Consider the following 131,736-nt stretch of genomic DNA (forward strand, 5'->3'; position numbering starts at 1 on the left):
GAGTCGGCTCGCGTGACGTCACTGACGGACACGCGATGGCCAGCCTGACATCATACAGGTGCGAGTCGGCTCGCGTGACGTCACTGACGGACACGCGACGGCCAGCCTGACGTCGTGCAGGTGCGAGTCGGCTCGCGTGACGTCACTGACGGACACGCGACGGCCAGCCTGACGTCGTGCAGGCGCGAGTCGGCTCGCGTGACGTCACTGACGGACACGCGACGGCCAGCCTGACATCATACAGGTGCGAGTCGGCTCGCGTGACGTCACTGACGGACACACGACGGCCAGCCTGACGTCGTGCAGGTGCGAGTCGGCTCGCGTGACATCACTGACATAAAGGAGATATGATGTCTTGCGTGATGTCATATAGACCCAGGTCAGTTGCTGTGACATCACACAGACGTCGTGACATCACACCCGTGGGGCGGCCGCCCACGGTGGCTGTGAGGCCACCGACAGCCGCATGACGGTGTCCAACAGCGCGACATCACGGGACGGACAGGCGGCGACCACAGCGACGTCACCTGGGGTGGCACAAAACGCCACCCCCCCGCCCCGAAACGGCGGGAGCCCGGGCGGCGCGGCCGCCCCGGTGTCCCCGCGCGCCTGACCCCCCCCGCAGGGGACGCGCGCGGCCCCGTAAAGCGACAGCTCCAGCCAAAAAAAAAAAAAAACAAAAACCACCCGACCCCGAAACGCTTTTAATGCTTTTATGAAAAATATTACATTTAAAACCATACGTTAAAAAAAAAAAACAACCAACCAAAAAGAAATTCCCCCCCCCAAAAAAACCCCGAAACAGCAGCGCTCGCCCGGGGGCCGGGAGCATCTACAGGGCTCAACGAACCGCCCCCCCCCCAAACCGCCCAAATCACAGCGACACACACACAGCGCTGTCGGGGTCCGGTTGAAAATAAGAGAAGCGCAAAGACGCGTGGGCCGCGGTCGAAAGCTGGGGGGGGGGGGAAAAATAAACAACAAATCACCCAAAAAACTCCCCCCCCCAACCCCCACCCCCCCCAAAACCCACCCCGGACGGGGCGGGGGGGGGGAGCATCACACCAGCGAGCCGGCCGGGCTCTGGGCGGGCCCGGCGGCGGGGGGCTGGCGGCGCGGGGGCCGCCGGGGGGGCCCCTCCGCCCCGCGGCCCCGCGGGCGCCCGGCCGGCCCGTAGGGCGCCGACAGGACCGAAGCGCCGGCCGAGCTCCCGTGGGCCGCGGGGTTTTGGTCGCGGGTACCCGCCACGGATGACAAAGTGCTGGTTTTGGAGGCGACGTCCGACGCGGGGCTTTTGGTCCAGGGGAGGGTTTTGGGAGCCGCGGCGTCTTCCCTGCAAGGGGGGGGGGGGAAATAGAAGAAACCCCCAAATCGGGGTGAAATTCGGGCGGCGGCGCAGCGGGACGCTCGCCCCGTATCGCCGGGGGCCCAAAGGAGCGGCCGGCCGGCGGCAAGGGACGCGCGGGCGCAGCCGGGGACGCTCACTTGATCTCGTTGGCCGCCTCCTCCTGCCCGTCCCGCTCCCTCCTCCGGCGGGCGCGCAGCTGCAGGCCGAGGAAGACGACGAGGCCGAGGCCGAAGAGCGCGCCCAGCGCGGCGCCGGCCACCACGGCCGCGTTGCTACCTGCCGGGCGGCACGGCGGCCGTCAGCTCGCCGCCGGGAAAAGCCCCCCCCCCCCCCCGTTCCCCACCACCCCACGGCCGGCGCCGGGCCCTGGGGCCACCCACTCACTCGAGAGCACCTCCAGGGTGATGTCGCACTCGGCCGAACCCGCTCGGTTTTCCGCCACGCACACGTAGACGCCCGACATGTCCAGCGAGAGGTTGGTCAGCTTGAGGGTCCCCCTGGCTCGGTCTGCGGGAGGAGAAACCTCGGTGCCGCGCTGCCTCCCGCCGCCTCCCACCCTTCCCGGCAGCGGGGGGCAGAGTTAAGGTGAAAGCACCGAGGACGATTTTGCTTTTTGGGGTTTTCTTTTTTCCTCCCCCTCCCCACCTTTTCTCCCGCCGCCTGCAATTTTTCCGACAGCGAACCTCACCTTGCATCGGCGGGAAGAAGACCTGGGCGGCGGGCGCCGCGCGCTGCCACTGGTAGGCGGGCAGGGGCTTGCCCTTCGGCGAGGCGCAGCTCAGCGTGACGTTGCCCCCCACGGAGGGGCTGCCGTGCAGCCGGCAGGCCGGGGCGGACGGCGGCACTGCGGACGGGCACGCTTTTGAGCGGAAAAAACGGTGGGACGCGCCACCGCCGCCGCGCTGCACCCTCTCCCGGAGGCGGGCGGCCGCGGGAAAAAACCCGCCGCCTTTCCCGCGGCCGCCCCCCTTACCCAGCACGGTGAGGTTGACGATGCCGACGTTTTTGCCCGTGCTGATGACGTCATCCACCACGTTGACCGTGCACATGTACTGGCCCGAGTCCTGCTCCTGCGTGCGGTTGATGAGCACCGAGAGGTTGTGCGAGAGCAGCGGGTAGAGGAAGCCGACGCGGGGTTTCAGGTACGTCTCCTCCACCTTCACCACCCCGTCCAGGTAGGTCAAGATCTGCCAAGAGAAAACGCCGCGCTGGACGCCCGGAAAGCCCGTCTCCGGGGATTTCGGCTGCGTAGCCGTCGTTCTCACGAGCGGCCGGCGGTCAGCTCTGGTCCCACCGACGTCTCGAGACGTCCCCGCGCCCGCCGGTCACCTGGAAAGGGTCGGCGTCGGGCTTGTGCAGCAGCCAGGTGACGTAGGGTTTCTTCTGCGACTGGCTGGTGTACCAGACGGGCAGGACCGCTTGCTGCCCTTCCACGGAGAAGACGGAGCCGCTCGCCACGTGCACCTCCAGCATCGCCGAAGAGAGACCTGCCGAGGGCCCCGGGGCCGGAAAAGGAAAAAAAAACCCCAAAACCAAGTCAACCTATTTAACCGATTGCCCGGCAGCACCGAGGCCCGGTCGCAGCCCGGCTGGCCGAGCATCCTTCTTCACCTCAGCTTAAGGGCGGCAGAAACGGGGGGGAAAAGGCAAATGAAGTTGCGCCGAGGCAGGCTGTGACCCTCTCCCAGTCTTTTTGGGTTTTTTGTTTTTTTTTTCCTGGCTTGTTTGCAGCATTTTGGTGCGGGGAAGGGGCGGCGGGGCCGTTTCCGGCCGCGGCGCGGAGGATGCGAGACAATGGCGCAAGACGTCGCCCTCCTGGCCGGGCCTTCCCCCCCCCCCATCCCGCCGCTGGACAAAAGAGCTGGCAACAACAGGAAAAGGCGCTCGATGCCCCTTTCGCCGGATGCCCGAGCCAGCGTCGAGCTGAGGAAGCGGCTCCGGGTGCCGGTGCCACCCAAAACGCTCGCGGGATGTCGCTGCCCAGCTCAAATCTCCGCCCGGTCACTCCCAGGACGGACCCAGGCTGCAGCCCCCCTGCTCCCAGCCCAAAGGGGTTTTTTTTTTTTGGGGGGGGGGGGGAGGAGATGGTGACACCCGTATAGCCCAACGCAGCACCCTGAGCACCCGAAGGCCCCGCACGCCTCCGCCCTGCCCTCCCCGTCGTTTTGGCCGCCTGCGGGGACGCCCCCGACGTCCCCGCTGTAAGCCGCCGGCCGGCCTTATTTATAGGCCACCTGCCTTGCCCTGACGCCGCCCGCGCGCCGGGTCGCTTCTGCACCCAGAAAAAACCAAGCGCGCCAAATCCATGGCAGAAAATACACCCCGGCCTATCCCGGCCGTGCCAATACCCCCCAAAACCGGGCCGGGGGGCGGCCAGGAGAGCGGTGCTCGCCCCTGGCGCCGGCAAAAAGGTGTACGGGGCAGGGAGAGGGGGGTGACGCTGCTGGTGGGATTATTTCCCAGTCCTGCCAAGAAAGGATCAACGGGAAAGTAATCTCCTCAAGCCAGGTCAGCCCGGAAACGCTTTGCCTCGGTTTCCCCCGGGGATCTGCCACGGCGTCGGGGGGGAAGGAGCATCCTTTTGGTGCCGGGCCGGTGTTTTCCCGCGCTGGGGCCCCGCTGATAGAGGCCATCGATCCTCCGAAACGGCATCGAAGCGTGAACGAGCGGCTCCATTATTTCACACCTCCGCGGCCGGGAGCCGCGTGCGGGGTCCCCCTCCAGCCCCAGGCACCCATTACCCCGCGCTCGGCGCCGTCGCCCCTGGCCGTCCCCGTCCCCTCCCGGGACGCCGGCTGCAGCGCTGGCCCCCGGGGCCGGCATCGCAGCGGGGATTTGGCCTGGGGTGGGGGGGGGGGAAGGAAACCCCCCCCCCCCCCGGTGTTGGGGGGGGGCAGATCTCGATCTCGGGACACATCGCATCAAGCGCAAGGTTTCGCCTGGCGTTTATCCCCCGGCGCGGCGTCCCTTTTTGCGGCCGCTCCCCCCGCGCCCCCCCGCCACATCCTCTCCTCCAGGTTCCCGCGTGGTATTTTTAGCCTCCTGAGCGCATCTGGTTTTTTCCCCCTCCGCAGACATCCGTAACGTTTCCTGACGGCTCCTTGCGCTCCTCCTAGGCAGGAAACTCTGCCGCGGGCCGATAACCGGCCAAGACAATGAGGCCGCCGGCGCCCGGGCTCCACCTAACCCCGCTGCAGCGCCCACCGAATTAAAGGTTAACCCCCCCCCCCTTCCCCATCCTCGGCCCTCATCGAGCCCATTTCCCCCGTGCTTGTGCCCTCGGCACACCGCCTAAGAATAGCTAAGCCCGTCCTAAGCGCATAAAACCTTAAGTCCCGACAAGAGGGGAAACGCTGGTGGGCGACGGCGGCCAGGAGAGCCGGGACGAGAGGCCGAGCCGCTGCCCGCTCGGCTTCGCCGACCCAAAACCCCCCTTGGCAGAACAAGAACCGGCCCCGAGCCCGGCCGGAGCTGGCTCACCGCTCCGATAAGGCGTTTGGGGTGAAACGTTGAGATTTCCGGCCAGGCGGCAGCGCTGCCAAAGCGAAATGCCCCGAAACGGGGAAGGGAGGGGGGATTTGAGACCACCGCGCCGGGGCCGGATTCCCGTTTCCAAAAGCTTCCCGGCACGGAGCCGAGCAGCAGTACCTGGAAAGGGGGCCAACTCCACAGCTTCAAACTGCTGGGAACGGGATTTTTCTGCGGGAAAAATCAGCGGCCGGGTTGGGGGGGGGATGACCCAGCGCTGGCAAACGCCTACACATCCCCCTGTTTCGAGCGCAGGAGGCCGCGCGCCAGAGCAGGATCCCCAAAACGCCTTTTGGAGGCGGATTACCCGGCGAACTAGCCCGGCTTTGAGGGCACAGAGGGGAGAAAAACCAACCACAAAATACACCGGGGCGACGTTCCCGCTCGCGACTTCCCGTGCGAAACGGCACGTTTCTCCCTCTTTTGTTCCCGAGAAAGTGGCCTTTCCCCGGGAGAGGTCCGGCACCTGCAGGATTTCCTTCCCAAGGCTCCCGGACGCGGGGCCCCCCCGGCACCGAGGTGGCTCCGGGCGCCCGAGCATATTCGGATGGAGCCGAAGTCGGCCACCCTCGCCCATCTCCACCCCCGCCCGCTCTGTTATTAAACATTATTATTGTTATTAAACATTAAATCTCCATATTTCGGGCCGCCAAGCGGCTGGCATCAAGCCTCGGCCAGAGGAAATATTTTCTTCAAGAGCCGTTTTTTCCCCCAGAGCTGGGGGGCTCCGGAGGGCTTTTCCCAGGGGACGAGCGCCCAGCCGCGGGCATGAGCCCCTCCAGAGACTCGCCGGGGAGCCCAGCATCCCCGCGGGACCGATTTGCCCGGGGCCGCTCGCCCCAAAAGCCTCCGGAGTCACCGGCTGGAAAACCAGGGGGAAAACTCAACTTCCCACCGAATTTAGGGAGGGCAAAGCGTTTCCCTTCGCTTTTGGCGGGTTTGGCCCCCTCCTCGGGCTCGGAAATCTTTCTTAGGGCTACGTCACCGAATAAATATATCGTCGCGCGCGGGGTTACCAGGGCCGGCAGCGAGAAGGAGCCTGTCATCGCGCAGCTATTTCCTTAGCGCGCCGGCCAGTCCCAGGGGACGGGGCCCAAATTGTCCCAAGATAGCCGGCGCCGAGCGCCCGGCAAATCGTCCTTCCCCAGTCCCGTGGGCCGGCCGCGTTTCGGTTCTGTCCCTATTTGGTGCCTGGCGCTTTTCTTCTTTAATTTCAACACGTTTCCAAGTGCTTAGTGCCGAGCCCCGTATCACTGGCAGCCGTAATCCCAGTGGATTTCCCCTGTGACCCAGCCGGTCTGGCTCGCCAAGCTCCCTTTGCTGTCACGAGTGCGTGTTAACTCTGAACCCTAATGATGACTAGTCAAACGCCGCCCCGCTGCCGCAGTGTCAACCACCTCGGCGCAGTTCCCCGGCACCGCGCGGCGATATGGGAGACCCCAGCTCCTTTCCTGGCACCCCCAGTGCTTTGGGAAGAGACGCAACGCCGGCGCTGAGGCGCCCGAGGGGAGATTTCCTGGGGAATCGATCCCACGCCTGCGAGAGGCTGGATCAAAATAACTAAAACCGCTGTGGGCCCCAACTCGAGCGTCCCAGCGGCCGCGACACCTGGCGCTCCTCTTCCTCGAGGCGAGGAAGGCCGAGGCCAGGGCTCCCGGCCCCGGCGCCAGCTTTCGCCACCTTGCCGCCTCAAATCCCCTAATGCTTTAATCGGCTCTAAAAATTAATCCCGCGCGGGCATACGCATATTGGCAGCGCGTGCCGGGCGCTGCCCCGCGGGAATCGGGCGCCCGCCGGGGCCAAAACCAGCCTCATGCCTGCCCCGGCCCCGGCATCTCCCCGAAAAGCCCCGGAGGCGACTTACTCCCAAGCTAATAAGAAATTAGGAGAAATAAGGGACAGGGCAGAGAAAGGATCGGGGAAAACCCCAAAGGCCGTTTCCGGAGACATCGCCGAGCTCGCGGGGGAGAAAACAAGTTCGCAGCTAAGGTTTATCTCGGGGAAAAACCTGCTCTGAGGGAAAACACTCCCGAAAACGGAACGCTTGGCCTCGTCGCCGATACCGAGCGGAGGACGGAGCCGGCGGAGCGCGCGACCCTCCAACGGCAGCGGCAAAAGCGATTTGATTCGCGCCGGTGGGGTCGGGGACGCCGCGGCCGGATGCGCCCAGCTAAGCGCCCGGCCGCAGAGGGATTCCCGCGGCTCCGGCCCATCTGCCAGTGGTTTTTTTCCCTTTTTTCCAAGAAACTAAGCCAACGTCTGTCCCCGAGGCTGGGCAGAGCGTCCCCATGGGAATCGGCAAGCAATGAACCTCTTTTTCTAATATTCCCCCTCCCCCCCCAAAAAAAAAGGGTGCGGATGGACACGGGGTAGACTCAGCCCAAAAACCAGGACGGAGGGCTGCTCCCGCGGGCTATTAAATCCCGGCTTTCGGGGTATGTCAGTGCCAGCAGGGACATAAACCTTGAATTTCAGCAAGATTTCCACCCGCCGCAGGAAACACCGCGGGGCAGGGCCGGGCTGGAGCTTCCCTGGAGGTTGCGACAACGTTTTGCAGAAACAAAACTCAAAACGCAGCAAAAACTCCAGCCGGCGGCAGGAATTGGGCCCCGAATGGGTGGAAACGCCTTGAAACGGGGCCGTGGACCCAATCTGCCTTATTGTACCCAAGCCACCGGCCTGGATACACCCCAAAACTTTCTCTGCCACCGTTTTCCTCGCGTTTCCCCAGCTCGTTGCGCAACAAGGGCGTTTAACCTCGAGGCCCAACAAAAAAAACACCCCAAACGCGTTTCCCGACCTTTCCGGGCTTCTCCCAGCCCCAATTCTTGCTGGCAACCCGATTTCCCACCCTAGGAGCTATGAAACATGGGGGAATTAAAGGCCGAAGCCGGGGGGGGGGGTTTCTTGCCGTGGCCTCGCTCGATAGGATTAAGCCGATTAGGTGCCGTGAAAGCGAGACAGAAATTAAACCAAGAGCTTTGATTTAATATGATAGAGCCCGGCTGGTGCGCGGCCCTGCGGAGCGTAAACAGGAGCGAGCGGGAAGCCAGCCGGAAAAACTGCCCCCCAAGCCTGGCGGAAAGGTCACGAAAACGTTGGGTGGTTTTTTTTTTTTTGGTGTGTTTTTGGGGGTTATTATTGGTTTTTTTTTTTTTTTTTGGACCTCTCCAAGGAAGCGGCACCGGCCGTGCCTTCGCTCGCGCTATTTATAAATTAGCAGATAGGAGTTGCCGGGTCCGAAGAGCGAGGTCTGTTGGGAAAATCCCCGGCCGCTTTTCTCACGACCCAGGGGCAGAAAAGCGCCGTATCCTCCAGAGAGTCAAATTCAGGGGAAAAAAAAAAAACAACAAAAAAAAAACTATCTATCTTGCTATAGATAGCAAGCAGTGAGCTCACTTTAACCCTCGCGACGCTGCGCCCCGGCTCCTTTTTTCGGGTTTTGGGGTTTTTTTCCCCGCTGCGGGAGCGCTGAGGCAACGCGACGGCTTGGGGCCACAGAGCATCGTCCCCTTCGCCTCGTTGCTCTTTTTCTCACTCCGATCCCGTCGGGAAAAACGGAGCGGTGGCCGGTCCCCCCCGGGGATGGGGGGGGGGGGCGGGGGGGTTAACGCCCTGCGGGAAGAGGCCAAAAATCACCCGGCGGGGACCCACGCCAGGGTTCAGGCCGCGGCTCATCGCACCTTCCCGCTGGGAAAAGCCGCCCGTAACCTCCGTTCACAGGTTCAGCGCGGGACGCCGCAGCCGGGCGGGGGCCGGCGGGCAAAGCGGGCCCCTCGCGCCCATCGCCTCCGCCTCTGGGCGCCTTGCCGCTCCCGGGCGATGCTGCAGGTTTCCGCGCGGGGATTAAAAAAAAAAAAAAAAGGCGATTGTAAAGAGCCGGGAAACGGCTGCGGGGAGACGGCGCGGCGGCTCCGTCCCGGCGGCGGCTCCGTCCCCACGGCGCCGGGGCGACGCAGACGTCCCCACCGCGCTGCGGCTCCAGACGGACCCAGCTCCCCCCTGCCCCGCCGCCGGCCCCGCCGCCCCGCCCGGGGCCCGCCGCCCCTGCTCCCCGCAGCTCCCGTGCCCCCTCCCGCCGCGCCGCTCCCGGTGCCGCCCCGCTCACCCAGCAGCGCGGCGAGCGCCAGCAGCGCGGCCGGCGCCACCATCGCCCCCCGCCGCCGCCGCCGCCGCTCCCAGCCCAGCGCAGCGCAGCAGGTGCCGGCGCAGCGGCGGCGGCGGCGGCGGCGGCGGCGGCGGCGACGGCGGCCGGGGGCGGCGCCCAGGTGGGGCGGCACCGCAGGTGGGGGCGTGGCCTCCCGCCCCCGGGAGGCGGGGTCACCACCCGCGGGGGCGTGGCTGCCGCCCTGTGGGCGTGGCTATCTCCCTGTGGGCGTGGCTGCCTCCCGGGGCGGGGGGGGCGTGGCCTGCCGCCCCAAGCTGGCCTCCCGCAGCCCGGCTTTTTGGGGCAAGGTGGGAAGGTTTTGGGGGCCTCAACCCCCACGTTGGCGAGGAATAATCCCGCGGAGCGCAGTCGGGACGGGCCGTCGAGCTTGCCCGATTCGGGGCCTTTTTGCCCTAAACCGGAGCCGGGGCCGAAGGGATCAAGGTTATCGCGACGTCCCTGAGCGGCTCCGGCCCCGAGCGGCGGCGCGGGAACCCGCTGGTCCGGGGCCACCGGTACGGCCGCGATCGGGGCCAGGGCCGCCCAGATTTAACGTCTTCAGGCTCCGTAACGTCGGGCGGCCGTAGCGTTTCGCCCGTCCGGCTAAGAAGCGGCTTCACGCCGACCGGTCCCTTCCCCTGAGCTCCCGGCTGGAGGGGCCCGACGGGCGTCGGACAGGCGGGAAAGGCGCCCGAAACGAGGACGCGGTTTTTGCGACCCCTTTTTCCCCCCGCTCCCCGGCGAGCGGCTCGAGAACCTGCCGGGCGCCGTCGCCGCCGCCTCGTCCCCGCGCCGGGCGACGTTCCCCCGCGGGCATCCGCGGCCGGGGGGTTAATCCCGGCGCGGCCGGGGGGGGCTCTCGGCAGCGGCCCCGGCCTAGGGAAATCACCCCGCCGCTCGATCGGATTAGGAGCGGCGAGTAACAACTTTAACATGTTCTTAAATCAAATCAGGCCAGGGAGCGGGGAGGGGAAAATCTCTAAATACGAACGGAGAGATTAGAGGCGGCGGATTAAGCCCCGCTCTGGCCTCGGCCGGCTCGCGGGAACCAGCCGGGCTTTCCGAGCCGGGAAGCGCTCCGGAGGCGCCGCGTCTTCCCGACTCATCGCAGCGGAGGGATGAGGCCGGTTCCCGGCGGCCGGATGCCCTCTGCTGGGAACAGCGGCGGGAAGTCTCCTTGGGAGAGGCAGGAGCATCCCCAACGGGCCCTGGCGAACGCCGCGTTTCCTGTAAAAAAGCCCCCCCCCCGGCTCTTTTTTTCCCCCCTTTTCGCTACGAATTCCTCCGGATCTCCTTCCGAGCGCGGCTCGGCCGGTCGAGGCGAGGAGGCCGAGGGGTGGCGGCGGAGAGGCGACTCGGCCGCCGCTTTGTCCCCTCCGAGCGCCTCCGCCGGGGCTCCGGCGTCCTCCAGCACGGCCGCGGCTTCGGGACCCTCCTCCTCCGCCGTCATGCGAGCCCTAGCGATCGCGCTCAGGAAGAGAAAGACATCCCCGTGTGCCTTTGCTCGATTTTATTAGGACCGACACATTCATCGTTATGTCACAACTTCCACGGATCAATGAGTTTTCGAAAAAAAACCAAAAGGCCAGCGCCGGCCAGCAAGATAATGGGGCTTATTATATAGTAACATCTCCGAAAAGGCATTAAATGTTGCTTCCCGGCCCGCGAGCCCTCCCCTTCCCGCCCACCAAGATCCCCTTCCCGATGCTCACAGCTTTGATTGTATCGATAAGCGTGGTTCGACAAAACGTTTCCCAGCTGCCAGGTTATTCTCACGGCCACAAAGAGGCTAAACTAGAACTCAACAACAAAAAAGGAAGGAAGAAGGGGGGAAAAAAAAAGGGGGGGGGCAGGAATTCTTTTAACATTAAAAAATAAAATAAAATAAAAAGCGGATATGGCAACACTACTAGTAAAGTGGAATACATCACGGAAACAAAAGTCTTTGCAGGCAACACTGTTTGGAGACAGGAGAACACTCGGTGGGTGAAAAAAGTGAAACGCTAAATTATATACAAGAGTATCTAAGGGTGGCGTTGAAAAACAGTCTCGTTTAATGTGACTCAAGGTTTAACTTGCCGTTATCTATTGCTTATTTATTCAGGTCTGTAATAACACTTATATAGAGACGGATGTGTAAAAATGAAACATTGTGGGAAAAAAAAAACCCAAACAAACAAACAAACGAACAAACAAAAAAAAAAAAGCTTTTCGGATGAAACGCAAAGTATCCGCTCTGTCCGATGTGGAATGTACCTACAGTCAGTTCGTCTACAGGGCTCTCATCGCAGCGCTGCTCCGTATAAAACCAGTTGGTCCGCCCGGCAAGCTGGCTGGATATCCGCCTTGCCCGGCACGAGTTTTATTTATTTATTTATTTATTTATTTATTTATTTTCCCCCCGAAACCGTCTGCAAGCACCTTTCACTCCGAAATCCTTTTCCCTCGGAAAGTCCGACTTGCCCGACGGCGAACAGACAGGATCCCAAAGCGTCTGGTAGTGAGATGGAGAACAGGCAGAAGCCCTAATCCTTATGAAGGACGAGATTCAGTTGTTAAACTTTAAGGGGTATCCGATGGCTTTTTCCAGGCACTCTACCAAAGAGCCAGCGGAAAGAAAATCCCTCTCCACTTCCACAAATTTGATGTAGATGGATTTGGGCGACACGCCGGGGTCTACGATGCAGTTCTGAGATAAAAACCCATTGATCCCAACCCACTCTTTGCTGAAGGTTTTGGTGTTTGCCTGAAAGTGTAAAAACAGGCACTGCTGGAGAGTCCTCACCTCGGCAATGCCGAGGTAACAGTAGATAATTCTGGCCGCCTCCATCTCCACCCGGAGCGAGGCCTGCGGCGACGGGACGTCCATCTCCCCCGGCGCCTCGTTGCCGGCGTCGGGGCCCCTGTGCTCCGCGAGAGGCGAGTGGGGCTTCTCGTGGCACTCTTCGTAGCCGATGGCGTACAAACCCGGGCTCTTGGGAATCCCTCCCGGCAATAAATACTGCACGACGTTTCCGCCGGTCGGCTTGGAGTGAGCGATAGGTATCCAGTCAATCTCCATGTGCAGCTCGAGGCATCTCGCTTCGCTGATGGTGATCTCTAGGAATTTGTAGTAAACGTTTTTCCAGTTCATTTTCTGCACTCTGGTCATGATAACCCGGCCCTCCGGTTTCTCCGAGTTGAAATACTCCCGGAGCCGTTTGCCGAGGGGCACCTGCGAGCTGATCTCGGCGTAGTGGTAGCGGATGTCCTCCTTCCAGCGCGTGTTGTAACCGATGCCAAAAATGGCCAGTTTGTTGGAAAGATGTAGCCTGGAGAAGTCTGTCCAGCTCTGAAACAGCTCCCACTTTAACTGGACCGACTCCAAGATTTGCATAATGTTCTGCATCACGTCACGCTTCCTAGAAAAACGAACACAAGGAAAAGCCGTAAGTGACAGCTTGGCCGCCACCGAAGCTGCAAAACCGGCACGGCGAACGCCCGGGCTCTCCGAAAAAGGGAATCGGGGCGCCTACTGCCCGCCGCCCCACCGGGTTACGCGCGATCTCGGCGCGGCGGAAGACCTAAGCGCCCACGAATTCGCAAGCGGAGAAGCGCCGGACCTCTCCGCGCCGCAAAACGCGTACGGCTTTCGGGGCTGCTGCTCCAGCGGCGGGCGTTGGGCTAACGCGCGCGGCCGAGGTACGTCGCGCCCCCGAACTCCCAAGCTAGTGCTTTTTTGATGAACCTCTTTGGAAACGAAAACCAAACCCCCAAACGCCCTCCAAGCCCCAAATCCCGCTAAAGCTCCGGCTTCTGCGAACAAATCTCTGCGCCAGCTCCCACCAGCGCCCGGCGCAAGCGCGCTGCTCGCCCCTGCGCCCTCTAAGAGCGACCGGAAGCAAACCGGTCCTCCGGCGTTGCTCCGTTATCTCGCGCGCCCGGCCCTGAACTGCTTCGCTCCGCGCGGCTTAAGCGTCGCCTGCTTTTCCCTCGTAGAAACCCCCCGCGCGTTTGCATTCATCTTACTCGAAAAGAAAAGTAACCCAGCAGTTTGCTGTTTTTTTAAGGCTCCCTCCACCCTCCAAGTCAAAGGCGACAACGGATTTTGGTTAAGCTTTCTGCAGAATAACGTTTACTTTTGGCCCGAAACAAAGCAGGGGAAACCTATTACCCCAAAATCACATGAACCGACAACGCGCGGCAACGGTTAAAAGCCAAAGGGGAGCCGGCCCGGTCCGCGAGGCTCGCTCTCGGCGGCGGGTGACAAGCGGGGCTCAAGGGACCTCGAGAGGGCAGGGGGGTCACCCAGGCGGGCGACGAGCTGCACCCAAAACGTGCCGGGTGCCCCTGCGGGGCGGAAGAGCCGCAAGGCGGATCGGGCGACGAGCTGCTACGCGCCGAGCTGTTGAAATCCCCCCGCAGAGGTTAAAGCAAGACCCTCTCGCCTCCCCCAAGGTTTCTTCCGGCTGCAGGTGAGGCCGGCGGAGGAGCGCGTCTCTCCGCAGGGAGTCACGCTCGGGGAAGCCACGCGTGCCGGAGCGAGCCGGGGCGGCTCTGGTCTGGACGGCCGAGACGCTTGAAGGCATAATCCGACGGCAGGAAGAAGTCTCGATTTCACGCGGGACCGCTCCACAACCGAAGCCGCGGGACGATAACGCAAGCCTTCGGGTAACCGAGCATCTCTTTTCAGTCCGGATTTAAAAGCCGGCCCCGCTTAACTCTCCTCGCGCTTATAGGTCGGGGAAACGCGCTGCCGTCGTTTCGGTGGCATCGCGGCCCGAAGACGAGCAGGGTCTGACGCTGCCGGGTGCTTCCTCCTCCCACCCTCCGCCCGGTTCGCCCCTTTGGTGCCTCGCGTCCCTGCACGGGGCGACGCCGTTTTCTGCCGCGAGAGCAAGAAAGGAGAGGCAGGCGATGGGGGAAAAAGCTCCGGAGAGAGCCCCCGCTGCCCCCGGAAAAACGGGGCTCACCCCGCTCCTGACTGCCCAGGGCGGCTCTCGGGACGCGGCCGCGCGGCCGACGGCTCACGGATCCCCGCTTCGGCTGGCGCGCGGCAAAACCAAAAGGTTACGGCAACCCTGGCGACCCGTCTTCCCCCTTAGCGTAAGCACTGAAACGAAGCGGAGGTGGGACTAGTACCCAGGGGGTCTTTATAACCGGGGAACGCTCCTGAACGCACGCTCCAGGTGAGCGCAAAAAAAGAAGAAAAGGCAATTTTTGGCTTGAAAATCTGCCGGCTTTGAACGGGGAAAGCGCATTTTCGCTCTGCGCTGCCTCACAAGCCGCTTCAGTGGGGCTCGCTGGCTCCAAAGGTGTATTTTGTTTGATGAACTCCACGGTCCTTGGGCAAACCATCGAACGAGGGCTCAGAGCCTGGGTTTCTACGTCACGTTGGCGTTCCTGTTTAAAGCACCTCTTGCGCAAAAAAAAAAAAAAAAAAAACACAGCGGGAGACGAAACCTTTCCTTTTCGGAGGGGCTCCTCCTCTGCTCTGCAAGGTTTCACCATCAACAATCGTTCTAAGAAGGAAAACATCGAGAATTGGCTGCATTTCCCTCTGCTACGGCAGCCAGCGCCGAAGGCGGCAGGGCGGCACCCGCTTGCAGCGAGCGAGGCGCTGCCACCGTTTCTTTCCCCCCCGCTTGGAGCTCCTTGCACGGAGCAGGTTACAAAGGGCTCTTTCTCCGTCTTGCCCTCGCACGGATATAGCGGGTCACAGCGAGAGGGCTGGGGAGCGGCGGACCCTTTCCGCAACGCTCTTCTCGCAGAGGTAAAGCTCTCAAAGAGCCTCTTTTCCTTCGGATAAGCCTTTTTTTTTTTTTTTTTTTTTTTTTTACTGCGCGGATTTAAGGCATCAGGCTGCCGAAAAACACGCGGGTCCGTGCCGGTGCGAGAGGGTTTCACCACCGTTTTCCCCAGGGCGCTTGCAGCAAGCTCGAGCCTGCTCTAGCTCACAGCCCAGGGCAGAGAGGCGACGGAGAGGAACCCCGGGCAAGAAAAGCGCACGAGTATTCACCCTCCCCCCGAAAAACATTTCTATTTACATGCAAACACTGCAGCGTACGAGCCTCTACTTTTCCCACGGATAAAAGCGGAAAGGATCTTCTCTGTACAGCTTTTCTGCTGCCTCCTTGGGTGCCAAGCAGCACAGCGCCACTACGCTCGGGAAGTGCCATCGCAAACTTGCGCTTTAGCCTTTTGGAAGGGTAAAGTTCATCTGCTGGAGACGAGACGGACAAGGTGACACTGCAAGCGGCTGCGGCAGGACGGAGCGGCTCGAGAGCACAGCTCCTGTGTGACACCAGTGTTATTTATACAGTCGTTGCATTAAAATAAAAATAAAAGACAGCTGAACTCAGTTTAGGGAAACAGGCCCATCCGAACCCAGACGCAGGGGAAAGTGGCACGGACAGATTTTGATGCAATAGTGGAGGAACAGAGCCAAGAACAACAACAAAAAACTCCAAACTATTAATTACGCCATGAATACTATTGCTAAATTGAGTTCAGCACAAAATAGGGCAGAGACTCTGGTGGGGAAAAAAAAAAAAAAAAAAAAAAAAAGGAAACCCCCCCCAAAAACCAGTTCGCTCATCAAGCTACTCTTGCTGGGCACAGGAATAATTTCTCTGGAGACAATCTCTGGCAGCGCTTCACGTATGAGAGGGGACGGGGACTTTGCCGTGGAAGGAATCCACCAGTTCCAGCACCGGAAAAAGGGATAAAAAAAAGTTTTCAAAAGTTGTGGTTTTGGCTTTAACATCTCTTCTTCCCAGCTACGATGGGAGGAGAGGGCTCGGTCATGCTCGACTTTCTGGGGCTCTGTCTGGCATCTCCACGGCTCTTCCCACCAAGCGGAGACGTGAACGGGCTTCACACCCAAAAAAACTGGACCGAGCACCTGCGAACCATGCTGCCATCGTGACGGCACAGGCAGGTAAGCCAAAAAACCCTCGAAGCACGCAGCACCCTCTCCGGAGCTGGAGGCCGAGCAGACACACAAACTCTATACTTCAAAGACGTGCGCTCCATGTTACACGGCCGCAGCATTTTTCATCTGGAGGTGGTGATTTTGCCAAAGCTTTTGCGATCCGCGCGAGGAAAGACTCGAGACCCGGTGCAAATCCGTCCCAAGGCACTGTTTCCAAACGAGAGTAGACTTCAAAGCAAGCGAAACAGCTGGTTTCGGGGAGCGATCCAACCCTCCGAGCTTTCGCTAGTCCATCTTCAAAAAACCTGCAGCGAAGAAAACGGCTCCCCAAATAAACGCAAATAGCAGCAGAGTCTTAAGCCATCAGCTCGCTTCTTCCAGAAAGTTGATTTGGAGGCAGTGGCCCGCCAATGGGGTGCAAAAGCAAAGCCAGCGCCAGAGCGGAGAGCCTGGCTGATACAGCACAGGACCGGGACAGGGCTGCTCTGCTGCCCTTCCTACACCTACCAGAAAGAGGGAATCCAAGAAATAGGAGAAGCGTTTATACACCTCAAAGGCTTCGGAGGCCGATTATTTACTGCCAAACTCTGCTTCTGCAGGCGTGGGGTCTGTTGATAGCAGCGGCGGTCTCATGTGCGTACGTTTTATCAGGAAAATAAGAGATTCCCATGTCCAGAGAGCTCTGGATTACACAAGGAAGCCGCGTGCTGCAAACGAGTGATAAATGTATAGTGAGCTTGTTTGCTGCTCCCTCCCTCCCTCCCTCTCCTCCCCCCAGAGGGGGGCCACTAGGAAAATAATGAGATATATACTGCATCCTCAAATTGCATGTCCGCTCCCATGTTTTTCTACCAGCTGCTTAGCTCAACTTCTCCCGTAAGGATAAATACATGGCCTGGAGAGCAGAGAAACTCCTCCGATAGCTGCCTCGGAGAATACGCTGCTGCCAGACACCTATCCCTCGCGCTCGCCGGGGACTACGCTGGAGAGCAACAGGCTGCTGCCGGATGCACGGCTGATTTTCACGGCGCCACGCTCAGGTTCAAAGACCCGGAGGCGATGGTACGGCAGAAGAGTCCCTCCCAAACTCGCAGGGAAGGGATGGGGAAAGCAGAAGGGAGAAGCGCAAGACAAGATTTTTAAGGACCTGCCGACGTATAGTCGCGCACCTTCACACCCGAATTTCTCTGCTTTAAAAAACCCTGGCACAAGACGCAACAGAGGGCTCCAGCACATCTCCTGCGAACGCATGATCACTTCCATCGATTTTATTGAGATGACTTCTGCTTAAAGTTTGGACATGCCTGAGAACGCGGATGAATCAAAGTCCCACTTGCTTTGAAATAAATTACTTGTATTTCAAAACCAATAATGTAGATAATTTGACATTTATTCTCGACAGCTTTTAAGAATAGATGCCCTTTTTATTTTTTAAGATAATAAATAATACCTGGCTTATCTATGTTATTAGCCATGTTTACCCTGCCTGCTTTTAATCACTCTGGTCTGAATACCGATTTCCTTATCTGATTTCCAAGACAAGCTCTGAGCTGCTGGCTGCGCTCCCCCAGCGCAACATAAATACTCCGCGTTGCCGCAAGAGCGGGCAAACGGCTAGGCGGTGGGAACGGCATCACGTGTGCTTTAACTGTGTTGAGCAGTAACTTTACGAGCCGTCGAGCTGTCACCGTGTGGTTCAGAAGCGGTTTGTTTTTATCAAAGCCAAGAGCAGGGTTGCAAACTCAAGCTTAGAACGGATTCAAAGGCGAGAAAGTCAAACTGGACTAAGTAAACCCTGGCACGCTGGCGCTTGGCAATTTTCCGATTTCCAAAGCCCTAATTTCAAAAGCTGCTTTTACTGCCTCCTACTAAAAGCCCTGCTGGTGCACAAAGCAGGAAGAATGCTTATTTAATTCTTTGCTTCGGATTGCTCGATGTATTAAAATGGCAGAGCGCTCAGGTTTCTTTACAGGTTTAAAAAACGGGAACTAAGTCAGAGTCAAAAAAAAACACGGGGTGGGGAAAAGGCAATTTTCAGCAGATCTTGGGGTCGGAAGAAGTTTTGTGCTTTCACTGAAGCCCTAAGATTGGCTTCTCACCTGCGTGCGTTACAAAATGCCTAAGTTTAGAGACTGGTGTGTTTTAGAGCTGCAAAAAAACCAAAAACCCTTGAAAAGTTTAACCTACCCGAAGCTAATCTTGCCACGTATCTACACAACAAAAACCTGGAAGAGCAAATTCAGTCTTCACACATCACATGCTCCTCTGAGCCTCGACTGAGGAAAATCCAAGTTTGTTTTCTACGCAACTCCCTAACGGCACTCCTCAAAGGTGAATTTATACCAGAACAGTCCCAAGACACTGTTCAAAAAGACCATAATACTGTTTATGCTGGAAAAAAATATTTATTTCTTCTCATTCTCGATTGGCTGAACTGAATTTGCTCCACATTTCTCTAAGAAAAGGTCACCTTCAGGTACAGGCTAAACCTGGAAAATCCACCTGAAAGGTGAAAGCAAAGAGCCCAATTAAGCTAGACCATTACAACGGAAGCTTCTCATTTTTAAGGTTTTGCTTTTCTTTGGTTATTTTGCTCATTTAACTACAGTAAAAAGCCCCTCTGCTACCCGTCTGCTACATTCCTAACCAGGGACACTATGTAAATATATACAGTGCTGATGAATTACTACCCTACGCGAGCTCGTTTTCCAGCATAGGAAATACCGCAGTTTCTTAGGACAACCCTATGAATTACTGGGAGGGAAGGGGAGGATGGAAAAGACCACTGCCTGTATATGTTTCCACCCTGAAGAGCCTGCAAGCAAATCTGAGACAATTCCCTGCATTGCAGACAGACCTACATTTACCCTAAGGGTTTTAAAACCCTAAAGATGGGAAGAAAGCAGTCGATCTGAATAATAAATACTGTACAATTCCTTTCATTTTTCGAAATACTCTCTGTTATTGTTGGCGAGGCAACGGAGATTCACATGCTCAAGATATTCTAAATGTTCCGGTATTTGTCAGCTTAAACCCATCCAAAAAAGTTACAAGGCAGCTCTGGAAAGTTACAAAAATAATAATAATAAAAAAACACAAGCTTTGGCACGCCTTCCCACCCAGGAAAGGAAACGCATGAACTTTTCATGCGAGGATTCCTTGCGCCAAGCCAAGCCAACGATACGTACTGCTAGCGGTGCGGCGCGTCCCGCTTCTCCCTCTTTCTTCCCCTTCTGCCGTGTTTTCCTATTTGTTAAATACCTGCCCAGTGTGCCCTGCTACACATGCAAACACCTGGGTATCCGGGTTACACTTCTGCGATTACTTGGGTAAGAAAGATACTTAAAAACATAACGAGTGCTTTAAAAAAAAAAAGTTCTTCTTTTTTTTTTTTCCCTTATGTCCCAAAGGGCAACAACCTTTCAGGCAGATGGAAAAAAAAACAACACAAATAGATCCAAGAGTCTGGACTCGGCTCATGATACCCACAGCCTGCCCACACGCATCCCTAATGATTCTGACGTGCGTTTTACCCGCATTTTAAGTCCTCGCATTCATGTAGTATGTCTCGTGTCATTTGCTGTACAACGAAGCCAAGAAAAGACCGAGTTGTGAAGCTTTTCAGATGTTCTGAGGTAACTGGAATAATGCATAAAGCAGATTCAACTGTATGAACAGTCTTGCACAATGTATTTATAATTATAATCAGAAGTTTCAAATATCCTCCCTCCTGCACAACATCCCTAGGGAAATACATTCCAGGGTAAAACATTCATAAATTACTTACTGCGTGTCTTCCGAAGATTCCTGTTTTATCTTTAATGTTCTTTTTGTGGTAGGCATTTCATCTGAAAGGTAAAATTCCAACACGTAATTACATTTTAAATAATGTTCCCGGGGCTGGGGTTTTTTTGGTTTTTTTTTGGTTTTTTTTTTAAGGCTGAAATTAAAATCCACATAGCTTCCAAAGCCAGACTGTCCCCTCGACTTCTGTCGCATGCACAAGATAGCTCCTATTCCTAAATCCTTCATTACTGCAATTTCTTTCTCTCTTTTTATTTTTTTTGGACATGACGCGGTCAGTTAAGAGATCCATCTTTACAAGTGCAAAACCTTTCAAGGACAAGGGTACCATTCCTGCTATTAAATCACAAGTCAATTTAATTGCTAACTACACTATGAAGAAAAAAGAGGGGGAGGGAGACTATTTTGCTTTCAATAGCGCATTTGAAGAGCAAACACCAGAACGAATGCATCTGTATCCCATTTAGATTTTGTGTGCAAGTGCTTCTCTCATAACTTCTCCGAACGTTAAGAACATCGTCAGCCCAAGCGCGCATAAACGTCTCCGCAACGCTATTGAAGGAAAACGGTGACAAACCACGAGATCGCAGTTTGAGTCACCAGAACGGCGAGACAGAATTAGTTGTCATTTACATACGATTTGAAATGTCGTCTTCCCCCCCCTGCCCATTTCTCTCCCACGTATATCTGACTTTCAAGTTCCCTAGAGAAGACGGAAGGAACGGGAATGCAGTGAATTCGCAAGCCTGCTGTCTCAACACAAAACTGCAATTTCAGCCTCGCTTTCAAAGCATCCGAATATCACCAGTGCCCTCCACATAGATATGCAGCTGCCTCTCCCGGCCCTATTTTCGTCTACAAATTGCAAGGAGGAAAGAGGGGAAAAAACAAAAACAAAACAAAAAAAAGAAAAATCAGGCCGAGAGCCTTTACCCAATTCACCTCCTAACCCGCTGCATCGCTCGGGTCTCCGTGGAACATTTAATTGAATTTGATTAACTTAGTTCCCTCTGTGCAAATAAACCCGTTTCCTCCATGTGTGGGAACACACAGCCATAAAATCAGCAGCCCAAGAGATGTAACACAGCCGCTTACAAGCATATTTACATGTTGAAAACAGACATGCTAGCGAGGGTACGGGGGAAGGAGGAGAAGCATTTTTAAAATCGGCAGAATTAAAAGCAACGGCCTAGAAGTTTTGTCCTTAACTTAAGCAAGCAGCCGCTGAACAGTGACCCACGGGGCTCAGCTGCGCCCGAGGGCCTCCGAAGCAGGGTTTTAGGATGAAAAAGGCTAACGGCCTGGACGCCATAAGTAAAATTGAGTAGCAGGGTGGAAGGGAAGGAGAACAAGGGCCTGCGTCTCCTCCTCCACAACTTCTGGCCTCATGCCCTTTCTTCTCTCCAGTTTGGCCCTTTAAAAAACAAGTCCCGATGCCAACACCTTCCAGCAGCCTTCGGGAGCCACGGATTGCTTCTGGCAGCGAGCTGGGGAATTTCTCCCCTTCCTCCCCGTTTGTATCAGTTCAGCATCCAAGCGCGTTCGGTCCGAACTGTGAACGGGAGGAAAGCTGGTGCTGCGGGAGCTGGGAGCACATCAAGAGGGCAGAGGTTCCTTACCCAATTCCTGTTCACCGGTTTGGTAGCAGTGCAGGTCCTGGCTGTGGTTTCCCCAGTCCTCCTGCGAATACTCCTCCATGGTGCTGCCGTCTGACTCCAGCTCTTGGTACAAGCCGCTGCTGTTGATGAGGACAGGCTGGCAGGGCTGCGAATCCCATCCGCCCTGCCCAAACACCTGCTCCAGCTGCTCGAAGGTGTAGCTGCTTTTCCTCTTCCCCACACCATGCTCCTTCACGCGGCTGTAACACCTGCGAAGGGTCTAAGACAGAAAACCCGCACGTTAATCACCCGGAGGCGACACTGCGCGACAGCACACATTCACTCCCAGTTACACGGCTGCTAGAGCTTACGTTTGCTTTTTTTTTTTTTTTTTTTTAAATTAAACTTATGCTGCTCGGTCTTTGCCACACGCTCACGAGCTATAACACAAAATGCAAGACTGCCAAATTAATCTACACCCAGCGGGAAGCATCGTACGGTCCCAACGGTCCCGATGTTTTAGCTTTAACATCTACAGCACAGGACAGAGTTGCGTAGCGGCTACAGGTTCATCTGATTTAACTTGGCTAGTTTGTCCTCTTCCCCACTTCAAAAATCCCCAAATCTGCTCTATAATATTGGGGGGGGGGGGGGGGAACACCCAACAGATCCCCAGTCAGAGACACCAACCAGCCAAGAAAACGCACACCTACTGCAAGAAGGAGAGAGCAGAGGTGGTGTGGTGCCCCCAGCTTGGGGAAGGGGAAGCAGGGAAGAGAGAGGAGGGAAGGAAGAAAGAAAAGAGTCCCCGAAAGCAAAGACAGTCCAACCTTCCTTACTCTGGTAAGAAGGCACAAGGTACAAAACGTAGGCCTAAGCTATTCAGCTAGTAAAATATATATTACTTACATATTTTGCATTCCTTACTAACTCACTCTGTCTCTTGTGGAGCTGCTGAAATTTAAAAGAGGGCAAATCAATAATGCTCCAAATTCCCAACCTTCGATATCAATCATCAAGTACGAAACAATACCGACATGGCTCCGTCTAATAATCCATTAAAATGGACTTCAGCGCAGAGGCCGGAGCCTCCAATAAAGACAGATGCAAAAACCTGGTGTAGTTTTGGTGACTTTTTTTTTTTTCCCAAACATCCCAAGTTGGCAGTTGGGCATAACGCTCGCTACCTGACAGCGAGGCAAAGTCGTATAAGCCTACGATTTCCGCCTACGTTTCCCCCCTAATCCAGAGCAACGGCCAGCTGTCTGGTGGGAGGGGGGGGAAAAAGGTCTTTGGGCACATCCCTTAATGTGTTTTTAATTCTACCACCAGTCTTCTTTTCCAAGCTAATATTGGGCTCCAGGTTTATTACATCCTGACAGTTTGCAGATTGGTTTACTAGAAAACATAACCTTTTTCGTATGAAGTTTATTAGACCGTCCGGGTTCTAGCTTTAACAGCAATCAAAGGCACCTCTGGAGTTCAAGAGAGGCATTGATGTGGGAAGAGCTAGTCCTGGCCCATTGCTTTCTGCAGGAGGACTACAGCTCTTCAAGGATTTATCAGGTACTTATCATGCCAAAAGAGAAAAAAAAAGGTATGTTTTTCCCCAAAGGAATCTTACGTCTCCAGAAAGCTCCAACGTACCTACTGCTCCTTATACACTGCATCAGCGGGAAAGGAATACATTTCTAACCAGTTTTCCGCGTGATATTCAGAGCCCTGGGGGCAGAAGCAACACTGCTAAGCAGCAAGTCAGTTTTACCCTGCTGTTTCAGGAAAAAAAAAAACAAAAACAAAAACAAACACACAAATAGCAACAAGCACAAGAATTATTCGGTGGTTTAAGAGGAGAACAGGAAAGCTTTCAGCTCACCCACTGTTGGGAGGCTTCAGAGAGGAGAATCTCTCTTTCGCAAGGGCAGAAAAGGGGTTTCAGAGAGCTGGGGTTAAAGTCATGGGGTCACGAGAGGCAGAGCCCAAGCGACATCCAGGCACGATGTTCTAGCAGTGCCTTTGGGAAAGGCATTTGGGCTTTCCGACAGGTCAGCTGGGCTACTAATCCCTCTGGATTTTGTCTCGTGTACCTCTCCGGATAAATGGCTAGAGTCCTCTTTGAGCAGGCAGCAGTGAATTTGAAGTTTCTACTGTCTCTGCTGCCAGCGGGGTGGAAAGCAACTGAGCACGTGAACATGAAACAAAGGACCTGGCCACCGAAACCACTGATAATTCACCGGAGAGATGTTCAGCTCCCCAGGGCCGGAGGTACAGATACGTTTGGCTGTTAGAAGTAGACAACACAAAGCCCTTGGGAACGCAGAGGCAGTTTTAGCTGTCACGTTTCAGAGCAGAAGCGTGCTAGGCAATCGATACCCAAGTGCTCTTACTCTATTTTCTCGCCTTTAGGTTAAAATTTCACAGGGCGATATAGGCAAACTCTCGTATCATTCCCAGGCTCTCTTTTAAAAAGCCACCTGAGCCAGATTTTGAAACAAGCTTCCCAAGCCCCACATTTTTGCAGCCACCCCGGCTTATCCAGCCGAGTTAACTGCGTATTTAGAGCCTCTAACCGACCTTATTAGCAGTCGAGCTAAACAAACCGTCTCTAGCACAGTTGACCAAAAACTTCAATATTCTTGGACAAACCCTCTTGGGAACGCTCAGCATCTGCAGTCACAGGCTCTATTTTTAAGCGTGCCTTTCAAGCAGCTCTCCCTAGCAATAAAGTTATCAAATATGCCATGCTGGGCTGCAGTCTAGTCTAGTTAGCTATTCCACTCACGCTAAGAACTGGCTTATTTTGTCATGAAAATAAGTTAATCCAACACTAGTACCTGTACTAGTGATCCAATACTAGGCTTGTACTAGTCTCAGCAAAGACTAGTACAAAAATTAAAAGGAGCAATGCAAAGGGTGGGAAGATAAGAGGTCAATGCTTTTGGTGGGTAGCCCAAGAGAATACGCAAGGCTACTGCCTAGCATGATCCATTTTTACCTCCTTTTTGGCGATAGATAAGCTAAAATTTTGAGCGTTCAGCTTTCAAAAGCCCCGACGAGGAGGCTGATGGCCAAGCAGCTGGCGGCTCCTCAGCCCAGCTTCCTGGAGCACTGAGATTCCTGCTCAACTTTTCCTTCTCCAAGGCATTCTCCGGTTTCTCCGGGAGGAAGCGTTCGAGGCTGTCCCTGCCACACGTTCGCTTTTCTAAGCGACGATCGCCTCCTGCTAAGACAACTCTGTCCTGTGGATGCCCCAAGGCTTCAGCACATCAGCGGCAAAGCGGACCAGAAAGATGGTTTTGTCTCTGCAGCTGCCTGCAGCTCCTGCAGCGATTTTCATCATCGAGTCTGTGATGAGACCTAAACAATTGCTCGGACTTCAGGAAAAATCTCCTAGACATTTTATAGCACCAAACGGTTCAGGTGTCTTTCTGAGAGCTGGATACTTTGTTCACTAAGATTTAAGAATGAGTTTTTCCTTGCGCACCTCTTCTACTCTTCCTGGAGTCCAGCTCAAGTCCTGCTCCAGGGCTTTTAAAGTGGATATCCATACTTTGATGCAGATAGAGACAGGAAACAAGTACATTTAAGAGCGGTCTGTTTTCAGATACTTGATAACTGCTCAGTCCTTGCGCAGACTGGAAAAGATCACGGCTTTTGTTTATCGGTCTGCAACACTGGCTGCTCTATATGAAAACAGATTATCCTCGCTTAATTTATAATTTAAACACTCCACTGAAAGCCCAAAGGAGGAGATGGTTAAAGAGCTCAGCATGGAGATTTGCCACCTTTGGATTTTGCCACCGTTCCTACCTCACGAGCCCTGGGAGAAGCAAAGCCATACAAGAACCGATTGCCCTGCAGGAACAGCAGCACAGGGATTAGAAACTCTGGTTGGAAAAGAAGTTTTTATTTTTATATATATATATATATATATATATATATATATATATATATATATATATATATATATATATATATATATATATATATGAGGTTTTGAAAAAGGCTGCAGATGCAGCCCTCCTTTGGGCAAAAAGTACGATGAGGTAGATCCACACCACGGCAAGCTTTTTAGGTATAACCTCGGAGATGGTCCAACACAAGAAACTCCAGATCTCTGATCCAAGACATACTCTGCTCGGCTAGATGCTCAGGACTCCAGAGTCATTACCTGGCCGACATGAGCGTTCACATTAAATGGTCACATTGAGCTATTAAAGTCTGTTAAATGATAGCTGCTGGCTCAGAACAGGTCCCAACTGCACAGAGTGCCACTTAGCAGCGTTCAACTCCAAAGATGCACTTTCACTTAACAGAAGAGAGGGCTCCTTGGCTTTATGCACCAAATTAAGAAGGGCAGTATCAAATAGCTTCCTTTCTCCTTGTGCCAAGATACTGGCAAGCAGCAAGAGATGAAGCTGTGCTGAGACAAGAGAAAGGGCTTTTGAAGTCTGGAGCGGCTGTACAGCAAGTAGGGACAAACGGCATGGTGACAGCTCTTGAAATCCTCGTTCCCGCGCTGTCTGGCGCGCACAGAAATGGAATTGAATGCAGTCATCTGATACCTCTGTTCAACTTGCTAGTTTGTGAACCAACCTTTAGGTTAAAACACGCGTGAAAGGCAGGAGAAACATCAGACCCAAATGGGAAATCACCAGGACGAGCCTTGTTTCCATGGTTTATGAATCAGTTTCTCTCCAGAATAAAAGAAAAAGCACCTTAGACCCTCAAGAGAACCATATTCCTTTGCAAAAAAGATAGGCGATGACTTAAATTTGTCTCAAACAGGGCACGAGACACGAATCCCGAACTGAAGTCGTAACACTATGCCACAAAACACACGAGCAGCCTCGTGCAAACCCACCCTGAAAACTTTGCAGATGCATGCTGTAGAAGCTGCTGACGAGGCTGTGGCCGAACATCTGCCAGATCACAGCACTCGGGGATACCCCGGCCACCAAAATGAATCATCCTTTGCACCGAAGAACGGAGCCTTGATCGTATCCTGATGTGCCAGGACGCATGGGCGCTTCCTGAAGGATTTGGCTCCTGGCCCAAAGGTCTCCAGCATAAAACACGGAAAGCGATGCAAAGGTCTCGAGGGGAGAAGGGTGATGAGGGGGGAGATAGGTAAGCTGACGACCTGATCGAGATAGGAACCGGGTATCTCTTTGGACAATGACACTTGAAGAAGGCAAAGTCACCCTATAAGACACAGACAAGGGATGTCAGTCAACACAGGTAAGCCTCAGAGTTTTTAGTCACGTTAATTAAGTGGAGCTAGAACCGACCAAAAAACCACCGTGGATTTTTCACTGTTGCCAGTTTCTAAATCACTATTAAATATATATAAAAAAAAGTTCTTGTCTGAACAGCGATTATTTACAGAAGTGCTACAGCCAATTGCACAGGTCAAACCAGATGATTGTAAAGGTGCCTCTACACCCTCATGCTAAGGATGCCCGGCTCCCGTTGAAGCTCAGTTCAGCTCTCTGAACTGCCCCAGCAGATATCAAGTCTTCCGCTTTTCCTTTGCCGGCCTGGCAGAGTCCGGATACAGGCCGGACCCCACGAGCTCTGAGCTCCAAGCCTTATTGCGTTAGCAGGGATTCACATCACAGATTAACCCAAGACCGGCAGGACTTTGCCAGGGAACAACGGGGAAAGAAGTCAGTCTCAAACGAGCTGTGGCCTCGCTGGGCGAGGGAGTTATGCAGCAATATGCGGCACTGGGAGATGGTGTCTCAAAATAGCCCCCGAGAAGATACGCCGTTACCTGCTGCTATTAGAGAGTCGAGAGGATAAAATCATTCGTACCCTTCTCATGGATTTGATGCTAACTGGGCTAGTCATCTCGAGAGGAGAAATGAGCTTTCTCCAGCATCGCCTGCAGACATGCAGATGGCTGGGCACCTCGGGTCCCCCTGCGTACGAAGCTCTCGGGTCTAACACCGGAGGAAAAGAACAGAAACTCGTTAGAGCTCATTGCCTTGAGAAGGCCGATCAGTGAAACCCTCCACCTTGCCCGCACCCCCAACAGCCAAGGGCTTCGGGCTCCATAATGCGTTTAGATGGGATGGATGTGTCTTAACAGCAAAGGGCTCTGCTCACAGAGACACAAGAATGAGGTTCGACTTAGTCCAGGCGTGAACTACACCCGGCATCAACTGCCCAGGAAAGGCAGGACTGGAGTGACGTCTCCTCGGTGACAAGTCCTTAACTATAACTCTTTAAATTGTGTGCTAGCAGGAAGCCCCACCGATACCAGTGGGAAAGAAATCGCACAGAACCGCCGCAAATCCACACAGAGAAACACCTGGAGCTAGGCAGGCTCTTGCTCACTCAGGGATATCAGACTGCCCAAACTGGGGCTACGAGAAGGCTTCTTTCCCCAGGTTAGACTAGGTGCTGGTGGAGTTTTCTGCCCTTCCGCAATGGAGGACAAATTCCACTTCCAAAGTGCATCTGGGATCTCAACCCCTTATCAATGCAATGAAACCCTGAAGAATTCAACTAGTATTAAGTGCTTGCTTTCTTCATGCTTTACTTGCTAAACCCTAATAGCAGAGCTCTTAAGGACTACTGCAGCTAGTAGCAGTTTTCCCTATCTTTTGGTCAACAAAAGCATTCTTTCGTAGATTACTGAAAAAATGGCATTTAAACCCATCCTTACTTACATGAAAACAATGAAGGCTATGCTCGAGTAGATTGCGTTGCCGTCAGAAACACTCCCTTGCCTAAATCACACTCCAGGCTCTGCTCGTCCGCTGTGAATGGGACAAATATCTGTATGCCACCCATAATCCTGGCTTTCAAGAATAGTGCTAAGTACAGCAGTCTGGACCAGAAAGAGGAAAAGCACTCAAACAGGTGAGCTCTCAGCTACAAGCAAGATAAGACAGACCATAAAGGCTTACATCCCTGCTGGTTCTAGTTCTCAAACGAAGTAGCAGAGTGAGCCCAGAGGCCTCGCCAGAAGAGAGAGAAGAGCACAAACCCTCTCACTGGCGGCAGGAAAAAATGTTTCCTCTCCAAAACCAACTTCGGTCCGGAGGCAGAAAGCATCAGCGTGGGTGGCACCACACGGGAAACCACTCGGGTAGTTCAGAAAGCTTTAAAAAAAAAAAAAAAAAAAAAAATTGTCAGACTCAAATTGTCAGCGTATAATTGCCCACTGTGAGGCTGGGGTCTCTGGAATACAGCCCATGCCAAACCAGAGTCCAACCTCGCTGCTGTTACGGGATCCGGGAAGTTAGCCAACACTTTGGGAAGCTGCTGACAGACAAGAGATCAGCGCTTGTGCTTTAGCTGCATAAAGAAAACGTTATCAGCGGAGAGTAATATCTAAATCCAGGCCGACGGAAAAAGCTGGGAACGAAACGCTGGGAGTTACTGAAACTCCCGTCTTCACCAGAAACAACAGTCAAAATAAGGGACAGCAAGTGGTAAGACCGCAGTGGCCCAGTGTCATCTGTTTAGCCCCCAAATTTACACATTTAGCAGGATGAAGTGTAGCCTAGGAGAGTAATGAAGGTGAATCTACTCCCGTAGAAGTACTCAAAGCTGTATGCTTTCATAGCAGCTTCACTTTGCTCAGCGTTTCAGGTGTATTCAATTACTTCTAAAAGAGATAAAAGTCACCATCAAGCATCTAACAACTACTACAGCATTGTCACGGAAGAGTCCTGGTGGCATCAAAGCAGTCTCTAGAATACAAAGGCCAATGGGACACCCAAAATTTCAGCCTGCTTTTGTATGTTGGCTAAGGGCAAACGATAAAAAGAAGAAGGTAGTTTCTAATGCCTTTCAAAGTCCTCTGTAGTCTACGGCAGAGGAGCAAGATGCAGAAAAACTGCAGATTTAATGTTCACAAAGGTGACTCGCCACCTGCTCAGAGAGACATCATACACAAGCTGTTTTTAAATGACACATGCTATTTGTGCTGCGCAGTTTAGCACTTCTGTAACCTACAGGAGAAGCAGCAAGTTACCTTTGGCTGACCAAACTTGGAGCACATCTGCATGATAAAGCTGCCACCAAAGGGCTGCGGGCAGAGCTGCCCTCCAGAGAAAACAGCTGATTGCAGTCTGTGCTGCTAAACTACCTCCCTGAGCGGCTCATGCAGGCTGCTGAAAGCACCCTGCCAGCGGAGCTGCTTCTGTGCTCAACTTCTGCCAGCTTTGCTACAGTCACCGATTTTCTTTCTCCGGACGCTTTTCGCTCACCCACTTCTGTTGGCCAAGTTCTGTGCCGTGAACCAAGCTGCAAAGGTGATATAGCACCTGCGAGATTTTAAAAGCTTCGGGGGAAAAGATAAGGTTAGTGAGTTTGACCCTCTACAATGAGTTCTTGGACTGCAGTGATTTCTACCTCAACGGGACAACCTCCCGCCTCACTCCCAGGCTGCTTACAGATAACAGATGAATGGTTTTAGGGAGGACAGAGTTTACATCCCAGTACTGATATTGGTCAGAGGCCACACGGCTCCCTCCCTCAATGGGTCCCTGCACCCATGACAGTCATTTTGCACCCATGCAACAAGCAGCAGATGACCCAAGAGCGCCAGAACGACCACGTGCAGGTGGACCAGAGCGCTATAAACTTGCAATAACGCCACAGGAGCTACTGGGCAGTAAAGACGCTTGTCCTGCACGTGCAAAGCGTGCCAGATGCAGAAGAGCACGACACGGCTCTGCAAGGACACCCCAGCAAGCGGCCTGGCCGGCCAAAGCGAGCGGATGCAGCTGCTCTCAGAGAGGGTTCGCTCCACGTGACGCCCACTTCACTGATCTCCCAGCAATGCTCTGCCACTGGAGCTCCATGATACGTCCAAGAAGGAGTAAGAAAAATAAACCTCTTCTTTGTCATGGAAGAGTTTATTTTTTCCGGCCTATAAATGTCAACAGAAGGTTGCTCCCACCTACTGAGGCCTGTGAGATTCTCCAGCAAGTAGTTAGCTATCGGAGACGATGCAGCACAGGAACTGCAAGAAATGACCCAGCCTGGAAAACCTACGGCATTTGAACCTATTCAAGTCAAAGAAAGAGCAAGAGGTAACTCAAACCCGCCGCCCATGAATATCTCAGCGGGTGGAGCAACTGGGACAAGGATCTCTGTCTGAGATAACAGGAGAGGAGGTACCGCATGCAAGGCAAAGATAAAATGCATCCGAAAAATAGAAGGCAAAGCTTTTTTTTTTTTTTTTTTTTTTTTTTAAAGGTGATTAGCAGCCGGATAGGCTGCTGCTAAACGTACTGATACACCATCATGTGAAGTCTTCAAATTAAAAGACAGCTCGGTGCTTAAAAGTTACTGGACCCGACAGTCAACTTCCGGATGAAATTCAATCACTTGGGTTAGACAGGAGGTCAAACTGGATAGAAGCAATCGGCCCTTCTGACACAGTCTAGTTGGCATAGTTTTCCCTTCTTTAACAACCACTTCTTACTAGAAAGGTTTAAAAATAGATTGTTTACATCATAAAGCACCTAAAACCACAGGCACATTAAAAATAAGCCCCTGTGGTCATCATCGTTTTACATATAGCTTAAAGCAAGAGAACTTGAAGAGTTGATATTCAAGCATAATTTTTCACTCCTCCCTGTTTAATGTGGGCTAGCGGCATTCGCTTCTCCCCTTTGTGTCTCCGTGCACTATGTGAAGGGGTTTAGCTAGTGTCTTTAAGGTGGTTTTTTTCTTCTTTGCAATGTAATCTACATACTTAGCACACAACCACAAAAATCCGCATAGAGTAACCTGTCAGAGGCGAGGTCGAGCTCGCTATGTTCAGAAATTCAAATACTAGCGCTTGCGACCAGCAGCAGAAACCAAGAATTGTCGCAACTGAGAGTTAGATGCTCGATCTGCTCCTTAAATAAACGGCTTAGCCCTGACTACGGAGAGAGGCAAATAAGTTTCAGGGGCTCCATCTCACATGCACACATAAAAGCAGAACCCACGTTTTCCACAGTTTTACATGGCAGCTGAAGAAACGACACGTTAAAAAAGCCTCTGAATTCATTTTACCATTCTCTTGCCGCTCAGCTCCAACTTTTAAGGAGTGCTTCCTCTTCACTTGAAAAAGGGATCACTCGTTGCAATTACCGCCAGTGAATTTCTAGCACTGAAATAGTCTCGCGGCTCAGCGAAACAAAGCGCTGTCAGGAGAACAAGCCTTTGATTTCACCTTTGATGAAGAAAGAGGCATGCGACAGAGGAAGAAATGCTTTCTGCAGATTTAAAAAAAGGCATCAGATTAGCTATTGAAAAACAACTGCAGCAAGGAGTGTTCAAGAACACTCCTTTAAATAAATAAATAAATAAAACCCCTTTACGGCCTGAAAATTACCCTCGACTTGCCCAGCGCTCGTCATGCCGTGATGTCTGTAAAGCCTGAGCTCATCGGCACTTTCCCAGAGCGTCCACCTCAACCTGCCATTTCAGCCACGTTTAAAGGCTGGAAGAGGATGAAAGGATGATGTATAAGTATATTAGCTGATTAAAAGCAATCTCAAGGAATCTGGGAATCTCAGCTTTTGGCCTTCAGACAGCAACTTCTCTGCAAAGAGCACTAGCAATAGCTCATGTTTCTACGGTTAAAAGTCTCTCCCCTTTGCAGCTCTAGTTAGCAGCTAACCTCCCGCTCTCTAGCTGAAGCGATAATAGAAGGGGTTTTGCGAAATATTCCATCACTTGCCCTAAAATTAATAGCACTGATGTTAAAACTCAGAGCAGAAGGCTATCTGCACCTTACTGCGCGGGGGTAACTGGTCTCAGGACGTATAAACTGCTGTGCCAGGCTAATTCCCCAATTATAATTTCCAACTACGAACGCACTTTGCAAAAAGTAGCAGGGCTGGACAAAAAGCACACACGCTTTAGTAAACAGTTCTTTTAACGAGCGCTATGAGACCACAGTCATAGGAACAGGCAGGGTATGTTACTAAACAAAAAATGATTAAGGATACAGCCTGAAGTGCCAGGACGAGGAAGCTACAGAGCAAAAGGCAGCTTCTGGGAACCCGACAGGCCAAAATCGAGACGTTTCAAATCTTCCGTAGTTCTTGATTAAACTAATTTATCCAGAGACCTCTGATCAAGCAAGTCAGGCTCAAGATCTATTTCTGAAGGAATAAACTAGAAATAGCTGTTGGAGCTGTTACGTGTGAATCCCTAAATTTGAAACAGACCCTCCGGAGCGGCTAAGCTGAACAGCGGTCTTGTTTCCAGATTGCAGGCCAGCCCTGCTTATGTGCAGAAAAGCACACGCAGATGTTAAGAGACAGACAAAATCTGAACTGGGACCTTCCTTTACATCCTGTTTGAATTAGGAGAGAATGCATATATTTGATATAACCAAAGAATCGGAAAACGTTGCTCTTCGGAGTTGACTTTTTCCTTTTCAACTCATTTCTAACTCACTCTTCAAGTTTGGCAGAGGCCGGGGAATTCAGGCACCTCGAAGAACGCCAATATTTAGCTCCTATCAAAAAGATATTTATAGAATATATTGGATTCAACAGATTTTAAGTGCGATTTAGACTTATAAGACATCAGCAAATCCTTACACCACCGTCCCTTGATGCGCGTTACGTCAAAGTAGCGTATAAAAAGCATAGAAACATGGAACACGACGGCTGCAGTTGACAATATATGGAAGGAGGCAGCTCATCATGGGCCGTCCCCCCGGCTCCACTTTTAGCTCAGGTGACTGATAGCGGGAGACCACGAATCGCCTGTGACCTGCCCTTGTTCCAATAGGGTGCCAAGTTTTTCTACTCTATCTGAAGGGATTCAAATATTGGCCTTTCCACATCCAGAAGTGATTTTCATTTACAGCTGAGCATGAAAGTCGAGCAGCCATTTCTGCCTGGATTTCCACCAAAAAGAAAAAAAAAAAGAAAAAAAAGAATGGGGATTTTAGGATTGGCAGCAGCTACTGCAGCTATCTCAATAATTCCTGTAACAAGGTCAACTCTTGGCTCTGTTGAAACCCCCAGCTTTCAACGAGCGCTCATTTCACACCGATTCGCGGCAAAAAGCCCGCTGCGAGCCTGAACGCTTTGGAAAAGCTGTGGCGGTGACAGCATTGCTGTGCCTCCAGATGACTGTGCCAAAGACCCTCATAACAGCAGGGATCCAGGATACGCAAAAGCTCAGGCAACAGCATGACCTCACTGTTGGGCGTGCGGTACCACCGCAAGCCCCGTTACTGGGACGCGCACAAGACGCAAAGAAACCCGCTGCGAAGAGTCAAATCTTCACAATCGAGCGGGAAGCAGCCGAATCAGTGTTGGACGCCGCTAACGTTGCACTGCTGTTCTTCACCTGGTCGCTCTGGCAAAAAGCCCAAGGACGGGCCAAGCCATGAACGAGAATATTTGGGACAGGCTAATGCGCCGATGGGAAACAGACAGAACGCTTTAAATCGAACCTTTTAATCTCGACGCTAAGGCGTGTGTTATTTAAGAACAGTCGACACAAATGTACCGTGTGCTGGTCTAGAAAGGTCTGCAGACAAATATCTAACAGATCTGTTGAGATGCTCTTGAAGCTATTGCAACAATGATAAGTATAAGCCCTGTAGTCTTTTGCTCCTTCTAAACTGTTTGATGTGCACAATTTACGTGATTTTCCCCCCCTCAAGATCTAACACTTTTTTGACAAAGACCTGTTCAAACTTTTTTTCCTTAATGGAAAGGAAGAAAAACACCTCCCCTGCAATAAGCTCATAAATCATTGGGAAGAAGGGATCTTACAGCAGACACTAAAATGATTTCCCTGGCCTGAGAGCACTTCTTCAGCTGCCACAAGCAGCTCCAACTAAAAGCCTTGTCCAAACCCAAACAGCCAGTTCCAGGCTGCTCTAAAAGGGAGATTTTTTTTCCCCTTAAAAACCTGCTCAGTACCCTACAAAATATTAAGTTTCAAAGCTTGAAACAACTGCAGCCAAAACCAGGGTAGTAGTCCTCCACTGTCGTTGCACTAACTCCCACAACAACCAGAAACATCAGAGTCTTGTGGACAAGCAAAGCTGCCTTAAGTCATTTTTCCACCATGTGTCGGATTAGCAAAACCCAAAGCGTACAAGTTTCCTGGAAAAAGAATTGATTTAAGCAACAATACCTTGAGTGGTGCTCAGAAAAAAAGGGACTTGAAGAGCTTTTCCAATGTATCAAGCGCCTGCTTACAAGCAGCATCTCTTTCAAAAATATTTTGATGCATTTTAAGTGTTCTGGAAAACAAATCGCTGAGTTGAGTGGCACATACACAGAGTCAAAGAGAAGATAGAAGAAAATATATTAAGAAATTAAGACTGAGCTTCCGTCTATAGGAAGGGTTTGCTTGGTTTTTACCACCTACTTTATTTCCAGAAATGAAGGCTATTCTAATCAACAGAGATTGAAGGGTGAGCATCTTACTGGTAGGATGCTCAGCAAGATATTTAACTGCCTACAGGACATACTGCTTTATAGGAACACTGCAGAGTCCCCTCAACAAGAGCTTATTTCACATATTTTGCAAATCAGAGATAGCCTCTATATATACACCCGGAGAACCGATTAGCACAGCTATATTTAATGGATGAAAAGGGGTGCAGAGAAGCAAACAGCCTTGCTGATCTCTAGCAATAACAAGAGATAACAAGACGTTACTTTTTTATTGATCAAATTTTAAGCGACTGCCCGGGAAACCTAATGGGTCATGAAAGGGAAAATAAATGCTCTGAGTTCCCCCAAGGCTTTTAATTCACCCTTCTCAGTTTCATTCACATTTATAAACCGAAACCCATAGCAATTCCTAGGCGCCTGCTGCTGGACTGCTGACAATCCCAGAGCGTTGGCGCCTGCCCAGCGCTCACATGCTGCCCGCTAGCCCTTACTGTCCCATCAGAGTGCTCCTCCAAACAGCTCTCTTTGCCTCTCCTTGTAAAAGCAGGGTAGACGGAGCAGCTACTGTTAAAATAAACCCCACATCCAACCTTTGCCTTCTCCCTAGAGAGCGATGCAATTGGGAAGACACAACTCTTTAAAACCAACCGCCAGAGGAAACACATCCAATTGCACTGTTTAACACACTTCAATTATTAAACAGGCTTCTAAGATCGCAGCACGCTCTGCCATGACCCAAGAGAAGATGTTTTACCCTGTAAGGCAACTCCAATGCAAAGGATGGAGCTGCGAGCTCAATAGCGTGAAGCCAAACCACACCTCATTCCTGCAGCAGTTGGAAACCCTCTTTTCAGCAGGGGGGCTTCAGGAAGCTGTCAGTGCCACCATGCTCAAGGCCTAAAGATGCTGGAGGACAAGCAAGGGGACTGAGGCAGCTGATCCTGAGCGGTGGCACTACCACACTGCAGTCCAAAAGATGCCACTGGAGGCTACGCACGTGAGGGGAGCTGCACGGCTAAACCCAAAGGACCTAGTGCCTGCCATGCTCAGGGCCAAAGGATGCTCCTGGAGACAACCTGTGCAAGGCCACGGGACAGCTGAACCCACAGGACACAGCACCCAGCACGCTCAGGGCAAAGGATGCTGCCGGTGGCTGCCTGTGGGCAGGGGCCCCAGAGGGCCGAGCCCAGGGAACATAGTACACCTGCACCCAGGGCCAAAGATGCTAATGGCAGTTGCCCATGTACAGGGGACCCAGAGGGCCGAGCCCAGGGGACACAGCACACCCACACCCAGGGCTGAAAGATGCTAGTGGCAGCTGCCTACGTGCAGAGGACCTGTTGGGCCGAGCCCAGGGGACACGCTACACCCACACTCATGGCCAAAGGATGCTAGCAGAAGCTGCCCGTGTACAGGGGACCCAGAGGGCCGAGCCCAGGGGACACGGTACACCCGCACCAAGGGCCAAAGGATGCTAGCGGCAGCTGGCCGTGCGCAGGGGCCCTGTTGGGCCGAACCCAGGGGATATGGCATGCCCGCTCCCAGGGCCAAAGGATGCTAGCGGCAGCTGGCCGTGTGCAGGGGCTCCGTTGGGCTGAACTCAGGGGACATGGCACACCTGCTCCCAGGGCTGAAGGAAGCCGCCGGCGGCTGCCCGAGGACGGGGGAACCTGGTACACCCGCACCCAGGGCCGAAGGATGCTAGCGGCAGCTGCCTGTGTGCAGGGGCCCCGTTGGGCTGAGCCCAGGGGACATCATACACCCGCACCCAGGGCCGAAGGATGCTAGCGGCAGCTGCCCGTGTGCAGGGGCCCCGCTGGGCCGAGCTCAGGGGACATCATACACCCGCACCCAGGGCCGAAGGATGCTAGCGGCAGCTGCCCGTGTGCAGGGGCCCCGCTGGGCCGAGCCCAGGGGACATCATACACTCGCACCCAGGGCCGAAGGATGCTAGCGGCAGCTGCCCGTGTGCAGGGGCCCCGCTGGGCCGAGCCCAGGGGACATCATACACCCGCACCCAGGGCCAAAGGATGCTAGCGGCAGCTGCCCGTGCGCAGGGGCCCCGTTGGGCTGAGCTCAGGGGACATCATACACTCGCACCCAGGGCCAAAGGATGCTAGCGGCAGCTGCCCGTGTGCAGGGGCCCCGTTGGGCCGAGCCCAGGGGACATCATACACCCGCTCCCAGGGCCAAAGGATGCTAGCGGCAGCTGCCCGTGTGCAGGGGCCCCGTTGGGCCGAGCCCAGGGGACATCATACACCCGCTCCCAGGGCCAAAGGATGCTAGCGGCAGCTGCCCGTGTGCAGGGGCCCCGTTGGGCCGAGCCCAGGGGACATCATACACCCGCACCCAGGGCCAAAGGATGCTAGCGGCAGCTGCCCGTGCGCAGGGGCCCCGTTGGGCCGAGCCCAGGGGACATCATACACCCGCACCCAGGGCCGAAGGATGCTAGCGGCAGCTGCCCGTGCGCAGGGGCCCTGTTTGGCTGAGCTCAGGGGACATCATACACCCGCACCCAGGGCCGAAGGATGCTAGCAGCAGCTGCCCGTGCGCAGGGGCCCCGTTGGGCTGAGCTCAGGGGACATCATACACCCGCACCCAGGGCCAAAGGATGCTAGCGGCAGCTGCCCGTGCGCAGGGGCCCTGTTGGGCCGAGCTCAGGGGACATCATACACCCGCACCCAGGGCCGAAGGATGCTAGCGGCAGCTGCCCGTGTGCAGGGGCCCCGTTGGGCTGAGCCCAGGGGACATCATACACCCGCACCCAGGGCCGAAGGATGCTAGCGGCAGCTGCCCGTGCGCAGGGGCCCTGTTGGGCTGAGCTCAGGGGACATCATACACCCGCACCCAGGGCCGAAGGATGCTAGCGGCAGCTGGCCGTGCGCAGGGGCCCTGTTGGGCCGAACCCAGGGGATATGGCATGCCCGCTCCCAGGGCCAAAGGATGCTAGCGGCAGCTGGCCGTGTGCAGGGGCCCTGTTGGGCTGAGCCCAGGGGACATCATACACCCGCTCCCAGGGCCAAAGGATGCTAGCGGCAGCTGCCCGTGCGCAGGGGCCCCGTTGGGCTGAGCTCAGGGGACATCATACACCCGCACCCAGGGCCGAAGGATGCTAGCGGCAGCTGCCCGTGCGCAGGGGCCCCGTTGGGCTGAGCTCAGGGGACATCATACACCCGCACCCAGGGCCGAAGGATGCTAGCGGCAGCTGCCCGTGCGCAGGGGCCCCGTTGGGCTGAGCTCAGGGGACAACATACACCCGCACCCAGGGCCAAAGGATGCTAGCGGCAGCTGCCCGTGCGCAGGGGCCCCGTTGGGCTGAGCCCAGGGGACATCATACACCCGCACCCAGGGCCGAAGGATGCTAGCGGCAGCTGCCCGTGCACAGGGGCCCCGCTGGGCCGAGCCCCGGGACGTGGCACGCCCGCTCCCAGGGCCGAAGGAAGCCACCGGCGGCTGCCCGAGGGCGGGGGCCCCGCAGGGCCGAGCCCCGGGGCGGCGGCGAGGGCGAGGGCCGGGGGGTACCTTGATGCGCTCCCGGCACTGCGAGGGCGTGCGCTCGTAGCCCAGCTCGGCCAGGGCGCGGGAGACGCGCTCGTACATGGCGGGCCCGGGGGCCTTGCTGCCGAAGACGGTGCCGGCGCCCTCCAGCTGCTGGTACCGCGCCTCCACCAGCCGCTCGTTGCCCCACACGGCGATGAGCGCGTTGGTCTCCGCCGGCGTCCACGACATGCCGCGGCAGGCGGCGGCGGCGGCAGCGGCGGCGGCGCCGCCCGGCGAGAAGGAGACGGAGGGCGAGGCCCCGCCGCGGCCCCCCGCGCCGCCGCCGCCCCCCAGCCCGGCCGCGCCGGCCGCCGGCCCCGGGCCCGGGCCGAGCGGGGAGGCGCCGCTGGGGGTGGACGGGTCCGAGAGGCTGGGGTTGCCGTCGCTCAGCGCCCCCGGCGAGCCCGGCGACAGCACCTCCATCTTGGGGATCTTCAGCGGCGACTCGGCGGCCGGGAGCTGCGAGGAGCCGCAGGACGCCGCCATATTGGAGCTGCCGGACCGAGCGGGCGGAAGTGACGCGCGGCTCCCCCCCACCCCGGGAGGGACTTCCGGCAGCCCCGAGGCGCAGGGGAGGGGGGGCGCCCCGCGCGCGCGGAGCACGTGCCGCCGCCGGCAGGGGGCGGGGCCGCGCGGAGTGGGCGGGGGCAAGGGGGCGGGGCCGGGCCATGGGGGCGGGGCCAGCGGGCCAGCGGGCGGGGCCGAGCTTCACGCAAAGGGGTGTGGCCGCGCGAAGGTGGGCGTGGTCGGGGTTTGGGGCGGGGCTTGGATCAAGGGGGCGTGGCCAAGGCTGCAGAGGGGCGCGGGGCAGGAGCCAGCGGCTGAGCTCATGGGACTAAGCTACACGGAGGGGGCGTGGCTCCGGGGGAGGGGGCACCAGGCTGGGACGCAGACCCTGTAGAGCCCATAGGGACAGGGAGCTTATAGACCCCATCGAGACAAAGACCCTGTAGGGACAGAGACCCCACACGGGGACGGAGACCCCACAGACTCTACGGGACATGGGCCCCGTAGGGACAGAGACCCCACGGATCCTATAGGGACACGGGCGCCACGGAGGGAGACTCCGTCAGACCCCACAGAGACAGACCCTGTAGATCCTGTAGGGACGTGGACTCAACAAGGAGACATCTCATAGACCCCACAGAGACAGAGGCCCCATAGGGACGCAGACCCTGTAGATCCTATAGGGACACGGACCCTATAGGGATGAAGACATCCCATAGACCCCATAGGGACAGAAACCCTGCAGGCCCAATAGGGATGTGGGCCTTGTAGATCCTATAGCTATAGGGACATGGGACTCATAGGGATAGAGACCTTACGGACTCCATAGCGACACAGACCTCATAGACCCTTTAGGGACATGGGCCCCATAGGGACAGAGACCCCACGGATCCTATAGGGATATGGACGCCTCAGGGAGAGACTCTGTCAGACCCCACAGAGACAGAGGCCCCATAGGGACGCAGATCCTGTAGATTCTGTAGGTATGTGGACCCCATAAGGAGACACCCCACAGACCCCATAGGGACAGAGACTGCATAGGGATATAGACTCTGTAGACCCGATAGGGACACGGACCCCATAGGGACAGAAACCCTGCAGGCCCCATATGGGTGTAGACCCCATAGACTCCCTAGGGATATAGACCCTGTAGATCCTACAGGGACATGGACCCCATAGGGATGAAGACCTCATAGAGACACTACAGGCTTCATAGGGATGTGGGCCCTGTAGACTGTATAAGGAGAGAGACCCCATAGGGGTGTAGACCCCATAGACCCCATAGGGATGTAGACCCTGTAGGCCCTGTAGATCCTATAGCTATAGGGACATGGGACTCATAGGGACAGAGACCCCATGGATCCTATAGGGATACGGACGCCTCAGGGAGAGACTCTGTCAGACCCCACAGAGACAGAGGCCCCATAGGGACGCAGACCCTGTAGACCCCACAGGGATGTGGACCCCATAAGGAGACACCCCATAGACCCCATAGGGACATAGCCTGCATAGGGGTATAGACCTCATAGACCCTATAGGAACATAGACCCCATAGGGATGAAGACGCCCCATAGACTTCGTAGGGATATAGACCTTGTAGGCCCCATAGGGACGTGGGCCTTGTAGATCCTATAGGGACATGGCACTTATAGGGACACAGACCCCATAGACCCTACGGGGACGTGGACGCCACAGGGAGAGACCCTGTAGACTCCATAGGGACAGAGAACCTGTAGACCCCAGAGGAACATGGACCCCACAGGGGTGTAGACGACCCCATAGACCCCATAGGGCTACAGACCCTATAGACCCTATGGGGACATGGAGCCCATAGCAATGAAAACCTCATAGATAGACCCTATAGGGACAGAGACCCTGTAGGCCCCACAGGGATGTGGGCCCTGCAGACCCTCCAGGAATATGGGCCCCATAGGGACAGGGACCCCGTAGGGATATAGACCCCATAGACCCTATAGGATCATGGACTGCCCAGGCACCCTGTAGCCCCTATAGGGCCATGGGCCCTATAGACCCTGCAGTGCCGCCCTAGGAAGTGCCCCAAATCTGCAGTGTCCCCTCCCACTTCGTACCAACCACCCCAGATCCCTAACGACACCCGCAAATCGTTAGTAACAACCCCGAATCCCTAGTGACATTCCTTCAGCCGCAGCAACCCCAAATCCTTAATGATAACCCCAAATTTGTAACAACCCCAAGTCCACGGCACCCTCAGATCCCTAAGGACACCCCAACCCCTCAGAACAACCCCCTAACAACACCCCCAGATCTGTAACAGCTCCACTCCCTACAACCCCACATCTCTAAGAACACCCCCAAATCTGTATCGACCCCACATCCCTACGATAACCCCAAATCCTTAATAACGCCCCCAAACCTGTACCCACCCCGACCCCTCCGACAACCCCAAGCCCCCACTAACCCCCCCAAATCCACGCACACACCCCCAAACCCTCCAACAACCTGCGGTCACCCAGATCCCCAACAACGCCCCCCCCCCCCCAAAAAAAACCCCTCGCCTCAGCCCCAAAACGCAGCGGGGCGAGCAGGAAACCCGGCCTCCTCGCTCCCTTGAGACCTGCCGCGCTCGGTGCACGGATGAGAAGCAGGACTGGGTGGGGGGGGACAGACAACCCCCCCCCCATTCCTGGCCGGGGGGGGCCGCCCGCACGCGCGTGTGCGCCGAGGCCGCTCTCCCGCCGAGCTCGCAATTAAAGCGGCCGGGAGCAGAGGGCTCGTTTCATCCCGCCTTTGATTAATGAGGTTTTGGGGGAGGGGGGACGTTAATGAAGGGAGAGTTTGGGCCGGGGCGAGGGACTCCTCCGCGCGTCCCCCTGCTCCCGGCATCCCGCCAGGGACGGGGACATCAGCTGCTTCCCGCGCTCTCCCTCCGCCAGGTTCCCGCGCTCCCCCCTGCACCGTTATCCCCCCAAAATCCACTCCCACGCCAACCGATACCCTCAAAACGCCCCCCAAAACTCTGCCACCCGGCACCCGCATCATGCCGTTTTTCGGCTCCGGCTCGGCTAAACAAACGGGAGCGAGCCGGCTCCTCCGGCGGGATTAGCGCGGGCGGCCGCCGCGCTCCCGTGCCCGCCGCAACCGCAGCTGGCCGCGAGAGCGGGCCGGGAGCAATCAGCAGCGTAATTATACGATTCTAATTACAGGGATTACCCAGATTGCGGCGTTACAAATTTCATGAGCCGCTGCTGTCGGAATATATTAAAGGCCTCTTCCTGGGCAGGGGGGGAGCCCGAAAACGGCTCCGGGTAGGCAAAAAAAAAAAAAAGGGGGGGTCTGCACGCCCCGGGGGGCAGCGAGGGAGCTGGGCGCCCTCTGCGGCGCTGGGCGCCCCTGGCGGCTATTTGCCTGCTGGAGAGACCCCTGTTAGGGAGCTAATCAGAAGCCAATTAGAGGGGCTCCTGCTAATCCCAGGCATGCGGCGCGGCCGAGGCATGCAGATGAGGTTAACGGTTAATTAGGTATTGAAAAATTCATTATTTACCCAGAGCGGCTGATTGGGATGCAGCCCCGCGTCTCCATTAGGGGCTATTTGGCCGCTCGCGAGTGAAACGCGGTGATTTGATGCCGGTGGGGCCAAACGCTCCTAGGCGGCCGCACAGGCGCTTGCGTCCCTGTGTGCCATCCCGACCCTTCTACGCCCCGAAACGGGAAGACAGAGCGGAGGAAAAATACGTTTGCCTTGGCGGAAAATGGCTTTTCCGACTAAAACACCCCGCACCCCGAAGCCCTGGCACGGCGGCGGCAAAGTCGACCCGATTCGTGCTCGTCGACGGCCACCGTCTCACCCCCCTGCGTGGGAGGCAGGCGACCTCCGCTTAAATCCTCTGATTATCATTTCCTAATCTTTTTTCCTGGGATTTCATTTTAAAACTCTGCTAAAAAGGGGGGGGGAGGGGGAACCGACCAAAAAACCCCCAAACCCCTGATTACTTTTGCAGAGCCCTTCAAGATGCCACGGGGCAGAGGAGGAATCGCTGATGAGATGCACGCTGCCTGCGGCTGAATTAATATTCGCCTCGCATCGGATCAAACCGTACCGGCGCCTCGTGCCTGCGAGAATCGCTCTTTTCTTTCCCCGGTACAAATCGGAGGAGATTAATTTAATTAAGGGGCCGAGACGGGTAGGAGCGATAGGGGCGGAAATGCCGGTGCAGAAGGAGCGGTGGAGGCGCGCTTCGGCTCGTCTAGTGACCTGCTGGAGCGACTGGCGGCGCTTTATTTTTTCACGAAGGCTAAAGCTGCCGGTTCGTCTATTAAAAACGACTTTGCAGCTGGGAAATATTTGACCTCCCAGTGCGGCGTTTCAAAGGGAATGGCAAGCAAAGGGAGGAAAAACTTGGTTTCCTGGGCCGTCAGCTGTGAATCCCAGGCGACGGAGATGCAAGGAAGGTGCCTTGGCTGCTGAGCCGCCTCAGGCTGGGTTAGTCTTCCCGAGCCTGCAGGCGTTCACCGGTGCACCGAAAGGCAGCCGTTCTCAGCTGGCGGGGGGGGGCTCAAGACAGCAGGTGGGGAAATAAATGTAACACTATCTCAGCCCCCGGCGTGGTGAGATGCTCTGCAGGGCCTCAGGAGAAGGCCAGCGGGGCTGAGGATGCTCCCGGCAGGCGCCCAGGCCGATGGCGGTGGCCCGCTGCCTCGCTTCAGATTAAATAAAGCTAACGAACAATTAGCAAAACGAAACAAAAAGAAAAAGAAAAGCCAAGCGCGCAAGTAATCAGCTATCCCCCGACTAGCATTGACCCCGATTTCACCACCCGTTGCAAGGGTGCGTGCTGCCGAAAAGCACTAAGGGACTTTAGCGCGGGCGATGGCAATTAAACCGCCCGCGCCTGCCAAGCGCGGGAACCAAGCGGCTTTCTCTCCTGCGGGCCCCGGCGGGCTGATGAAAGCAGCTGAAAGCCGCTTGATGCCTGCGGTGGCCATGCAATATTTAGGAAGGCTGGCCGGGGCAGCTCCACGTGGAGGGGGGCGAGCTCGGGTGGCCGCGCACGCGTGCACGCACGAACTCCTCCAGCTGGCCCGGCCGCGGACGGGTTCGCTGGGCGCGCGGCCGCCGGCACGCCTCCGCCTTTGTCTGCCTTTCAGAGGCAATCTCGCGGCCCCAGATGGGTTAATACATAATGCAGACAAGCAAGTAATTGGGCGCCTTTGTACGGCCGTCAGCCGCCGGTCCCCGGCCCTCTGATCCCCCATTAGCGGCCGCGCAAACAAGCCTTCCACCCAATTAAGCACAGCTTTGATAGCGCCTTTCCCAATGATGCGGCGGCCCCAAACCAGCCAGTCGCACATGAGCCACTACCTGTTAAACCCGGCACCGGGCTTCCTCCGGGGCCGAGCGGCTCTCGCCTCGTGCCGTGACCCAGCTGCCGAGCTCCGCCGGCCCTGGAGGGAGGCCCGGCTGATAAATGAGCTGGGCAAAGTCTCTATTAAAGAGGGGGAAATGGGATGTTAATATACCCCGAGTGGCTCATCTCGAGAACACATGGGCTTCCCGAAGGTAGTGGTAATGAGCCAGGCTGGGATGCCCCGCTGGGAGACCTCAGCCCTGCCACCTTCCAGGCTGCGCCAGACTGAGACGTCCCAAAATCGGTCCTCTAAAAACCCCAGCATCCCTCTTCTAGAAAATCTCAGCATCCCTCTTTTAGAAAATCTCAGCATCCCTCTTCTGAAACACCCCGGCATCTCTCCTCTAGAAAATCTCAGCATCCCTCTTCTGAAACACCCCAGCATCTCTCCTCTAGAAAATCTCAGCATCCCTGTTCTGAAACATCCCGGCATCTCTCCTCTAGAAAATCTCAGCATCCCTCTTCTGAAACATCCCGGCATCTCTCCTCTAGAAAATCTCAGCATCCCTCTTCTGAAACAACCCGACATCCCTCTTCTGAAACCTCCGGCATCCCACTTATAGAAAATCTCAGCATCCCTCTTCTAAAAAAAATCTCAGCATCTTCCAGCCTGCAAGGTCATCGCAAGAAACAGGTCATCGCCCAGACCCCATGTACCCATACAGCCACCTCCTGTCCTCCTCCTCCTCTTGCTGAAACTGGGGCCGTTTTCCTCCGAAACGGGGCCAGTGCGATTTGCCCTGCGCGGCTGGGCCCAGCCTGGAGTGTATAAATATTCAAAGCGCCGAATTTTGCGCCAGCTGAGCCGATGGAGTCGATGGCGAGTGGCTCGGGGGGCTCCCCGGGGATATGCTAATAGCTGAGCCGAGGGGGATTTACATCCCCGGCATCGGCACGGCGAGGCTCGGGGCTTCCCAGCCGCTCGTTTGCCCATACAAATGCCTTGTCGCTTGTCGTTACTTTGCTCCCATCCCGGCTGGGTCCCCGCCAGCCCCTTCGTTGCTCTGTGCCTCGATTTCTCCACCTGCGTCTGTGGAAGGAGCCGGCTGCCCTCCGGGGTGGGGGGGAGGAATTCCCCCTCTTCTGGGGAATTTTGAGCCGAGAGTGATGCGAGGGGAGGAACAAGATCTGGCTTGGCACAGCACACCGTCGCCATCTCCCTGTTTTTGTACCCACCAGCTGGGCAGAGTTAAGGGGATGTCGGAGTGGCATGGTCCATCCTGGCCCTGCCTGGCTCTGTGCAGGAATCCCCTGGCGCTGAGCTCCCCCATCACCCAAAAAACTCCAGTCAAGTGGGAACGAGGGTGGCGAGCCCCTCTTCAGCATAACCAGATTAAAAAACTCGGGGGGATTAAGGGGGATTAGCCCGGCCTGTGCCGACACGCTGGTGATTTTGGGCTGTGCCGAGCAGCGGCCGGGAGCCGCTCGCCTCCTCGGCGGAAACCCTGAGCAAACAACAGCTAATCGCCAAATAAAAGGACAATTAGCCGCGACGCCAGCGATAATAAATCTCCTAACGAAGAGGCGAGGCGATCACCCAGCCCTCGGCCCAGCTCTCTGTTTGCGGAGCCGATTAACGGGACAAATTGGGGTGAGGGGGAATATTAACGGCTCCTTTGTCTCCTTTTCCCAGCTCCGCTCGCCCAGCCAGAGCCTGGAGGATGCTTTGGGGCTGGGACCCGGGAGCCCATCACCCAGCCTCAGGCCTCGGGCAAGCGGGACAGTGCGGGATGGACACGGAGGATGTCACTGGCTGCAGTAGATGGGCCTGGGGCGGTGTGAAAACACCTCCCCTCTCTTCCAAGCACTCCCTTTAAAGGGTGCCGGGCACCGAGCCGGAGGGGGGGGATGTGGCATGGCACCAGGTTTGCAATAAGCCCACTTCAGAGCTCCTTAAATCGCCCTGTGGTGAAAGAGGGGACTGGAGTTGATCAAGGCAGTTTTCGGCCTTGAGGTCCCCAAAAAGAGCTCCGGGGAGCCCCAGCGCTCGGCCTCGCACAAATCACAGCTTTTCGCTATGCCAAGTGGCCTGCAAAAGCCAGCGCCCCGGCAGCATTCCCCCGTAATTCAGCAGCCATCTCCCAGCCCCTCCGGAAAAGGCTCTGTCGCCTCCGCTAGGGTCGAGGCAGGATGCCTGGATCCTTCAGCCCAAGGGAGCGCTGTGTTCCGCGGCGGCGTAGGGAAACGCCGTGGCGTTTGATAGTCCAGCACGATGCCGATGTTGCTTTCAAAATTATCATCCTGAATAATTGTTTCGATATTTATTTGATAACCTGGGTTTTTGCAGGTAATTTATTTCTGCCTTCTCCTACCAGGAGTCCCCGGGAAGCTGAAACCTCAGCAGGAGAAACAGAAAAGCTTTGTGCTGCTCTTAAATTAATATTTATTTGCTATCTTCCCTTAGCCAGGAAGAAGAGGGAGCATGAATAATACATGGGGCAGGAGATGCCCAGATACGGAGCTAGGCGCTCACCGCGGCACCCAGAGCCAGGAGATTCGGCGGGAGGCAGAGGGATGTGAGTGAAGCTCCGAGGAGGTTGAGGCACGGAGAGCAGGGCTGAGAGCGCTGACCCCTCCAGATGTGCGCGACTGCGGAGCGGCCCTTGCCTCCAGATGTGTGCACCCCCAGAACGCCACGTGCAGCCAGATGTGTTGGCGTGCAGAGGCTCCCCTGACCCTGAATGTGCATGCAGAGCATGACCTGCATCCAGATGTGCGCGTGCCAGGTGTCCGTGTCTCCAGATGTGCCACAATAGCCAAGCCTGTGCATGCAGAGCATCACCTACACCCAGATGTGCAGGCCTACGTTGCCCCCTGCACTCCCAGGTGTGTGTGTGGCGGGGGGGGGGTTTCTCTGCTCCAGATGTTCCAGCAGCTCCGCAAGGCCTTGTCTCCAGATGTGCACACAGCTGCGAGCCCCCCTTATGCACCTCTCAAAGCCGGCGGTGCCAGCAGGCGCGTGCCCGCGTGCCGCCCCAGATGTGCACCCGGCCCCGGAGCCCTGCTCACCGCCATCCAGGCGTCCGACGGCTCTTTCAGCCCATCCAGATGTGCAGGTCGTTAGCGCTGGTTTAATGAGCAGCCCGGCAGTGGAGGGCACCTGGCCACGGCTCTAATTAGTGGCGTGCCGCCTGCGAAAGGCGCATTGCTTCACACAGTAGCCCAGTGTGTTAATAAAACGGCTAATTGGCAGCGAGAAACTCAGGGGGCTTTTCCTAACGCGATGCTGGGAGGCGGTGGTCCCTGCAGGATAAAACCCTGCACCCCCACCAAAAACCCCCTAATTTTCCATCTTTCCCTCCAGTGGCTCTTTTGCCCCCACTCTCCTGTCCTGGCCTCGGTGTTAATCCACGGATGGAGGCACGCGGGGCCGCCGTCAGTGAAGCGCACTGATTGCGGCCAGCCTTTAACGAGGGAGGAGAGGGGCACCAGCGGGGGATTCGGGGGCGGCAATGCCGGGGCATTGAGTATGCCCCAAACCAGCCTCTTTTCTTCCCGTAGCAGGGAACGTGGTGGGCCTGGGGGGGGAGACACAGGAACGGCCGCTGAGCGCCGCCGCCACCAGTGCTGGCAGGACTGCTGGAGTGGAGCAGGAGCGCAATCATCTCCTGAGCGCCCCGGCACGCATTGGGGGTGCAAGGTGCAGAAATGGCTTTGGAGGGTGCCCCCTTCCCGGAGCCACCCATCCCTGTGCCCCCCCAAGGGGGATGCCCAGGCCCCCCAACCCCATTCTTGGACCACTACAGGGGTTACTCCCAGCCCCCCTGGCCCTGTCCCCCCCCTCCAGTTACTCCTAGCCCCTTCCCCTGTACCCCCTAAGGGTGTTCCCCACCTCTCTCCCCCCCTAGTTACCCCCAGTCCCCCCCCGTGCCCCCTAAGGCTGTCCCCCAGGTTCCCCCCAGCCCCTCACCCCTGTTCCCCCTAAGATTGCCCCCCGCAGGGGTGCCCCCTCCCCTCCCCTCCGCCCTCTGCCCCCGCCGCTCCCCCCCCCCCCCCCCCCCCCCCCGCTCCGCGCTGGCCGCGCCCCCGCTCGCCGCCGGCCCCGGAGGCGGCGCCGCGGGCCGAGCCGAGCTGAGCCGGGCCGAGCCGAGCCGAGCCGAGCCGAGCCGAGCCGAGCCGAGCCGAGCCGAGCCGGGCAGCGCAGCGCAGCGCGGCGGCGCCGGGCAGCGGGCGGCGCGGAGCCACCATGCTGCGCTACCTGCTCAAGACGCTGCTGCAGATGAACCTCTTCGCCGACTCGCTGGCGGCCGAGATGTCCAACTCCTCCGAGCTGCTGCTCGGCCTCAACGCCAGCCTGGCCGCCCTCGACCTGCGCAACCTCACCGCGCCGCTCGACGGTACGCGCCCGCCGCCCCCCGAGCCTGCCGGCAGCCCCCAGCCGGCTCCGGCCCGGGGTCCCCCCCGGCCGGCTCCGGCCCCATCTTCCCGAGCCGGGTCCAGCCCCAACTTCCCGAGCCGGGAGGGTTTAGCCGCACGTCGGGGCCAGCCCCAACTTCCCGAGCCGGGTCCAGTCCCATCTTCCCGAGCCAGGAGGGTTTAGCCCCACGTCTGGTCCAGCCTCAACTTCCCGAGCCGGGAGGGTTTAGCCCCACGTCGGGGCCAGCCCCAACTTCCCGAGCCGGGTGTAACCCCAACTTCCCGAGTCGGGTCCAACCCCAACTTCCCAAGCCGGATCCAACCCCAACTTCCCGAGCCGGGTCCAACCCCAACTTCCCAAGCCGGGTCCAACCCCAACTTCCCGAGCCGGGTCCAACCCCAACTTCCCAAGCCGGGTCCAACCCCAACTTCCCGAGCCGGGTCCAACCCCAACTTCCCGAGCCGGGTCCAACCCCAACTTCCCGAGCCGGGGGGGTTTAGCCTCACGTCGGATCCAGCTTCATCTTCCCGAGCCGGGTCCAGCCCCAACTTCCCGGTCCTGCCTTCCCGAGCTGGGACGGTTTTAGCCCCACGTCGGATCCAGCCTCATCTTCCCGAGCCGGGTCCAGCCCCGCGTTTCCGAGCCGGGGGTGTAGCCCCATGTCGGGTTCAGCCCTAACTTCCCCAGCCGGGGGGGTTAGCCCCGAGCCGGGCCAGTCCCATGTTTCCCACCCGTGTCCGTAGCACGGAGCCGCGGACAGCCTCGTCTTCCCGAGCTGGCCGGCAGTGCCGAGCCGGCGGGCAGCTCCGAGCCGGGTCCAGCTCCGTCTTCCCGAGCTGGATCCAGCCCCAACTTCTCCAGTCCGGGGGGTTTTAGCCCCACGCCGGGGCCAGCCCCATCTTCTCGAGGCGAGTCCAGCCCCCGGATTCCGATCTGGGGGAGTTTAGCCCCACGTCGGGGCTAAACTCGGGTTCAGCCCTAACTTCCCGAGCTGGATCCAGCCCCAACTTCCCCAGCCGGGGGGGTTAGCCCCGAGCCGGGCCAGTCCCGTGTTTCCCACCCGTGAGGTAGCACGGAGCCGGATCCAGCCCCAACTTCCCGAGCTTGCTGGCAGCCCTGAACCGCGTCCCTCCCCGTGTTTCCGAGCCGGGGGGCAGCCTGGCGCTTTCAGGGTGCGAGGGGGCCACCCCTGCTCCCCACCGGAGGAGGGAGGGTGCTGCCACGGCACGGGGAGGGCGGTGAGCCTGGCAACGGGGTGATGCCCTAACTCCCTCCCCTCCCCACACCCCACTTTCGGGGGAAAAGCCGGGGAGCCCCCTGCTAGCTGCGAAGTGAGGGGGACCGTCCAACTCGGAGGCTGCATTTTGAGCACTTCTGGAGCTCATCGTGCCTCCTTTAGTCTCTTCCCGAACTTGAATTTTACCCTAAATTCAGGTGCTCAATCACGGGGGAGGAGGGAGGATCGCAGCCCCCAAACCCTCCCCCCTTGCCCAGCCACCAGCAGCCCCCATCCACTCCGGCTGGCCAGGTGCTGGCGCAGGAGCTGGGCACCCGAGGGGGCACCCGCTTGTCCCAATTAGCCGCTGGGTTCAGCTGTGGCCCCGGCCGTGCCCAGCTGCGGTGGGGGAACGCGAGGCCAGCAGTGCCTCGGACCCGCCGCTGTCCCGCTCCGAGCGTCCCCAAGCCGCGGGGGGAATCGCCGCCCGGGTACCACGCAGCATCCCGAGGATGCTGCCTCCATGGCAACCGCATCCCTCCCGCAGCGGAGAGATGCTCCTGGCAGTCTCCATCCCCACAGACCCTAAATCGCAGTGGCCGGCCACAGCTTTGGGGTCGTTCATCCAGGCGAGGTGGCCGTGGGGAGAAGCAGGGGGGCCGAAGCCCAGTGGGGAAGAGGATGGGGATGAAGACGGGGATGGGGTGCACGGCCTGCCACATCTCCTGCTGGCATGAACTTTCCCGTGCTGTGTGCCGAGCGCTTTCTTAATGAGCTGCCGGGCGCCCTGCGGTGCCAGGGCTGGCAGGGGGTGAGGGGGGTTTCCCCGTCCCTGCGGCCACCCACTGTCCCCGCGGCCACCTGTGGCCTGACGTGGGAAAGCTTATTTGGGGTTGGGCCATCCTGCGGCGCCAAATCGGGGCTGGGGGGGTGATGGCTGTGATCCATCGACTCCGGGAGCTGGGTTTGGGGGGGGACACTAGGGGGTTGGGGACAGCAGTGCTGGGCAGGTGGCAGTGGCTCCCTGGGTGCTGGCGGGTGCTGGGGGTCCGGCACCGGGAAAGGGACCGTCCCGTGCGTCGCGGGTGCGTGCATGCCTGTGCCTGGGTACACGCGTGTCCCCAGAGGTGGGACATGTGCGTGTGTGCGCGGGCACGCGTGTGCCTGTGCGTGTGCCCGGCAGCCGGTCCCTGGCACGACAGTGACGCTCAGCGCCCGCAGGCCGAACTGCAGGACCGGCGCGGGGACACGCGCCGTGGGTGGCGCTGGGGACGGGATGGGCGGTGACACAGGTGGCACTGGGGAATGTGATGGGCCATGCGGTGGGTGGCGCTGGGGAGCTGGGGACATGAGGGAGCGTGCCGTGGGTGGCACTTGGGATATGCCACGCTATGCTGTGGTGGCACTGGGGACACAACGGACCATGCCATGGGTGTACTGGGGACAGGATGGACCATGCCGTGGTGGCTCTGGGGACATGATGGACCATGTCGTGGTGACACTGCTGACAGGATGGACCATGCCATGAGTGGCAGTGGGGACACGATGGACCATGCTATGGGTGGCACTGGGGACATGATGGACCATGTCATGGTGGCTGTGGGGACATGATAGACCATGTCTTGGTGGCCCTGGCAGCACGATGACTTATTTGCTGTCTCCTGACTGCAAAACCTTAATGTCTGCTGCGGGGCAGGAACGGTGCTCTGACAACGGGTTATTTTCAGAGAAAACGATCCAGAGCAATGCTGCTAAAAATGGGTGGGAAGAGCCACAGAAGGGAATTGGTGTAAAAAAACCCTAAACCTCCCCCCAAAAAACCCCAAAGGGCCGTTTCGACCTGCTCTCGGCTCCAGGGCTCCCAGCTGCAGGGCGCCTTGCAGCCGGCCAACGTTACCGACGGGTTGCCAAAGCGAGGCGCTGCTCGCCTGGAGGGCGATATCTGCAGGGGCAAAAAGTTAACGTCTGGCTTGGAAACCTCCCGAATCCCCGAAAACGCAGCTCCCCGGGGCTGTAAAACTTGGGACGTGGCTTTTCTTTAACCTCCAGTTTAATTGCCTGGCGTGGGAGGGTGGAGCGCCAGTTTGGGGATGGGGTGCTGAGACCGGGCCGTGTTGTGATGCTGGTGATGGGTGTGTGTTTGCAGGGTGCCGTTCAGCCAAAACCCTGGGGTGGCAGACAGGGTGTTGTCCCCCCCCAAAAAGGGCCCCGGCCCCCCCCTTCCTTCTCCTCCCCACCCCAGGGTCCCCCTCTTCCCTCTCCCCCCCACGTAAGGACCCTGGGGGGCTGCAGCGCAGCGTGGGGGGCCCTGGCCCTGACCCCAGCAGCGAGGCCGCCCGCAGTGCCCCACCGGGCTGAGGCCCGGCCACACTTCATCTTACCTCCTGGCGTCCACCCCGCCGAGGCGCCCCCCCGCCCCTTCCCAACCCCGTGCTGCAGACCACCGCCGGGTGCCACCTCCCGCACCCCCAGCACCCACCCTGCCGCCTCGCCCCCCCCACGCCAGGCTCCCAGCCGGCGCCGGAGGACGCGGCGCCCCGCATCGTGGAGCACCCGGCCGACCTCATCGTCCCCAAGGGCGAGGCGGCCACGCTCAGCTGCAAGGCGGAGGGCCGCCCCACGCCCGCCGTCGAGTGGTACAAGGACGGCGAGCGGGTGGAGACGGACCGCGAAGACCCCCGCTCGCACCGCACCCTCCTGCCCGGCGGCTCCCTCTTCTTCCTCCGCGTCGTGCACGGCCGCAGGAGCAAGCCCGACGAGGGCGTCTACGCCTGCGTGGCCAGGAACTACCTGGGCGAAGCCACCAGCAGGAACGCCTCCCTCGAAGTGGCCGGTTAGTCCCCCCTCCCCGTTGGGCAGGCCTGAGGCCACGGTGATGGGCCTGCCGCTCCGGGAGCTGCGACAGGTACCGATTCGGTTCAGCGGGGCTTTCGCCCGCCGGGACGGCAACTTCCCCTCCCGGGCTTGGCCGGTGGGGGCTGATCCTGCCCGGTGCCCTTTTGCCCCTACCACCTCCCCGGGGAGCCCGAGGGGCCCAGGCGTCCTGGCTTCCTGGGTGCTGCTCCCTCGTCCCCCCGCCGCGGCTCTCGGGGGCGCCGAGTCAGTCCTGCTCAGTCCTGGGTCTCTTAAGGACGAGGGTCGGGGTCAGATGCGGGGCTGATTCAGGATTTTAGTATCAAATTGGGAATTCGGAGTGCCTTGGAAACCTCAAATGGCCTTTTTATAGCCCAATCCTGCCCCGGAGAGGCCGTGCCAGTGGGGAGCAGACGGAAAATCTCCTTGCCAAGGGTTTACGGGACCCACGTTGGGTTAAAGTGTCCGGATTTGACATGTTTCCCCCCTGCAGCATCCCCGCCGTGGTTTTTCAGGGCTTTGCAAGGGAGCCAGCTTGCTTAACGCCCCTCGGTTACGCGTGCCATTGCTTAAGGCGGCATCGTCAGGGCTTATTGCGCCTTACGGGGCGATAATCTCCCTGCTTGCGCTCGGCTCCGAGAGGAGGGGGGTTCCCGGGGAAATCGCAGCCCCCTGCCTTCCCTGCCCGGCAGTGCTGCGGGACGATTTCCGCCAGGCGCCTGGCGACGTGGTGGTGGCGGCGGGCGAGCCGGCCGTCCTGGAGTGCGTCCCTCCCCGCGGCCACCCCGAGCCCAGCGTCTCCTGGAAGAAAAACGGCGCCCGGCTCAGCGACAGGGACGAGCGCATCACGGTGAGGCACCGGGGTGGGGGGGGGGTTCGTGCCCCCCGCCGCCACCCCTCCCCATTACCCTCCCTCTCCTCCCTCCTGGCAGATCCGAGGCGGGAAGCTGATGATGGCCAGCACGCGCAAAAGCGACGCCGGCGCCTACGTCTGCGTGGCCACCAACATGGTGGGGGAGCGGGACAGCGAGCCGGCCGAGCTGGTGGTCCTCGGTGCGTGGGGAAGGGGCTGGCAGCGGGGCGGGGGGGGAACGCCGGCGCAGGCGGGTCCCTTGGCGGGGCTCACGGAGGCCTCCCCGCAGAGCGCCCCGTCTTCAGCAAGCGGCCGCTCAGCCGGGCCGTGCTGGCCGAGGCGACGGTGGAGTTCGCCTGCGAGGTGCTGGGCGACCCGCCGCCTGCCGCCCGCTGGCGCAAGGACGATGGTGAGCTGCCGCCGGGAAGGTAAGGAGAGGGGGCTGGGTCGGGGGGGACGCCGGCATGGAGGTTGCTGCATGGCGGTGTCCACGCTGCAGCTGGCATCCTTGTCACATGCCGGCATCTGTGCTGCATCCGGCATCTGTGCTGCATCCAGCATCCGTGCTGCATCCGGCATCCATGCTGCAGCTGACATCCGTGCTGCATCCATCATCCGTGCTGCAGCTGGCATCTGTGCTGCATCCAGCATCCACATTGCATCCAGCATCCTTGCCGAATGGCAGTGTCTGTGCTGCATGCAGCATCTGTGCTGTATCCAATGTCTGTGCTGCAGCCAGCATCCGTGCTGCCAGCCAGCACCCTTGCTGCGTCCAGCATCCTTGCCAAATGGCAGTGTCCGTGCCACATCTGGCACCCTTGCTGCACACAGCATCCTTGCTGCATGCTGGCATCCTTACTGCACGCAGTATCCATGCTGCATCCAGCATCCTTGTGGTGTGCTGGCACCCCTGCTGCATGCCAGCATCCACGCTGCAGCTGGCACCCTTACCTGGTGCCGGTGTCCTTGCCGTGTGCCAACATCCATGCTGCATCCCACATCTGTGCCGTGTGCTGGCATCCTCACTGCATCCAGCATCCTTGTCACGTGCCGGCATCCTTGCTGCATCCAGCATCTGTGCCGCATTCGGCATCTTTGCTGTGTGCCAGCATCCGTGCTGTTGCACCGGGCATCCTTACCACATGCCAGCATCCGGGCTGCATCCAGCATCCTTGCTGCCTCCAGCGTTTATGCTGCATCCAGCACCCATGCTACACCCAGCATCCTTGCCATGTGCAAGCATCCATGCCACATCTGGCATCCTCGCCGTTTGCTGGCACCCGTGCCGCAGCCAGCATCCTTGCTGCCTTCCGGCATCCTCACCTGGTGCCAGCACCCCCGCGGCGTCCCGGCGTCTGTGCCACCCTTGACATCCCAACGTCGTGCTGGCATCTCCGGGGCGCGCTGGGCGCCGGCGTTGTGGGCTCGCGGGGCCTCTCTTGCTGCAGGTGGGAGGTGCGGGACGACAACGTGCTGCGCATCAGCCGGGTGACGGCAGCGGACGAGGGCACCTACACCTGCGTGGCCGAGAACAGCGTGGGCAGGGCGGAGGCCTCGGCCACCCTCAGCGTGCACGGTGAGGAGCCGCCGTGGCACCTTCGCCGCCAACCTGCCCCCCCTGCTCCGAGCTGCTTATGCCTTTTCCTTTGCTTTTTTGCTTTTGCCCCTTTTTTCCCCTTCACTCCAGTCCCCCCGCAGCTGGTGACGGGACCTCGCAACCAGACCGTAGCCCAGGGCCAGACAGCGACTTTCCAGTGCGAGACCAAGGGCAACCCGCCGCCAGCTGTGTTTTGGCAGAAGGAAGGCAGCCAGGTAGGGCAGCGCGGCCCGCCAGCCTCTCCAGGGCGCCTCCGCTTTTCCCTTGGCTTTCCGAGGCTTTTTTTTTCCCCTGCCTTTCCCGTCAGATCCTGCTGTTCCCCAGCCAGCCCCCACAGCCGGCGGGCCGCTTCTCGGTGGCCCCCAGCGGCGAGATGACCATCGCAGACGTGCAGGCGGCCGACGCCGGGTACTACATGTGCCAGGCCATCAGCGTGGCTGGCAGTGTCCTGGCTAAGGCACTGCTGGAGGTGGAGGACGGTAGGTCCTTCTTCCTCCTCCTCTTCCTCTCTGGTGGCGAGGCCGGGAAGTGCGGGAAAAATCAGTGCAGTCTCACTCAGAGCATCCCCGTGGGGCAATCCCTTCCTCTTCCTCCTCTTCATCCCTGTGGCAGCAAGACCAGGCGGCGTGGGAAAAATCAGTGCTGCCTCACTCAGAGCATCCCTGTGAGGTGATCCCTTCCTTCCTCCTCCTCCTCTTCCTCCCCATCACAGCGAGGCCGGGCAGGGTGGGAAAAAATCAGTGCAGCCTCACTTGGAGCATCCCTGTGGGGTGATCCCTTCCTTCCTCCTCCTCCTTTTCCTCTTCCTCACGATGGGGACCGGGTGACAGTGGCTTTCCCCACTCCGCAGCCACCGCCGAGCGCCTGCCGCCCATCATCCACCAGGGCCCCGGCAACCAGACGCTGCCGGCGGCGGCCACGGCGCAGCTGCCGTGCCGTGTGGCCGGCAACCCCCTGCCCAGCGTCCGCTGGCTCAAGGACGGCTGGGCGGTGGTGGGCGCTGAGCCCCGCGCCACCCTCCTGGAGAACGGCACCCTGCAGATCACCGGCCTCCGGGTGAGCCCCCAAAATCCTCCTGCAGAGTCTCATTGCCTCCTTCCACTGCTGGGGCTGCAGATGGCCCAGAACGGGGCTGCTAAAGTGCATTTGGGTGCTGGCGCGGTCCATCTCCCACCTGCAGGCTGTGCATGCACGGTGAGGTTTGGGAACCGGGAAAAACCATTAAGGCAGAGGTTTTGCGGGAATTACTTATGCCTTTAGCTTAAAACTTGATGCAGCAGTGGGGGGTTAATGCAGCGGGCGCATCCCGGCGGGCGAAGCACCCGTCTCGCGTGACTTAACGGGCGCCTGGGGAGCGCGGGGAAAAAAAACCAAAAAGGCTTGAAGGCGACAGGGTTTCGCTGTGCTGTCCGCCACGGGCGCATTGCAGGTGTCGGACTCGGGGCAGTACGAGTGCGTGGCAGCCAGCTCGGCGGGCGAGACGCGCTGGAGCGGGGCCCTGCGGGTGCAGGAAGGTGAGCGACGCGGCAGCGGGTCGCCCCGCCGGGTCCGGGCGGATGCTCAGCTGCTCGGTCGCCTGCAGGCGCCGGCGGGGCGTCCGCCGAACCCGGTGTCCTACCTGGGCCGCCCTCGGCGCCCCGCGTCACCGGCGTCACCGAGAGCAGCGTCACCCTGGCGTGGGAAAGCAGCCGGCAGAGCGCTGCCGCCGTCACCTCCTACGTCGTCGAGGCTTTCAGGTACGGTGCCAAACACCGGCTCGGGGCCGAGCTGGGGGGGGTCTGCGCCCGCGGCGGCTTCACCCCCGGCCGCGCTCCCCTCCCCTCTCCGGCAGCCCGTCCGCCGGCGGCACGTGGCGCACGGTGGCGGCCGACGTGGCGGCGGCGCCGCACACGGTGAGCGGCCTCCAGCCCGGCGCCGTCTACCTCTTCCTGGTGCGGGCGGCCAACGCTTTCGGCCTCAGCGACCCCAGCGCCGTATCGGAGCCCGTGCGCACGCCCGGCGCCGCCGGCGTCACCCTCGCTTCGCCCGCCGCCCCCCGCCCGCCCCGCCGCGACCTGGCCCCGCTGGCCGTGCGCCTGCACGAGCCCGTCGTCCTGCCGCCCGGCGCCGTCCGCCTCACCTGGACCGTGAGTTGGGGGCGGCAGCGGCGGGCACCGCGGCGTGGCACCGGCCGCCCCTTCCCTCGCCCGCTTTTTCCCGCAGGTGGACGGCCCGGCGGCGCTGCTGCAGGGCTACCGGGTGCTGTACCGGCGGCGCGGCGGCGACGGCGCCTGGCACGCGCGGGAAGTGGCGGGTGCCGGGCAGCGCGGCGCCGTGCTCGGCGACCTGCGCCCCGGCCAGGAGTACGAGGTCAAGGTCCGGCCCGTTTCGCAGCGGCTGCAAGGCGCCGACAGCGCCGTCCGCCCCGTCCGCGCGCCCGAGGCAGGTGGGTGGCTCGGCGGCGCTCAGCATCCCCCCTCCCTGGCAGCGCCGGCCGCGCTCAGCCCCGCGTCTCCCTCGCAGCGCCCGGCGCGCCGCCCCGAGCCGTCCGCGCGGCCCCGCTGGGCGCCGGCGTCACCATCTCCTGGGAGCCGCCGCCGGCCGGCGAGCAGAACGGCGTCATCCGTCGCTACTGGGTAAGGCCGGGGGCGCGGCGGTGGCCTCGGGGGCCGCCGGCGCCCCGTCGTGACCTGGCCCCGTGACCGCAGGTTTGGTGCTTGGGCAACGAGAGCCGCTTCGACCTCAACGCCAGCGTGGAGGGCACGGCGCTGGCGGCGGTGCTGCGCGGGCTGGTGCCCGGCGTGCCCTACCGCGTCCAGGTGGCCGCCGCCACCGCTGCCGGCGTCGGCGTCCGCAGCCCACCCGTCCCCGTCCGCATCGGTGAGTGGCTGCCGGCCGCCTGCCTGCGCCGCGGGATGGCCTGCCTGTGCCGGTTGTGCCAGCTATGCCGGTTGTGCATCCTGTGATGGTTGTGCACCCTGCGCCGGTTGTGCACCCTGTGATGGTTGTGCAATCGTGCTGGCCATGCATCCCATGCCAGTTGTGCATCCCATGCCAGTTGTGCACCCTGCGCTGGTTGTGCATCCTGTGATGGTTGTGCAATCCGTGCTGGCCGTGCATCCCATGCTGGTTGTGCATCCCGTGCCAGCTGTGCATCCCGTGCCAGTTGTGCATCTCTGCCAGTTGTGAACCGTGTGCCAATTGTGCATCCCATGGCGGTTGTGCACCCTGTGCCAGTTGCATATTCTGTGACAGTTGTGCAGTCCATGCTGGCTGTGCATGCCGTGCCAGTTGTGCACCCTGCGCTGGTTGTGCATTCTGTGATGGCTGTGCAATTTGTGCTGGCTGTGCACCCTGTGCTGGTGGTGCATCCTGTGCTGGTTGTGCATCCCAAACCAGTTGTGCACCCTGTGCTAGTTGTGCAGTCCATGCTGGTTGCGCATCCCATGCTGGTGGTTCATCCCATGCCGGTTGCGCACCCTGCACTGGTTGTTCATCCTGTGCCGGTTGTGCATCCCGTGTCGGTTGTGCATCCCAAACCAGCTGTGCACCCCATTGCGCACCCTGCACCGGCCACACACCCCATGCTAGTCGTGCACCCTGTGCCGGCTGTGCACCCTGTGCTGGTTGCGCACCGCGCGCCGCCCGCGCACCCGCTGTTTTGCCCCCCTCGCAGCCCCGGCGGCGGAGCGGGACGCGGCCCCGGTGGGACGGGGCGCCGGGGGCAGCCTGACGGAGCGCGTGGCGGCGATGGCCAAGCAGCCGGCCTTCATCGCCGGCCTCGGCGGTGCCGCCTGGGTCATCCTCATGGCCTTCAGCCTCTGGATCTACCTGCGCCGCAAAAAGAAGAAGGAGCTGAGCCACTTTGCGGGTAGGGGGGCAGCGGGGAAAGAGATGGAAAAAAAATGCACCCGGGGATGGTGGGACACCATCCATTTTTTTTCTGTTTCCTCCTTTTTTTTGGCAGCCTACATGCCCACAGGTGAGGCTGGCAGCCCGCGCCGGCCCGGCCCGCCGCTCGCCGCGCCGCCCTCACCCGCCTCCGTGTCTCCCCCGCAGCCGCCTTCCCGCGCGCCGAGGGCCCCGGGCGCCGCGGCCCCAGGTAACGCCGTGGCTCCCCTCGCCGCGCCGGCCGGGTGCCCCCCGCGCACCCCGTCCCCACCGGCATCTCCTTGCAGAGCCGGCGCCGGCGCCTACCCTTGGCTGGCGGATTCGTGGCCGGTCCCCGGCGCCCGGCGCCTGGATGCCGCCGCCGAGAGATGCCGGGACGGCGAGGCGGCCGGTTGGGAGAAATTCGGGCCGGCCGAAGCCGCGAGGACGTTCGCCCGGCCCTTCTCGCCGCGCGCCGCCGAGCCCGGCGACGGCCGCTGGGACATCCCAGAGGGTCCCTCCGGCACCCACCACGGTAGGGAGGCGCCGTGGCTGGGGGGCACCCTGGGGTGCCCTGGCCGCGGTGCACCCCGAATCCCCGCATCCTTCCTCTCCGCAGCGAAAGCGATGGGCAAAGCAGTGAAAACACCGGTGCTCAACTGGCCGGAACTGCTGCCCCCACCGCCCTCGGCCAGCGAGCTGAGCCAGTATGAGGAGGAAGAGGAGGAGGAAGATGAAGACGAAGAGCTGGCTGGCAGGTGAGTGGCAGGGGGCCGGGCTGGGGCTGGCGCGGCGCCCGCTGAGGCACCCACCCCGTGCCGTCCCCGCGCAGCTCGGGGCTGGAGGACTGGTGCCCGCCGCTGCCCGAGCGCATGGGAGACGCCGCCGAGGAGGAAGGCTCGCCACTGGCCGCCCCCTCGCCTGCCGGCTCCTATGGGCACCAGTCCACCGCCACGCTGACGCCTTCGCCCCGCGATGAAAGCCGCGCCGCCGACTACATCCCCCGGCTCCGCGACTTGGATGGCCACCACCTGCCCCGGTAGGAGATGCCTGGTGCCATGGCAGTAAGGCTGTGCCATGGCAGGCTAGCCACGCTACCCTGATCCAGCTGTGCTGTCACAGCCCAGCTGTGCTGTCGCGGTCTGGCCATGCCATCGTCAGCCAGCTGTGCCATTGGGGTCCAGCCGTGCCACCACAGCCTGGCCATGTCATTGTGATCTGGCCATGACATTGGGATGTGGCAGCGCTGTCATGATCCAGCTGGGCCATCGTAGTCCAGCTGTGCCATTGCAGTGTGGCCGTGCTGTCACGATCCAGCTGTGCTATCACGATTTAGCTGTGCCATCGCGATCTGGCCGTGCCATTGCGATCCAGCTGTGTGGTCACGAGCAGGCTGTGCCATTGCAATCTGGTAGAGCCTCTGCAATCCAGCTGTGCCGTTGTGACCTGGCTTTGCCATCATAATCCAGCTGTGTAACCCTGAGTCAGCCATTGGGACCTGACAGTGTTATTGTGGCGCAGCTGTGCAGTCATGATCCAGCTGTGCCACTGCCATCCATCTGTGCCACTGCAACCCAGCTATATCATTACCATGCAGCTGTGCCACCAGGATCTCACAGTGCGACTGTGATCCAGCTGTGCAGGCACGATCCAGCCGTGCCATCTCTGGCAGTGCCATTGTCACCCAGCAGTGCTATCGTGATCCAGCTGTGCCACTGCAGTCCAGCTGTATCTTTATGATCCAGCTGTGCCATCTCTATCTGGCCATGCTGTTGCGATCCAGCTGTGCCGTTGCGGTCTGGCAGTGCCATTGTCATCCAGCTGGGCTATTGTCATCCAGCTGTGCCCTCCTGGCCTGGCCATGCTGTCACCATCCTGCTCTTGTGGTCCAGCTGTGCTAGCATGATCCAGCTGTGCGCTCGCAGTCCAGCCTTGCTGATTCCGGCACGGCACGCGGGAGATGCCAGCATGGCTGTGGTGCTCCCGCTTTGCCCAGCGCCGGCTCCTTCCTGCCCGGCTTCACCTCCCTCTCCTGTTTGCCAGGTGGCCACCAAACGGCACGGGCACCCTGCCACGGGCACTGAGCCCCGGTACCGGCACCGAGGACGACGCCGAGGGCCCTGCACCCAGATCCCGGCGCAATCCCGGCCACGACGGCATCCGTTCTCCTGGCCTCGGCAAGCGCCAGGGCTGCACCGGTCCAGCATCGAAACATCGCCCAAAGCCCAAAGCCGGCCGCTACCGGTGGGAGCAGCAGCCGGCAGGTGAGCGGGGCCGAGGATGAGGCTGGTGGCTGCTCGCTGAGGCTGAAGGCGCTGGCGCTCACCTCTCCGCTCCGCCACAGACCTGCCGCCACCGCCGCTGCCGCCGCCGCAGGCTGAGGACCATGGTGTCCCCCGCCTGGGGGCCGCCACCGCCTCGCTGGAGCGCCGCCCCGCGCTGGACCATGACGGTAATCCCACTAAAATAGCTGAATCTGTTGTTTCCCCCCTGGCACGGACGTGCAAAGCCCCAAACCGTCTCCCTTCCCTTGCAGACATCATCCCCTATGGCAAACCCACCTTCCTCGCCCGAGGTGGCAGCAGCGCCTCGTCCCGCGGCTCGACGGGCTCCCGAGGCCACAGCTCGGGGCGCAGCCGGACGCCGGGGGACCGCGGCGAGGTGACGGGGCGCGGGGCAGGCACCAGCACACTGCCGCCGCCACGCTCACCTGTCTTTTCCTTCCCCTCTGCAGGAGACGAGATGAAGGCGACGGCGCTGGAGCCGCGCACAGCACGAGCCAGTGTGGGAATGGGGCCACGAGGGGATGATTTTTAATTCATGACCGGCCTCGCCGAGAGCTCGGTCCCTTGTATATAGGTTTTTGCAGAGCCGGTGGGTGTAGTTAGGTGGGTGAGGGAGGGATGAGGATGGTCTGGAGCTATGAGGATGCTCAGGAGCGACGAGGATGCTCGGGAGCGATGAGGATGCTCGGGAGGGATGCGGATGCTTGCTGGGGAGGGATGCCCGCCCAGCTCAGCACCGCCTTTTTGTCTGCTTTTTGCTAGCAGAAAAATCCTTTTGTAAAATGACCAATAAACTCATTTGTTAAGCAGAGCCGAGCAGCTCGGGGGCCCTGTGTCGCAGCGCACACTGGCTCTCTGTTTCGGCCGGGAAACGGCTCTTTATTTCCAAGCCGCACGTGGGTTAGTACGCGGGAAAACACAGTGGGATTAGTAGTGGCTGAGGAAACTCGAGGTGGAGTGAGTCCGTGCCATGGTGCCAGCTGTGTTACATCCTCCGCACTGGTGTCCCTCTGCTCCTCTCCCTCCTGGGCCCAGCGACGGCGTGCGGGGCCCCAAGCGATGGCATGGCCCAGGGGCTGCCAGCCACCAGCCCGTGGGAACCTGGAAGGAAAGGATTTTTGGGATGCTGTGTGACCCTGGGGGGAATGGTGGCATGTCACTGAGGGGTGGCTGGCATAGGGTAGTGGATCCCTGATGGCTGTTGGGGTCCCAAATTCAGCCCAACCCCAGAGAGACTGATGGGTGCCCATCAGCCTGGCCTCAGGGCGCTGCCGTGCCCAGCCATTGCTTACCGTGCCAGGGATGTGGGAGGGCCCAGGCTGGGCTTGGTGCTGCCTCGTCCTCCTCCGGCTTCGCCCTCCAGCCTGACTCGGCCTCCAGCCCCGCCATCCAGCCCCAGGAGGGCTGCGGCGGGCCCTCGAGGAAGAGGAGCCCCTCTGAGGGCGAGGAAGGCGGCGAGAAACCTGCTGGGAAAACGCCGTGTCTCAGCCCGTCTGCCCTCAAAATTTCCCCGGTGGGGTGCCTCCCTGCCTGGCTGGGAAGTGCTCACCCGTGTAGAGCCCGCCATCGTCATCGTCACGGCCGAGGCTGAAGCAGAGGCTGTCGACGGCCAGGGCCAGGGCGCGGGCGAAGTCGGCGTCGGCGAGGAAGGAGCCGTCAGAGGAGCTCACCAGGCTGCAGCGGGCGCTGGCGAAGTTTTCCTCCGAGACGGAGCCCCAGCCGTTGAGCAGCGAGCCCGCTGCTGTCCGCTCTTCCTCCTCCTCCTCTTCCTCCTCCTCGGGGTCGCCCAGCTCGGAGGCCGGCGGCCCGCAGATGTAGCCGTAGGTGTGCGGTGGGGAGAAGGGCCGCGGTGGGCTGCGGAGAGACGGCTCGCGCCGCGGCCCGCTCCCGCCCCGCCGCCCTGCGTTCGGTGGCTGGGAAGGAGCATCCTCGGCCCGCTCCAGGGACTCGGCCACCCGCTCCGGCGTCAGGACGCTGTCACCGTCATCGCTGAGCGACGGTGACGGTGAGAGGCGGCCACCGCCTGCTGGCCCTGGGGACCTGTGGGCGCAGTGGGAAAATCCTGACTCTGGTTCCCGTGCTGTGGCCGGCGCGGGAACGCTGAACGCGGCCGTGCCGTGGTGCCCGCTGCCCCGACTTGGGTGGGGACACTCACCGGGCTGGTGGGTGCCAGGCACGGGGTGGCCCCCCGGGACCAGGGGAGCCCAGCGAGGCGCTGCAATGCTGCAGTTTTGGGGAGCTGAAAGCCGGTGGCAGGTTCGGGTCTCCTCCTTGCAGGAGATGGAGGTGGCATGGTCACTGCGGACGTCCCCACCCTCGAGGGCACCTTGCCCCCCCGCTGCTGGGGTGACTCTGTGCGGCTGTGGGCACACACCTTTGGGTGCTCCCTGCCAACTCCCCCCTCACCCCACTCACCTTGCTCTCTGGCTGCCAGCCCTGGCTGGCCCCCATGGTGGCTGGGGGGGTCAGGGCAGCTTCTGGCCTCTGCGGGTGGCAGGTCCCCACGGAGGGTGCTGGGATCGGGGGGCACAGGGGCACTTCGGCTCGGCTGCTCCAAGGTCAGGGCTGGTGGGGCAAGAAGAACAGGACCAGGCACCCACGGGCACCGGACCCCCTTTCCTGGTGAGGGGCCACGGGGGCAACCCTCATGCTCCCCTCCATCCTCGGGGGCATCCCACCCCAGCTCCCTGCTGCCAGCGGAGTTGGTCCCATGGCACTGGGTGAGAGTCCCACAGCAGCAGATGGCAGTCCCATGGCACTAGGTGGAGGTCCCAGGTGCCCTCTGTGGGTCCCGTGGCAGTGGGTGGGGGTCCCAGGCACCCTCTGTGGATCCCTCAGCACCACAGTAGGTGTCCCAGGCACCCAGGATGGGAGGTCCTACAGCACTAAGGAGAGGCACCAAACCCCCTGGGTCCTATGGCGTCACGGCGGGGAGGGGGGTCACAGACCCCTGTGCACATACCACCATGCTGGGTGGGGGTCCCAGGCTCTGTGAGGGCTCGCAGGCCCTCAGGGCTGGGGGGACTCACTGGTGTCACTCCAGAGGAGGTGGCTGCTGAGGCTGCTGCTGCTGCCGAGGGTTTTGGAGCCCGAGGTGGATTTCCAGGTATCTGAGAGCCAGGGAGAGTCGCCGGCGTCCAGCCTGCGGAGCCAAGGCGCCGTCAAGGTGTCACTCCCACCACCCCAGGGTGCTTGATCCCGGCCACTGGCCCCCTCTTCTCGCTCACCTCTGCCGGGCCACCGTGTCCTCACTGGTGCAGTGGCACAGACCTGCAGAGATGGGCACAGTGGTGACTCCTGGGTGGCATGTGGTGGGCACTGAGCTGGGGGGGTCCCTGCTGCTGCTGGCAAACCCATCCCCTCTGCTCACCTTTGCCGTGGGGGCTGCTGGCGCGGCGCTGGCACAGGTAGACCAGGAAGGCCAGGAGGGTCACCCAGAGCAGGGCACCAGCACCGGCGATGATGGCGGCCAAGGGCAGTGCCTCCGGGCCCCGTGCCATCACCTCCAGGAGTGGCTCTGCGGAGGCCACAGTGTTACCCCGCCAGGATGTGATGGTGCGGAGAGATCCCTTTCCTTACACCCCATCACCTACCCAGGATGCCACAAGTGGCATTGCTGGGGACCCCCAGCCCCGCGCCATTGAAAGCTGCCACCTGGATGCAGTATGTGGCCCCGGGGCCCAGGAGGAAGGTCTCCAGGCGGTGGGTGCCTCCGTCTACTGTCCTGTTGGTGTGGTGGTGAGAGCCGTTGCCCAGGGACCAAACCTACGAGGCACGGAGAGGAAGCTAGCATCCCCCCTCACTCGTGTCCCACAACAGCACATAGGTGCATGCATGGGTGTCCCCTTGGATAACCTCCCTCCCACCTTGGATGGATTCTCTTGGATGGACCCTTTCTGATGGATCCTCCTTGGATGGATCCCTTTGGGTAGACCCTCCTTGGATGGATCACCTTGGATGGATCCCCTGGGATAGACATCCCCTTGGAGAGACCTCTTGGATGCCCCCCCCACCTTGCATGGATCCTTGGATGGACCTCCTCAGTTGACTCCCCTTGGATGAACCCTTTCGTTAGATTCCACATGGATGGACCTCTTGAACGGATCCCTCTTGGATAGACCCTTCCTTGAACTGACCCCTCTGGATGGACTCCTTGGATGCCAACCCCCTTGGACTTCCTTGGACTTCCCTGGACTTCCCTGGATGGACTCTGTGGATGGACCGCCCCTTAGAAGGACCTCCTCGGATGGACCTCCTTAGAAAGACCTCCTTGGATGCCCTTCTTTGGATGGACCCCTCCTGGATGGATCCCTTGGATGGGCCTTTTCAGATCGACCCCTTTGCATTGATCACCTTAGATGGATCTCTTAGGATGTATCCCATGGCATGGGCCCCTTGAATGGATGCTTTGGATGAATCCCTCTTGGATAGACCCTCTCTTGGGTGGAATGCCTTGGATAGACCTGCCTGGATGGGCCTCCTTGAATGGACCTCCTTTGTTAGCAGCCCCTTGGTGCCCCCTGGTGCCCCTAACCTTGTAGCCACGGATGATGCCATTGTGGGCGTCGGGAGGAGGCGGCTCCCAGCTCACAACCACAGTGCCGTTCCCCATCTCAGCCTGTCCCACGGTGACATGTTGGGGTGCTGCACTCGGCGCTGCCAAGACAGTGAGGCTGAGACCTCCCACGGCCTCCAGCTGGCCCCTGTGCCCTTGGCATCCTGTTGGGTGAGGGGTGCCCCCAGATCCTTGTGTGCCACATGCCCAGAGCTACCTTCCTCAGGGATCCAGAGGTGCCTGGTGTTGCTGTCCAAGCCCTGGGCTCCTCTGGCGTAAGGCCGGACCTTGAACTCATACTTGTAGCCCCTCTTGAGCGCAGGGATGATGGCGCTGAGCTCCCTGCCCACATCGTGCTGGGCCCAGGTGGTGCTGGCAGGGAGCAGGCAGCGGTACAGCACCGTGTAGCCCTCCGGCGCTGGTGCTGGCGTCAGCACCTGGAGGCAAAGGGAAGAGGCATAGCAGCACAGAGCCGGGGGAACGGGGACGCTGGGTGGCTCCAGCCCTGTCTGTTCCCCCTTCACCCCGTCACATCGCAGCAGTGCACCAACCCGCCAGTGGAGTTGGACGGCGGCCGCAGAGGGGAGTGTGGTGCTGTTGTCCAGGTGCAGCCGCACGGCCAGCAGGTCCTGTGGCACAGCCTCCTGCCTGTCTGTCTCCGGGAGGTCTGTGGGCAGAGGAAGGGCTAACGGCAGTGGCGGGTAAGGTATTGGGCTGCTGTCATCAGCCCAGGCACCCACCTGAGGTAACCTTGCCTGGAGACCCAGATGTCTCCTTAGATGAATCCCCTTGGATGAACCCCCTGTGATAGCCCTCTTGCATGGACCCCTTAGATGGACCACCCTGCTCGATGGTGGAGACCGTTTGATGGATCCCCTTGGGTAGGTCTCCCTTTTATGGACCCCACCCCTGGATGAACCCATCTTGGATGGACCGGCTTGGGTGAAACCCCTTCAGATGGCCCCCCTTGGATGGCCCCCCTCTAGGATGGCCACTCCTTAGGTGAATGCTCCTTAGACGGACCCTCTTGGATGAATCCCCCTTGGATGGACCCCCTTTGGATGGATCCCTCTAGGATGGACACTCCCCGCCCCTACATGGATACCCTTGGGTGGGCCAGCTTGGGTGGAGTGCCTTTAGATGGACCCCCCCTTTAGATGGACCCTCTTGGATGGCCCTCCCTTAGATGGACCACCCTGGGCAGACCCCTGCAGACAGATCCCGGTGGATAGACCCCCCCCCGAGGCAGGCGGGCGCCGCCGCTTACCCTCCACGCGGAGGACAGCCGTGGCGGCCACGGTGCCCAGCTGGCTCTGGGCTGTGCAGACGTAGGTGCCTGAGTCGGCGGGCGACACGGCGTAGAGGCGCAGCGTGTGCTCCCGGTCCACCTCGTGCCTGGGGACACGCGCATGCTCCCGTCAGCACGGCGGCGGTGGCGGGGGCACGAGGACCGTGGTGTCCCCCCCTTGCCCGGCACCTACCTGCCCCAGGGCAGGTCCCCGCGCTCCTTGTGCCACTGCACCCAGGGCAGCGGGTCACCCTGGGTGCCGCAGACCAGCTCCACGGTGCTGCCGGCGACCGCCGCCGTGTCGCTGGGGGGCTGCACGATGGCCGGCTTCTCTGGGGACAACGTGGGTGCGAGGGCTGAGATGACACCTGGCGCCCCCGGATGGCACCCCGAAACCCCCCCGCATCCCTTCGGCTGTCCCTTCCGCTCACCCAGGACGGAGACCAGCGCCGGGCGGCTCTCCCGCTCGCCCGCCGCGTTGGTGGCCACGCACACGTAGGCGCCCGAGTCGCTGCGCCGCGCCTGGGCCACCCGCAGCTTCCCGCGGGACACCTGCGCGGCACAGAGAGGCGGTCAGGGCTGTCGCACCCCTCTGCACCCTCCCGCCCCAAAAAAAACCTGGCGCCCCGTGCCCGCGCTCACCTCGTAGCGCCCCGTCGCCAAATCTAGGGCGACGCCGTCCTTCCTCCAGGTGACGTCGGGCTCGGGGTGCCCCGAGGGGGGCACGCAGTGCAGCTCCAGCGCTTGCCCCGCCGTGGCCACCAAGTCGCCAGGCTGCAGGCGGAAATTTTCCCGCAGGGCTGCGAGAGGGAGACGCGTCGGGAAGTGTCGCCCGCGGCGCCCGTTTCGGGGCAGCGGCGGAGGTGCTTACCGGCGACGGAGAGCGTGGCGTTCCTGCTGGTGGCCGTGCCCAGGCGGTTGGTGGCCACGCAAGTGTAGACGCCCTCGTCGGCGCGCCGGTCGAGGCGGAGGAAGAAGAGGGAGCCGCCGGGCAGCAGGGTGCGGGGGGACCCGGGGTCGCCCCGGTTCGCCCCCACGGGCTGGCCGTCGCGGTACCAGGTGACGACGGGCGCCGGCACGCCGGCCACCCGGCACCGCAGCGTGGCCGGTTGGTCCCCGGGCGCCGCCAGGTCGGCCGGGTGCTCCACGATGTGGGGTGCCGCCTCCCCGGCCTGGGGCTGGCAGCCTGCGGGGTGTGCGGCGAGCGTGTCAGTTCTCAGCAGCACCGCGTTTTTTTTTTTTTTTTTTTTTTTTTGCCTGGCATAATTCGGCGCCCAGCCGGGTGCTTTCTCCCGGCAGGACAGCGTGGATATTGCCCCCCCCACCCCCGACCACAGCCTCACTTGCACCCATTTTTGAGCCAGCTCCACTGCAAAACCCCCGTGCTATGCTACCACCATCCACATCCGCCGGTGCACCCTCCTGGTGCAGCAGGGAGCAAAGGGCGAAGCCGGCTGCTCCAGGGGCAGAGTTAAGGGGATTTTGCACCATCGAAATTCAGAGCTCCTGGTGGTGGCCGCCCCTCTCCCAAATCCGGGGCTCCTGCTCCCGTTTTGTCCCCGCTGGGTGCACTCACCTGCCAGGCCCAGCAAGGTGGCGCAGAGCCCCAGCCCCAGCGCCGCAGCCCAGCCGCCCGCCATGCCTGCCCCGCGGGCGTCCCGCCGAGCGGCAGCCGCCGACGCCGACCTTCCTGCTTCCTCCCGGAGCCGCGGGGCCGGATCCGAGCCCTCCCCGGCGCTGAGCCCGGCCAAGGACAGCCGCTGCTTAACCTGCCTTCTGCAGCATCCGTCTGCCGCCCCCAAATTCCCTGTGGGTCTCCCAAAAAACGCGCCGGGTCCGCCCCGACTTGCTGCGGCACCCCGCTCGCCTGCCCCGAATTAAAAGAGGGTTTAAAAGCCACGCGAAGGGAAACCCCCCTCCGCGCAACCCCGCGGGCCGGCTCGCCGGCGCGGTGACAATAGCCGGACGCGGGGGCAGGAAGCGCCAGGATGGACGCAAACAGCTTGGAGGGGCCGGGGCAGTGGCTGCCCTGCCGGGGGGCACCCTGGGGCCCGCGGCGCCCGGATGGAGCACGGCGACGTGAGCGGCTTTGATTTGGGGTGCCAGGTGGCCTAGGCGGCGCACGGCGCTCGCGGCTGCTGCGCCCCGCGGCGCGCAGGGCGTGCATGTCCCGTGTCCCGCGGCGCAGAGAACATGCACGCTCCGTCCCGCGCCCCCCCCACCCCGTCCCCGGTGCACGCAGCCGCCCACGGCCCGCCGCTCACCTCTGCGGTGCTCCCCTCCTGCCCGCGGCCCAGCGGTGCCCACGGCGGGGAGGATTGGAAAATCGCTTTCCGTTAGTTCACTGTTTTGCCCCTGAAAAAACCCTTTTTTTTTTTTCTCCAGCCCGTGTTTTTGGGGAGCACCAGTTCCCATTGATTTAATGAATGCAATTAGCTCCCCTGGGTGAAGGCATTCATCCTCCGTGCTGGAGGATGCTGCACGCGGCGACTCCGCAGGAGACAGGGCGAGGACTGTCCCCTCTGGGAAACAGCTTTAGGCAAAAAAGCTGCTGGAGCTGCCCCCACCCCAGCAGGGAGCAGCACTCTGCGAAGCCATCAGTAGGGACCAGAGTGAACAGCCCATCCGTTCTCAGCTGTCCCCCCTCCTCTCAGAGGCCCTGTGCACCTGTCCCCCCGCTGGGGCACCCGAGCCCCCTCTGCACCCCCCCAGCACACAAAGGCACCCGCGGGCCCCGCCGGCCGGGTAGTACGTTTAGTTTATTGGTTAGTAGCGTCCGCGGGGCCCGGGGAGCAGGGCCTTGCGCCCTGCACCCCAAGCGCCCCGGGGTGCCCCGGCACTTGCCCCGGGGCCCGGCGAGCTCGGCCGGCCACTCTCCGCTTTCGTCCTAAACCTATTTCCCGGTAAGGCCTAGGGGAAATGCAAACGTGCGCACGCAAAAAAACCCGGGTGATTTTCACAGAAAATCCAGATGCGGTGGAGGGAAGGGACTAACTAGCGAACGGGGGGGGGGGGGAGGCGAGCGGCGCAGCGGGGCTCGTTCGAGGGGCTCGAACCCTCGTTTTGGGGACGGCACAGCCGGGGGCGCTGCGGGGAGGAGCTGGGGACCTCCCTCCCCGCCGGTGGGCTTGCAGGCCTGCGCGCCGCGCGGGCCGGCTCGCGGGCACAGGCGCTCTTGCACGCGCCGGGCACGTGCGCTCTCTCCGCACGCGGCATGCACGCTCTGGCTGCGCGACCCATGCACGGGCTTACCCGCGCGCTCGGCGCGTGCTCGTTCCCCTTGCTCCGTGCACGGCTCTCGCTGCCCGCTCCGTGCACGTCGTGGGCCCGCGCTCTCTGCACGTGCTGCAGGCCTGCTCTCCCGGTGTGTGGCCTGCATGCTCCACGCACGCTCTCTCCATGTGCTCTGTGCGTGCCCTCTGCCCACGCTCCGTGCACGGTCTCCCCACAGGCTTCACGCACGCCCTCTTGCATGCTCTGTGCATGCTCTCTCCAAGCACTACGTGCACGCTCTCTCTGTATGCTCTGTGCATGCTCTCTCTCTTTGCATGCAGTGTGCATGCCCTCTTGCATGCTCCGTGCAAGCTCCCCCAGCATGCTCTGTGCAAGCTCTCTCCCAATGCTCCATGCATGCCCTCTTGTGCGCTTCGTGCACACTCTCTTTGCCCGCTCTGGGCACGCTCTCTCTCTGCAAGCTCCACGCGTGCTTTCTCTGCATGCGCCATGCACACTGTCTCTGCATGCTCCGTGCGTGCCCTCTTGCATACTCTGTGCACGCTCTCTCTGCATGCTCTGTGCATGCTTGCTCTGCATCCTCCATGCCTGTCCCTTGCAGACTCCCTGCATGCTCATGTTGCATGCTTTGTGCACGCTTTCTTTTCATGCTGGGTGCATGCTGTCTCCAAACGCTCTAGGCATGCCCTCTTGCGCGCTCCATGCAGGCTCACTCTGCACGCTCTGTGCCTGCTCTCTCTGCGTGCTCCATGCGTACTCTCTTGCATGCTCTGGGCACACTTTCTCTGCATGCTCTGCGCAAGGTCACTCTGCACACCCTGTGCACGCTCTCTCTGAATGCTGCATGCACGCTGCGTGCATGCCCTGTGCACGCTCTCTCTGTGTTCACCATGCATGCTCTCTTGCACGCTTTCTCTGCATGCTCCAGGCATGCTTTCTCTGCACGCTTCGCGCACACTCACTATGCAGGCTGTGTGCCTGCTCTCTCTATGTGCTCCATGCATGCTCTCTTGCATGCTCCAGGCATGGCTCCAGGCACACTTTCTCTGCACGCCCTGTGCACGCACACTCTGCATGCTGTGCACATGCCCTCTCCGCACACTCCGTGCACACTCACTCTGCGTGCTCCAGGCACGCTGCTCTCTCCATGTGTGCCGTGCATGCTGCATGCACGCTCTGTGCCTGCTTTCTCTGTGTTCACCATGCATGCTCTCTTGCACACTTTCTCTGCATGCTCCAGGCATGCTTTCTCTGCACGCTCTGCGCACACTCACTCTGCACACTCTGTGCGTGCTCTCTCTGTGCACTCCATGCCTGCTCTCTTGCACGCTCCGTGCATGCTCCGGGCACACTTTCTCTGCACGCCCTGTGCAAAGACAGTCTGCATGCTCTATGCCCGCTCTCTCCACGTGCTCCATGCATGCTCTCTTGCACGCTCCAGGCATGCTGCAGGCACACTTTCTCTGCACGCCCTGTGCACGCACACTCCGCATGCTGCGTGCATGCCCTCTCCGCACGCTCCGTGCACGCTCACTCTGCGTGCTCCCTGCCTGCTCTCTTGCACGCTCCAGGCACGCTCTCTCGGCCCGCCGCGTGCACACGAGCGCTCCCCATGCCCCGCGCCCGCTCCCTCCGCGCGCCCCAGCCGCCCGCGCTCTCCGCACGCTCCGGCCACGCCGGCCAGGGGCGCAGCGGCGGGAAGGCCCGCCAACCTGGAGGGCTGGGGGGAAAGGGGTGGTGGTGGGGGGGGAGGGAGCTGCTCCGGGTGGGAATCAATAGCAAATTAGTGACTTTACGAGGAGCCGAAGGCCGGCCCTCGCGGCTCGCCCCCGGCTGCGCCGGCACGCTGGCGCGCCTCCCGTCCCGCTCAGGCGCTGATCTCCACGGCGGCCGCCTCCTCCGGCTCCCGCCCGACGTGCTGCACGCCGGCAGTCCGCAGCAGGCGCGGGGCGGCGCGGGAGCGGGCCGGCGAGCCCGGCGGCGTCCTGGCCGGCCGCGCCGAGGCCGGCGAGCGCTGGTGGTAGCGGCGGGCCGAACGGCTCGGTGCCGGCGCCGGCGAGCGCCCCGCCGGCCCGTAGCCCGGGGCGGCCGGCTCGGCTCCGCTCCGCGCTTCGCCCGGCGCCTCCTCGTCCGCCTCCGGCGAGTCCTGCCGAAACGAAGGCCGGCGGGCGGCGGGTTTGCGAGGCCCCGGGCCGGCGGGCGGGAAGCTCGACGCCGCCGCCGCCGCCGCCGGCTCACCTTGTCCTTGAGGACGTAGAGGGCCACGGGGTTCTTGCGGTCGTGCTCGCCGCTCCGCGGGACCACCTCGACTGCGGGGGGGGCGAGGGCGGCCGTGGCGCCTCCCGGCCGCGGCGCCCTCCCCTTTGCTCGTCCTGTAGCCTCCTTCTCCCTCTCTCCCCCCTCCCCAACTCCCGCCCAGCCCCGGCCCCCCGCCCCCCCTTTGCAGCCATGCTTGTAGCAAGGGGATGCTGCGGGGGGGACGCTGCGGGGGGACGTTATAGGGAATGATATGGGGCTGCTATGGGGTGCTACGGGGGATGCTACGAGGGTGCTATGGGGGGTGCTATGGGGGATGCTATTGGGGGCAATATGGGGAAGCTGTGGGGGATGCTGTGGGGGATGCTATGGGGACACTATGGGCAAGATATGGGCAAGCTATAGGGGATGCTATGGGGAACGCTACAGGGGACAATATGGGGAAGCTATAGGGGATGCTATGGGGGATGCTGTGGGGGACTATATGGGAGATGCTATGGGCAAGATATGGGCAAGCTATAGGGGATGCTATGGGGGATGCTACAGGGGACAATATGGGCAAGCTATAGGGGACACTATGCGGATGCTATGGGGGAAGCTATGGGCAAGATATGGGCAAGCTATAGGGGATCCTATGGGGGACGCTATGGGGGATGCTATGGGGGAGCTATGGGGGATGCTATGGGGATGCGATGGGGATGCGATGGGGGACGCTATGGGGGATGCTATGGGGGCCCTGCCGCGCTCACCCTCGTGCTTGAGGTGCTCCTCATCCTGCTCGGCGAACTCGGGGGGGTTCGGCGCCTCCGCTTGCCGCTTCCCCCTGCCCGAGGCGAGAGGCTGTGACCCGCCGGCCAAAATTCCCGGCCCCAGGAGCCAGGAGCTGCAGGTGCCTGGGGCGGCAGCGGCGGCGGGCACCCAGCACCCTGCACCTCGCACCCCCCCCGAATTACCCCGTACTTTTTGGAGGGCTTCCAGCAGGCGCAGACGGTCACCAGCGTGACGAGGAGGAAGATGCCACCCGTGGAGAGGATGATGTAGAGGGAGCTGCGGCCTGGGGGAGAGCAGCCGTTGGGCGTCCCAAGGTGGGGGGGAAAAAAATCCCCCAAATTTGAGCCCGGGAGTGTTTGCAATGCCAACGTCGAGCTTCCCTTGGGTGCCACCTCCAGATGCGGAGTGCCAGCTGCAAACCGGCGCAGTCCCGAAACGCCTTGTCCCGACCCCACTTTTGCAGAAACGGTGCAAAGCGCCAGGGTTTTGCAAACCCCTTTGCTGCAACCCGGCGGATAGTTGGGCATACGCAACGCGCCGAGCTCGTTTCGGGGCAAGACGAGGGAGCGCAGTTGCAAAAAAATCCTTGCAGCGGCGTTTCCCTCCCGCAGCCAGAAGGCGATGCAAAACATCCCCTCCCGCACGGCGCGGGCAACGCCGCCGGCCCCGCTTACGGTAGACGGTGAGCTTGACGGGGACGCTGCGCCCGTGGCTGATGGGGTTCTCCACCAGGCAGCTGTAGACGTCGTCGTCGGCCATGAGGACGCGGGTGATGGTGAGCACCTTGTGGTCAGGCGAGAGCAGCAGGCGGGAGTCGTTGCTCAGCGGCCGCCCGTCCTTGAGCCACGTGTAGCTGGGCTTGGTGCCGTTCTCGTGCGAGCAGTTGAGGGTGAAATACTCGCTCAGCTCCAGCACCGTCGAGGACGCCACCACCACCTGCGGCTTCGACACGGGGACTGGGGGAGGCGAGCGAGGAGGGAGCCGCCTGGGAGGCGTGCAACCCCCCCAAACACACCCCAGGCGGCGAAACCCTGGCAAATAGCTCTTGCAAAAAATTGGTCGGTCCCCGGTGCATCCCGCTGGAGCTTGCGGCCCTTTCCCGCGCCCCCCCCGCGCGTCCCGACGCCTCCTCGCCGACCCTTACTGTCCACGGTGAGGTTGATGGTCTTCTCGCCGGTGAAGGTGTCGTCGGTGATGGACACCTCCACCTCGTAGGTGCCCTCGTCGGCCAGCTGCAGCGGGCTGATGAGCAGCGAGCCGTTCTCCAGGATGCGGATGCGGTCGCGGTAGTCGGGCCGCAGGTTGCCGATGATCTCGGTGCCGATGGACTGCACCACGGTGACGGGCTTGTCGCGCTTCAGCTGCCACTTGACGACGGGCTTGTCGGCGCTGGCGCTGCTGTAGCGCACCGAGAGCAGCGCCGCCTTGCCCGCCGTGCCGCGCACCAGCGCCGCCGGGCTGGTGATGTTCACCCCGTGCAGCAGGCCTGGCGGAGAGAGCGGGCGTACGGGGAGGACGGGTAGCCCTCGAGCATCCCCTTCCTCCCCCCCCCAAAACAAACAACCCCCCTCACCACGCCAAATTGATGCTCCGGGGCTGAGCGGTCCATGCTGGAGTTGCTCGCCGCGTGTCCCGTCCCCATGCATGCTGCAGTGGGGTGCGTGCAGAAACGCACCGCGGCGTGGGCACACAAATGCGTGCACCGCCGGGCACGTGCAGAAGCGCTTGCAGGCAGAAGCGCTTACACGGCGGGGCACGTGACATGCCTGCAGCATGGGGTGCACGCAGAAATGCTTGCGGCGCGAGGTGCGTACGGCAATGCTCACAGCATGCCATGCACGCAAACACTGCTTGCACCGTGGGGTTCATGCAGAAACGCCTGCACTGCCGGGCACGTGCGGCAATGTTGAACCGCAGGGTGCATGCAGAAACGCCTGCACTGCCGGGCACGTGCAGCAAATGTTGAACTGCAGGGTGCATGCAGAAACGCCTGCACTGCCGGGCACGTGCAGCAAATGTTGAACTGCAGGGTGCATGCAGAAACGCCTGCACTGCCGGGCACGTGCAGCAAATGTTGAACCGCAGGGTGCATGCAGAAACGCCTGCACTGCCGGGCACGTGCAGCAAATGTTGAACTGCAGGGTGCATGCAGAAACGCCTGCACTGCCGGGCACGTGCAGCAAATGTTGAACTGCAGGGTGCATGCAGAAACGCCTGCACTGCCGGGCACGTGCAGCAAATGTTGAACCGCAGGGTGCATGCAGAAACGCCTGCACTGCCGGGCACTTGCAGCAATGCTTGCACTGTGGAGCGCATGCAGAAACGCCTGCACTGCCAGGCAAGTGCAGCGATGCTTCCACTGTGAGTACATGCAGAAACGCCTGCACCGCTGGGCACGTGCAGCAATGCTTGCACCACATGGCGCATGCAAAAATGCACCCTTCGCCCCGTAAAAGTGCATGCACAAGTGGAAACCACATCGCCTGGGCCCAGAGGACGCCCTCACCCCACGTTTCACCCCTCAGCATCGGGGGGTTCAAACCAACGCACGCAATTCAGCATGAGAAAACCCTAAAGCATCCCATCTGCCCCCAAAATGCTGCAAGCCCCCAGGGCCGGATGCCGTTAACCCCAGGGCGAACAAGCCCCGGATTGACGGAGGGCGACCGCAGTGCCCGGAGCAGCAAGAAAGGCTTTAAACAAGCCCGAAAGTCATGGGACCTATTGGTATGCAGAGCCCGTCCTCCTTCCCTGCAGAAAGAAAAAAACTAGGGTCCGGGTTTAACGGCGCTTTTTCACTCAGGGGAACGGGTCGTGCAAAAAAAAAAAGGAAAAAAAAAGTCGGGTGCTTTCGCAGGAAAAGGGGCACATTTGGGGCTTGGCCCCTCGCGGCATTTTGTGAAACGGGTGCTCGCGGGCGCTGCGATTTTTATTTATTTTTGCAAAATTTAAAAAATTTTTTGCAATTTTTTTTTTGCAATCCTTTTTTTGCATTTTTTTCTTTGCTTTTTTTTTTTTTTTTTTTTTTTTTGCATTTTTGTCCCTTCCCCCTCCGGCCCCCGGGACGCCTTTCGCGCATGAATTCCCAACAATAACGGTGCGCAGAGCCCAAAACCCTTTGCGAACGTCCCGCTTGCTCTTTAACCGCTTCGGCCCGATTTCAGCCCGAGCTCCACCGCCTTTTATCCGCCTGGCCTTTCCCGAGACGGCCGAGGCCACGGAGGCGTTAAGCGCTCTGGGCCTCGCCGGCGTTATTCGCTGGCGACGTTTCCACCCTCCCGCCAGCTCGGAGCCGCGTTTTTCTCCTTTCGCGGGGTTAAAATCCCTATTCCCTTGCGGGAACCTCCCGAAAAAATCCGGGTCGGTGCTCCTGACCGCTCCAAATTTCTCTCTTAGCTTTCAGATTGATTTGCCCCCCCCAAATCCTCTTTTTGGCTGCTCGCTTCACCTCATCCAGCAAAATTCATCCCTGGATCCGTATCTCTTCCCCAAAGAGGCATCCGGCTCCTTAAATTCCCAGCTCCCCATCGGATAAACAGATGAATTAAGTAATAAACCCTCCAAAAATCCCTTTAGCTACCGGAGCCCTTTACATTTCCTCGCCGCACACACGGCTACAGGTGCCTCGCGGCCCACGTTGCGCCCGGAAAGCCGATCGCATCTTTAATGAGCTGCGGAGATTTTCCTATTTATGGGGGGAGAGACGCAGCCGGGAAAAAAGAGCCCGGGAAAAAGAAAGAAAGAAAAAAATCCAGGAATTTTTTTTTTGGGGGGGGGATTTTGGAGGCGGCAGCGTGTGAACCATCCCCGCTTCAGAGTTGCCGGCTGCGGGAATAGGGCTGAATCCCTTAAATTAGGAGCCGGGGGGGGGGGGGGGGGGCAAAATGTCCGCGTCAGCGATTCCCACGCTGCCGCCGGCGGCTTTCCCGGGGGCCCGGTGGGCGGAGGGGGCGGTTTATCCTCCCCGGAAAGGGGTCTCGAAGCCGGTTTAGAGGCTTCGGTAATAAGTAATTAATCGTCGACGAGGCTTAAGCAGCAAATGATCAAGTGGGGCCCCGGGCCCCCTCGCCAGGGGGTGGCTCCCCCCGCAGCCGGCGGCGAGAAAAAGGGGTTTTTGGGAGGCGGAAAAGCGCCGCCGACCCCCCAGCCTAACTTTTTGGGTTTTTTTTTATTATTCCCCCCCCCCCCCTTTTCGGCCCCCTCCCTCGGCGGGGGTCTCGGGGAGCCCCTACCTGCGTGCAGGGCCAGGAGCCAGGCGAGGGGCAGGAGGCGGCGGGCGCCGGGCGCTCCCCGCATTTCGGCCTCGCTCGGGGCCGCGGCCGCTCCGGGCACGTCCCGCGTCGCCGCCGGGCGCTAGCGCTGCCGCTGCCAATTTTTTTTTTTTTTCCCCCCCCCTCTTTTCTTTTCTTTTTCCTTCCTCCCTCCTCTGGCGCTGGGCACACAGAGCCCTGTGTGTTGCTGGCGCTGACATTTGCAGCCCGCGAGCTCCTTCGTCGCGGGGTTTTTTGGGGCCTTTGGCTGTTTATTAAGGATAACGGACGCCGCGCTTTTAGTAAAAGGAGGTGCTCTTCCCCCCCCTCCCCACCCACCACTCCGCGGCCCCCGACTCCCCTTTTGCTGAGACCTGCAGAACTCGTCACACGTGTGTGGCGCCCACCATGCCCCGAGCCCCCACCCAGGGCTCCGGCCCCCGCGGGACGCGGTGCGCTGCGGCGAGGGGCCGTCGGGGAGAAGGGAGGTCCGTGGCCTTGAATTTTGGGGGGACGTTTCGGGGGACGCTATGGGGAGGTACGATGGGGGGTGCGGGGGGGGTTGCCAGGGAGATGGTTTGGGGGATGATGTGGGGGCAGGTTTGGAGGTGTTCTTTGAGGGTGCTGTGGGGGGATCTATGGGGGTGCAATGTGGGTGCTGTGGGGATGTTATGGGGGTGCTGTGGGGACGCTCTAGGAGTACAATAGGGGTGCTATGGGGATGATGTGGGTGTGCTAAGGGGGTACTGTGGGGGGGTGCTGTGGGGACACTATGGGGGTGCTGTGGGAGGGTGCTGTGGGGGTGCTATGGGGGTGCTGTGGGGATGCTGTGGGGGTACTGTGGCGGGGTGCTGTGAGGGTTGCAATGGGGATGCTATGGGGTTGCTGTGGGGGTGCTATGGGGTGCTGTGGGGGGGTGCTGTGGGGATGCTGTGGGGGTGCAACGTGGGTGCTATGGGAGTACAATGGGGATGCTATGGGGGTGCTGTGGGGATGCTATGGGGATGTTGTGGGAGTATAATGGGGTGCTATGGGGATGCTATGGGGGTGCTATAGGGGATGCTATAGGGGTGATGTGGCAGTGCAATGGGGGTGCTATGGGGATGCTATGGGGGTGCTGTGGGAGTGCAATGGGGGTGCTATGGGGATGCTATGGGGGTGCAATGAGGATGCTACGGGCATGCTATAGGGGATGCTATGGGGGTGCTGTGGGAGTGCAATGGGGGGTGCTGTGGGGAGGCTATGGGGGTGCTGTGTACCCACCACGGGGTCGCTGTAGGACACGGCCATCCCCGGGCCCGCCCCTCGCAGCGCAGCCCGGCCCCGGCCCCGGCCCCGTCGAGGCGGGACGCGAACCCGCGGCCCCGGGGGGGGGGGGAGGGGCGGGGCGGGGCAGGGGAGGAACGAGGAAAGGGGCGTGGCCTGCAGCGGGGCGTGACAGGGGCGAGGCCCGGCTCCCTGGAGGGGGCGTGGCCCGGCCAGGCCCGGGGGCGGGGAAAGGGGCGGAGCCATGCGCGGGGCGGGGGCGGGGCCGGGAAGGCGGAAGTGGCGCCGCGATTCAAAGCGGCCGTTGAGGCGGAAGCGGCCGTTGCTGGGGCTGAGGTGAGGGGGGAGGGGCGGGGGGGGGTTGTGGGGTACGGTACGGCACGGCTGGGTGCCCGGTGTTCATGGGGGGTGGTGGGTGTTCAGGGGGTCTGGGGTGCCCAGGGGGTGCTGAGGGGGAAGGGAGGAGGCCCGAAGGTGAGGGGGTCTGGGGTGTCCGGGGGGTGAGGGGGGTGCTGAAGGTGAGGGGTGCTGAGGGGGTCTGGGGTGCCCAGGGGGAGGGGGAGTGCTCGGGGGGGGTCCTGGGGTGATCAGGGGGTGAGGGGGGTGCTGAGGGGTCTGGGGTGCCGGGGGGTGAGGGAGGTACTGGACGGTGAGGGGGGTGCTGAGGGGTCTGAGGTGTCGAGGGGGTGCCCAGAGGATGAGGGGTGCTGAGGGGTCTGGGGTGCCCTGGAGGTGAGGGGGAGTGTTGGTGGGGGGTTCTGGGGTGACCAGGGGGTGAAGGGGGTGCTGGTGCTGAGGGGTCTGGGGTGCCCTGGAGGTGAGGGGGAGTGCTGGGGGGGGTTCTGGGGTGACCAGGGGGTGAAGGGGGTGCTGAGGGGTCTGGGGTGCCCTGGAGGTGAGGGGGAGTGCTGGGGGGGGTTCTGGGGTGACCAGGGGGTGAAGGGGGTGCTGGTGCTGAGGGGGTCTGGGGTGCCCTGGAGGTGAGGGGGAGTGCTGGGGGGGGTTCTGGGGTGACCAGGGGGTGAAGGGGGTGCTGAGGGGTCTGGGGTGCCGGGGGCTGAGGGAGGTACTGGAGGGTCGGGGGAGTGAGGGGAGTGCTGAGGGGTCTGAGGTGTCGAGGGGGTGCCCAGAGGATGAGGGGTGCTGAGGGGGTCTGGGGTGCCCTGGGAGTGGGTGCTCGGGGTGGGGGTCTGGGGTGCCCAGGGGTGAGTGAGGTACTGAGGGGTCTGAGGTGTTGAGGGGGTGCCTGAGGATGAGGGGTGCTGAGGGGGTCTGGGGTGCCCTGGGAGGGGGGTGCTTGGGGTGGGGGTCTGGGGTGCCCAGGGGTGAGTGAGGTACTGAGGGGTCTGAGGTGTCGAGGGGGTGCCCAGAGGATGAGGGGTGCTGAGGGGATCTGGGGTGCCCTGGGAGTGGGTGCTCGGGGTGGGGTTCTGGGGTGCCCAGGGGTGAGTGAGGTACTGAGGGGTGTGGGGGGTCTGAGGTGTCGAGGGGGTGCCCAGAGGATGAGGGGTGCTGAGGGGATCTGGGGTGCCCTGGGAGTGGGTGCTCGGGATGGGGGTCTGGGGTGCCCAGGGGTGAGTGAGGTACTGAGGAGTCTGAGGTGTTGAGGGGGTGCCCGAGGATGAGGGGTGCTGAGGGGGTCTGGGGTGCCCTGGGAGGGGGGTGCTTGGAGTGGGGTCTGGGGTGCCCAAGGGTGAGGGGGGGTGCTGAGGGGTCTGGGGTGCCCAGGGGGTGAGGGGGGTACTCGGGGGGGGTCTGGGGTGCTCAGGGGGTGAGTGAGGTACTGAGGGGTCTGGGTGTCCAGGGGGTGAGGGGAGTGCTGAGGGGGGTCTGGGATGTTCTGGTGGTGCTGGGGTGTTCAGGGGGGATCCGGGGTGCCCAAGGGGTGAGGGAGGTACTGAGGGGGTCTGGGGTGTCCAGGGGGTTAGAGAAGCATTGGCGGAGGGAACTGGGGTGCCCAGAGGGTGCTGAGGGAAAGGGGTGAGGGGTGCTAAGGGGGTCTAGGGTGCCCAGGGGATGAGGGTGATTTTCAGGGGGGTCTAGGGTGCCCGGGGGGTGAAGGGGGTGTTTAGGGGGGGTATGTTGTGCCTAGGGGGTGAGGGAGGTACTGAGGGGGTCTGGGGTACCTGAGGGGGTGCTGGGGGGTATGGGGTGCCTAGGGGCTGAAGGAAGGAGGTGCTGAGGAGGTGAGGGGGATGCTGAGGGGATATCGGTTGCCTGGGGGTTGTGGGTGGATGCTCAGGGGATATGGGGTGCCTAAGGGGTGTGTTGGGGTGCTGAGTGGGGTGAGGAGGGTTTGCTCACAGAGTATGGGGTGCCCAGGGGGTGGGGGATAGCCTAGGGGTATGGGGAAGGGGGTTGCAGGGGGTACAGTGGGGTGCTTGGAAGTAGTGGGGTGCCCTAGGGGGATGGAGGTAGAGTGAGGTGCTCAGGGGGTGAGAGGAGATGGGGTGCGGGGAGCCCTGGGGAGATGGGGTGACCAGGGGTTGATACGGTGTCCAGAGGATACAGGGTGATGGGTTGCCCAAGGGTAATGGGGGATGCAGTGGGTAAGGGGTGCCCAGGGGGTACAGTGGGATGGGGGCAAGTGGCTGAGGTGTTAGGGGGTGTGGGGTCCTCAGGGGTGAGAGCTCTGGGGGTGCCTAGTGGGGTCGGAGGGGGTGTTAAGGAGGTAGGGGTGCCCAGTCAGTGTGGGGAGGTGGGATGCACAGGGCTGGAGGGGTTTCAGGGTGCCTAGTGGGTGGGGGGCAGGCTGCAGGGCCCTGTGGGGTGCCCAGGGGGTGGGAAGAGCACGATGGCAGTGAGGATACAGCGTGGGTGCTGGGTCCGTAGCAGAGGTGCCTGGCTCGGCTCGCGCCCACCCCCGTTTCCCCTGCCTCTTTCCCAGGGCCGAGCCTGCGATGCCGCTTCCAGCGAAGGAGCAGCGGCCGCTACCCCGGGGGGTGCCCCCCGACGCAAGACCCCCGCGGCTGAGCTGGCGGGTGCTGGCCGAGAGGAACCAGAGTGTGGCCCCCGTGGGCGTCTGGGTGGAGAGCGCCCCGGAGGAGTCTGAGCAGAGCCTTGCTTTTGTGAGTGCCGCTTCCAGGCTGCCCCTGGTGCTGTCTGTGCTTAGGGGTCTTTCTGAAGACTCCTCCTGCTTTCCTGGTTGGGACAGCAACCCCGAGGGGGCAGTCGGAGCTGAAGGCGAGCTTTATCTCCGAGTTTGTAGGCAGCTTGGAACACCGCTCCTGAAAAGAAGCAAATTTTATTCTTATTTTTCAGTAGGGTTGAAAGGCACCGTGGCGCCTGCGTAGCCCGGCAAGCCCACGGTACCTGTTCAAATTGATTCCCTTTGACTAAGCTGTGTTTTTTTGGGGAAAATCCATTGGTTTTAAAAATCAATCAGGTGGAAGATCCAGCCTATGCTCTAATCAATGGTGATTAATTACTTAATAATTTGCACTGTGCTGCAAGTGTATAGTTTCAACTTCTTGTCACTAGATGTTGATTTCCGGCAAAGGTAGCACAGGTAAAATTGGCAGGTTTGTTCCCTGTGTGATTTTCCTACCCCTCCTTCCTAATTTTCTCACTTTGGTTTATCCGCACCGATTTTGAGGCCTGTGTGTTGCAGGTTTGCATTCAGCTCATGTGAAATACCCTTGGCTTAACCAGCTGGCCAGTTCACTGTGGTCCCTCCTATCGATGCTCTGTTCTCCATGTTGTTTACCATCTTCTTGTTTGTTCACCTGTAAAGGATGAGCAGAGATTTTTGTTCCACATTGCTGATAAAAATGTTAAATGTTTCAGGGTCTGGAGCCAATCTGTGTAGTATCCCATTAGAAACACTTAAAGGAAGTCTTCATTGGTGCTTATCTCAGGGATTTCTGCTTTGAGGGTTATTATAAGAGGACCGAAAGTGCATTAAAAATAGGATGATGAGTTCAGTCCCCTGTAATTAATGTCTAAACGTTACAGAGGCTCCTGCACTTTGGAGATGATTTATTTCCATATTGTAATTTAAATTCTGAAAGGTTGAGATAATATATGGAAATGAATCATCTCCATATTCCTCACAACTTTTAGCTCAGCGCTGCAAAACTTCTCAGGGAGCTGAAGTCTTCCTGGCTGCCCCGGGGGGCCTAGGCGCTCCTGGTCATCTGCGCTTCGCTGCTGCGCCACGTGCCGCAGCTTTGCGTTGTCTTTTCAGCCGCCTGGAAGCTCGTCATCCTTGCTGTGAGAGTTGAGCCTTGGCGTCGAGGGCACTCGAAACGAGTGAGCGGTGCATCGGTTTAGCCTGGCACAGATTCGTAGCCTCTTCTGTGAGCAGGGATTATCGTGCGGTGCGTTTTGTCACGCGCCAGCGGTAGGAGGCGGGGGAACACAAAGCCGTGCGCGCTGGCATTCCTTATCTCGGCTCAGGCCTTGTGCCTTCAGGTGTGGACAAAGGTGCACAGGGTTATCGGAGCTTGTTTAATATGCTTTTATAGGCCAGTGGATCGTATTAAAAAAATTAATGCCTCCTGAATCAGAATTGCTAATGACATTCCCAACAGGGAGAACGCCAGGTTGTTAGGTTGTTGGTGGCAACTTCAGCGAGGTTTCACGTAGCTCTGACTTGCTTTCGTTGTTACTAGTGTAAACTTCTCTGTGTTTTCATGGTTTGTTTGCTTGTGGTGAGGGGGCCATGCTGCTGTTAATATTCGTGATAGTAAGTGGGATGTGGGGTGCATCCAGCTCATCGTTTTGAGGCTTGTAACAGTATATATCACAAAATGTGATCCAATCCATACCAGCCACAAGCTCCTGCCTGACAGCTCTCACCAGTTGCCTTTTGCACTGCTCCTCTTCATTCCCTTGCTGGCTGCATGAAGCGCGCTTAATGTAAAGCAACATAAAACATCTGAATTAATGAAAACATCTAAACATCTGAATTAATGAAACTAGAAACTGTCACACAGTACGTGACAGAGTGCCTCTGCAAACCTTGCTGGTCGCTTTTTTACACAGCCATTTATTAATTTGTTTTTTAGACCAGTCCCCTTTGCTCTGTCCCTGGAGACTGTGGTTTCCTTGCTTTAGGCTGTGCTACTGTTGCTCTCAGTGTGGTGGTGACAGCCAGGAGCGTAACACCAGTTTTCTTGAAAGCCGGGTAGTGTTAGCAGATTTGTTGGCATGACTTCAAGTGAGAACCTTGAAAACGCTGATTTTTAGGGCAGTGTTTTTAATCTTTTACTTCAGCTGGTAAAAATATTATCAGAGCGGTAGCCCTCCCTGTGCTGTGATCCATAAGCTACTTCCCTGCTATGCTTCCAGCATTGCTCTTGCAAGGCATTCAGCTGAAAAACGGATGTGGGATATTAACACTGTGTACAATGGGATCGGAGGTCAACCTGTTGCTTTCTGAGCCGGGTGTTGAATATTTGAGCATCCTTTCGTGGGAGTGGAGTTTAGGCGTTGCTATGTTAGACCACATTTCTTTCTTCATTCTTTCCGTGCGTATTACAGTCAGGGGAGGAAGTGTGTACGCTTTGTACTGTCACCTGGCTAGTGATTTTGGTAGGTACGTGTAGTGATTTATGAGGCACTGCCAAAGCTGCTGTTGTGCAAGTTTTGAAATAAAATGTTGGTATTAAGTGCCTGTTTGCTCCAGGTGCTGCTTGCCCAACTTGTATATGCGGGTCTGGGGAGGGAATACAAGTTCCTGTACTGCTGCAGTGTAGGAAAAATAACGTAAAATCTGCTCTCACCTCTTCTAGGCTTCAGCCTTTCAGGTTGAAGAGGAACTAAAGGAGCAGGAAAGGGAGAAAGCAGCGAGCCTGAGACGTTTCCAGGGAGAGGTAAAGCAGAGGGTCAATCAGCAAGTCAGGATGAGAAGAAAGCAGCAGCTGCAGAGATCCTATGAAGCGGTGAGCAAACCTCTGTCCCTGCCTCAAGAGGGGCATTGCAGGAGAAACTACCCTCTCCTGAAAACATCATGTCCTCTGTAATTTAGAAGAAAACTTCATAAACTGTAAGGCTAAGACATTAATAAGAAAAAGCAAGGAAACTTGTGGTTATGGCAGGCCCTGTGGCTCTGAATTGTGACCCTCTTGAGCAAGACCAAAGTGATACCTTGCCTTGCTCTAACTCCCAAGGAGCGTCAAGCCCTTTGCCTCCTCATGGAAAGGTCGTTAGCTCTCTTGGACAGTAGCTGGAGAGCAGAGTCCTGGTGCCCAGCACAGAAACGCATGGAGCTAAAAAAGAGCCAGGCCCCAAATTGTGAATGCGAACGTCTGAGTTGCGTTTGAGCAGAGCAATTTAGTAGCTAGTTTCTGCTATTGCTTTCCCAGGGCAGTAAGTTAAACAGCTTGCAAACAACACACACTTTGATGCCGAGTCCTTTTTCCTATTTCCCCCAAGGGCTTGTTTAATATTACCCTCTGAATATATTTGATCTTTCTGACTTTTAAACAACTGCTGGTAAGACTTGCCAGAAACTCACTGTGGAGCTACAAGGCAGAGCACTGAAATATCAACAGTTTTGGCACCTGTGGAGCGTTCAGGCTCTTTCCAGGGCTCAAAAAGCATGGCTGGGTAGGTACGTACGTCCTCATATAACTCCATTAGCACTTTTCAAAACTGAATGCTGTAACTTTTTATGATGTCTCATGGTGCCTTCTAAGGAAGATCGTTGCTTTAGTGTCTTGTGCTGTAGCACGTGACTGCCTGGGAACTTTTGTAGCTGGAAGGATAAAATCCTAGAAGGAGCAGTAGCCAAGTGTGAGCTGCCTCAGGGGCACGTTTCAGCCTCTTGGGGTTGTGCAGCATGGGTAACCCTGGCTAGATCGATCATTCCAGATCTGCCCGTGGTTTTTTATCTTGGGGGTTGTGTCCCGACAGGCGGAGAAGGAGAGCTGCGTTGCCCTGCAGTACTCGGACTCGGCGTTGCACTTGACCCCCAAGAAGAACACGTGTGTGTTTCAGAGCAATCCCACCTCTGCTATCTGCAGTCCCCGCGCTCGCTCGGCACCTGCGCGGCGCCTTGGAGAGCAGGAGCGAGGGCAGCAAAGCGAATTGTTCCAGCAGCAAGCCACCAAGGTGAGCAATTCTTGACCGTGGGTCCTGTGTATTTGACTTGTTCTCTGGTTGCAAGATTGTTAATAGGAAGCTGGTGGATGTGGTGAACAGCTTTCCGACCTGGGGCATGACAGAAATTAACCTTCTTCACGTTTTGAACTCGCACGTTGCAGTCCTCTGATCATTGGGTTGAGAAGAAGCAAGTGTGCTTTATGTAGGTTGCTGTATGATATTACAGCAGGCTTCCCCTCTTGACTTAATCATCTTCGTACCTGCTTCATCATGCTGGTTGGTCACGGTTTGAAATGGAAGGCGGGCAGTACTTCTAAATATTGTTGTAGCCCTCCGTAGGGCTCATCAGAGCATCAAAGCTGATAATCCACGTCCTCTCTGAGGATGCCGTGTTTGTACTTGACACACTGCTTCTAGACATAGTAATTTTTTTAGTAAACCAACTGTGTAAATTTTTAGTAAACCTACTGCAACCCCTCTGCAAAATGACCTGTTGGCCATGCTGTGATGTCCTGTTGGAGAGGAGGCGCTAGGTGGTGCCACCTCCTTGCAGCTTGCGTTCTGCAGAGTATGGGCTTTTGAAGTCTTCGGAAAGGCAGGTTAGGGACTGACTTTGAGTTTTTTAACAGCGATAGTTAAGGCAATATTTGACATTTCATAAAGTACTTGGGTTCATCTAGGAGTTAGTTATTCTAGTTGAACTACCACTTCCCTTTGGGCAGATAGACGTCATTTCTGCGTGGACACTAGACATGAGAATTGAGGATCTGGGACTCGTGGCACCTCAGCAGTATGACTCGGGAGTGCGTGAGGTGTAACCAAGTCCTTTACCACCCTTGAGTCAGGATTTGGATGTACTGGGGCAGCTCTGGAAGATACCTGGGATTGCGGGTTATCCTGCTTGTGCATTATATCTATTTGAGAAGTAAATTCTATGTTGAATCGCACTCCCTTGGCAAAGCACCAAAGCTCTCCTTGGTTCAAACAAGATATGTTAGGAGACTCTTTGGTGTAACTGATCTTCTTGACATAGCCCTCACAGAAAGCAGCTGGTGATCTGTTGTCATTTTGTCTTTACATCCTCTCTTATGGCAGCTTAGCAAAACCATGAAACAAGTTCGTCAGAGGCTGGCTTCCTGCAAAACGGTGCCTGAAGGAGCAGGGCCCCCCGAACTCCCCGGCGGCATCTGGAGAGTCGACGTGAGGCAAGATGTGAGTGGGGGGTGTCAAGCTGTGGGAAGATCTGACTGATCAGCAGCTCCATAGCATAATTCAGTATTTCAGCAGAGGTGAAACAAACTGGGGTTTTGTGACCCGACTGGTAATTAGCCCATGGATTTAAATGAACTGGGCCTGCGGGCCCAGTCCCACCAGACATTTCCACCTCTGCTCTTATTGCTACCCTTCAAAGAAAGCAGCAGGATAAAGTGAATGAAAACATCTCTGTTTGCAGAGACTGACAGAAGATAAGATAAACTAGGAAGTAAGACTTCAAAAAAGATTTAAAAGCTTAGCTGGTGATATGAGCCATGGGTATCTGGGAAGAATGTGATGGTAAAGCCTCCTTTCCCTTTACTTCTTCAACAAAGATCAACAACTATTTCCCTTGCATCAACTCATGTTTTGTGTGGGTGGCAGAGATCTGGAGGGTTTTCCTCACCCCGGGCTGGCTTCTGGAAGAGAAGTGTTGGTGGTGAGCATTGCTTTCCTCCAAAGCAATATGTAGGAGCCACGTATGGAGGTTGGTCCTAAGTGCCTGACCTTTTGTGCTGTTGAATTTCATCGTGTTTGTGTCACTCGAGTCCTTGAGAGCAGCATTGTGTCCCTGGCAAATCTCACAGGTATGATTCTGCTTTCTTTGCAAAGGCTATTCTTGAACAAGATCAGTATTTTGTCCCTGAACGGGTCTTGCAGAAACACCAGCAGCAACCCAACCCAGTGTTTTGTCTCATTGCCTTCTCTGGAGCCTGTTTGCTGCCCATCTTGCACTTCTTAGTTCCCATCTCTTTTCAGCTTCATCAAAGGTGCAAGAGATCTTCGCTGTTATTTAGAAAAATACTTTTTTATAAATGGCTGGTCTGGCTCTTTCCCCTCTGTGTACTGCTGGATTTCTGTTCAAGAAAGCCAGCCTTGTGAAAAAGAGTGACAGGAGCAGTGTAATTATGGGCTCAGAAGTCTTGTATGCGGTTCAAACGCTAAACGTACCTTCTGTTTAAATCCTTGATGCGTTCAAACTGCTCAGCAAGATGTAGTGATTCAGTTTTTGGCTATTAGCAGCACTGAAGCCTCACATGAATAATACAGTGACTGCGCATGCAAGCCAGATGGTTACAGAAGACAGTGAGAAGTTGCGGGACGTGTTGCAGGGGAGTCCTGTGACAAGCCATCCACAGCAGTAAGAAACAAAGGCTGGAGGGACTGTGGGCCATCCTGTCCTTCCCCCTACCCGAAACTTGCTGTACGTATTGTTTCTGAGAAATGTTAATCTATCCATTTTTTAAAAACCTCTGGCAAAGAGGGTTTAATAGCTTCCCTAGGCAATTTATTCCAGGAGGGAATATCTTGATTAACTGCATTAGTCTGTTTTAGTACTCCAAGACAGTAAGGGGGGAAAAAAAAAAATCTCTGATGGTAATCTGAATCTTTCTTCCTGTAATGAATGCCTGTTTCTCCATATCCCCAGTAGATAGGACAAGGACAACAGCTTATGCCCTTCTCTTCAAAAGCAAAAGGCTGCCCTAGACTTATCAGCTTGAGTATTGTTGCTGTAGCATGCTACCTTGCCCTTTGCATTAGTCCTTGTTGAATCGCTTTCATTTACTTTTTATTTTTATTTTTATTTTTTTCCTGGCCTTTCTTTGGTGGGAACACAGGCGTTTTTAGCCTATTCTCAAATACTTCTGCAGCTTCACCTAGCTTGGGGTTATCTGCAAATGTAATCAAGATATTTCTTTCTTCCATCAGCCAGTGTGTTAATGAAATTATCAAGTAGAGCCCAGTTAATACTTCCTCTCATTTTTCTCAGTGGGCTACTGAGAAGGACTCTGAATACTGTTTTTAATCAGTATTGCACCTCATTTATAGTAGTTTCATCTAACACGTTTTCATAGCGCGCTTGCAAAAGTGTGGAATTAGGCCACATCAAAAGCTAGGTTAAAATAGTGATGTATCTTCTGCTGCTCGCTTGCCTGTGAGGCTCGCCCTTCTATTTAAAGGGGGGAAATTTAAACTGGCTAGATGTTGCTTGCTCTTGACAAATTCACGTTCCTTGCCGCTTATCTTGTTGCGCTCTAGCTGCTTGCAAACAGTTTGCAGGATGATTTCCTCCTGTTTTTCCAGAAGTCAAAGCTAAACTTTGGAGGCTAAAATCCCTGGCTTCTCCTCTTTAGTATTTCTTTTGTCCCCTCCTTTATTTAAAGGTAAACACTACTTTTGCCCTTTTCTGCTGGTCTGGTGTGGACCATCCCTGCTCTCTACAGGTTCTCAAAGGTGATCGTTAGTAGCTCGTCTGCCAGGGCTGGAGGTATCCCAGGACAGATCCTGCTTCCCCCTCCTCCCCCCCAAACCTCTACCCCTGGGAATAGTCTGACTTTCTTGCCAATTCTAGTCCAAGATTTTTCTTACTGCTGCTATTTGCTCAGACTAAAGCATAAAGCACTCTTTGGTTCATTTTGATGTCCTCTGATAGCTGGAGTAACAAGTCCTTCTCTGGTCTCTCTTACTAAAAGCATGATTTTTTTTCGTTACCTTGATGCCTCTTGTTTCACTTAGATCTTTGGCCTTTTGGGCGCTTGTTTTGGTTTTTGTCCCTGCAGGCTTGTGTTGGCTCCTACGTGATTCTTTTAGTAATCTGACCCGTGCTCTGTTTCCTCTGTGCTTGCATTGATCACAGGCACGAGAAGAGCTTGGGACTTGGTCAGGTTCGTGTCTCACTACACTTCATGTCTTTCCACTGCAGTGGGGTAGTTTGCACTTGTTCAGTTAGCAGTGTTTAAAGGAACTGCCACCTCTCCTTCAGTTCTGTTTTCCTCCCCCCACCTTTTTTTCCTTTTTTAAATTCTTCCCCTGAAAAGTTGCATTCGCTGAGATCAATAAACAAGAATCTGTATTCCTAAAATCTCTACTGTTCCTCTCTCCCAGAGATTTCTTTTGAGATCAAAAACATTCAAAGAGCTTGCTGGATGGTCTGTTCCCTGCTGCATTCCTTTCCTAAGCAGATCTCTACATGGTAATAGAGTGGAAATAACCTGTCCTGTGTTTCAGATGATCCCGTTCAAAGTCTGCAGCCGCTTGGTAGACTGCTGTAGGTCCCCAGCATGATAGCACCCAAATTCCTTTCCCCAACTGATCATTGCCCAAAGATGTTCAGCAGTTTCATTTCCTTTTAACAGCCTGGGCTTCAGAGCATCCTTAGTATTACAAAGCAACAACCATTTCTTTCTATTCCCCTGTCCATAGTGAAGCAGCTCTTCTGTGCTGCGTTTCTACCATAATAGAGTTGACAGAGTAGTTCCTATGCCTACCAAATAACTTGATGTTCAAACTGGCTCCAGGCTGTCCTCCCAGCTTTTGGTGTGGCAGCACAGCCATCTAAAGTGATCACTGGCTTGACCCACTGTCCTGTTGCGCTATCCTCTCCCGCTATGAACGATCCTGTTCTTGCCAGTCTGCCTTTGCAGCAGGCCGAAGGGACAGTAAGGCAGAATAAAATCCTGGCTCAGAGCTTGCTTCTGGCATTTTGGTTGTTAATTTGTAGGAAACAATCTGCTGCCTCTCAAAATATTGTTAACTGCGATCGGGTAGCCTGCCCACTTACCATCTGAGTGAGTACAGTGAGTACTCACATGTCCCTCAAGAGATCCCACCCACCCCTAACCTCTGCAGTTGCAAAACAGTGTCTGGAGAGGTCTTTTCCTCTTCTTTCCTTCATCCCACACACATCTGTCCCTCTATTTCTGCAGTCTACAGGAACATAGTCGTGAGTTACTCTGCTAGTTCAGATTCTCTGGCTCTTGAGCCCTTCAGCGATGCTTGAACCTGTTGCATTGCTGCTCACCAAATCTCAACTGGCTCTGCAGAACAAGTGCCCTTGAGTTGAAGTGCCTTCTCACCGTGCTCTAAGATGATGCATTTGCCCTCTGCACCAAAACGGCTACGTCTGAACTTTGTATTTATACCTGTCTCCTCCGCTTTCCTCCAGAAACCAGTGTCATACAGGACAGTCCCAGGACCCGGAGAAGATGAGGGTGAGGAATGCCTTCTAGCTGGACATCATGACCTTCCAGCTGAACTGCAAGACCAGGTGACTGCCCCGCATCAGGCTGAGCAAGAAGACGGCTTCTACTTCAAAGCTGAATTTGAAAAAGTAAGACTTGTACAGGGCTGGGCCAGTTGGTGTTAAGAGGTTCAGATCTTGGGGGTTTGGCTTTATGTAAGTAGGGACAGTGAGACTGCTTTAATCATCTATTTCAGTTCCTGCCTCGGGTCTGATTGACTCTTAAACCTACTGCCACCTTTAGTCTAAAGTGGCCAGAGGAAGGTGCTTGTGAACTTATTTCTTGATCTGTGGGCACAAGATCGATGTCTTTAAATGCCAAAAGACTGTTAGTGGATAACCATGAGAGCTCTGACTCCTGTGTCCCCTTTTTCAGAATAGCTGTGCTATTTCCACATTACTGTTTTACTGCTTTAATCTTACAGCTGTGGCTTCAAAAGCTGAGCTTTATACGTGCCTGCCTAATCACGCCAGTTGGCTGGCACTCAGTAGAAATCTGAAACTGAGAGTGCAATTGCATCGTATGCTCAACCTAACCCCCAGCCACAGCAGGGAGGACCTGCAGCTGCCTCTCCCATCCTGTTGCCCATGCTGGAGGCAGCGGTGGGGTGGGAGAACTGCGGGTGCACCAAATCAGCTGGAAACCTCCTATAGAAGAGAAAAGCTTCGCTTCAGATGAGTGAGCTGGCTTCACTCGCACAATAGCTGTGCAGTTCCCTTGCCTCAAGGGCTCACAGACAGCAGGATGGGGTGAAACCTCTCCCTTAGAGGCAGTGGTAACTGTTTGCTTGCGAGAACTGAGTTTATTGATCCTTTTATTTTCAGGCAGATTCTTATTAAGTATTTGGGGTGGGGAAATGTTTCATCCTGTGCATTACTTTGAGGAGTTAGCAACTACTTTACAGCTGTAGCAGTGTGGCCCACCTTACCCGGTGATTAGTCCAACTAGAGAGCAGAAATACAGCTTGGCAACTAAGGTGAACGTAGTGAAAAAGATGCAGGTTTATGCTGAGGTTTTGGGAGCTGTTGTTCAACTGGTGACACCATTCGCTTTGTTCCTACATTTGAATTTTTCCTGTAATCTGTGAAATTCAGAAGGAAAGCTTGCGGGGGGGAGGGTTGAAAAGTGCAGCTGAAAGCAAGTGCAGCACGTGCTAGGTGTTACTCTGGTGAAGGCTGGAGGGATAGGACTCCCTCCAGCTAGGAAGACTTTGTTGAGGGAAGATGAGAAACTTGACAGTCAAGGTGCTGATGCCCTCTTGTATTGTCTTTCAGCTTTGCGGTGGATCAGTGAAGGATTCCAGCTTGCCCACATCTCCCCAGAGACTGAATGCCAATTACCGAGCTCCTCTCGAACTCTGGGCTGGCGTAGACAAAGAGGAAACGAAGAAGCAGGTTTGTCCACTGGTGCCAAGTCTTCACTGTGATGTCTCCGTTTCAGGACTGGAGGGTATTGAGCCTGGGGGCTGCTGCTAGCTCAGATAAGCCTCAGGAACAGCCCTGAGGTAGGAAGTAGCTGCTAGTTTTGTAAGTTTGTTGGTGGCATCTCAGGTCTTGAGCAAAGCCGTCACCTTTTTTTTAAGGTCAGTTGTGTCCATAATTGCAACTGTGACTTCTCCTCCTGCAAAATCTGGAAGCTGAATAATACTGAAGGATGAATAATATTGAAGCTGAGTAATACTGAGTACAATAGTTCTGGGAGAAATGAGCTTAGTTCACTGTGCAAGGCAAGATGAAGGCTGAAAGGTGTTGTGATTTGTTTTCTGCAGTTATGTGCAGGGAGAGGAGCTGCCAAAAAGGCTAAGGGGAAAAAAAATAAATACCTGCTTTATCTCGTTTGGGTATTAGGCTGGGAATATAAAGGCTTCTGCCATATCAGCACATAACACACAGGATGGTAGCTTTAAAGCCCAGACTGCGGGCCTGACGCTTGCAGGAGTGCCTTGGCTGCACGCTCAGCACGCCCTGTGCGACCGAGTGGAGCGGTTGAAGAAGTTACCTCCCTCTTGGCTGGCACACGGGGCTCCCTTTGTTTGCTTGTTTGAGCAAAACAACTTTGTTTTTTTTCACTTTATTCAGAAGTGGTCTAAGCTTGCTGGGTTTTATTGTGTGTTACTAGTGTGACTCAGCTCTTCGTTGCGGCACACTGAGAGCCTGATTTGATGACAAGGGCCAATCGTGCTGTGTCCAAGGCAGTTTGGCTCCTACTGATGAAGGAGATCCGAAGGGACTGTGTCAGTCTGGGATGCCTGAAGGAAGCAATTTCTTCTGACTTTAAATCCCTCTTGATTCTCTGACTTCCTTGCAGTTTATAGCATAAAACTCTAAAGGACTTTGAACAGATTGCATTTTGGTTCTTTATGTATGTTTTTCTAACAAACTGACCTAAAATCCAATTGTGGCTTCTGGAAGGCATGAGAGCAGCTGGGGTTTGTCAGGCTATTCCTTCCCCCGTCGGTTCCCTCAGCCCCTTGCTTCCTATCTCCTTGGCTCTGATCCACCCTGAGATAATTGCTGTTGCAGCAATTATCAGTCTCTTTTCCCTTGTGGGTTTTTTCCATCCAGCTTTCTCCACTGTCAGCATGGCAATCTCTTGAGCACCTTCATTTCCAGCTCTCTCAAAGGCGAGATGGTCCAGCCGAGCCCAAAACTATTGGTCTCGACAAAATCTGTGCATCAAACTTTCTGGCACTGTGGAGATCAAACTGGCTGTGTACGAAACACTTCCCATGGAGCTGGGGAGGATTTTTGATGTGAGCTTTAGCCAGAAGGTTTCCCTTGCTACATCTGGGGGTTAAAGCTGAAATCCCGGGGGCTGAAAATCTCCCCGTGGTCAGTAGGACACTTGTGGTCCCTTAGGACTTTTGGGTTTGTCTCAGCAATGAGTCTGCCACATCCACAATCCTTCTTTCACATAATAGGTCCAACTCGTGTGTTGTGTGTTTGTGTTTTTTGTTTTCTGAGATTACAGGTTTCCTCCAGTGAACTGCAGGGGACCACTGGTCCCCAGGTGGATAAAAGCTCTTGGACCGTAGCTTGTAGCATTCATCTAGCAGCATGTAGTGGGAACTAGCTCTTGTACTGCCCGGAAAGCATGTATTTAGGAATTTATCAGATGAGAGTTTCTGTCTGTAGAAAGCTTCAGTCTGTGGGCATTGGTACAACGCTCTCTGATGCTCCAAGGTGTCTCGGTCCTCCTCTCGTAGCTAGGCACCATCTTTCCAGGACCGAGGGGAAGCTGGAGCACATGCGCTAGGCGATGTTCGAGGACCCACTGAGGAGGGAGCGAGATAGGCAGGAGCTCCATCAGGTTGTCAAGCTGAGCGCCGATACTGTCTGATATGGATCCTACTGCCTGCACCAAGACATCCTTCTCAGAGCTGTATCTTCTTTCCTGTAGCGTCAAAACGAGTACCTGAGATACAGGCGACTCTTCATGGATATTGAGCGGGAGCAAGTGAAGGAACAGCAGAGGCAGAAAGAGCGGCAGAAGAGAATCGCCAAGTGAGTACGTGCCGGCGAGTGCCAGTCTCTCCACTCTGCCCTTGCTCGCTCGTGGCTGGGGCAGGGAGGGCAGAGGTGAGCAGGCCTTTTTAAGGCTGGAAAGGTCTCACGTGCTGGCCTGCTTTGAACCAGGCAACACTGTTTTGGACAGCACTTCCCTTTCGTGGCCTAGTAACCAAAACTCAAAGGCTTTAAAAAGACTCTTTGGCTTGATTGACACCCATCATGTGATGGGTAACGTTCTTCCTCATTTGCAGCAAAATGATCCTGATAGATTAAAAAGGCACTGTATCGGCTTAAAAAATTATCAAACAGAGAGTAAGTTGAAGGAAGCCCAGTGCTGCAAGTGCAGCAAGTGTGAAGGCTGAGACTGTTTCTGTGCTTTTCTTTGTGCCCGGTCTGTTAACCTTGGAGTGGGATCCATTTGACTGACACAGGAAGAGATACCTCTGGGCCACGTCAGAGCTTCTTGACACTTCTCTCTCTAGTTTCTGAATCCTGGTGCAGCTTGGATAGGAGCTGGGAACTGAAATCTCAGGCTGGGAGAGCTGCGGTTCACAGAACCATGGCTAGCTGGGGAACCAATCCAGACCTGTGGTCCAGTCCATGTTCATGACTGTGTCGTTGGTGGTAAATTGGTCTTATCTCTGGGTTGTTTATGCTGGGCCCTTCACCCTCACGGCTATAAATGTATATAGCATAATAAAAAGATTTCCTAGCATTTGTTCCAGAGTTGAGAACTGGGTATCTGTTCTTGATCTGGTAACTTAGTCATCTTCTCCTTTAAGGAGGTCCTTAAGGAGGAGCTCTGCAAACTCGCATCAAAAGATGAAAAGTATTCTAGATTTCTCTCTGACTTGCTCTAAAACAAATCGATGCAAATCTGTGACCGTATCGCGCTCTAATGCCAGCTCTGCGATGGGCAGACTTTGTGGGAACAGCACAGGCTTGCAAGGGCACGATTTGGCCTCCCATTAGACTTAGGTTAAGGAGCATAAGCCAGAGGACACAACAGTGGGTCACCTACAACCAGCTCTGATCAATCTGAGTGGGCAAACTCGCTGGTGGAATAAATGACTAAGCCTTAATTAAATCCAGCTCTCCACCTGTGCAGTGATCTTGTGTCAGAAGATTCGGGATTTTGCACGGTCACTTTTCAGCGAGAGATTGCAATTCCAAAGAAAAGTCTCTCCAGTCACATTCCTTGAGTATAAATTGGCTTTCAGAGCTTTGGAGACCCTTCTGCCCTGGGAGTGCTAGCAAGACACCTGGGGCTTTCTAGTTAGTGATCTTTCAATTTTTTTTTTTTTCCTCCCCAGTTTAGGGGCACCTGCGAGCTGCTCAGAGCATATATGCGGAAAAGAGCTGGTTTTGTAATTACTTAGTGTAAAGCTAAGTTGGCCTTGGCCTTAGTTTTCTATAACAGAAGATTTATGATGGTGTAGTTAAGGCTGTATTACCACTTCATTTGAAAGACATTTTGGAGTTTATAACTTGAATAGAGAAGTTTGACTTTGGCACTTTCCTTCTTGATGTACGTATTTGACCCACCAAATGGAGTAACATCCGAAATGTCTCATTCTATTATGCTTTCTCCCCCGGCTTCTACCCAGCTTTGATTTTTTTTGAATGACTTTTGGCAGTGATCGGTGTAGAACATGTTATTGCATTTGGTATTCATCAAAAGGAATAAAATGGCAGATGCTTCAGTTTAAAGTCTTTGTGCTGTGTAATAGCTGCTTGTCAGGGGAATGTGCTTTGCATTTTTGTGGATTTATACAAGCCAGATTCCACTAAAAGGGTTGAAGGGCCACGTACGTGCAAGGAAGATTGAGGAAAAATTTGGCAGAAAGTGCCTCTTTAAGCACCAAGAACACAGTAGTGTGTCTCAGCCCAGGGCTGCATCCTCCCAGGCTGGCTCTTGGACGCTTCTGTACCCTTGAGTTTCTGACAGATGGGGGGCAAAATAGCTTCTGGCCTTTTTAGAGTAGGTGTGGGATTCTTGGAGCATTTCTGCTGTACCTGGCACTCCTTTCCAGCCTTGGCACGTTCCCCATGCTGGAAACAGCAAGGGTGGCTTCTGGTAGGACCCAGTCTGCCCCAGGTCTTATCTGGAAGAAGTAAGTCTCCAAGCAAAGTCTTAGGAAAGCTTTGACAGGTGGCTTTCAGCAGGTGAAATCCAAAGAGGAAGCTCTTGGTGGAGGCAGTCTCGCAGGACATCCCTTACCGATTCCTTCCCCAGAGGCTGTGGACCTCTCTGATGCCTTGCAAGCATGCTGGGGAGTTTGTTCCTCGGAGCTGGCCAGTGGTTTGGTGTTTGGGTGGAGCTGCTTAACAAGACCATGAGAAGTCAAAAAGTGGGGAAGGTGAACTGTTGGCCTGTTGAGTGTGAAGGACTCTTGTCCCTTCTGAGGGATATATAAGAGCCTGGTCACCACGATTGGTTTTTGAAGGACAGAAGAGCATCTCGGGAGCTCCTTTTGGAAACTACAGGTGACAGCTCCAAAGAGGAGCACACATAAAGGGGATGTGGGAGCTTAGCTGGAAGGAGAAGACCACTGTATCAGGCAGAAGGAGGCTGAGGGAAGGAGAACATTTTGTAGTATGCTGTTTTCATGTAGGAGGAAATAAAGGAGGATAGGAAAGCATTTTTGACAGGCTTATGTGTAAAGTCCCTAGAAAATTGGTGCCACAGTGCAGTTACTTTAATCTGCAAACAACTGTATGTGGTTTGGATGAAAGAAACAGGTAGCAATATCACGTAGATCTACTTGCTCTGATCTTTCAGCTGAAGGGGTGCCTGCAGTCCAATACGCAGCGGGGAATGGAGGTTGCGCTAAGGCAGCTCCTTCCTTCTCTCCGGAGGTCCAGTGAAAGGTGTTTGTGTCCATAGGATCAAGAGCAAGAAGGAGAACCAGCGTCGCATGGAAGAGCAGAGGATGCAGGAGATGGCTCAGCCACAGGAACCCTGCTTGGGGGAGAGAGCCTGTGAAATCCTGGCCCAACTCAAACTGGAGGAGAGGAGACTGAAGAGGATCAAGGAAAAACAACAGCGAAATAAAGAATATATGAGGTGAGCTGCTAACAATTCCCCCTCTCCTTGCGCGAAGCCAGACTGGCAAACATGAATACTTTGTCCTTTGCAGGTACGTAGAAGCTCTGAGAGCCCAGATGAGGGAGAAGATAAAACTGTGTAACATTGACTTGCCTCCGTTATGCTCCTGTGGGTCTGATTTCTGGGACTCCCATCCAGACACTTGTGCTAACAACTGTGTCTTCTACAAAAACCACAAAGGTAGGAGCTTCTTTTCGAAACAAAGTGGCATAGACCTGGTAACAGTAGGCAGCTGTCTGTGATCGATGACTTTACAGGGAGAAATCAAACCTGCCTAGGTGTTTCCATGGTCCTGAGCCACTGTCTGCTGATGCTGTGCAGAGCGGCTTGCGGCTGCCAGGGCTATAAACGTACTCCAGGGAGGGCCCAGATACTTGTGCGTGCGCTCACTTAGGGACTTTAGACAACTGTGGTTGATAGACTCAACATTGCATTTAACTAGTTTTTTTTTACCCTGTGCTCCAGGTATGTCTCATAATACTGCACAGATGTGCGCCAGCTGCTCGATTTAACTAATGCAGAACTTGGGGAAAGTCGAGTGCAGTGCCTGAGGAGAAGTCGTATGCTTTTTTTTCTAACCGCCCTCTGTCTCCTCAGGAAAGTTGGAGGGATCCTCAGCAAAACACCAGCCTCTATTTCTAGTGCATTAAATAACGCTGCTGTAATACATACATGTGTTGATAGGGGGAGAACCATGAGGAAAATACTGCAAAACAGGCTTGTTTCAGGGCACAAAAAACAAGCGGCTTTTGGAAATCTCTGCTTGAATGCCAAGTCTCTTCTTGAGAGGCTGGGTGCAAGAAGGGAGAGGAAATTGTCTTCAGCCGCATGTGCAAGGAGAGTGCTCTGATCTTTATTATAGCTTGCAAAAATACCTGGCTGAGTAATTGGCAGTAGTCTTCTAGGTGGCTTTGCAAACTACGGAAATCGGAGGCCTTATAAAAAAAATCTTTGGCTTTCCTGCTTTGGCTCGTGTAGCACTTTGTAATCATGAAGGTACAGACTGCTGTAGAGTGTGCAAACAAGCATATAGAAAACTTCAGGCAGGACGTGACGACTTATCTTAAACACCAGTTCTTCTGTCTTCCTGGTTTATGGTAAAAGACTCTGAAGCTGACCCCTGGTTTTGGCTGTAATTAAAATACTCATCTCTTAACGCTGCTGCTTGATGTGTTTCTTGCTCAGCGTACAGCCAAGCTCTGCAGTCTGTCGTCTCGTCCTGCGACCTCATGGACGGGAATTCAACAGCAAGGCTCCCGGTCCGCGACTTTGCTGCTCTCTGCGCTCACTCCGCGAAGCACCTGTGAAGAGAGCTGCTGAATTGCCCTGTGTTTCACTGACTGCCCGTGGCACATTGTAAGTAGACGTTCCATGTGTCCCGGCACGAACGTAAGAGCAGGGCTGCGCTGCGGCCTCCTTCTCGTTGTTCATTGAGTTCACCTAGCGGGAAGGCACGTCTGCTCTGCTGCTGTTCGTGCTGTTTGATTTTGCCCGGTGTGCGCAGCTCATGCGCAGCCCTGGCCTTGCTGCTCCCGCTGACCAGAAGCGCAGGGTGATGGTAGGTGTGAAGGAGCCGACCGCTGTGCGGGTCTCTCTCTAGTCTGGCGCTTGAATTTTGGCTTTCAGCTGTGGAATGAACTGTTTGCAGTGTGTATGTGTAATTCTCTTGTCTCCTTGGGGTGAGAAATAAAGTCAAATAAGGAGAAATGAGGTGCCTGGGATATCAATTCATCTCAGTCATCACCTGCAAGCTCACTTTTGCCATGTGTCTTGGATCACTTGGAGAGGTTTTTTGCATGGCTGCTGGAGGTGCTGCCAGCTGTTTTAGGGACCTTGAGAGTGGGTTTTTTTCCCCTCCAGAGCCTTGGGAAAATAGGCAGAACAACTTTGGAGCAAGAGATCCCAAACAGATGAAGTAGGAGATCCCAAACCGCTAAGATTTGGGCAGTTTCGCACATGTTGGGACCCAGAAGGTGAGGACAACCATATGGCTCGAGGAGCGGAGACGGAGACAGCTCAGTGAAGGGGGAAGTTAAGTGCCTGGTTTGGCCCTGGGAAGTGCGTGTGTGTGCGAGCCGAGTTCCCTGGGAGATGGCATTTGCTGTCCCCTCTGACTCATGTGCAACTTGGCACCTAACTGGAGCCCGAGCTGCTGTCAAAGTACGTGGATAGCCGCCAGTGGGGGTTGGAGGGCTGAACCTTTGCTCGCCCCGATACTTTCCTGAAGGCGTGAGCCTGGGCGCTCAGCCAGCCTATGGCCGCCGGCACTAGCGGTGCGAAGGAAGCGCTTAGCATAAGCCAGCTACAGAGAATAAAATCCTCCTAGTTTCTAATGTCTTCCTTTCCACCCTCTGTTATCGATTTCCACATCAATCTTTATGTCCCCTGCTTCTCGGGTCATGGTCCACGAGGTATTTATGAGGACCTCTCCTCCAATGAGACCCACGCAGATAAGTACTCAAGCGATACTCCCCAAGCCTCTCTTTTGCTCCTGAAAGGAGCTTTGCCCCGGAAAAAGTCTGCGTTTAATCTCCTGATGAGCACAGTGCCTTTTCTGCGGTGCTACAGGCCCTTGGCAAGGCGTTGGAGTAGGGGTGCTGGAGTGAGGGATGTCTCCAAAACCGTCCTGCTCGAACGTGAGCAGCTCTCGTTTTCCTCAGAGAGGTGCCTAGACCTAGTGGGAAGGGAATCCCCAGTATGCCTGAATTTCCCCGACTTCCCTTCTCTGCATCCGCCGCTGTCTGGGAGCCTCGGCTTGAGTTTCTGGCTCTGAAGTTCTTTTCCGTAGAGACCCGGAAGGTGATAGTTGCTGCTGCCGGGTTTGCAGCTTTTCCCAAGCCTGGAGGGCAAACCGCAGCGGCCTTTGCTGAACGCAGGAGCGAGCTGGTTTTTACCAGAGATGCCTGCGTGGGTTTCAGGGCTCCCAACGTTGCTGGACTCCTTCGGCTTCGTTCGGGCTCAGATGGAGCCACGTGGCTGCAGCAAACCTGGAAAGAGTGAAACCTCCCTTCCCGGCGCTGCCCGTTTTTTATTGCCTCGTGAAGATGAAACCCCCCAGGAACGGTCAGCGGGTCCCGATTTTCTCCGGCATGTGTCAATCCTGCACCACGCGGAGAACAACACCCGTGCAAGTCACGGGGAGCTGCCGGGTGTTGTTACAGGTTTGTCCTAGCTGCGCTTTGCCAGATCTGGAGAGGCAGAGGAATTGCCGGAGAACGAACTGATTATCGGGCCCGACAATTGCGGTAAGTGGTGTTTTCTCATGTTTTTCCTCCATGACTTTGAAGTCCGACGCGCAAATGACTCTCGGATCAAGTCGTAAATCCCTTTCTGCGAGATCGATATCGTCGGCGTAACGCCACATTCCCGGACAGAGGTTACATTACCCGTCGTTAACTTTTACTGCCGCCGGCCGCGGCGTTGAGCCGCCTCGAGCCGGTGGCGGGGAGGACGTCGACGGCCGGCCTGACCCCACTCCCTCCCCTCTCCAATATTAACAGAGGCCGGAAGGATGGATGGCCGAGCGCGGCGGCCGACCCTGCTTCTCCACCGGCCTTCCCCGTGCGCCGCGCTCGCTGATTTTGCTCTTCAGCACCAGGCGTTATCCGCGAGGAAACCCTGCGACCTGGAACCGCCGGCCGGAGCCGACCTCGATGCTCCGGGGCGGCGCGGCTCGCTGCTCTCCCTGCACCCGCTGGAAAATCATTATCCGACTTAGCAATGTCGCTGGGCACTATTTATTAACTGCCACCAGTGTTGCAGAAAGGCACCAGAAACCTAATTTTTTTTTTTTCTTTGCGGGCTGTCGCCACCCGTTTGTGAAGGTGTTTAGGGGCTTGGAGCAGCTTCTTCACTGCGTGTCCTTCGGGCGCTGGCGTACAGAGACGCCCTTGGGTGCTTTGCCACCCCTCGCCGGGGCTGCACGCCCTCGCTAACCCTTGCCGCTCCCGTATCGCAGCCTGTCCCGCCGCAGATAAGATAGCCGCGGCCAAAGTCGGCGCCGGGCCCCGAGGGTTGGCGTGGGAGCCTGCCGCCTCCTCCACCGCCGCCTCCGCCTCCTCCTCCTCCTCGCTTTCCCTGCCGCCGGAGGACCAGCGCCGTGGCTCAGGGCTGCCTCCTTATCCAACTCGCCGGAGCTGCTCGATCTTTGTCCCTCAAAGGGAAAGGGATGGAGCCCACTCGCAGGGCTCCAAATCTCACCTTCTCCGGGGCAGGGAGAGAGATGCTGAATCAAAGGCTAAGGGGCTGAGCTGGCGCATCTTTCTCCTGGGCCCTTCTGCCCCCGACTAGAGGGATAGATCCAGGCAGGCCCTTTTTGCAGCGAGGTCAGGCCGGCAAAATGTGTCTGAACAGGGAAATAGCGAAACTCGTGCTTTTTTTTTTTTCTTTTTCCCAAGAGGGAAAAGCTCTGGGGGAAAAAAAAAAACCCAGCGGGCTCCCGGAGGGGCTTTGTGGAGCAGCAGGAAGGACTGTCGCCGTGGATGCCCTGCAGCTGCAGCCCCCATGCCCGACTCGTGCGGCCCTGCTCCCCTCCGGCTCCTGGATGTGCTCAGCTCCAGGGATGGATCCGTCAGAAAAAACACAACTTTTTATTTTTTTTCCCCCCATCTGTTTCCACCTTTCTGAAGGTGCCCATCTACCACCGTGTCTGGCCGGGGGGCTGGAGCCGCCCCGCTGTCCTCACCAGTGTGGCTGTGGGCTGTCTCAAGACTTGTTTCAGAGAGGCTCAGGTTAAATAAAGTCATTGCTCTAGATCCTGAAACCCGTGATCTGCCTTCGCTTATCTCTAATCGGCTGCTGCAGAAAGGCTTAATTCTCCCATCACTTCGCCGTAAATGGGATCCTTTCAGCGCTGGCCTTTTGCACTGGTGCAAAACCCGCGGGAGCAAAGGGGGGGGTGGCGCTCCCCAAACCCCCACGAATAAACCTGAAAGGTTTGCTTGGGGGATAAAGCACCCCGAAAGTTTTTTCCCATGCCTCCTCCCTTCTCCTTCCCGTGGTGGTCAGGTGCCCGTGAGCTGTGCGCTTCCCCGTCACGCTTTTATTTCCCCTTTGGCTCAAAATAACTCCCAGCAGGAGAGCTTCCCCCCGCTGCTCTTTGAACGCCCCTTTATTTATTTATATAGATATATTTTTTTACTAAAACACCATTTTTAAAACATGGAGCTGAAAATTCGCACCCAGCCTGGGGGGGAGCCCAGGTGCAAAGCTCAACCGTCCCCCTGCTGCGCCACCCAGCTTGATGTTTACTCGAGCTTGTGCGGGAAAGCTGGGCTGCTTTGCTTCGTTATTATTATTTTTCACCGACTTTTAGCGTTGGATGCTCTGATTTCACTTTGAAAAAAAAAAACCCAAAGTCCTATCAAGCTGTCGTGCATCCCCGGAGCGGCTTCCTTTCAGTTTTTCCAGCCTGTTTTGGCCCCGGAGCGAGCAGAAACGCGAGCTCACGGGGCAGCCGGGTGGGTGCCCTGCTTTTGGTGTTGGTCCTCAGCGGGGAGGGGGCTGAATGTGGGGGTCTGTATAGGGGAGAGGGGTTGGGTGTGGGAGGGTCTGTCCGTGGGGGGGTCCGTATATGGGGAAGGGGGTCCGGGTGTGTGCCGTGTAGGGGGAAGGGGCCGGAGGGGGGTCTGTATGTGGGGAAGGGGCTGTATATGGGGGGGGCTGTATATTGCAAGGGGCAGGGGGCAAGGGGCAGGGGCTGGGGGGTCCGTATATGGGAACGGGGGGGTTATCTATAGGGCTGGGGGGGTCGGTATATGGGGAAGGGGCTGCGGGGGGGGGGTTGTAAAGGGGCTCTGTCTCTGAGGCAGGGCCTGGGGGGGGTCTGTGTATGGGGCTGGGGGGGGGTCCGGAGACGGTCGGTACCGGGGGGAGAGGAAGGAGCGGGGCCGGGGCCGGGGCCGGGGCCGGGGCCGGGGCCGGGGCCGGGGCGGTGCCGGGGCCGGGGCGGCGCCGGGGCGGTGCGGGGCGGCCCGGCCCCGCGGGACATTTAAGCGGCGGGACCGGCTCGGCCCGGCCCGTCCCGTGCCGTCCTGACCCACCGCGACCCGACCCGACCCGACCCGACCCGACCCGACCCGACCCGTCGCGACCCGGTGCCCGTGCCGGTACCGCCATGAGGGCCACGCTCGCCCCCGGCGTCCGCCTGCTCCGCGCCCTGCCCCGCGACAGCCGGTGAGCGGCCACCGGGGGGGCCGGGGGGGCACCCAGGGGACCCCCGGGGACACCGGTACCAGCCTGCCGCCGGTACCGGACCGGGGACGCCAGCCAAAGGGACACCGGCACTAAGCCTGGCACCAGGGGACACGGGCCAGGGGCTGGGGACACCGATCCCAGGTTTGGGGATGCCATGGGACCCGTATTGGAGCAGGGGACACTGGATCAGGGACTGGGGACATCAGATCTGGGGAGACTAGCACTGGGACAGGGACTGGGGACACCAGCACCAGACCAGGGGACACCAGCCCTGGGCCAGGGACTGGCCACACTGGTACCAGGCTTGGGGACACCAGCACCAGCCTGGGACCAGCACAGGACGAGAAGACACGGGGCCAGGGACTGGGGCCACCACTCCTGAGCTGGGGGACACCGGCACCCACCTGGGACTGGTACCTGGCTGGGGGACACGGGGCCTCCCAGGGACTGAGGGCACTGGGGGTGCTGGCACTTGGCCGGGGACTGGGGCCACTGGGGCTACCAGGGCCGGTGACACGGGCTCAGGGACACCCGGCCAGTCAGCAGTGCGACATGGCCCGGAGCTGGCCCCGTTCCCGCAGCTCGGGGCAGCCTGTTCTGCGAGATGACAAACCCAACCTCGATTTTTTTTTTTAAAGTTGTTTTTAAAAGCTTGTCCTCACACGCCGCGGTTGCCTAATGACTCGCGGCTCGGACAGCCTCGCGCTTCCTCTTTCCGTCCCTTCGCCAGTCTTTCCATTCCTCAGTCTTTCCGGCTGCCCCTTAACTCAAGCTGCTTGAATCAGCACTACCAGCATCCCCGAAACCATCCCCCCTCTTCCCTCCCCCCTTTTTTCGATGAACCGTCCGGGTTTCTCACGCCCCTTACTCGCCCCAATCCTCCCAGCACAGTGAGGGGCAGTGATTTTTTTTTTTTTTTGAGGGGAGGGAAACAGTGGTTTCTCCATGACGTTGCTTTTTTGTGGCTGAGCCCCTCTAATTTTTGCCGGCAGTTTTCCGGGCGCAAAGTAAAACTGCGGAGCCGCCTGAGCTAGAAATGCTGAGAATGAGGCATTTGCCTTTTTTTTTTTTTTTTAATTAAGCAAAAAAACAGCCCAACCCATGACATTCTTGCTGCCAGCTCAGGGCCTGACCACTCGCACTCCTCGACACCGTCTTAAATGGTGCAATCCTCCCCCCAAGGCCAGTTCTGTGCATTTCGGGTGAAAAAGGTGCAAATCCTGCCCAGGCATCGCCCTGGTGAGGGCAGCGGGTACCGCGGGAAATGATGCCGCCTGGGCTTTCCCGCGCACGGCCCTGCTCCCAGACCTCCAGGACTTTCCCAGGTGAATTTCCCACGTGGGAATCACCCCGTCGTCGGCTTTCGGGGACGATTTTGAGCGGGAAAATTGCTGCTGAAGCCCTCGACCTGGGCGATGCTGAAATGGAGGGCGGCGGGGGGGAGGCCGTGAGCTCCATCCGCCGCCCGGGTCCCGCCGTCCCTCCCGCCGGCTCTCACCTCCCTCTCGCCCGCAGCTACCGGGGGCTGACGCTGGTGCTGACCTTCCTGTGCTACGCCAGCTACCACCTCTCGCGCAAACCCCTCAGCATCGTCAAGGTAGCGGAGAGAAGGGCCCCGGCGATCCCACGGCCGGGGGGGCGAGGGGATACCTGGCGTCGCGCCGCTCGCCCCCGCGCGTGCCCCTGTCCCCAGCGCGGCCCCCTCCGCTCTCTCCGCAGAGCCAGCTGCACCTCAACTGCTCGGCGGCGGGCGCCGACCGGCTCAACGGCTCCAACGGCACCGCCGGCTGCAGCTGGGTGCCCTTCGGTAAGGCGCCGCCGGCCACCCTCACCCCCCCCCCAAAACCCCGCTTTTTTCGGCTCCGGCCGGGCTGCCCGGCCCCCCCTGGGGTAAATAGCACAATGCTGCAAATCGCCTCCGGGGGCGATTGGTCCTTTGGCCCTTGGAGCCGAAGGGCAGCCGGGCCGACGCGGCGCCGGCGGCTGGCGAAGCCCCGGGCGGCCGGGAAGGGGCCGGTTCCCGACGCCTCGGAGCCGTTCGGCGTATCCTTCGCGGTGATTTCCCCCCCCCCGCCCCGCTCCAGATCAGGATAACTACAAGGAGCTCTTCGGCGCCCTGGATAACGCCTTCCTGGTGGCCTACGCCATCGGGATGTTCGTCAGGTAACGGCCCCGCGCGCCCGCGCCGCTCCCCCCCAAATCCGCCTCGCTCCGACCTTTTCCCTGCCTTTGCCTCCTTCCCTGCCTTGCCGGCCCCGGGGCTCCCACTCGGTTTTTCGCGCCTCCGCGGCTGCAGAGCCGGCCGGAAATCCCCTTTTTTTAAAAATTTTTGGGTTTTTTCCCCCCCTCCCTTCCCGGCGCTCCCAGCGGGATTTTCGGCGAGCGTCTGCCCCTGCGGTACTACCTGTCGGGGGGGATGGTGCTGAGCGGGCTCTTCACGGCGCTCTTCGGCCTCGGCTACTTCTGGGACATCCACGCGCTCTGGTACTTCATCGTCATGCAGGTGAGCCCGGTTCCCCCTCCCGAAATTACCGGCGTCCCCTGCGAGCTCCCACCCGGCGCAGTCCCCCCCCTCCCCCAAACCCCCGCTTTTATGCGGAAAAAGGGGCCCGCTCAGCAACGACCCAGCGAAGGGACCGGAGCCGGCCGGCGCGGGCTGTCGAAACGCCTTGCTGCAACCAGCGGCGTTTCCCAGCCTCGTAATTGCGGGAATCACTCGTGTGATGAGTTGGCAGCTCGGAACTAGGTCGGCCTCATTCAGCTCGGCCAAGGAGGCGGCGAGGAGCCGTAGCCCGAGGCGGGCGGCGCAGTTTGTTTCTACGCCCTCCCATGACGGGCGATGGAAATTGCCCCGAGCGCATTTAAGCCCTTGATGGGCGTCCCAGTTTCCGAGTGGGAGGCGTCGGGCGCTTCCCGGGCCCCCGACCTCGGCTGATTTCACGGGGGCGCCGAAACTGCCTCATCCCTAATTGCACCGGCCTCATTGAGCCGGGCCGGCGCGGCCCATTTGGCAACAGCCGGGCACGCCGGCACCTGCCCACGGGAATATGGGCCGCAGGGATATCGGCCGCAGGGATATCGGGCTGCGGGAACAGCGGGCCGCGGGAATATCGGCCGCAGGGATATTGCCTGCGGGAACAGTGGGCCGCGGGAATATCGGCCGCAGGGATACTGGCTGCGGGAACAGCGGGCCGTGGGAATATCGGCCGCAGGGATATTGCCTGCGGGAACAGTGGGCCGCAGGGATATCGGCCGCAGGGATATCGGCCGTGGGAACATCGGGCCGTGGGAATATCGGCCGCAGGGATATCGGGCTGTGGGAACAGCGGGCCGCAGGGATATCGGCCGCAGGGATACTGGCTGCGGGAACAGCGGGCCGCAGGGATATCGGCCGCAGGGATACTGGCTGCGGGAACAGCGGGCCGTGGGAATATGGGGCTGCTGGAACATCAGCCACGGGAACCATCCCGACTTGGAAACCCACCCTCTGCGATTCACGCCGGGGCACTTGGCGTATCCCCAGCACTGGCACTTTTGTGGGTGGGGGGAACCCCCCCCCAAATCGGAGCGTTTTGCTCAGGCTCTGCCTGGTTTTGGGCGAACCGGGGCTAAAAGAAATCGCTCGGCATCTCCGAGGGCGGGAAGGGGCGCTGGAGCCGGCGCCACGTGCCACCGCTCCCTCTCCCCTCTCCGTTCCTTCGCTAGATCTGCAACGGTTTGGTGCAGACGACGGGCTGGCCCGCCGTGGTGGCGTGCGTCGGGAACTGGTTCGGAAAGGGGAAGTGAGTGCGCCTCGGTCCGGCGCGGAGAGCGGCGCGGCGAGCTCCCCCTCCCCGGGGCGGGGGCCCCGTCGTCTCGCTCCCGTCGCATCCGGCGAGGGGGCAGGACCGGCTGCTCGGCGCCGCGATGCTCAAGCCCGGTCCGTCCGTCCGTCTCCCCCCCCCCCCCCGGCAGGAGAGGGCTGATCATGGGCATCTGGAATTCGCACACCTCCGTGGGCAACATCCTGGGCTCGCTCATCGCCGGCGCCTGGGTCTCGTCCGCCTGGGGCCTGTCCTTCATCGTGCCCGGCATCGTCATCGCCGCGGTGGGGGTCGTCTGCTTCTTCTTCCTCGTGGAGCGTGAGTGGCGCCCCAAGGAGCCGCTCGCTCGGAGCCGGCGCGAAACCCGATATATTTTTTCCCCCCCCCTCCTCTCCGGCTCGACCTCGCCGAGCATTTCCGCCCATCTCGAATGGCCGTTCCCAGCTAGCGGCGGGCCGGGAGACGGCGACGGGGATGCTCGGCATCCTTTCGGCTCGCGCCCCGGTGCCGCTCGCTCCTCCTCGCCCGCCTTGCTGGGAAACCATCCGGGAAAGCCCTTCGGGGATTTTTTTGGGGTGTTTCGCTGCCGGAAAAGTCGGCGACGGAGGCGACCGCTGGCGGTTCCCGGCTCTGCGTTTCTCCTCGCAGATGATTTAGGGACGGCAGCCGGGGCGAGCTCTCACGGGGCGTCCTTTCTCCTTGCAGACCCTGAGGACGTTGGCTGCAGCCCACCTCTGCATCACGTAAGTCAACTCACTGTCCAAACCGGCCTGGGCAGCTCCTCCGTTTATAGCAAAAAACCCCACGAGTTTTGGGAAAATAGGTTTTCGCCAACGTATCGACCCAGCTTTAGGTGTTAGCCAGGAGGTTTATTCGGAAATTAGTGATCGACAGGTCTCACGGGGGATGCTAACGGCTCCCCGGCTTTGGTGCGAGCGTCCTAACGCTCCTTCCCCATCCAGAAACGACGGCCAAATCGTCTCGTTACAGACGGCGTCCGAGGAGAAAGATCCCGAAGGAGGGATGCCTGACGACGGGCCGCTGAGCGCCTCCAGCTGCACCAGCCTGGACCGCTCGGAGAGTCCCAAGGAGGCGACCGAGGAGCCCGAAGCCATCAGCTTCCTCGGGGCGCTCCGGATACCCGTGAGTAGCCGCACCGGGTCTGCGGGATGCTCCTCCAGGTCCAGGGCGCGCCGTGAACGTCAGCCCGTGATGGGTCTCCCACATCCTTGAGCGTCCGCGAGCCTCCGGATCCCGCTCCGAAAGCCGCTGGGAAGCCGGGGACGATGCAGCGCGGTCGCTGCGATGGAGAAACGGGGATAAAAAGCACCCGGCGGAGGTGGGGGCCATGGTTGTCCTCTTCCTGATGTCTTCTCCTCTCCTCCTAGGGCGTCGTGGAGTTTTCCCTCTGCCTGCTCTTCGCCAAGCTGGTGAGCTACACCTTCCTCTACTGGCTGCCGCTCTACATCGTGAACGTCGGTGAGCTTTGGGGAGGCGGCGCGGAGGCAGAGCCGCGGCCGCCCGGGCAGCGTCTCCTCACCCCTCTGCCCTCTCCTCGCAGCTCACTTCGGCGCCAAGGAAGCGGGCGACCTGTCGACCCTCTTTGACGTCGGCGGCATTTTGGGTTCGTCCCTCGCCTTCGGTCCGGGATGGCGCAAACCCGCCCCCGGGCCGGCGACTGTCCTGCCTCGGCCGCTCGGCCCGACGGCAAGTCCCCGCCGCGGGGACGCGGGGCTCCTCGCTTTTCTCCTTCCTCGGGGCGCTGCGGCGAGGAACGTCCTTTGGTTTTGTTTTGCAAGCCAAGCGACCGTTGCAACAGCTTTCTGTGGGTCTCTCTTGGTCTTGCTTTTCTTAGCTGAAGAGTGTGTTTTGCATGGGTGGAGGAGACCGGAGCGTGTGGGGATTCGGGGAAACCCGGGAAAAGAGGCAGAGCTCGGATAAATCAAAGCTCTTCACTCCGCTATTAAGATCTTTGCCTTTTGGAGGCATTTCTTTCCCTCAAAAGAGAAGGGACGGATGAGCGGCGCGGCGACCCCGCCGATGGGGTTTTTGAGTTAAGCCAAAATGCAGCTTCTCCACCGCCACGAGCCCCGGGCGGGCGCCCTGCCCGGCGGGGAGCGCGCCCCACGGCCGCCTCTCCTTTCCGCAGGTGGGATCATCGCCGGCCTCGTCTCCGACTACACCGGCGGCCGGGCCACCACGTGCTGCACGATGCTGGTCGTCGCCGCTCCCATGGTGGGTGTCGCGCGGGGACGGGGGCGGCCGCCTTCCTCTTTCCCAAAGAGGACCCCACGCGCCCGGCTCTTCCCGGGGTGGCCGTTCCCAGCCGGGGGCTGGACAGCGGAAAAATAACCGGAGATACGGTGCTGGCGGGATGTCTCGCCGGGTCGATGCCTCTGGCCGGTCGCCGGGTCTGGGTTGATGCTCCCCTTTCCGAAAACGGCCCGCGCGTACCAAAGGAAAACGCTCGGCGTAAAAGCTGGGAGAATTATAACCGATCGGATCTGCGTCTCTTTTCCTTAATCCGCGTCTCTCTTCCAGCTCTTCCTGTATAACCACGTCGGCCAGAACAGCATCGGCACGTCTATAGGTGAGGAGCCGCCTACGGGGGCGCGGGGAAGCCTGACGGCAGAAGGTGCCGCCGACCCAATTCCCTTGTTTTTTTTTTTTTTTTCCCCCGCAAACCGGGCTCAGGTCCCGGCTCGGAGGCTTTAAGAGCCGCGGCGCTGGGCGAGCGCGGCGGGTCCCCCCGGGAAAAGGGGAGAGGGGCGGGCGGGGGGGAGGCGGAGCGGGGCGGCGGCGGAAAGCCCGCGACGCCTCGTGCCGCCTGGCAGCCATGCTGATCGTGTGCGGCGGGCTGGTGAACGGACCCTACGCCCTCATCACGACGGCGGTCTCGGCCGATCTGGTAAGGGCGGCTCCTGGGCGGGCCGGCGCGAGCTTCGGCCTCCGCCGCGCCGCCTCTTCCTGCCGAGCGCTCCTCTCCGGCCGCAGGGCACGCACGAGTCCCTCCGAGGCAACGCCAAAGCCCTCTCCACCGTCACGGCCATCATCGACGGCACGGGCTCCGTAGGTCCGTACGGCTCGGGCGGGCGGCGGCGGGGGGGAGCGGGGCGGCGGCGGGGGGGGGCCGAGCGCCCGGTTTTCCCGCGTCCGCTCAGGCCGCCTGCCCGTCCCCGGCTCGCCCAGGCGCCGCGCTGGGACCGCTGCTGGCCGGCCTCCTCTCTCCCACGGGCTGGAACAACGTCTTCTACATGCTCATCGCCGCCGACGTCTTGGCTTGCCTGGTGGGTCCCTTCGCCTTGGCTTTTCGTTCCCGCGGGCGCGCCGGCGCGCCTCCCCGAACGGGGCGTTTCCCCTCGAAACCGCCTTAAAGCCCGTCTCGTCGCCGGCAATCTCCCTGCTCTTCCTCTCCAGCTCCTCTGCCGCGTGGTGCTCAAGGAGGTCCGCGCCTGGTGCGGCTGCCCGGCGACGAGGAGGGGGTAGGTACGGCCGGGAAAGCGCCCGCCGCGGGAAAACGCGGCTGCTTTTACCACCGGGGACGGGGGGGACGGGGGGGGCGGTGTTTTTGCAGCTCCCCGAATCGGCCCCGCGTTCGCTCCGTTATGCCTCGATTGTGTTTGCAGGTAAAAGAGGAGATTGCTGGGCTTGACGCGACGGTAAGTGTGCCGTTTCTCGCGGCGCCGGAAGCGCCCGGCTCCCTCCTGCGCGCGAGGCTCGAGCGCCGCCGGGGCTGCCGGCCGTCGTCCTCGGCCCGCCGGCCCCGCCAGCGAGCTCAGCCGCTTTGCCCTTCTCCCCGCAGGTTTAGGGAGTTTTGACGTCCCCCCTCCGCCCCCAACCCCGGCCCCGACCCCGCCGCCAGCAGCGAGGAGGGCGGCGATACGCCGGGAGCGCTCGGCGCGGAGGAGGCGGCGGACGCCGAGCGGACGCGGTTCCCCCCCCGGCCCCGGTCCCGCCGCGGTCGGGCGAGGATGGGCCGGCGGCGGGAAGTGGCGACGGTGGGGCGCCCGGCGCCCGGTTTTTTCCCGGGCTCGGTCCTCACCGCCGTCCTTTTTTATTTTTCTTTTTTTTTAATATTAAAAAGGTGCTCAGCCTGCGCCGCTGCTCTTGCGTTTTCCCGCGGGGCAGGTCGCGGTCGCCGAGCTCGGGGGATTGGGGGGAGACCCGCTTATGGCGCTGAGCACTGAACCTGGCCTTTCCGCTAAGCCCAAATTAAGCCATTTCCCACGAAATGACTCACCCTACTGGAAAAAATGGCATTTTTGGTCCCCCCCCCCGGTTTTGGTACCATATAGCCCCGAAAAAAGGCTCAGCAGCGCTAAAAGACCCCACACCGCTCCGGATGCCCCTTCTTCTCCGTTAGGCGCCCGCTGATTATCTGGGCCCCGCTGCAAGCGCCCGGCTCGGCGCGCTCCCCCCACCCGGGATCCCGCAAGGTTACAACCGGCCAGATGTGCAGCCAGATGTGCTGGGGGGGGGCTTTGATGTGCGAGGGGCCGGCTCGCAGCGGGGCACTGGCGAGGGAAAAAAAAAAAACAGCAAAAAATGACCAGGCGAGCCGAAAAATGCAAAATCCCAAATTACCCCTTTATCCCCGAGGAGAGAAAAACCCTGTTGTAGCAAAGCCTGAGGGAGCTGGTGGTGGCCCCAAAAGCAACATTTTGCCCTAGAAAGGTAAAAGAGGACGATGAGGAAGCCGGGAGGCTCAAAATGCACTGTCAAAGCAAAAAAAGAAAGAAGGTCCTGCAGGCGCCGGTGCCCGCGGGAGCTCCTTGCAGGAGCGAGTCGGGTGGGTTGTTTTTTCCCCCCACCTCCCGTCCCAGCTTTTAGCGTCTCAGTGTTTTTCCGGGACGGATTTCTCCCGGCCGGGGCTGACTCACGCTTTTGGCAAGTCCGAAGCGACTCGGCCGCCGGCTCTGGCAGCACTGCCGGGAGAAAGAAGGCAAGCGGGCCGCGCCAGCTGTAAGCAGCGCTCGCCCAAACGCGCCGAGCGCCAACAGAAAAATCAATCTCAGCCCCGCCGTCGCCGAGATTTCTCAGGTCCGGGGAGGGGGTAGGTGCACGGGGAGCCTTCACGGCCTCTTTTTGGCCTTTAATTGGTGAAAATCGGGAGAAAAATCCTTCTTTAGCAGCCCCTCGGCAGGGAACGGGGTGGGGGAGGTGAGTTTTTTTTTTTTCCCCCACTTTCCAGGGAAAATCCAGGTGGATTCGGCTGCCGGCCGGCGGTGGGACGCAGGCGGGCCGGTGCTGGCGGCCGTCAGCCCGGGAACGACTGCCGAGTGCAGAGCAGCTTCGCCGGCGACTAAAGATGCAGATGTGACCCCCAAACTGCTCATCCGCTGCGTCCACAAAAAGCTCAGCGAGTCGGAGCTGTGAAATTTTTGCAAAAAAAGCTGCTGTTCAGGACCGGTTGGAAAGCAGCTTCGTTTCATACCGATTCCTTGACGCGGTCTTCCTTTCCGAAAAATAAACAGGAACCGTCTGGAAAGCCCAGGCGCGGGGCCGGGGGGGGGGGGGCGCGCAGACTTGCGTGCCTGCGCCCAAAATAAATACCTAGGCGCAGAGGGTCGAGTTCAGCCAGCTGCTCCATCCCCGGCGCGGCGAAAGGTGGGAAAGGGGTGAGCCCAAAGCTGGAAATCATCTCTTTTTTTGGTCCCGGTTCTTCCCCACCACCCCTTTCCCGTCGGCAGCGCCCACCCCTGCCAACCTTTGCTGCGTGAATCCGCGCGCGCTGCGACTTCTTCTCTGGTCCCCAGAAAAACAAGTGGTTTCTGCTCACTCCCAGCCGTTCTGGGGATTTTCAGCAAAGCCCCAAAATCTTTGCTTTTAGGTTTTTTTTTTTTTTTCCCTGTGCTGCGAATGCTTTTCCAGTATTTCCAGGCGGCAGCGCGCCGCGAGGCTGGCAGCGCGCACAGAAACGTTGCCGAGATGCTGAATTAAAGATGAATTTTGTTCCGGGCGGGACTTCGAAATCGTCGAGAGACCCGACGCGCTTGCGTTGCATTAACGCCCGGCGCCTTCCTTAACGCAATCGTTTGAGTCCCTTGGACATCTGCTTTAGGAGGAGCGTTTACACGCTCAAAAAATGTATAGAGCTGCTTTTTAGTTGTTGAAAAACACTCATATTTTTCTCTGGCTGGGTGCTGGGGCTTTTTCTGCAGGGCAGCGGCGCTCTCAAGCCTGGGAGCTTCAGCGTACGCATCTGTAATCTCCCAATAGCACATTTTGGGACCAGCAGGAGAGGGCTGTTTCTTTTATTTGTTGTTGAGCGTCTCGAGTTCAAAATGAAAAAAGGCAAAAGCTCTAAAATCGAGGTGGGGGGGAATCAATACAGAGCTATGAGATTTTCGCCCTCGTTCTTTTGGCGATATTGCCCCCGCACGCAGCTCAGGCCCGCTCTCACGCAGCTGAACTTGGCTTTAACCTCACAGCAATATCCGCTGCTCACTCGACTGTTAAAGGTGAAACGGGGCTCGGAAAAACGAGCGACTCTCCTCCGCGCGCTGCCAAAGCTTGGCCCCTATGGGAGCCAAAAAAATCAGTATCGAGGGATTTTTAAAATGGTGAATGACTGTCATTAAGCACAAGTGCCCAGAGGGTGCTGCGCAAGCCACTGCTCATGGTTATCGGTGCGATTTGCTAAATGATCCCGCCAGCTCCTCAAGGCATGGAAAGCACCCCGAAAACCTGCACCGTTTTTCAAGGACTGTGCCGATACCTGCCGTTCCTTTGCATCCTTACAGCGGGCAGATTTTAACGGGCCTGTTCCAGCATTATTTTGAATGTTTTTTCCTTCACCCCCTCCAAATTTCTCCCGGTAAGATCGGAAAAAATGAGCTAGAGTTTTGTTCGACAGAGCACGTAGCACTCCTGATCCTCTGATTTCGGAGAGGGACTACTCCAATTCAAATCCCCAAACTCTTCCTCCAGAGAGCGGGAAGGCTGAGCTGTGCCACTTACAGAGACGACGGAGGAGTGAACGGCCAAAGGGACCATCCCCAACCATATGCCAAAGAGGGCGAATTTCCCCCAAAGCGTGGCCACCATGGGAAAAGGAGAAGCTCCTTCCGTGCTTGACGGTGAGGCTGTCACCACAGGGCTACAAAAGATGACATTCCTGGAGAAGAAATAAAGGCTACGTCAGGGGTTTCTTAGAGAGTTTTATTAGTCTTAAGCTTACATGAAAAAGGAGGGATAACAAACCAATCCTTGTGGATCCACTCAGTACAGCTCATTAAATCAAGTGTAGTGCAAAGAAGTGCACGGATTTCATTTCTCCTGTACCCAGAAAAAGAGAGGTTAAGAAGTCCTTTGCAGCATGCAGAGCACCACACTTCGCTTGCCTCACTGGCTCTTTCTAAGCTCTGAGAAACAGAAGCATTCAGCTTTAGGAAAGGCTCCTGTTCACCTTCCTGTTTTATTGCCATGAATGTGGGATTTCCTCTTCTCGAGGATTTACCCTGCTACTGAAGGAAAAAAAACAAAAAACAAAAAACCTCTCAGCTCTGCTAAAAATTATTAAAAGGTCAGAAGGGGCAGAGAGAGCATTAACCAAAGCCAACCCAAACTTTGAAAATCCATCGTTCAAGCAGACGTGGCTAGATCTTTGATTTCAGTCCCCTTTTTATCTTTGGCATCTCCCTGTTTTAGCTAAAAGCACAAAAAAAATTCAGAAGACCATTCAGTGCGGCACTCTGCAGCTGGCCACCACCTGGAACTACTGAAATCCTATCCTGGAAAGGTTTCTCATCTGATTTCTGTTCTACAGCTGTTTGGCTCTATTTGATATCCTTCCAACCCAGCGACAGTTTCCCATCCCTTTACAGAATGTGTACGTGGAAAATAGAGGTACAAGAGAAAGCAAATTCCTACAGAGGATGCTGTAGGAACGTTCATACAAATACACAGTAGAAATCCGTGATCAGCAGCATCAGCAAGGCCATCTCTGCCAGGACGCAGCTGTAACCCTGCGAGAGACACCAGCGTTTCTGGATGATTACCCAATCTCAAGTGCGCACGCACTGCCTCACCCCTCTCCAGCTTCTGGAAAGGGCCACAAATCCCCCAGAGCACCAGGAAAGCAATGCGAAGGCCTCTCCAGATGCCGCCCTTGCGATGCAGTGTCCGTGTCGGTGTGGGGCAGCTGCTCCCTGGGGATGCGGCTAGCTGGGACGGAGCGGTTTGGCGTACATCGGCTCGGCAATGTGGTAAACCAGGACCAGGAAGAGGCTCCCGAGAAAGACCAGGCTGAGGACGGCGAGGAGGACGTAGCGGCCGATGAAGAACGTGTCCACGATCTGCAGAGAGCAGAAAACACACAGGTTACAACGCCGACCAGGGCTCCAGGGGCCAGAAAAACCTGCAGCAGCTCTCACAGACCGCTGGCTGCCAAACTCCTGAGGACACTGGCGCGCACCTTCGCCCTGACAGGAACGGTATAATTCTTTCTTTTCAGAAGCAAGGGAAAAGTGGGGGGAAAAAAAAAGATGATTAAAAAGAAAAAAAAAGATACAGACTGCGAGGCAAGACAAGACAGACATAATAAGAGAAGCCAGCTGAAAGGCGGCTGGTTATGAAATCGTCCTCTTGGCTCCTGAGACGACCCCAGAGCTCTGCTTACCCCCGGCTCAGTTCTACAAAATGCATTAGCACAAGCTCAGCCTTGTTGTTGCTACAGGAAAAGTCTCCTGTGAGCGATCCGTTCGCTCCTTCACCATGTTTCACTTTTTAATTAGCCAATTAGCAGAGTTTCGGTGCAGAGAGCCCAGATCATGTATTATTGATAGTCAGGACAGGTCTAGTCCAACTGAAGATGCTAAAAAAGTAAGCTTCCTGTTTCTGTCAGCCTACTAGTCGCAAACGCTTCCTTGGCTGCCCTTTATCTCGGTGCCAACATTTACACAAGCAATTCACACCCAGGAAGGAGAAAATACAAAAATAAGGACCTTGCTTGTACCTTTTACTATACACATTGACACAAATCAATGTCTAGAAGAGTAATATTCCTCTGTGCATTAGTAACAGACCAGAGGAAGCAACACCTAAAAGTAAAATGACATAAAACTTGGTGTCTTCAGAACCCAAATAGCTAAGGAATCTCAGGTTGGCAGCTAAAACAGCAACGGCACAGGCAGCCTGTCGTGGTCAGAAATCGCGAGATCGCAGCATCCGAACTCTGGCTGGCAACACAAACAAGAGGCAGCGGTTATAAAAACACAGACGGCTCCATGCTCAGACGGCAATAACCTACAAAAGAGTGAAAAGAGCAGTTACCGGGCTTTAAAACAGGGCACCCGCAGAGGCTGGGGAAAGTGAAAGGCAGCCGAATTAGAAAACTAATGGATAATGGCACATAAAGAAGGGATTTTGTTATGGAAAATCCATCCCCGAGGCAACGGCCCATCCTCGGGGAGGCTGTCGGTGATGCCCGAGGTAATGGCTGTCCTTGGGGTGGCCGTGGGGAACATCCGTGGGGAACATCCGTGTGACAGCCTTCCCCAGAGGGGCTGTCAGGGAGGTCCCTGAGGGAACAGCCGATCCCCTTGGCGCCACGGGGTGGCCGCTGGGGAGGTCCCTGAGGGAACGGCTGGTCCCCTGAGGGTGGTTGGGGACCTCCCTGAGGTACCGCTCCCCCCTCCAGGACCGTCGGGGACCTCCCTGAACTAACACCCCCCCGCCGGTGACCGTTGGGGACCACCCTGAGGTAACGCCCCCCCCTCCAGAACCGTCGGGGACCTCCCTGAGGTACCGCTCCCCCCTCCGGTGACCGTTGGGGAGCTCCCTGAGGTAACGCTCCCTCCTCCAGAACCATCGGGGACCTCCCTGAGGTACCGCTCCCCCCCCCGTGACCGTTGGGGACCTCCCTGAGGTAACGCTCCCTCCTCCAGAACCGTCGGGGACCTCCCTGAGGTACCGCTCCCCCCTCCGGTGACCGTTGGGGACCTCCCTGAGGTAACGCCCCCCCCCCCGTGACCGTTGGGGAACACCCTGAGGTACCGCCCCCCCCCCTCCGGTGACCGTTGGGGAACACCCTGAGGTACCGCCCCCCCCCTCCGGTGACCGTTGGGGACCTCCCTGACGTAACGCTCCCCCCTCCAGGACCGTTGGGGACCTCCCTGAGGTACCGCCCCCCCCCGGTGACCGTTGGGGACCTCCCCGAGGTACCGCCCGTCCCGTCCCGCCCCGCCGCGGCCGTTGCCGCCCCCCCCGCCCCCTCGCGCTCACCTGGACGTCGGCGGGCGGCGCCGGGCTCTCGCCCTCCCGCGGGAAGAGCAGCAGCGCGGCGCTGAGCAGCGCGGCGCCCAGGGGCACCAGCACCACGGCGAGCCTGCGGGGCAGGGGGAGAGACGGGCGCAGCGGCCTCAGCACCGGCGGCACCGGGCCCGCTTCCCCTTCCCAACGCCCTCCCCCGCCGCTCACCGGGCCGGGCCGGCCGCGCGGGACAGCGCGAGGCAGAGCAGCAGCGCCAGCGCCCAGAGCAGCGCCAGCGCCAGCACGCCGGGCCCCACGCCCAGCACCGGGCCGCCCATGTCGCGCCGCGCCGCCGCTTCCCCGTAGCAACCGGGCGCGACGGAAGCGGCGGCGCCAATCAGCGCCGCCCGCCGCCCGCTCGCCGCTTCCCATTGGCTGCGGCGGAGGGGGCGGGGAGGGGGCGCGGCCCTCGGGGGCGGGGCCGGAGGGTGGTTTTCCCGCGCCGCGCGCGGTTGCGGCGCGCCGCCCGTGGTTGGGGTGCGCCGCGGCGCTCCGCGCTGAGAGGCGGGCCGGCACCGGCAGCCCCCCCGCCCTCCCCCCGGGCCTACCGGCCGCATCCCGACCTTACCGGCTGCCTGTACGCCCTACCGGCGGCAGCTCCTTCCTGGCTCCGCTCCAACCGCTGCCCCTCCTGGGGCTGGGCACTCCCGCGGCTGCGGGCCTCGGAGGTGCTCCCAGGGAGGGGATTCTTCCCCCGCCTCCCCGGCAAAAGGATCAGCTTTCAACCCACGCAGGAGGGTGTTTGATTCACCCAGCGCTTCTTGCTGCCGCTGGCAGCTCCCGCTGCCTCCCTGTCATCCTCAAACTGCCGACCTACCCTGCAGCAGGTAGCATCTGCGTTTAAGAGAGGTCTCCATCCCGCAGACCCGCTAGGAATCAGGAAATAGGACTTTTACAAGGGGATGTTGATACCCAACACACACTTTCCCTAAGCACCTCAGTCATTTTAAGTAAGCGCATGCCCAAAGAGGTAAGAATCTGCAGCCAAAACATAGAGCCTGGCCTGAAATTTAGCAGCCGTTTCCCAGGCCCATCTCCCCAGCAAGGCAGCTGTGCACTTTCCGTGCACTTTGCTTTCCTGCCCTCCAGTTTATGCTCCTTCTTTTGTGGTGGCAAAAGCGGGGTGGACGATGTGTGCTCTCTCCTTTGAGCTCCATCGAGATGCACAGATGCATGTGGCATAGCCATGCCGGAGGCCCAGGGCCCCAGAGGCAAGGAAAGGGGGTTTGTTGGTGCACTAAGCATCTTTTAACATTGAGACAAGGGAGATTTCCATTTTCAACTCACTCTTATGCTGGGGAAGAGGTTAAATCCTGTTTCCTTCCAATCACCGTCACACTTCACCCATCAAACTCCGGCCTGAGCTTTGTAGTTTGATGGGTGACTTTATGTCGATACTCCTCACCGTTACAGCTATCTCGTCTACCAGTTAACCTGAGAAAAGTAAATACGTTCATATATTCAGCTTTTCCTCTAAAGTACTTTAATTCTGATGATAATTTGATTGCATAAAATGTCACGTTACTGCTGTTTAATCGGTGTTTTATTTCTGTCACTTCTTTCAATGGGAGGAATAAAACGACAATTAATTATACTGTGCGACATCGACCTGCCTTTTCCTGAGCTGAAATAAAAGTTTCAAGCATGACATCAACCAGTTCATCAAGCAAAGCACAAACTGTCTCTGACACCTGCCTTTACTTGCCATGAAGCAAGAACCTGCTGCCAGCATTTTAAAAGCATATGTTTGATAACAAACTCCTTCCTGCACCATCTCGTGCCGTTATTCCCGTGAGAGCAGTTTGCTCTGCAAAACCCTGCCCGTGATGTCAGTCCTCGCCGCTGCGTGTTTTGGTCCCCAGAACTCCTTTTCAGGGACTCATTTCTCAGCAGGTTCAAACTTGACTTTCCGACCCTCTTGGCCTCACCCTCTGCAGCGCATTTTTTTTGTGGATTCAGGATCAGATAGAGGTTTGGGAGACTTTTAGCAATTCAGTCATCTCAGCTGTTCTCTTGTCCCCCTGCAAAACTTCGGAGTCTCGTTTTCCCGACCCTTCTCTTGTGTTGCATTATCCCCTGCGCTTCCGCTTGCACTGTGGCAATCATGACCGATAAATCTGTCCAGTTCTGCTGGCCTTCTCCCGTAGGGGGTTTCACACATGTTGCCCAGATCCGCCGTTAGGGAGCAGAGTCAGGAGCCCGCATGCTGGGATGGACCGGGGCAACAGGCAGGATGCTCTCACTGGATCCATCCTTGGCGTCACCCCTGGTGTCGAGGGATGTTTTTATCCTTATCTCTATTGTCACCTTCCTTTTTTTCACAGGCTGCTCTTGTCATTTAAGAACCTCCCTCTGTTTTTCCTCTGTTTTCCACTTTCTTTGCATGTTTGTCCTCCAGTAGTTTGCAACACCCTTGTATCCTCTTCATGGCTCTGTTTCCAAAGGGTCCGCTCCATTTCTACCATTCATCTTCCTCCTTTGACTCTCCTCTCTATGTCCATTCGCCAGTAAGGTTTTTCCTTTACTGCTTCCTTTTTGTGCATTTTATCTGCAGCTTTTATATTTGCATCTTTAAACTGCTCCCGTGCCAAGCAAGTCCTTCGGTACTTATCATCTCCTTGATCCCTCTGTGGAACCTAAGGCATAAGGCATAAGGCTAAAGGCTTAGAACGACTGAAGAAGCGACGAGAACCCGTGATGAGGAGAAAGCCTGCCGGCATTGTGAGCTGCAGACACAGAAAGGGCATCAGGGTCAGGAGGACAAGGCCGGGCAGGCAACATCATTGTGCTGGGGAAGGGGAACGCTCTCTGTTCCTCTTTAGGACCAGCTGAAAGGGGTGAGTGACTGCGTTTGTAAGAAGGGTGGTGTGTCCGATGGGATATTTCCAAGCATGACCTTCCTCGGGAATCTCTTCAACCTTCCTGCAACTAAGCACACTTTGCTTTTAGGCCTAAACACCCTTTTTTCATCTCAGCCTCCCCCAACATCAGAAACACTTTGTCAGGGAAAGATGGATTTGTCCTAGAGGGCCACTCCAGCACTGGGCAGTTGAATTTTGAGATTAAATTTTACAGCCAAAGAAGAATTCATAGCTGACCTAGAAGGAGGGTTTTTTCCCCCAGCTTTTACCCATCAGGATTTGCTGTCATTTACTGCTTGTGTCAGAGTTGCACCGCAACTGAAAAGCCAGAAAGGGAGGGAGGAAGTGATGATGAATGTAAGTTAAAAACGTAGGGAAGCAGCAGAAAACAATGCAATAAAGCTAAAGCAAATAAGAAAGCATTTTTTTAAAATTGATTGTGGACTCTATAAGAACTTAGGCCAGGTACTTAGCTGTCAGTGCAGATGGCAAAATGAAAGATGACAACGCAGAGAGAATAACATGGCTCACTAAGTATTCCTGCTCTGCAGCAGGAGCAAACCAGAGGACATATCCATCCCGTATGATATTGTGGACTGAATAGGAAATTTCCCCTCTGTAATACAGGAGGATAAAGGAGAAGAGAAACCATTGCATGACTTTTGGAGGAACTTTGTGTGTTTGTAGTATTTTTGTACAGGATGACGGTGATGATGGGACATGTGGTGCTGTAGATCTTGGTTTCTCCGAGGCTTTGGACTGAGCACTGTGGGGCATTTGCATCCAAAACCTTGCGCTGGTCAGAAAAGGCAGGAGGCATATCAAATAGATTAAAACCTGGCATGCTGACAGTTGTTAATGATATAATGATGACTGATTCCCGGCCCAACATGATTTAATATTTTTATCAATAATCAGGTAGTATAAAGCATTTACTGACAAGGCTCAGTGAGGCAGCACTTTACATGGTAAATAAAGGGGACTGGAGTCAGCTGAATGCTCTTAAATGCTCACAGTCCACCGAAGCCTGATACAAAAGTTTTATTTGGAAACAAGTAATTCAGGTGATCTCTATCAGACGTGTGATCCTGTCCTGCCAAGCAGTGATTCAGAGACAGGCGGAGGGGCCGTTACAGGTAATCTCTTCCTGGGGAATGCTATGGAAAGTCTGGTCCCAAAGTGCAGAGAGAGGCAAATATTAAACAGCGGTTGAGATGTGCTCTTGCACTGAGCGCTATTGGGCTATGATGTCTGGTTTCAGTATTCGCGCCTCAAAATTATTAATAGATACACTGAAGAGCTTAAAAGAGGCGAAGAGAAATGAATCGGGAGCTGGAAATGTGAATTCAGAGTTTAATTTAGCTAACAAATTGGTGAAGGTGGCTCCATCACCAGGTAGGGACTTTCATGAGGAAAAGACCAGGGGGTTGCAGCCTTTCTGGCAAAGGTGTAAAGAGATCCTGTGACTAGATGTCGAAATTGCACACATTGAGCTTTGCAGAGAGCTGCAGTTTCCTAGTGATGAGGCTAATTAAACACTGGCCCAGGAGGACGGAGAGGTCACCTTTATTCAGCACCTGCAAGGCAGGACTGGGTAGATCAAAGATCATTTGTAAAACAGCACTCCAGGAAAAGCCGTTTGGCCTGGAAAGGGGCTGAGTATGGGTCTCCCACGGGTGTTACCTGTCGATCTGCAATGCCCGTGGTGCCCTGCAATGCTGAGAGGTGCCCGTCAGAGCCAGCAGGATGTGCAAGGAGAAGAAAACTGCCCCAGTCAGACAGCCACGTTTTTATCCTGCTTTTCCGACCCAAAGTGTGGGTCGCTGAATGGGATGTTCCAGGAACATCCCATGCCACCAACTACCCATCGTGGCAGGGCCCCGAATGCCGGCGGTCTCCTGCTCCTTGCTTGTGGCACACAACCGTGTAGCCTCTGGAAGACCGAACCATCGTCATCTGACCCAAATTGCCACGTTCGGTACGGTGGTATCTGGGTGAAACTTAATGGCCTGCAAAATGTAAGAGGTCAGACAAGATGATCTAATTGTTTCCTCTGGCCTTGAAGCCCAGGAAAGCTGCTCACTGGAATCAGGCTGTGGAGTTAGAAGAGCTGGGGGAATTGATTTAAAACTCTTTGCACAGTCGTAAAACTTGCCGTTTTACAGCTTTAGCTCTGCGATTCGAGCTTGATTATCAAATATTAGAATTGAAAGAAACAAGCATTGATGCAAGTAAGAAAATATTCTGCTCCTGATTTAAAGACTAGTGAATTGCTAAATATTTTTATTAGCAGCAAATTTGCAGCTTGCTGGAACTAATTTCACGCCCGGTAGATATGGAGCTTAAGCCGGGAATGGCGTTAAATTACTCTCTTGTAAAGGCATTTAAGCCTTGTGACGGGGACGCCGCTAGATGGCAGGTAGCTGGCAGGGGAGCCTGCGCCAAGAGCCCCCGGGTTTCTTCTCGTGGTGGTTTCCCCGCGGGCGGGGAGCCAAGGGCCAGGGAAGCTGAGCGCACCTCTGCCCTGGTGTCAGTATCTTCAGCCCCACTGGTGGGACTGTTTTCTCATCCTCCCTGAAATTTGGTCGCCAGGAGGCAGTGGATGAGCTCTGTCTGCCCCATGTGGATCTCCTCATGGCTCTGGAGGGGATGTTCTTAAACTCTCTCTGTAAACTCTCTGGTGAGTATATTTAGAATATTACAGGTGATCGCAGCCCCTGGGTCTGTCTAGCTCTGCAATGTCCCTGGGAAAGGAGAAGTAATAACAGATGAATGAACAGGCAGCAAAGCAGTAGATGCTCAGCGGTGACCAGGGCTTCTTGCAACGTGGATTCAAGAGTTTAATTTATTTAACAGATTTGCAAATGTGCTGTGACTACACACGCGATGCGAGGGCCTAGCAGCTCGCAGTTGTGCTATAAGCGTCTTGCAAAATAAAAACCCTCCTTTCCCTGTTCCAAAGCCCTTCCTGAGAGCGAACAGGTTGGAGGCCCTTGTGAAGGGCAGGGAGAGGATTTGGAGAGGAATCTGGCTTCCCCCTGTTGGATCCTCGCTGGGAAGGAGCAGCAAAGTGGAAGTGGCTTACGGCGGTGGCAGGGGACTGCTGGTGACCATGATTTGTATGCGATACCCAGGCTGGGTGGAAAAGCCTTTCTGGCAGGGTGGCTGTGCTGGCACCCGAGTGGCCATCTCTCACAGGCCACTCACTCTCTCTGCCTGCTATTTCCATGCATTGTTGGTGAGATGGAGGCCGTGTGCCCTGGAGACGGTCTCCCCACCCTGCTCCCATTTCTCTCCAGAAAAAAAGTTTCGGAGCGGAAAAGCAGATTATTAATTGCACTTATCCGCACCGGCAACAAGGCGGCTCTCAGGGCCTGTGTAGTGGGCAGCTTGGACACGAGCTAAGGGAAAACCGTCCCGTAGGAGCAAGCTGCCTTTTGACCGCGCAAGACAGTTTGGATAACTTGGAGGCCTGCAGGAAGAAAAATAAGATTAAAAATGGCTTGTGCAGAAGCGCAAAAAGGTTATGAACAAGGGGGCTTCAGCTGCAGACCCTAGGAGAGGAATACCATGGGTGCAATGGGCGCTTTGACTGCGGTCATGTCGGTTCGCAGGAGCTAAATACAACCCAGGACAGGTGCAGGGAAGAGACAGAGGGCGCCTGAGAGGATGTAGAGCCGATCTCGCTAGCGAGGCCTGAAAAAGCAAAATGAAGGCAGAGAGGGGATCTGATTACACTCTATAAATACACCTGGGGGGTTGGCGGCAGTGGTAAACAAGAGCTATTTAAATCCCTTGTTCCCCTTGTGTTCCTACGATGGAAACGTAAGAAGTTAAACAGTCCTTACCGACTACTTGGGAGACACGTATGGCCCATAATCGACCACGAGAGAAGTTGCCCTTTTCCAAAGAGAATCACTAATAAAAGAAACTTAAAATAATATAAGAGAGTTTGTAATGGCTCCGGTGGGGATACAGCTCTCTCTCACAGGAACCCATTTTGTATTATCTTTCTCTTGCTCATGGCGGAAATCAATTTTAATAGTACTGACAGGAAATGAGGATGTAAGACTTCAAATAGAACAAATCCTGCAACATTCAAAAATAATAAAATGGGATATGAAGTCATTTTTTAAATAAAAGTGTGATACTATCAAGAGAAAATGGCTCTAAAAACACCAAAACACCCGGCTTTATGTGACACTGATGAGAGAAAGCATTTCCCGCGGTCAGGCAGTGAGGTGATGAGCCGCACGCAAGTCTGACCAAAACCGAGATGCACTTGAAGAATGCGAATTTGGAAAGACAAGGTGTCTCTGTCAGCCTCGTTTACAATTCAAAACTCTCCTGAGTGGGAGGAATTGGGCTGCTTTTTGGTTTTGTGGTATTTCTATACTAAATACAGTTTTAACTCAATCCAGTAAATTGCTTTTCAAAACACACATCAATACAAATAAGGCTTTCTGATACCTTGATCTCTGAAACTAAAGCAGCTGCAGAATTATTCCCCTTATAGAGAGGGTAAAGCCCTAAAAAAAAGGTCCAATAATAGTCTCTGGGGCGCTTCAAAGTCATCTTGCATATATAGAGCGCAATTTCCACTGGAGATCACAGCCTCTGGGATATATTGCAAGGGAGCTTTGAGTTTGTATTGACCGTATTTTCCTTTTAGCTGGACTCCAAGCGCTTCCTGCCAACCTTTCTCCAAGTTAAAACCCAGCCCAAGTGCCGTCCAGGCATTGACCACCAAAGTCCACGTCCTATGGAGGAGAGGAGCTGTGCATCTGTCACTTAAGTGCTGCAAGTGATGGATCAGAGGAAAAATTAAAGGACAAAGCAAAAGAATCAATGGAAAACAAATACCAGAAGGCCGAGTGGAGAAATAAACCTGGGAATAAACATTTTCATGTGGAGAAGGAAACTTGCATCCCGCTGCAATGCTATTGAGGCTTTATGAAAAGGCTGGCGTGGACTACGGGGCTCCTCCAAGTTGCAGAAGACGCCATCACGAATCCCCAGGGAAGCCGATGAGGTAAATAAGAGAAAGCGTCCAGTTTGTCAGCATTTAGATATTAATATCTGACCCGCCGTGCGGAAGAAATACCCACCTTTTGCTTTCGTGATGCCAGCCTTGTGGGCAACCAGCCGGAGGTATGTGGGCACAGGAGCAGGCATTTTGGGTAGTATGCCTTGTTACGGGTTTGTTTATTAATCCCTGTTATCCTGTTTCCTGAATACCCCTGGTGACGTTTTTTGTCTAAGGATATTTTAATTATCAAGGTTTTTTTTCTCCAAAAGGAAAGACCAGGTTCTAGGGAGCCATTAAAAATTATAATAAGCTTCTTTCGAAGTGACATTCCCAAAGGCGCTAAAACATCAGAAGACATCTTCTGAGAAACTGTGTTGCCATTTCCCATTGATCTTATCTTTAAAAGAGGAGAAATATAGTACCTCCTTCATGCATCTCTTCCGGGAACCTCTCGCCTTTACCCCACGCTTTGTCAGCCTCTTCCTCCTGTGCCGTCCCCGAGTGCTCGCAGCCTCCTCCGGAGTCGACCTCCACGACGAACGCTGTCAGGGAACAAGAGTTACGTGTGAGAAACCAAGGAGTCATCGATAATGAAACTCTCAACACTTAACTTTAAGTGGCTAATCATCATTAGTTCTTTTGGTATTCCTCATAATGGCATTAATCACGGGCCACTCATTAGACTTTAATGTGCCTGTAATATGTTAATCCATAGTAATTCAATTGCAATTTAGCATCGGATAATGTCTGCTTATTGGGAAGGGCTAGCGACGGAGCTGAGGTCCGTTTTGCTCCGAGTTGATGAAGCAGGGCTCTCGGGTGGCAGAAGTGCTTCATTCGGCGAGGAAGAGGAGGAGGAGGAGAGTGGCCCCATTGTCCAGGGAGGCCTGAGCCGGTCCTCATCCCTGCTGCCTGGGAGAAAAATTAAAAACTCCCGCTGCAGTCCCAAGGACTTTCAGCCAGGTGCCAAGCTGGCTTCTAGTTTTAATTACAGTTTTATTCTCCGCTGTTTGCAACACCTTGCTTCTGCCCTTTTTCATTTGACAAACATTGATTTTTCCTCCCCTTCCCGGGCGGCAGCTCAAAATTGATGCAGCCGTTGTTGTTTTTCTAATTTAATTTCCTTCCTTATTTGTGTGCGGTGGTGTTGAATTAGCCACGGCGGGGGCTGGCGCAGCCGGGACGATGCCGATGAGGTCGGAGAGCTGCACGGCTCCCAGGAGCTTCCTTTGAAAGTCGCAGAGTGCCCAAAGCGTGCCCATAAAATCGGCTTTTCCACTGGCCTTGGGCTGCGGCTTTTACGTCTGGAAATTAAATTTCAGCTTTTCACACCCTGCCGATTCGCAGCAGCATTGGCGGAAAGGATGTTGGGGGCCGTGATGGCAGTAGCTCAGGTCGTGGCTTCATCCAGTGTGTGTGGACAATGCGAGGATGGAGATCGCCTGCCTCTCGGGGACCTTAGGCTGCGCCAGCTTGATTTTTTATTGCTGATGGTTAAAAAAATAGGAGACAAGTCCTTTGTGCTGCGTCATGGCTCCACGGTCTTTCCAGCAACAGGCACCAATTGCCCCATTTTCTCCAAGGGCCTAATTTTATTTTAGTCCTGGGTTTCTGGACCCAGACCTGGAGATCTTTGCAACCCAAAGGACGTGTAAAACTTATTTTACTTTCTTTTGCCTGCGGAGGAGGAATACGTAAGGCTCTGGTTTTCTCGGATCCATCTGAAAGGCTTTGAGATAACCATAGCAGCAAGTGGTATGAATCATTTAGATGGTATTTAGGATACTTCTGGGTAACCTGTGCAAAAATTAAAAGCCAGCTAATCAAATGGCCGCTTGTAATTCTAATGCAAAGGCACACAGTCGTAGCAGAGGCCATAAAAAAGCAGAATTCAATCTAGGCAAACTTTCATAGTTATAATTCCAGGAGAGATCAAAAATGACACCAACCTAAGTAAGTAAAGCTACTCAAAATTCAAAGTTTATAGTCCATCTGTCTCTTTGCTTCAGGGAGCCTGTATTAAATTTATTGCTAAATAAAACAAACAAGCCTCGCAAAAGTCAGCGCCGAAATCTGCATACTCATAAGAGAATTAACAGAACTCCCTTGTTATGATGGCTGATTCTCAATTTGCATCTTTAAAGAGTTGTGACCATTTCCCGGTTTCTCCCTTTGCAGCCTCGTCTGAAGCCGGGCCAGCGTCACGCTTCACACCACGTCACCGCCTGCTGAGGAGGCGCTGCAGGAAAAAGGTGAGCTCCTGTTGCAGGGTGAACCGAAACAAGGCGGGGAGGGCAGGCCGCGAAGCAGCCAAGGTTAAAAATTACCTGGGGTTCACCCAAAATTTACAGGCAACGGCGAGGACTGAATTTGTCATTTCTACTTTGCCTACATTTAGCTTTTTCTGTGCGTCTTATCTGCAGCTCCTGCAGATGGGCAAGTGAAACGTGGGGTGGGGGCTTGTATTGCTTTATCCTGGCTTATTCCATTAATTGACCCAATGCTTTTCTGCAGTGTTTGTACAAGGTGTAATTTTGTGATTATTTAGTCAGGCCTTTTACTTTTCCCTTTGCTAACAGCTCTGTGACAGAGCGTGGCTTTCAAGCCTGTATCTCTACCCCAGCCAATATTGCCTGCATAAAATGGGCTCCGAATCTTGCCAAAGGGCTGGGGTAAGTCACCTGGGAGAGGCTTTACGACACCCAGATCCTCCTTTTTGCTGGAAAAGCTTGGGAAAGGATCAGTCAATTTAAACCTACCAGAAACTTTGCATTTAGAAGAATCCCAGCAACGCAGCCAAGAGACCCTGCAGGAGTGGCAAGAACAAGCCGCCGACTTATTACGGCTTGAAATGAAACACTAAAAAGAAGTAAGCTGGCAGTGGGGATTTTCTAATAAAAACAATATAACCTTCCGTTTATCCAGCACTTTCAGCCGGAAGGACCCCAAAGTGCTTTCCCAGCTTGGCGAGACACAATTAACCCACATTCGGTCAGCGCAGGAACGAGCATGGCAGCTGTTTAAAATCCCATGGCAGCCTGGGGCTCGGCTCAAAAAAACACGTTTTTGGGGGCAGTTGCAACCCTGGTTGGCTCAGCCACACGCTGCTTGCCTTATCCTCTGCCTGGCTTTGAGATGAAACGCGTCTTTCTGGCCCTGCCTGGTGTCTGGTCTTGCAGGACGGCGTTGCAAAAAAGGGGACAAGTCAAGAAACCAAATCCTGGGGGTTTTCCTCACGTGATTTGCTCTCCAGTTCAAAAAAAAAAAAACAAACCCAAAACATGCAGAGCCAGCCACCCTGCTGGGAGCAACGCTGCCCTGGAACCCACTTAAGCTGAGTAGCTCTGCCCAGAGCGGTTTTAGGTAGGCGATAAATTGCTCTGGAAATGCCTAGATTGCTTTGAAGTTGCAAAGCAAAACCTTGCTAAACTCTTCAGGAAGAGAAGACCAAAAAGCTGCAGTTTAGGGGAGACTGTGCTTTTTAGCTATCCCAGGAGTGGATTTTTAGCCCTCTTGGGCAAGACGCTACAGCAAAATGTTTTTAAAAAGTAAGAGCTCAGTACAGGATGGGAAAATAGTCGAGAGACAGGAACACTACTTCCCACCTGCCTCTGGCCTCTTCTTTTGCAACTGATGGGTAGTGACAGACTGAAATCTTTTATTTTGGATTTGGTTTTGCTTATCACAGACATATCAGTTCTCAGATATATCAGTCCTGCAAAAAAAAAAAAAGTTTAAATATAAAACTAGAGTTTAATCTTGCATAGGAAACCTCTGGGAATATCGAGCCATTCCAACATTGATCAGTCGTTCTTAATATATCCTTCTTGGGCCTATGGATTATTGGTAAAGTCTTTAATTATATTCTCTTGTGTACTTATCTATTAGTAGTTGTCAAATCTGTGTAGCTGTACATTAGGTAACATGTGTGTCTGAGACTATTTAAAATAGACAGTGGCTTCACACGGTTGATTTTTCTGCAGAAATCATGTACAGAGATAAAGATGAGAACACACTAAAGAGCACCAGTTATTCTGTAGCTATCTTAAACCCTGGCATCACCCACCATGGCAAATCACTTGGGATCGGCCTTAAAAAAACTCCGTGAGCTCAGGTTTAGCTAAAACTTGGAGAAACCTTTAGCCTCAGCCCAAATAACGCCCTACAAGAATCACTCCATTCAGACTGACAACAAATTCTGGTTCCAGATTCTGGTTGAAGGATATAGTGGATGACGCTGATTTTTTTCCTCTCTTTTTTAGACTCCTAACTGGAGAGTTGTAAAAGGTATGGGGAAATGTGCGTGTATCCTAAATGCCTTAAAAATGAGACACAACCTCCAGTGTGCAGTTTGCATGAACATAGTTCCGCGATGACAGCATGTTGCTGGAGCGGTGAAGGCCATCCTGCTCTCTTGTGGGTACCGAAAATATCTGAGCTGGAACAGTCCAGAGCAGCAGCTGATCTGAAACAGGTGCTAAATTTTCTTTAGGGATCCCCTTTTTAGGTCCTATAACTCACAAACGGGATGAATATTCTCCACATTCAGGAAGTAAGTTGGCAGTTTGGAGAGGATAGCGTCTCTCTCTAAAAAAACTCCTACTCAGGAGTGCAGCCGTGACCGTGGCTGCATCATAAAACCTTGTGTTGTTTTTAACATCTATTGTTTAATAATTTACTTGCCTTCTCTCTTATGTATATTTCAGAAGATTTCATCTGGTGCGCGCAGAGAGCTGTACGCATTCATTTCCCGTAGTATCCTGTCACAGTTTTCTTAGAGAAATTCGACACCAGCAATAATGCAATCTTGGAAAGAGAATTGAATTATTTATGGAGAAGTAGTCAAATGACTGAGAATAAAATGCTATATTTTTATATAATTTGTTTTCTCCTGAAGCCTCTTATGTAAAAATGTAAATATTACAAGTTATAGATGTCACTGCTCTTGCCAAATGTTTAATATTTTAGTAAACTTGCTCCAAGTACTCTTGTCACTTTTCAGAAGGAACCGTTAGCTTATTTCTTGAATAAGCACTGATTAGTTCGCCCTAATTATATATTTACGACACTGACTTTGAGCGCACAGAGAAATACGCACCGCGCTGAGGCACCCTCTCCCCAGCCTCGGCACAGATGTGATTGCTCCACTATGGCGCAGCTCCCAAATTGGGGGACCCTGAGAGGGCTGAATTTCAGGGAGGTTTCCCAGCTGCACATGACCTGGCTTGGGGTGGGGATGTGGAAAAATGGGTTTAATCAAGGGTTTAATGTGTTCAAGGCTCGGACTCCTCTTCCAGTGGGCCCAGCTGGGTGCTGGTGGGGAGGTGGACAACTGCATCCCTGGTCTGCAGTCACCAGAGGGTGCTCTGCTGGCCTCATTTTGAGGCTGGAGATGGGAAAAACTCAGCTGCGGTGAGGAGCTGGATGGTCCTGGTGCAAGCGCACACAAAGGTCGAGGCAGTGGCAAGGGAAAAGGGGCCCAGAGACAAGGCTGCTGCCGGTGGCACCTTGGGAAGTGGCTCCGAAGGTCACAGCATTGCCGGTTTGCATCCTGTGCGCTCTGCCTCCCTGCAGGGATGTCGCTCCGCATCCCCCATCCCTGTGAGGGACCAGGAACTACAAGCAGGTGGTGGGGCCCAGAAGGATGGTCCAGGGGAGACCTGATAGGGCAGAGAGATGTTTTTCTGGGGAGAAAAGGCTGGCCGCAGACGTTTTTTAATTTACCCGTGAAAAACACAGCGAGATCCAATGGCTAGATGTAGAAGCTGAACCAATTCAAATGGGAAATCAGGCTGCTGTTTTTAACAGGGATGATAATTAACCTCTGGAAAAACTCTCAAGGGAAGAAGTGGCTGCTGCACTT

At 57.2% G+C, this 131,736-nt stretch overlaps 8 protein-coding genes across 22 annotated transcripts; 3 read left to right on the forward strand and 5 right to left on the reverse strand.

The window, feature by feature from the left end:
* Window positions 1-1,044: 1,044 nt before the first annotated feature.
* On the reverse strand, window positions 1,045-9,094 carry ESAM (endothelial cell adhesion molecule). The gene is made up of 7 exons (XM_068916897.1): window positions 8,985-9,094; window positions 2,678-2,835; window positions 2,322-2,535; window positions 2,037-2,192; window positions 1,733-1,855; window positions 1,486-1,624; window positions 1,045-1,333 (listed from the first exon to the last, which is right to left on the reverse strand). Exons 1-7 carry the CDS (start codon window positions 9,025-9,027, stop codon window positions 1,060-1,062), a joined length of 1,107 nt encoding a protein of 368 aa, XP_068772998.1. The 5' UTR covers window positions 9,028-9,094; the 3' UTR covers window positions 1,045-1,059.
* Window positions 9,095-10,523: 1,429 nt separating this feature from the next.
* MSANTD2 (Myb/SANT DNA binding domain containing 2) lies at window positions 10,524-38,761 on the reverse strand. 3 transcript variants are annotated; one of them, XM_068916759.1, is made up of 5 exons: window positions 38,252-38,761; window positions 22,248-22,289; window positions 21,360-21,618; window positions 19,724-19,784; window positions 10,524-12,424 (listed from the first exon to the last, which is right to left on the reverse strand). In XM_068916759.1, exons 1-5 carry the CDS (start codon window positions 38,753-38,755, stop codon window positions 11,572-11,574), a joined length of 1,719 nt encoding a protein of 572 aa, XP_068772860.1. In that variant the 5' UTR covers window positions 38,756-38,761; the 3' UTR covers window positions 10,524-11,571. The 3 variants fall into 3 exon arrangements, with proteins under 3 accessions (XP_068772860.1, XP_068772859.1, XP_068772861.1); XM_068916758.1 differs by having other exon boundaries at window positions 22,248-22,292; XM_068916760.1 differs by lacking the exon at window positions 22,248-22,289.
* Window positions 38,762-48,289: 9,528 nt separating this feature from the next.
* ROBO3 (roundabout guidance receptor 3) lies at window positions 48,290-61,984 on the forward strand. The gene is made up of 25 exons (XM_068916798.1): window positions 48,290-48,500; window positions 52,243-52,569; window positions 53,282-53,439; window positions 53,522-53,642; window positions 53,732-53,870; window positions 54,891-55,018; window positions 55,130-55,254; window positions 55,347-55,518; window positions 55,890-56,095; window positions 56,469-56,553; window positions 56,622-56,775; window positions 56,871-57,165; window positions 57,242-57,464; window positions 57,542-57,654; window positions 57,727-57,901; window positions 58,710-58,889; window positions 58,986-59,000; window positions 59,078-59,120; window positions 59,197-59,423; window positions 59,508-59,646; window positions 59,721-59,927; window positions 60,932-61,152; window positions 61,233-61,340; window positions 61,425-61,549; window positions 61,623-61,984. The coding sequence occupies exons 1-25, from the start codon at window positions 48,350-48,352 to the stop codon at window positions 61,632-61,634; spliced, it is 3,849 nt and encodes a 1,282-aa protein (XP_068772899.1). The 5' UTR covers window positions 48,290-48,349; the 3' UTR covers window positions 61,635-61,984.
* On the reverse strand, window positions 61,678-69,672 carry ROBO4 (roundabout guidance receptor 4). Of its 8 annotated transcripts, none has more exons than XM_068916805.1 (19): window positions 69,281-69,671; window positions 68,593-68,883; window positions 67,888-68,202; window positions 67,659-67,816; window positions 67,448-67,568; window positions 67,210-67,348; window positions 66,996-67,123; window positions 66,280-66,395; window positions 65,946-66,165; window positions 65,708-65,829; window positions 64,767-64,938; window positions 64,544-64,690; window positions 64,401-64,443; window positions 64,203-64,315; window positions 63,589-63,738; window positions 63,329-63,443; window positions 62,723-63,213; window positions 62,466-62,636; window positions 61,678-62,274 (listed from the first exon to the last, which is right to left on the reverse strand). In XM_068916805.1, exons 1-19 carry the CDS (start codon window positions 69,429-69,431, stop codon window positions 62,159-62,161), a joined length of 3,279 nt encoding a protein of 1,092 aa, XP_068772906.1. In that variant the 5' UTR covers window positions 69,432-69,671; the 3' UTR covers window positions 61,678-62,158. The 8 variants fall into 8 exon arrangements, with proteins under 8 accessions (XP_068772906.1, XP_068772903.1, XP_068772901.1 ...); XM_068916803.1 differs by having other exon boundaries at window positions 62,028-62,274; window positions 62,466-62,639; window positions 66,280-66,413; window positions 69,281-69,672; XM_068916804.1 differs by having other exon boundaries at window positions 62,028-62,274; window positions 62,466-62,639.
* An 83-nt stretch (window positions 69,673-69,755) lies between these two features.
* HEPACAM (hepatic and glial cell adhesion molecule) lies at window positions 69,756-77,626 on the reverse strand. Its single transcript, XM_068916808.1, has 7 exons — window positions 77,510-77,626; window positions 74,422-74,763; window positions 73,952-74,233; window positions 73,467-73,560; window positions 73,256-73,329; window positions 72,489-72,559; window positions 69,756-72,396 (listed from the first exon to the last, which is right to left on the reverse strand). Exons 1-7 carry the CDS (start codon window positions 77,571-77,573, stop codon window positions 72,118-72,120), a joined length of 1,206 nt encoding a protein of 401 aa, XP_068772909.1. The 5' UTR covers window positions 77,574-77,626; the 3' UTR covers window positions 69,756-72,117.
* Window positions 77,627-79,027: 1,401 nt separating this feature from the next.
* CCDC15 (coiled-coil domain containing 15) lies at window positions 79,028-99,576 on the forward strand. The gene is made up of 11 exons (XM_068916755.1): window positions 79,028-79,129; window positions 81,681-81,861; window positions 84,529-84,678; window positions 85,652-85,849; window positions 86,936-87,052; window positions 91,041-91,205; window positions 92,391-92,510; window positions 94,516-94,619; window positions 97,513-97,692; window positions 97,766-97,914; window positions 98,920-99,576. Exons 1-11 carry the CDS (start codon window positions 79,038-79,040, stop codon window positions 99,039-99,041), a joined length of 1,578 nt encoding a protein of 525 aa, XP_068772856.1. The 5' UTR covers window positions 79,028-79,037; the 3' UTR covers window positions 99,042-99,576.
* A 4,123-nt stretch (window positions 99,577-103,699) lies between these two features.
* SLC37A2 (solute carrier family 37 member 2) lies at window positions 103,700-111,824 on the forward strand. Of its 6 annotated transcripts, none has more exons than XM_068916791.1 (19): window positions 103,700-103,908; window positions 105,445-105,526; window positions 105,649-105,736; window positions 106,014-106,092; window positions 106,297-106,432; window positions 107,635-107,711; window positions 107,884-108,050; window positions 108,438-108,475; window positions 108,723-108,875; window positions 109,121-109,211; window positions 109,294-109,356; window positions 109,882-109,967; window positions 110,274-110,322; window positions 110,567-110,640; window positions 110,727-110,805; window positions 110,922-111,019; window positions 111,150-111,214; window positions 111,359-111,391; window positions 111,535-111,824. In XM_068916791.1, the coding sequence occupies exons 1-18, from the start codon at window positions 103,850-103,852 to the stop codon at window positions 111,360-111,362; spliced, it is 1,488 nt and encodes a 495-aa protein (XP_068772892.1). In that variant the 5' UTR covers window positions 103,700-103,849; the 3' UTR covers window positions 111,363-111,391; window positions 111,535-111,824. The 6 variants fall into 6 exon arrangements, with proteins under 6 accessions (XP_068772892.1, XP_068772893.1, XP_068772891.1 ...); XM_068916792.1 differs by having other exon boundaries at window positions 111,150-111,218; window positions 111,535-111,635; XM_068916790.1 differs by lacking the exon at window positions 111,359-111,391 and having other exon boundaries at window positions 111,535-111,681.
* Window positions 111,825-114,879: 3,055 nt separating this feature from the next.
* Window positions 114,880-118,350, reverse strand: TMEM218 (transmembrane protein 218). The gene is made up of 3 exons (XM_068916797.1): window positions 118,152-118,350; window positions 117,957-118,059; window positions 114,880-116,029 (listed from the first exon to the last, which is right to left on the reverse strand). Exons 1-3 carry the CDS (start codon window positions 118,259-118,261, stop codon window positions 115,895-115,897), a joined length of 348 nt encoding a protein of 115 aa, XP_068772898.1. The 5' UTR covers window positions 118,262-118,350; the 3' UTR covers window positions 114,880-115,894.
* Between the last annotated feature and the right edge of the window lie 13,386 nt (window positions 118,351-131,736).

The sequence above is a fragment of the Struthio camelus genome, chromosome 22, assembly GCF_040807025.1.
Source record: "Struthio camelus isolate bStrCam1 chromosome 22, bStrCam1.hap1, whole genome shotgun sequence".
NCBI lineage: Eukaryota > Metazoa > Chordata > Aves > Struthioniformes > Struthionidae > Struthio > Struthio camelus.

Coding starts and splice junctions, on each gene's coding strand:
- HEPACAM (XM_068916808.1), bottom strand. CDS start 77,573: ATGCGGGGAGCGCCCGGCGCCCGCCGCCTCCTGCCCCTCGCCTGGCTC. Junction 74,764..77,509: donor GCTCCTGGCCCTGCACGCAG/GTAGGGGCTCCC, acceptor TCTCTCCGCCAG/GCCTGCTGCACGGGGTGAAC. Junction 73,561..73,951: donor CGTCAAGCTCACCGTCTACC/GTAAGCGGGGCC, acceptor GCTCTCCCCCAG/GCCGCAGCTCCCTCTACATC.
- ROBO3 (XM_068916798.1), top strand. CDS start 48,350: ATGCTGCGCTACCTGCTCAAGACGCTGCTGCAGATGAACCTCTTCGCC. Junction 53,871..54,890: donor GGTGAGCTGCCGCCGGGAAG/GTAAGGAGAGGG, acceptor CTCTTGCTGCAG/GTGGGAGGTGCGGGACGACA. Junction 57,902..58,709: donor CGTCCCCGTCCGCATCGGTG/AGTGGCTGCCGG, acceptor CGGCGGCGGAGC/GGGACGCGGCCCCGGTGGGA.
- CCDC15 (XM_068916755.1), top strand. CDS start 79,038: ATGCGCGGGGCGGGGGCGGGGCCGGGAAGGCGGAAGTGGCGCCGCGAT. Junction 84,679..85,651: donor TGCAGAGATCCTATGAAGCG/GTGAGCAAACCT, acceptor GTGTCCCGACAG/GCGGAGAAGGAGAGCTGCGT. Junction 91,206..92,390: donor TCAAAGCTGAATTTGAAAAA/GTAAGACTTGTA, acceptor ATTGTCTTTCAG/CTTTGCGGTGGATCAGTGAA.
- SLC37A2 (XM_068916790.1), top strand. CDS start 103,850: ATGAGGGCCACGCTCGCCCCCGGCGTCCGCCTGCTCCGCGCCCTGCCC. Junction 106,433..107,634: donor GGTACTTCATCGTCATGCAG/GTGAGCCCGGTT, acceptor TTCCTTCGCTAG/ATCTGCAACGGTTTGGTGCA. Junction 111,020..111,149: donor CCGACGTCTTGGCTTGCCTG/GTGGGTCCCTTC, acceptor CTTCCTCTCCAG/CTCCTCTGCCGCGTGGTGCT.
- MSANTD2 (XM_068916758.1), bottom strand. CDS start 38,755: ATGGCGGCGTCCTGCGGCTCCTCGCAGCTCCCGGCCGCCGAGTCGCCG. Junction 22,293..38,251: donor AGTGCCGGGAGCGCATCAAG/GTACCCCCCGGC, acceptor TTTAAATTTCAG/CAGCTCCACAAGAGACAGAG. Junction 19,785..21,359: donor AACCGGTGAACAGGAATTGG/GTAAGGAACCTC, acceptor TTTACCTTTCAG/ATGAAATGCCTACCACAAAA.
- ESAM (XM_068916897.1), bottom strand. CDS start 9,027: ATGGTGGCGCCGGCCGCGCTGCTGGCGCTCGCCGCGCTGCTGG. Junction 2,836..8,984: donor GGCGCTCGCCGCGCTGCTGG/GTGAGCGGGGCG, acceptor GGCCCTCGGCAG/GTCTCTCTTCGGCGATGCTG. Junction 1,334..1,485: donor GAGGCGGCCAACGAGATCAA/GTGAGCGTCCCC, acceptor CCCCCCTTGCAG/GGAAGACGCCGCGGCTCCCA.
- ROBO4 (XM_068916799.1), bottom strand. CDS start 69,183: ATGCACGCCCTGCGCGCCGCGGGGCGCAGCAGCCGCGAGCGCCGTGCG. Junction 64,316..64,400: donor GACACGGTGGCCCGGCAGAG/GTGAGCGAGAAG, acceptor TTGGCTCCGCAG/GCTGGACGCCGGCGACTCTC. Junction 62,640..62,722: donor CGATGGCGGGCTCTACACGG/GTGAGCACTTCC, acceptor GCGTTTTCCCAG/CAGGTTTCTCGCCGCCTTCC.
- TMEM218 (XM_068916797.1), bottom strand. CDS start 118,261: ATGGGCGGCCCGGTGCTGGGCGTGGGGCCCGGCGTGCTGGCGCTGGCG. Junction 118,060..118,151: donor CGCGCGGCCGGCCCGGCCCG/GTGAGCGGCGGG, acceptor CCTGCCCCGCAG/GCTCGCCGTGGTGCTGGTGC. Junction 116,030..117,956: donor CGCCGCCCGCCGACGTCCAG/GTGAGCGCGAGG, acceptor TGCTCTCTGCAG/ATCGTGGACACGTTCTTCAT.